The 143,700-nt window shown below is 48.5% G+C and overlaps 3 protein-coding genes and 3 long non-coding RNA genes across 9 annotated transcripts in view; 1 reads left to right on the top strand and 5 right to left on the bottom strand.

Moving 5' to 3' along the window:
• LOC122177021 overlaps positions 1-11,245 on the bottom strand; it is a 139,656-nt gene extending 128,411 nt beyond the window's left edge. The window contains exon 1 of the long non-coding RNA XR_006177903.1: positions 11,201-11,245. This is a non-coding gene — a long non-coding RNA (uncharacterized LOC122177021). The remainder of the gene's footprint in view (positions 1-11,200) is intronic.
• A 7,147-nt stretch (positions 11,246-18,392) lies between these two features.
• LOC122177020 lies at positions 18,393-29,415 on the bottom strand. Its single transcript, XR_006177902.1, has 4 exons — positions 29,402-29,415; positions 27,571-27,695; positions 20,433-20,708; positions 18,393-19,402 (listed from the first exon to the last, which is right to left on the bottom strand). It is a non-coding gene; the product is annotated as an uncharacterized LOC122177020 (long non-coding RNA).
• Positions 29,416-63,150: 33,735 nt separating this feature from the next.
• On the bottom strand, positions 63,151-99,806 carry MN1 (MN1 proto-oncogene, transcriptional regulator). Its single transcript, XM_042866083.1, is given in 3 exon segments — positions 63,151-68,807; positions 96,339-97,108; positions 97,110-99,806. Coding segments are annotated over 3 exon segments (3,618 nt in total). The 5' UTR covers positions 99,773-99,806; the 3' UTR covers positions 63,151-68,622.
• A 1,495-nt stretch (positions 99,807-101,301) lies between these two features.
• On the top strand, positions 101,302-103,174 carry LOC122176830. The gene is made up of 3 exons (XR_006177850.1): positions 101,302-102,037; positions 102,134-102,320; positions 102,907-103,174. It is a non-coding gene; the product is annotated as an uncharacterized LOC122176830 (long non-coding RNA).
• A 3,492-nt stretch (positions 103,175-106,666) lies between these two features.
• On the bottom strand, positions 106,667-126,770 carry PITPNB (phosphatidylinositol transfer protein beta). 3 transcript variants are annotated; one of them, XM_042865754.1, is made up of 12 exons: positions 126,706-126,770; positions 125,550-125,580; positions 124,638-124,783; positions 124,133-124,224; positions 123,555-123,562; positions 122,184-122,258; positions 120,990-121,073; positions 113,341-113,418; positions 111,919-112,029; positions 111,699-111,821; positions 109,308-109,392; positions 106,667-108,499 (listed from the first exon to the last, which is right to left on the bottom strand). In XM_042865754.1, the coding sequence occupies exons 1-11, from the start codon at positions 126,723-126,725 to the stop codon at positions 109,345-109,347; spliced, it is 816 nt and encodes a 271-aa protein (XP_042721688.1). In that variant the 5' UTR covers positions 126,726-126,770; the 3' UTR covers positions 106,667-108,499; positions 109,308-109,344. The 3 variants fall into 3 exon arrangements, with proteins under 3 accessions (XP_042721688.1, XP_042721686.1, XP_042721685.1); XM_042865752.1 differs by lacking the exon at positions 109,308-109,392 and having other exon boundaries at positions 106,667-107,756; positions 108,409-108,499; XM_042865751.1 differs by lacking the exon at positions 109,308-109,392.
• A 2,672-nt stretch (positions 126,771-129,442) lies between these two features.
• Positions 129,443-143,700, bottom strand: part of TTC28 (tetratricopeptide repeat domain 28) — a 125,665-nt gene continuing 111,407 nt past the window's right edge. For both annotated transcript variants that reach the window (XM_042865452.1, XM_042865453.1), the window contains 7 exons: positions 142,402-143,122; positions 141,646-141,770; positions 140,344-140,575; positions 139,843-139,919; positions 136,840-136,969; positions 135,457-135,564; positions 129,443-134,941 (listed from right to left, as the gene is read on the bottom strand). In XM_042865452.1, coding sequence (XP_042721386.1) covers positions 133,317-134,941; positions 135,457-135,564; positions 136,840-136,969; positions 139,843-139,919; positions 140,344-140,575; positions 141,646-141,770; positions 142,402-143,122 — 3,018 coding nt within the window. In that variant the 3' untranslated portion in view covers positions 129,443-133,316. The remainder of the gene's footprint in view (positions 134,942-135,456; positions 135,565-136,839; positions 136,970-139,842; positions 139,920-140,343; positions 140,576-141,645; positions 141,771-142,401; positions 143,123-143,700) is intronic.

Below are 143,700 nucleotides of genomic sequence, written 5' to 3'. Positions count from 1 at the left end.
GGCAGAGCTCTGCTGCAAACGTGTCCTGGACGCTCACGATGCTTCTGGCAACAGCCACGGCCTAAATATTTGTTGAGGAGGAGCGAGTGTCTTTGTCTCTCAGGACAGAGAGACTTTTCTTCTGCATCTGCTCAGACAGTTATACATCTTTGTTGCTGCCAGTTGGAAGCTGCAGCATGCAGACCAGGCCCTCCCAAAGCAGAATGAATTGGAATTTGGGCAGAGGAGAGCATTGCTGAGCCCAGGCCCTCGCTGCCAGCTGCCAGCCCATGCTCTCAGCGGGCGCGCGGGGGCGGGCGCCCCCCCCCGCGCGCGCGCCCCCCCCCCCCCCCCCCCCCCCCAGCACCCCATAGCCATCCCCATAGCCATGCCACTATGCGCTGCTGGGGAGCTGCATCCTCCTGAGTGCAGTGCCCACTGCCCCTCCCAGGGAACCAAGTGCCGACACTCATGGCACCTGAACCATAGCAGGAGAAATGGTTTTAAACTAAGAAGATTTAGATTGAATACAGGGAAGACTTTTTTTTTTTTTTTAAAACACTGAGGGCAGTGAGGCACTGCACAGGGTGCCCAGAGAGCTGGTGCTGCCCCATCCCTGCACACAGCCATAGTCAGGGGATGGGGCCATGAGCACTGTTGGGGCTGTAGGTGTCCCTGTGCACTGCAGGCAGTGGGAACAGACAGCTTTTGGGGGTCTCTTCCAACTCCAACCATTCTGTGATTCTAAACTGAGCACTTCTCATACCTCCAGCACCCTGAGAGCATTATACAAGCTTCAGTCCCAGTTCACATCTTCAGTCAGTGGGTATTTCACTGCAACACTTGAGGGAAGATCAGATTTTTTTCACCTATTTAGTCTTAGGAAGTATTGTCATGCCCTCACGACCATGCATTAATGGATTACTACCACTCTTAGGAAAAAGGTGAGAGGGTGCCCTATGCCCTCTAATACAGTCTCTGCAAACAGCACTCCATGCCCTCAGGATCGAGAATAGGATGCTACTAAGCTGGCTTTCCCCAGTTTTCACATACTAGGGGGAAGAAAAAAAAAAAAAAAAAGCAGGCTTCTCAAAGACAGGCAGCCCCAAGAAGACATCCCACCACCAACCAGCCAACCCCCACCTCATATGATGTGCTGTCAGTGTGCGAGCTCCTCGTGCAGCAGGGCAGGATGTGACAAGTATTTGTGCATTCTGAGCTCCGGCCGGTTTTGCTTTTTATTGTCTAGCCCTTCAAGCAGATATCTGAGCTGTCAAAACATAAGGTCTCCTGATGATAAAAATACTCCACAAAAGAGCTCCGGTGTGAGATGCCCAGGGAGACTTCAGCACACTGAGGGTCAGCGCTGTCCCCAGTCCCTCCCCAGAGCTGCACCAAACAATTAGTCTCAAGTGAAAATCAACCACAGAAGTTCATTTTTTCCCCCCCCCTTCCACTTCCACAGATCACCTTCTGCTCCGAACATGGAAACCATATGGCAGACAGGTCCTATCCCCTGCCAAGAAATTCCTGCTTGATGAGATCCCTGTAGCTATCACTGAGGCTACACGGGCTTCCAACAAGGGAGTTCAGCTCTGCCGCAGACAAACTCTCCAGGCAACCCGGGGAGGAAGAGCAGGAGCCGAGGTGCCAGAAGTTGTGCTATAGCTGTTGCCTGTTGAGAGTAATTGCCCTCAGAGGGAGCACTGTCACACTTATATCTTCATCCCCAGCCCTCCAGTGGATGGGGGCTGTGGATTCACCATGCTCTGCTGCCACAGCAGTGAGACGCCTCTGGGCGGGGTGGGACCCAACTGAAGGCATCCCATCCTTCATCTGAGGATGGATGGAAGGCACAGAAGTCACTCCCCTGCACTGAAAAAGGCAGATGTTCTACTGATGTATACAGCCCAGGCTTTGGAAATACTGAGAACTTCACCCTCCTGACAACTCGTGAATCAGTCACACACAAACAGGTTTATAGAGAAACAGTTCCCCAAATTCAGTCACGTACAGAGGAGCTCTGTTGAACACTGAACAAATCCACCCAGTGACCTAAGCCAGGAAAGGACAACTGCAAGAAGCAGAGAAGTGGATCCCAAATCCCCCAAAGTTTTGGGCATTTGGGGCGGAGCCCCACACAGCTAGACTTTATGGAGACCTTCAGTCCTCCTGGGATACAGGCACCACTTCCCACACTATGTTTTCTCCTAGAACCAGTGCTGATGTGGGAAGTAGTAAGGTGAATGGAGTAATCAGTGTCTTCAGTGCCTGCCTGGTGAAATGGACAGAGGCTATCAGGGGATCAATGCTGCCACATGGGACGCTGCCTCTTACCTACACCCACATCTTGTTCCATTAGCCAGCAAGAAAATGATATGCAAATACAAGTGTTGGCAAGAAGGAAGCACCAACAAAGGAAGAAGCAGCCTTGCCACAGACACATCCCAGTGCAAGCCATGCCTTGCTACTGCCAGCTTGGGCTGATGGGAGCAGGGCTCAAACCCAGGAGCAGACCACATCCCTCACATTCCCTATCCCTGCATCACTAGGCTGGGATGGTGTCTGGGACAATGTCACCTGCCTATGGGGACACCAGCAGCCCCGGGCACAGAGCCCTCCCCAGCTCTCACTGAAGGGGCCATCAGGTCGGGTTCACCAGAGAGCTAGAAAGAAGGAAAAAAAAAAAACAAAAAAAAAAAAAAAATCAATGAAAGCACTGCAGTCAAAACAGTTTCTGGCAGAGCTCACACCATCCTGAAGTGAATATTACTCGGGACTAAATTGTTTTCCTTATCTAGCAGTTTGTCCTGAGGAGCTGGACTTAGCCTCCCAGCGAACCCAATAAGTCTTTCGGTTTGACTGGAAACTCCACATTTTTCCTTTTTAGAAAAATGTCACAGACATTCCTCCATTTCATTACTCTTCACTGCTTCTCCTTTCCCTCCTATTAAAGCACTAGCAAGGGGAGGCTTCAGTAAGAGCCAGCTCGGAGCTGGACACCAGCCCAGACTGTCTGGACATGGCTCAACACTGGAAAGACCTATTGTTTTGCTTGGCAGGCTACTGGTATTTTTCCTTATGCCCAGAAAGGCTGCGCCAATTTACAGCCGGTGACCTAGGGAGGGGGAGGAAGAGCCAGACCCAGAGTCCACCCTTTTCCCCTCCAGTAATCTCCATCAGCGGGAGGCACTTGCACTCCCTCCCCCAGAGGACAGGGTGCATCATATGGAAAATGAACTCCTGCATGCAGAGCAGCAGCCCACTCCCTCCCCACCTAGCCCCCCCAGGTACCGCTGTGCCTCTCTGGCCTGCATCTATCACCCAGCCCAGATCTGACCCTCGCTGAGACACGGGCCACAGGTCAGCCCCAACCTCCCTAACTCCTCCCATCCTCACGGGGATCCCAGCCCCACAGGAGCTCTGGGGGATGCTGAGCACATCCTGCTCCCACCCCGGACCAAATCCCATCAGCACGGCCAAGCTGATGCTATCTCAGTACTTCCAGAGCCAGGGCAAGCAGGAAGCACAGGGCTGTGGGAAAACTAAACAAGGAAGCTGGCCAAGGTTTCTCACACCAGCAAGCAGGTTTGCTCCCTTCTCATTTAAAGCACTGGGCACAAGATCAGGTCAGGCCTTGCCTTATCACAGGTTCTTTCTTCCAGGCCCTGATACGATCAGTAGCATTCACCATCCTACTGCTCCCAGCATCCCAAGGCACAGCCCCTCTGCTTGCCACACAGTCAAATCTCATCCCTACCCCTCACACCATGTGGTTCTCACCCAGGTGGCTTAGCGCATTCAACTCCATGGGGGCTTTTCACGAAGTTTCCATGACAGGAGGAGAACAAGAGCTTTTCCATTTGAATCAACATCATGAATCTCCTTGCTGCCCATCAGCTGCAGGAATGTAGAGCAAGTGATCTGCACACCATCTCCAGCATCAGCTGGAGCCATAACATCCTGCAGTGAGACACTGCCCTGGTGCAGACAGCAGCTCTAACCAAGCTCCCCTTCTGCAAGCAGAGCCACGTGGTGCAGCAGGCAGGGAAGGAGCTGATATCTCAGGTACATGTCTGCCACTATCCCAACCCATCACAGAATCATAGAATGGCCAGGGTTGGAAGGGACCTCAACCATCTCCAAACCCCCTGCCACATGCAGAGCAACCAACCTCCCCATTTAATAGTAGACCAGCCTGCCCAGGGCCCCAGCCTCCTTCAGAGCATCAGAGCAAGGAGGGACTCAAGCCCTTCATCAGCATGCTGAGGGCTCTCCTCATCTTCTAAATCATTGCGCGCCTTCCTTAAAACCAGAGTAGCTTTAATCCCTGAGCCTCAGGGATTGTTCCTGGAGAGCACTTCCCACTGCACCAAGGGAAATGTGGCAGCGCTTTGAAACCTTCCAAATACATAGCAGAATGGTGACAATAAATACTGATTACTGCTCAAGTTCTGTGCTCCATCCACATTTCCCCAAGCCGCATACAGAAAAGTCTCAGAGGGAGACTCCCATGACCAGAGATATGGGATGGAAATGAAAGGAAGGTGAGTGAAAACAGGGCTAATCAGAGAGGAAATGGCCCTTGTAACCCAGCCAAGTCAAACTCCGATTATCTCATGGATTTAAAGTGCTGCTGAAGCAGGAAAGCTTTAAGAGCACATGCGGTAATTGTCCTGCAAATAGGAAGGCGCTGGGCTTTCCTCCTCTGCTTTGGAGAGGACACAGCAGGATGCAATACATGGCTGTCAGCAGGGGTCATGGCACCCTGCACAAAGCCCACAGCCACCTCTGCTAATCGAGAGTCCCCTGAAGGATGTGTCACCACCACAAGCCCAGCAGCTGCTCTAGAACACCCCGGGAAGGGATGTCACTCCAGCATCCAACACTTTGCTTCTGTAATCTTTCAAGAGGTGATCACTCTGTTTCTAGACTAACCACCACCTCGCAGCAGCAGAACAGCAATGCTGCTCCTAGCATTCCCAGCTGTATTTGTTTTGGTACCCCAAGGCATCACCATGACCATAGGGACTGTCCACCCTCTACTTCAGAGGAGATCCATGCTTCAGTGAGAGCCTGCTGGGTGCAAGACAAGCAAGTTCTGACTGCTCCTCTAATCACAGAGCTCCTTTCCCGACTCCTGTTCAAAGCATTTTCCAAGGGAGCTGGATGCACTGGCAGCTATCTGCAACAAGGAACATCAGTGCTGCTGGAGGCAGAGAGCTCCACAAGATGGAAAGCATCAAACACCTCTCATCCTGCTGTGAACTTCCTTACAGTGACTCAGTTCTGCCTACAGGATACGGACAGCTCAGGAGATGCTGCAGAAATGGGATAAATGAGAAAACAGCATAGAAGCCAACAATATCAGGAATGAGAAGAGCCCAGGCTCAGAGAACAAGCTGGGTTCAGTTAACTTCATGGCCCATCTCTCTCCTGCAGCTGGTTGCACAAACACCAAGGGCTGCATTGGAGACACAGCTGTCCCCAGCCAGAAAGCTTCATTGGGAACACAACAGCAGGAGCACAACTTCCCTGCTCACATCCTGTCAGAGCTTTGCACACCTCCAACACAGGAGAGCATCTTCCCATGGGAAGGCCCAGGTGTGTCAGTGCTCCAGCAGGTCCGCTGCAGCTTGCAGAAAAGTGACTCACACAAAGAAGTGCTGTAAGTATAATCTTAAGTACACACACGAAAACAAATTGTGATTTTCTTCTACATAGAAGATCAAATAATATTGCGGTTACAGCTAATTACACACCCCACAAGTACATCAAAGGGAGTGGTGTTGAACCACCCTTTTTCTTTGACTTAGAGCTGGCATCAGGATTTCAAGCTTGATGCTGTCACATGTTGCATTATCACCTCACCATTATTTAAAGATATTGGGCTCCAGGTGTGATTTCAACTAGGCAAGAAGCAATGCCAATGCTGAGTGCTGCCACCAATACAGCACTAACCAGAGACCACGCAGGTGGTTGGAAGTGTGGATGCAAGGAAGTGCATTTTTTAGGTTCATAGAAATGTGTGCCAGAAGATCACAACACCTCCTCCCCAATGTGCCACAGGCTTTTGGCCTTAACAGCTTGTCCTCTATTGAGCTTCTCTGGCCGAAATACCTTACAGAGAAGCATTCATCCCAGTTTGGAGGTGTCACTTCCTATCATTGCTCCATCCCCACACCCAAGGTCACATCCCCACTCTCCCCAGGACACAGCTGGCACCCACTCAACTACAGAACCACAGGAAGCCTGGGCTGATGGATTGCAAAGAATTACAAGAGCTCTGTGCAAATGATTTGTTACCAATTAAGGCGGAAGTCAATTAAGGCAATTGGTACAGGTTAAAAAAAAAAAAAGATGGGTTAAGAAATTCCTAATTGATAGAAAAAAGAGCAGCCTTCCAGAAGCACCACATTAACCACAGGCTGAAGATGCCATGAGGTTCTGTGCATTCATTCTGCTTATGATCAGGTGAAGCACTGAACTCCCGCAGCTCCCAGCCCACATGTCTGCCTAAGAGACAAATACTGCCATCACTAAATGCTCTGCTTCAGTTTTCTTACTTTTTCATTCCCTCCCATTCAATGGACCAGCTCTGTTGGGATTCTGACATCTGTAGGTGAGTGTGCATAACAGAGCACAACCTTCTGCATCCACCCATACATGCAAACAGCACCCAGCACAACAGCCCCAAACGCATCTACATCCATCTCAGGAATTCCCTGAGCCAGAAGCAACCCAGAGAGGTGGTGGTGCCCCATCCCTGGGGACACCCAATGTCAGTGAATGGGGCTGTGAGCACTGATGGAGCTGAGAGGTGTCCCTGTGCACTGCAGACAGCAGGAACAGGTGGCTGTCAGAGATCCCTTCCGACTCAAACAGTTCTGAGATTCTATCTGTTGGCTGGAAATGCCCTCAGGCAGCAGCACTCCCCCAAGGGTTGCCTGGTAGGACCACAGTTCACAATGCACCCAGCAGCAGGGGGACTGGGCTGCATGCTTCAGGTGGGGCTAATCACTAATATGAAGGATGGCTTCCTTGGTGACATTTTTAACACTGATTTTAAGGAGCATATTGCCCAGCTGGAAATGAGAACCCATCAGACAATAGCATACATGGCAGGTCCTGGTCAGTAAGTGGAAAGAATTGGGGTTTATGGCTCAATAAATCATTGAACTGTCAATTAGATGAGTAGCTTAATTACTCTGCTAGATTTAGCATCCCACCTCTTTTGTAAGATCATATTCTTTTAATGGCAACACAGCAGTTATGCAAGAGCCTGACAAGTTATGCTTCCTTCCCTTTAATTCAGGATCTGAGCTCAAGCAGATGGGACAGTGCACCTCAAATTCACCAAATTGCTCTTAAAATACAACTTGCTTTGGCTTTCCATACATTACTCCAAATAAATAGCATTACATCAAACCTCTCTTCCATTGGACAGAGGGATCTGCTTTACAGCTGTGACTCTTACTGATAAATGAGAAGTACTGGAGACCTCAGACAGAGCCTCACATAACTTCCAAAGCCTTCAAAGTAACCCCTGCAAAAGCAAAGCCGTGGCAAAACCTGTCCCCTGCACAGCAGAGATCAGTGACATTCCAGGGTTCAGAAGGAGAGAGCTGCACTTCTGTCGAGGAACTCGCTTACAAATCACTGCAATTAACAGCCCACAGCAGGAGAGGTGCATGCTGAAGTGCACGGCTGCTCACAGTCCCTGAAAGGCAGGCAGGAGCGTTTGGCTAAGGAGGTGTTTGCTAGTTTACAAACTAATCATGTATTCACATAAATATTGCCAAAGAGCTGAGATAAACAAAGCCTTTGACATGAAATAGACCAGACATTTCCCATCCTGGTCCAAGTGCAGATTCCTGACAGGCAGCACGCAGCAGTGTGACCCAGCAGCAGCATCAGCTCCATGGTGTGAGCATCCCACAGGCCCCAGTGTGTATGGGGGGCTGCGGGGGGAGCTGGGCACAGAGCCTGGGGCAAGGAAGGCTATGAGAAGCATTCTGAAGAGATCAGCTGGCAGCCATCCTGCTCAGCTCTGAAGCCACAGAACCTCATGGGTTCCCACCTCTTGGTGTGCCTGGGCCACACTGAATGAAGAGCAATCATCACAGGTTGCTCTGAAAGTAATGCCTCCTACTTATTTCCATACAACAGGCAAAATGAGCAGAGGATCTGCTTGAGAGAGCAAATTCTCAGCTTCAAAACACTTTTTCAACATAGACAACACCATTAGCAGTGTATTTTTGCCAGCTATGAACAAAAGCCTGCATGCCATACTCGTAAAACCTACACCAGTGGAGGCGATCACTGTCATCACTGCTGAAACATCACCCAGCCCTCACTGCTCTCACACCCACTGCTGGGTCTCCATAAACACTGACCAAGCAATGAATGTCAATAGTAGCCTTATTCCCCCCCCCCCCCCCCCCAGCATGGAGGAATTCCATTCCACACCTTTGCTTTATACACACTTCCATATCAGACACCAGTCTGTCAGACTGCCCCTCTGCTGCCATCTGTCACACAGCAACAGAATGGAATAGAATACTGGTGGGAAGGTTCAGCCTGCACTGCTGTACCACCACCATTTGCCTCTAATATCATGGGGCAATATCATAAAACAAGAGGCATTACTATTGGAGCAGCCCACATAAAATATCTCACGTTCACACATATGGTAGCTGCCACTCTCAGCAAGTTCTCCAGGTGCTCATCGGAGACTTTTGATGAAGTTTTACTTTTCCTGTATTCCATCCTTGCCAATAATTGTTGACAACAGCACATACAGCTCTGACAGCCCTGCACACAACCAGCAGCAGCCCTGAGGGTCTCTGGGTTACACAGCTTTCCAAAAAAAGAAAACTTTGGCAAAAGATTTGGCAACTGCAAATGCATCTTCATCTCACCTTCATTGCTGCAACCTAGGCTGAAAAGCCCTCTTTGTAACCAAAATCAAACCCTTCCTATACACCAAACTGCCTGACCCATAACAGTGACTCCCTTTGTTTCCTCACTTCCTACCCATTGCACCTCGACAGTTATAGATCTTTCACACTCATAAAAGATAATCACCCTTCATGGGTGAAGTAGCCTCTATTTATACCACCGCAGCAGGAGGATTGATAGACTGTGCAATTAACACACGGGAGCTGCAGCAGAAGGGCTGGGCACAATCCCTACCAAAGGGAAAAGCCGGGATATGGGCAGTGCTACACCATGTGCAGAGCCTCGAGGCTCAGAGCCCCGATGGGGTCTTTGTCCCAGGTCTGGATGTGGCCCCCCTCCCCAGCTTTGGAGGAGACCCCCACCGTGCACAGCTCCGCAAGGGCGTTATTTACCTTGTTAATTTCGGAGGGAGGCATTTTAATTGCTTTAAATTACCGCTGGAAAAACCGGAGTGGTCAACAATCAATCAGGCTGATTTAGCACCCCGCGCCCACCCGCTGCGAGCCGGCAATCAGCTGCCGCCACCAGGTCCATTATTGATGAACTTTGCGGCTCTGCTCATTAGCTGCGAGCGCACAGCCCGACCCCGGCGAGATGCACACGGTGCCGCTGCTGGAGTTCTCCAAAGAAATCTTCCGAATGTGGCCAAGAAACACCTTTGTTTTAAGGGTGGTGACGCAGTAGCACAGCGTGCCCAGAGAGCTGGTGCTGCCCCATCCCTGCAGACAGCCACGCTCAGGGCATGGGGCTGTGAGCACTGCTGGAGCTGTGGGGTCCCCGTGCACTGCAGGCAGCGGGACCAGATGCCCTTCGGGGATTCCTTCAACTCAAGTGGCTGTGCACGACGTAGGGCCCCCAGACACAGCCGCGTGCTGAGAACAAAGGCAGAGAGAGAAGGGGGAGCAGCGCAGTTCTGAGCAGGGAGCTCCTGCCCGTCCCCTGCCCAGGAGCGCCTTGGTGGCAACGGGCGCTCGTGTGCCATTCATCCGTCAGCCCACTGATCCCGTCCTTGATTTTCATGAACATCTTTGATTTTTCATCATAAATTCTCCTTGTTCCTCTACAGAGACTGACAGGGATCGTAAGTACCGAACGAAATGGAGAATATTAAAGTGGCTGCTGTCCTATTGTGCCTGTCAGTTACTTCACTTTAAACGCTGTCTTTATTAATGATAACACCATAACACTTTAGGACCCTCAGCCGAGGCCTTCAAGGATTTTGACTCACTACATCTTTCCCTGGAAAGCCTTGCCTTTCCCCCAAAAACCCTTTTATAAGGACCAGGTTTGTTCGAGGTCTGAACTCAGGGTAAAGCAGCTTGGATGCAGCGAGAACCATCCCCAGCCGTGCCTTAACAAGCAGGAGCAGCTCGGATGCTCAGAGCTTGCACAACCTCTCCAGCCCACCGCTTATCTCTGCTGTGCATCTCTGCTACTGGGGCTGGGAGCAGGAAGCTGCAGAGCCCTGGGAGGCAAGTGGGAAAGTTCTGCTTACACCTCACTCACACCTCAACAACCGTTGTTTATTCAAAGCTATGCAAACTTCGTAGGCTTGGAAATAGGGCCGAAAGCCTTACGCAACCACCTAAGAGAGCCAGTGCAGCCCAGCAGCAGCTGGCAGCGGTCTCACAGCAGGTCAGGACTTGCGTCGGTCTGTCCAGAGCAAGCAGGTGCTACGAAGCTCAGGACAGAGCCAGCAGCAGGTCCGCGTGCTCAGCATCCCCACGCCTGCAGAGCAGCACTTCTGTGATACCACTCGTGTGGTTACACCACACACCTACCATGCACACCTATGCAGCGAGAGGCTCTTTTGAGGCTGGAGGAGGAAATCTCCGTGCTCACCGACACCCCCAGGTGCAGACCCTCAGGCTGCATGCTACAGCTTGGAACGGCCTCCCACCCCCCCCCGCAGGACTGCCACCTGAACAACTTCTACCAACAACAGAGAAGACCGAACCGAAACACAAATATCTTCGGACCCGTCCACCTTCTGCACACCAAGGCCTCACGCCAGCACAGATTCCGAGCACCAACGCGGCTTCCTGCACCAAGCACTGGGTGCACGCTGCCAGCGGAGCACCACCAGCCACCGGAGCGCCTCCAACTTGCGGCTGGGCAGGCAGCACACCGCACTGAGCACGCAAAAGCACCAACAACGCGAGCACGTCTACCTCAATCATCACCATTATACTCGCTTCCACAACCATTACGCTTTGATTCGTCCATTGATTTTTCAAATCAGCATCAAATCGCTTCCTACCTGCTGCTGTCTTCTCCGTTGCCGCCTCCTAGCCGCAGCCCCTCCAGCTTCTTTGGGGGTTACTGCCCCTTCCCCGGCTCCTGCCTTATAAACCCTCCCTCCCGAAAGCTCTCCTGCCCCATTTAGCACATTAGGGCTTCCTCCTCCAGTAAGAAACCATTGGTTCCAGGGCACAGCTGCTGCCAATTACCACTACTTAACTGGCACATTAAACACATAGTAAGGAATTAGGAGTTTCAGTCTGCACTCTACTTAACAATAACAAAGTCACTTGACCTTTTTTCAGCCACCACAATGGCTGTGTAAGTGACTGCTTGACAAATGCGCTTTGTAATGGTCTCTGTTCTTTCTCATGCGACTGGTGGAACAGTTAATATCTTGAGTCACAGCATTAAGACGAGTGCTCGTGATTAATTTAAGATGTCAATTAATCACCCCAAATGGACTGGTTTGTCATCACTTCCTAATGGGAAGATGTTGATATGTCCCACGGAATCTGCAGCAGGAGCTGAGGCTGCAGCCCTCGCTCGGAGCGTTTCAGAGCTGCGCGTTTGTGTGCAGCGCAGCACCAGCGGGAAATAAAGGAATGAAGGAAATCGGCACATCCTAGCGTTAAATGTTCCTTTTTATCCTCGTTTTAAAAGTAACACCAACCTGGGAAAAGCTCTCCGTGTGTTTTTCCTGAAGAGCCAGTATTGATTTTGACTTTAAGCACTGTCCGTGTGCCATCTAATAGGCTTCCAGCCCGGACTCATTGAACAGCCCAGGTCCTGTTTCCTGTTTGTTGGAATCAAAAGATCGTTAGGGTTGAAAAAGAGCTCTAAGCTAACCCAGTCCAACCATCCGCCTACCGCCAATATTGCCCACTAACCCGTGTCCCTAAATATTACACCCACCCTTTCCTTAAAGACCTCCAGGAACGGTGACCCCTCCACCCCCTGGGCAGTCTGTGCCGGTGCCTGATTGCTCTTCTGGAGAAGAAATTCACCTCAGTGCCCAACCTGAACCTTTCTTGGCACAATGTGAGGCCGTGACCTCTTGTCCTACTGCTGTTACCTAGGAGCAGAAGCCAACCCCACCTTCACAACCTCCTTTCAGGGTGTTTTATGGAGAGATGAGGTCTGCTCTGAGCCTCCTCCAGACAGAACCACCCCATTCCCTCAGCCTGTGCTCCAGAACCCTTACTGCCCCTCTGCCCATCTCTGGATATGCTCCAGGGCCTCGGTATCTTTCTGGTGGTAGCAAGCCTTAGTTAAGCAAGAGATCCTCTCTAAGTCACGGAATATCTTATCCCCATACCAGATGAATGGGTTCAGATGAGATTTTCAGAAGCCCCCAGGTCTTATGAATATCAACAAGACTTGTGCGTCTGGGTCACACACTTGGAAATCCTGCCTCAATTCTCGCTCTCACACAAGTTTTCATTAGGAGGGTCCTGCACAGCAGCTTATGCCCAAGTTCACGTGAGAAGAGCAGGTGGGAAAGCAGAGGAAAGGCACACAGTGCGTTGGTGTCAGTGCAGCAGTTACACGAAGCAAAGAAGAGCAGAGGTGTGCAGCTCCTGCAGCCGCGCTTTCTCTCATACAGTTCACACAGTGCCCTAATTTTACACCGCACTGTTCAGAGATAAAGCGTCCAGGTCCAGTCTTTCTAGAGCAGACAGCGGAGATTGGAAACATCTTTGATTTTATCCAGGCAAAGAAGACACTGACAATTTCAAATCTGTCCTCGGTTGCTTTTTATAGAAACAAGACATGTGCGCCGATGATTCACAACCGTATCTCAAAGCATTGCAAGTGCTGCTTTTCAGCAGCTCCTCCGAGCTGCGTGGCAAACGTTTGCAGAGCCGTCGTCACCCTGAGCTGCTGGCCGAGGGCAGTGGGCCCAAGGCAGCTCCAGACATCAGCTTGGGACACAGCACACTGTTGGCTCTCATCTGCCATGCGCCGTGCTCGGCCAGATGCACATCCTGACTTACTGCAAGCGGCGATTTCCTTCGCTGCACTTTTCCAGGATGTTTCTGGGTCACTTGCTGCTGCATGAGGCATTACCTGGCTTCATGTGAGCTGTGTCACCCCTAATCAGTCTCACACTGTGGCAACAAATAGTGTCCAAGCGGAGACGGAATTTTTTCCACCCCGAAGCCTGCGAGAGAATGGGCTTCTGCAGCAGGAGATGGCGCGTTACCTGCTGCTGGCTCCTGTGCAGCCCCCAGCTCTGGGCTGCAGGTCACAATCTGTATTAATCACAGAGCAAAGATGACACTTGGACTGCTAGAAAATGAAAGCAAAGGTGGAAAAAATAAACTGGAAGTGGGTATAAAAGAAAAACAAAACCATAGAAGGTGTAACAGGAAGGAATGTGAGCAGGCTGTATCACAGCGCCTTCACATCCAGCGATGCCGGTCATCAAAAAAAGCTTCACCCATCCTTTTTCACCTGTTTGTTCTCAGGCTCCCACACCGCTCTATCAGGATGTCCCCTCCAACACGTGCAGCATCTCTGCCACGAGCCACATGTCCTCCCTGCAGCCAGGTGGTTCTCCAAGCACAGTACCTGGCTCACAGCATGTCCAGGGACCCATGAAATGCCACTCTCCCATGCAAACCCTGTGAACTGTGCTTCTCTCCGCCAGGCTGTGTGCAAGGCATCCTGCTTTCCTAAAGTTCCCATGAAATCACAAAAATGTTGGGAGCTTTCTGGGAGGGAGGGCTGCCTTTCCCATCCACGAGTGCATCCCTGGGGAGCCCCCTGAGCGCCGCACAGCACCGCAGCACCACTCCTGTGGGGCACCAGGAGACTCCATGGGGTACAGGCTTGGTCCTGGCACGGCAGCCCTGGGGATATGGGCTGACACCAATGAGATGAGAGCAGCCCTGGCAGGAGCGGGCACGACACGGCACTCGCTGGCACTCGCTGGGATCTCTCCACGGCTTTTTGCTGGCCAAAGCTCCGTGACAAAAGCGTCAAATCTGGAATTTTAACCCATAGCCAACCCATGAAATTTCAGCTGTTTTTTTCCATGAAAACATTCAGCTCCTTTCCTCGCCACGCTGCGGGGCGCCAGGACCAGCAGGACGGCACCTCCCGCAGAGCCGCAGAGTGGAAGCAGCCGGTGCCAATGGGGAAACTGGTCTCACTGGGCAGGCAGCCCAGTCATGGCTGGGGCAGTGCCAGCAGAGCGGGGCAGGGGGCCCACACGGGGCAGTGCCATGCACACACACATGGTCCTGTGCCCCTGCAGGATGGATTTGCAGCGTGTGAGGCTGCATTGTGACTTCAGTGCAGGTGGCGGTGGGAGTTAGGGGACAAAAACTTTAGGAATTAATTTTCTCCTCTTAATGTCGCTCTTCCATTCGATTCAAGAAGAGTAAAGGCATCATCGCCAAATAAAATATTAACTTATTTATTCTATCTCAAGCCCCTGAAAATAAAAGTAATTGCACATAACAAGCAGCTGGAGGACGCACACGGTGGCAGCACCCAGTGGGATAGCAGAGGAGATCAAGGTGAGCTAAACAACATCCTTTCAAAAGTTCCTGCTTTATTCAGGCTTTGAAGTGGCACAAGGAGCTTCAACTCATTGTTCTCAGCCCTGGTAGTGCCTGAAAGTTACAGAAGGACCTCGGCTGATGTGGGAAGCCAGCAACCTTCGGGAAAGGGCTCTTTTGTAGCCAAAGTGCCCCATGACACAAAGCAGGAGAGCGGTAACCCTACAGATAATTTCCTCATTCTGATTGGGGATCAATTGACCACTTGCTCCCATTTATTCCCTCCCGGGCCTGGCTGCCTTCCAGCCCTGAATGCAAAGCAGTCACTCCTTATTTCCAAATGCAAATGAGGCAATGAAAGGCCCGGCTTTGAGATCAGCATTATTCCCCTGGGTCCCGACCCTCCCCACCGCTGCCCTCACCCCGTCCTCTATCTCTGACTCTGTGCTCTGCCTTTCCAGAGCAACAAAGGTTAGGAGAAATAAAAGCAGAGCGACTACCATCTGGGAATCATCAAGACAGAGTTTGGGGGGAAGGGAGCGAGCTGCAAGGACCCTGCTATACACAACTGCCCACCGTCATCCGTGCATTCCTCAGCCCACATGGGACCCAAGCAGGATGGGGATGGCCCCAGCATCACTCACTGGAGCATAGCAAGGATGCAGCAGCGGGGTGAGCTCTGCAGCTTGAACTGTGTGGCTGCAGTGCCCTGGGTTTCCCTGAGCTGGGGCTGCAATTGTGCTCCCCACTTAGCTGGGCTGCAGCTGTGCTATCTGGTGTCTGCAGTGCAGAGCCCAGCTCAGCACTGTGTTGGAGCACCACACCGGAGCACTGCACTACAGTGCTGTGCCAGTGTGCATCTCCTTCCAGCAGTGCCTATGCACCCACCCAGCCAGAGCACTGGATAAAGCAGAGTTGACACAAAGGTGGACTTCGGGTTCCAGCCTTTGTCCCGCTCTCCTTTCTCCACATCCAGTGCAGCACACAAGTCCATGCCAACACAATGGGGCTGCAGAACTCGGGGCAGTTGATGGGAGAGGGGATTCCTGCCCCAACAGCTGCCGAGCACCCGTGTCCCCTTCCCCTGCATTGAGCTCCTGACATGTCCCACCACGTCCCTACATACAGGGTTGGGGACGGGGACCTCCCCGTGCCCCCTCTCTGCAGGGCGGTGCTGCTGCAGCTCATCCATCAATGAGCTCTCTGTCCTCCACAGAGCCTGGAAATAAACCCCCCCGTAAATCTCCACCACTGCCACTCCATGCTGGTGGCGAAGGGCCTCGCATTCCTGAGTTTCAGGCCGCAGCCACGTCCTCAAGAGCAGAGCCACAAGAGCTTTCTGATGGTTAATTGCTGGCACACTCTCACTGAAAACATGAAACACCCCCTGACAAGCCGCGTGATTTATTACTGCCCACTGCAAAACGGAACAAAATCAATTGGCTATTACCTCACTTAGCGAAGCCTTGTCACCGCCTGGGAGCAGGGTGTTAAAAATAAAAGCCAGGCACGGCCCAGCAGTGAGCCCCACACCGTGGCTGCTCCACCTGCTCAGCAGCAGATAACACCGGGCTGAGCATTCCCAATCACTGCGGCGCTGGTGCACCGCCGGCTCGTTCCCGCTCTGCAGTTATTAATTACACAGATGTCATCACGAGTGCCGTGCACAGTACATTTCAGAAGAGATGCAGAGCGGTGACAGAATATTTGTTTATGGCAGAAACGTATCCTGTAATGAACTGAACCTATTTGACCCATTCCCAACCAGGAACTCCCCGTGCATTGGAAGCCTCAAAGCTGCCATCCCTGGGCTCCTTTGGGTGCCTTCATGGTCGCTCGGTGCTTGGCCGTATTGGGGACGTGCCCTGGTGCTTGTGGGCCAAAGAGTTGACCAGAAGGGCAGATGCACATTTACAAGGTATTTCAGAAACTAAATGCTTCCTCTCCTTGCATTTCATCGCCTTTGTTTCATTCCCAAATCACTTGCAGGCTCTTCCAGTCAGAGCAGGGAGATGCTCCTCCCATGAAGCTCCAAACCGTGCAAAGCATAAAGAGGCTGCATTATTTATAGACTCCGGATAGATATTTCACTCGCAGTCCGTCCCATTCCCAGCATTCCCTCCATTCACAGATCATTAAGTAGCACTTGCTGACATATAAGGCAATGCAAGTGGAGTGGTTAACTTTGAATATTGCCATCCATCCCGGTGTTAAATGAGATTCAGAAAGTAATTGTCCAAAGAGATAGGAAAGCATTTGCCCTGCCAAATAATGCAGAGCATCCCAGAGGCGCCAAGCAATAATGTTATGGCAGGGGCACCGGGCTGCACAACCCAATACACTGCCCTGCACTGCCCTTGTCCTGCCAGCCAGTGGGACAGCACTGTGCTGAGCCCTGGAGGCTTCTCTCCCTCTGTGCTCTGTTGCTCAGAGTTTTTCCATAGGGAGTAAGAATCTCACAAGAGCAGCACTATGCAGTTCCCAAAAATGCCCTGATGGTAAAACCCCACAGACAGCACCCTACAGGCAGCACCCTGCACCCCCCAGCCAGCACCCCGCATGCTTGCCGGTGCACAGGAGGTTCTTGGGGGCAGCAGCACTCATGCTGCCCACACAGTTGCAGCTAACAGCCACCTCATGCTACAGCACTTCCATTTCAGTCCATAGCTCTGTGTGCTGCAGCCACAGGGAGCGCCGGGGCCAGTGGAAAATGGGGCTCTGAGCTCATGCATCTTATTTTAGCTCCCCATCCTCTCTGGAAGCTATCTCAGGCATGTTTTGGGAATACAGCAGGTATTTTTATGAGTGGGATTTGCAAGGGTATTTTCATCTTAGGCTTGGAGACAGCTGGGCCTGCTGCCAGGCACAGGGAGCACAGAGGCAGAGGCAAGAAACATAAAACCAGTGAGAGGTAGGCTTCCTACTGGGGCTTATATTTAGCAGAGGGGAGCAGGAACACTTTTAAATGGCCTCGTGCTCTCCGTGCCAGCGTGTCCCCTCAGCCAGGTCACAGGGCCCAACCTTGACCAGGCTGGGTAAGACAACAGGAACATGTCCCCATTGTTGGCACTTGTGTGGCTTGGCACACCTGGCACCAGGATTTGGGCACAGTGCAGGGCAGGAGCTGCCACCATGTCCCCTTGAGGTGTCACCACCACTGGGGAAGCAGGAACAGGACTGCTTGCCCTGTGGTGGACAACAGCTGATGGCCAAGCAGAGGGGCTGGGGCGATGCACGACCTTGGGGTGACACGGAGAACACGAACCCTGCAGCTGCACCATGCTTGGCTAGGAGCCTGCACGCAGCCATGGCATGGCGAGCACGGCCAGCTCGCTCTGCAAACAAAATGCCTTCTTCCCTGGGAGAGGAAGAAAAAAAAAAAAAGCTTCAAACCAAGAAACAGCCAGAGACCATTTTTGTTTTTAAAGCATCGCCTTTATTCTGTTCATTTTGAATTCTTTTGTTTTGCTGGAAATGGACATACAACCACTGTGTTCCCTCCCCTCTGCCTGGAGTAGAGTGTCAGCCCACAGGGTGCCCCACGCTTCCCTTTGCAGCTCGGCTCCTCTTCCAAACCAACAACTGGTCTCAGATGGGGCCTCAAGCACAAAGTGCACCCTCTCCTATAGCTAGTATTAATTTTATTGCACCTGGCAAAGGTGTGCTCAGCATCCTCTAGGGTCCTCAGATCCTCAGGATCTCAGAGTCGAGCACACACACTTTGGCTGATGCAGCTGGAGGGGCACAAGCACACAGTGCTCCACCATTTTGAGCCCACCCTCAGCGTGCAAAATGGTGGTGGGCACAGCTGCACCCATCGGTGGCTGCGTTGTGTGCGGAACTCCTGATTACATCTCAGTTGTCATGCCACTCAGCGAGCTAAATTAGAGCAACTAATTGCACCTCTCTTTGAAACAATCAGGATGACAAATCAGTGGTAATCTCTTCAGTTCTGGAGAGAAGCTATCGCTGCTCGCTTACAAGGATTAATCAGCTTTTCATCAGTGTTTTTAGACCAGCACTGCCTCAGGAGGAGCCCCAAAGTCACACCGGCCACGCTCACACCGTGGGGACACCAAGATGTGTGGATGTGATGGAACACCACACAGCAGCCCTCGTTCACAGCCCTCTGCACAGCACTCACAACGAATGGCAGTAGGAGCAGCATGAGCTGGGCTCCAAGGACACAACACTGCCACCAGATCCACAGCGAGCAACCCAGCACCATTGGGAGCTGCTCTGCAGGGACTGGGAGAAGAATCTGCACAGCCTCAGGTTTTTTGGCTAGGGCAGGTGACTGTTTTGCTCTCCGTGGTGATTTAAACTCTTTGTCAGACTTGTGTGACTTAATGAAGAGGTTAACCTTGAATTGAGTGCATTCACACATTCAGAGAAAAAAACAAAACAGGAAAAAAAAGTTGTAATCACTGCAGTGGCATCTCACAGATCAGAAGGGGAGAAGTAAATATGTGGTACTTCTCTTCTTTGGGTAATGAGTTGCAGGAGATATCTTGGCAAGCCCTCACCATTGCACCGCAGAGGTTCATTCCGTGAGTCAAGAGTTCACACCACAAGCACTGCTCTGGATCCATGGTTTGGGGCTGCTGCAGGGAAATCCCCCACCCCCTGTTGAGCTGGAGCTGTCAGCAGGCACTGCTGGGCCTTCAGTTCTTCACCACGGCATGGCTGTGCCCATGCAATCTGCTTGCTGCCTAACAAAGGTAAATGAGCAGCTCTACCATCTCTCTCCTGGAGACGGGGATTCATCATCTCCCACACTTCCACTACACTTCATGGCAATCCCAGAGCACTTTGCATCTCCCAGCTGTTAATGCTGATGATAGCAGAGAACTTTTACAGAAAATGCCTGAGATCCTGTGCTGCACCAAGCAGGGGTGACCACTGGTAGGTCGCGAAGGAAAGACAACACATCTCCATGGACAAAATGAACCCACTTGCATTTGATGGACCCACTCTCTTACTATCACAGGCCTTTCCCTTGATCCACAAGGACCTCCACACCAGACCAAGCAGGAGCTAAACACACAAGCAGAAGCATGGGGTGCACAGAGAAAAGGGGAAGGCCATGGTGCTGGCATGAAGACCCCCGGTGACAAATTCTTGCCCTTAGAAGAACTTCTTTTCCATGCAGCACTCAGAACCCTTAGGGGGCTCACGGCACTGCTGCACCCTAGAAGAACTCTGCAGAGAGCACATGGCATTTCAGACCCCTGCCTCAGCTTCTCCAGCTGCAGGTTACTCCATTCCCTCCCCAGTGCAGCCCTGCCAGCCCCATTCTCCATGTTGAGCCCAGGCTGGGCTGGGGATAAAACCCTGCATGGCCCTTCTTGGGGAGCCACACAGGGATGCATTTGCCACAGCTGGATGTACCTGGCCAGGTCCCTGCCTCCCAGACCCAGCCCACTGTGACCTTAGAGGCTGAACAGGAGCGCAGCTCAGGAAGAACCTTGCTGCTGTTGCTGCTACTCCATCTGCATCACTGCTGGATAAGGAGAGAGTCCTGAGCTCAGGAAGGGTTGGTCAGCATCTCCATCACTCTGTGCTGTGCACCCTCTCTCCAGAGAACACCTCTGGGAGTCAATCTCTGTGAAAGCAGCAGGCTGGTGGCATTTATGCAACTGAATCAGCCCTCTCAGTGTGCAACACACCCCCAGTATACACCTTACAACCTGAACACACCCTCCCTCACTCTCTCCATCACCGTGACCACAGTGCACCTACCTGTGGACAAAGGCTTGACATTCCTGTCCATCCTGTCTCCTGCCAGGACCAACCAGGTCTAGTAGGCATCTGGGCCTCGTGCCCTCACTTAGGTGCAGGTGAGTGCTGCTGCCAGTGAGCCTGCCAAGTGCAGCAGCTCTGAGTGGGAGCCTGCCCAGCTGTGAGCCAGGAGATAGTCCTTGGAGTTCAGGAGGCAAATGGCACCAAGGGCAGCATGGTGTTGCCTGGGGATGCCAGCTGGGAGGGCGTCCACATGGCTCTGGGTTGAATCACAACCTGTAATGGATGGAGAGCAGAGTGGGTTAGCAAAACTCAGCAAGAGTTATGGAAGCTTGCCTAACAGCAGCTTGGTGGGGCTTCAGAGCCTGTGTCTGCAGAGATGCTGGCATTCAGGGCCCCTGGACCATCATCCTAAAGCAGCATCTTCCATGAAAAGAAAGTGCAGCCAGTTGCTATGGCCCAAGAAGGGCCTCAAGGCTGTGCTGGGATCCTGATGAATGCATGCCAATGCACCAGCACCCAGCACAGCTCTCTTGTCGTGCACAATAGCCAGCTCTGCTAAGTTACAGCATTTAGATTGCGCCATAAAAATGCAATGGTGCACTTGAGTTACATAAAGATATAACTCTTGGAGGAGAAAAGGCTCTTGATGTTTCCCCATGGCAGGATTCTTAGGTACGTTATGAATGCTAAAGTCATGGATGGGAAGTGAATGGGAAGATGAACAAGCCAGGTGGCAGCACCCTCAAAAACACTTAAACTAAAAACCACTGAAAAATATAAAAGAAAATGGAAATCTCCATTACATTCCTGCTACCAAAGAAAAACCCAATACCTTCTACAATATGCTTCTATGTTATAAACATACACTATGCAGCATACATAACTGTTATTTCACTGTCCGAATGATATGTATGTGCACAAATATAATACATGCATAAAATATTACAGCTGTATTTAAGTCATCTTCATGAGCACATAAAGAAGGCACCCAGGCTTTCTCCCAGTGGGCATGGAACCAGGAGCTATCCTTATCAGCAGGGCTCTTTCTGATACCAGAACAATTACATCTACATTTTTCCCCCCCTCCGAAAACCAAACTCACTCCCACCTGAACTACTAGAATTTGCCAGGGTGTTGGTGAACAGTTTATTTTGTGGCACATTAAACTACCCACAGAAGACAGCCCGATAAGGAGTGGGGATACAAAGCACTGCATCTGCTCTATTCCAGATGGGTTTGCTGCAGATCTTCTGTTTGCAGCTTTACTCAGGCCAAGTTAATTAGAAATGTCTGAAAGTCAAAGCATGGCTCTCGCATGAGGTCACAGGGAGCTTCCCAGTGCTTTCTGTAAGCAGGGCTCATAAACACAGCCCCTCCCTGGTGTGCTGCAATCGCTGCCCATCACAAAGCCATTTTGGATCAAAGGAAGGGGTTAACCTCCACGCAGTCGCTGCATTGAGTCTTGGAGGTCTGAATGCTGCCAACTCCTGAAAAATGGCCACCAGGCAAGCTGCTGAGAATAATCAGAATAAGATTGGAAGGTGTCCACATCAATCAATCACTCGCTGACAGATGACTGGAAGCCCCCACTGTGACCGTGGACAGCTGACCAACTCTCAGCTTAAGCTGAAGTCTAACATTAGACTGTTTGCTGCGTGTGGGTGGCTGCTGCGTTATGACCTTAATAGTCAATCAATCTTGAGATGAGTGGTCTGTCTGGCAGAAACATTAATTATCCATACTATTCATGCATTGAAAAGCTTTATCTTCAAAAACTCAACGTCACTTAGGGAGGAATAACAGAACCTGGAGCAAGAAAATAAGCCCGGCCTCAGCTCCTGGCTGGGAACAGGATGGTGTGGAGCAGCTCCAGGGATCTGAGCAGCCCCAGCCCAACCACAGGAGCAGGGCACTGCCCTGGCTTCCGTGCTGGTACCCCTTCAGTGAGCTGAGAGGCTGCTGCTGGAGCCGGTGCCAAGAGGAAGACGAGGGGGAGAGATATAAAAGGACAACAAACACATCAATTAAACCTTGCAAGCTGTTAGTCACACTAGTTAATAAGTTCTTTCTATCTGTAAAGTGCTCTTAGTGACAAATCCTTTAACTGGCACTCAGCGTTATTATGGCTTTCAAGATGCCTCTGCCTTTCATGTGCAGCTTCTTGTACACATGTGAGTGCTCCCTGTTGCGCAGTCTGTTTACACTAGTTGTGAGAAGGCATCATCAAAGCAAACTGAAAGCAACACTAAATGCTTGAGAAAAACAGAATTCATTCACTGCTGCCTGCTCTGAAATCGCCTCTCCCCTGGTTGGAAGGCAGCCGTCACAGCAGAGTGCAGTGGGAGGAGAGGGGGGATGATGCATGGCTGAGGCTCAGCTCACCCTGCTGCTAAGGCTGTAGGTTTAGGAGCAAGGAGACCAGCACCCCGTGTGGCACAGAACCACAGCAAGCACCCTGGGGTGCACATCCTGGCACAGGGGAGGCCATGCCCAAGGCACAGCTCCACGGGCACCACTAAGGGAACCATCTCCTGTTCAGTCAAAGTCAAAGCAATTAGGCCTCTGCGACGTTAGATTAAAAAAGAGACAGCTAATCAGAGACCATCCATAATCTATCACATTCTGCAGGCCACAATTCAGCACGCCTTGTCTGGACTGATTATATTTCCTGAAAAATGAACGGTGACTCTCGTGTAGATGCAAGTTACATTTCTGTAAACTCTCTGCCACACAAATTAAAGTATTCATCACCTTAATAAACATTAATGCGGAATGGTCATTTATTACACTCAAAAAGATACATACTCTTAAAGCAATCATTGCACATTTTTGGTATCCAACACACCCACAGCACGAACGTTTGTGGCTCTGTGCATAGATAACAGGCAGGCTGCCTGCCAGCTGCCCCTGTGCCATCCTCCTGCTGTGAGCTCCTGCTCCAGGATACCGTGTGCAAATTGAGCCTAGGAAGTCCACATCTACAGCAAGCCTTCCAACATCACAGCTGGTGGCATACAGCAAGCAGCACCCCAAAGTCAGAGTTGCCAACAGCTCTGCACCCAAAGCCTCCCTCTACTGTGTCACTGCTTATCCATATCGCCAAGTAGGCATGTGCTTGGAGCAGCTCTCCCCTCTGTGCCCCATGATGTGCCCTTGGGAATGCCTGCACAGGGAAAGCCTTTCAGGGCTGGTGGCTGGCAGGTTACTGCAGAGCTGCTGCTCCCAAACCGGGCCAGAGAAAGCCTTCTGCTCCCCACAGCAGTCATGGGGACTAAGCCAGGGGTGGTGCAGCCCAGGAGCGGGATGGCAGCAAGAGCATTTGGGAGGGCTCCAGCCTATCAGTTGCATGTGATAATGTTAGCTCTCATACCCCAAGAAGATTCTCTGTGCAACCTTGTCTCCTCCAACTGGCTCAGGGCTTCACTGCTGGTGTCAAGTGGCAACTTTCTGGATTTTGACCTTGCTGGAATTCGCTCCTTGTGGGGGGAAACCAGTCCATAAAGTTCCCATTAGCGTAAAAGCAGATGTAAGCACTTTGTTGGCAGAGTTCAGCAGCAGGGAAGCCTGCAGTTGATCAGTTCTGCCTCACTGGTCACTGCAGTCAACAGGAATTACTACAGAGGATTTCTGTGCCCCCTCTCCCAGAGCTCACCCTTCTCCAAAAAAGATTTAAAGAAACCAGCCGAGCTCAGGCACCGCTCCAGTATAAGGCAATAAATCCGTGTGATTCATGCAGAGGGGAGTAGCACCTCGTCCAGGAACAGCCAGCAGGAGAGCAGCATGACTTTGTTTATTGTACGAAACAAATCTAACTGTAGGGACTGGATGGTGCTTAGCATGAGGAGCAAACAAGGTAAGAACAACAGCATGCTCCTGCTGGTGGCTGGGCCTGGTGGTGCTTCCCATAAGAGGGGACACCACTCACAGTGTCCCCAGGCTCAGGGATGAGGGCTCAGCTCCCCGCCTGGCAGTGGGGCCATATGCAACAGCCACGGCTCCAGCTCCATCACCGACTTCTCCATCCACATTACACTGAAAATCAGCACCAACTGACCTGGTTTCAACTAGTTTTGCTTTATGATTAACAGTCTCTGGGCCCCTATTCACTCTGTTATTCTCACCAAATTAAAGAGCAGTCCCGGATCCTCGTTAGATTTGCTCACATTTGAGCAGTGTCATGTGGTCAGTAGCCCATGGCAATACACTAAATTAAAGGCCTAATGCAGAATCCACCTACAAGCCTGACAACTAATGAATCGAAAGCTCCAGGCCCCAGAGGACCTGCACTGGGATGAAGCCACTCCACACCGAGCTACAGCACGAGTGCAGTCCCTGGGCTGTCATTCAGACATAAAGAGTTGATTAATTTTATTCACCACAGGACACACAAACAGCAGCATCTCCTCCCGCCCGGCCGCCCGTTCACTGAGCGGCTCCCCATGCCGCCAGCGATGCGCTGCAGGAACAGCAAACGCACTCCTTGCTCAGCTTCAATTAACAGCGTTCAGCCCCCAGCGCAGAAAAGCAGGCCCTCTCATTCATGACCAAGATGAGCCCCTCTCCTTCCCTCGCATCAGCGGCCAAGCGAGCACTGGATGTAAACAGCGGGGCCAAAGCGGCGGCCATCAATTCTGCTCTGAAGCATTTCAGGTCGGAGCTCTTGTCTGGAAAGGTTCAGCCTGTTGTATCAGACAGCTCCAGCACCGCAAAGGTCAGGGCTGTTTTGGTAAGGAAATGTTTGCTGAAACCCTTCCCCTCCCCCAGATTCCTGCTCTCGGCTTCACACACGCGCTCACGCTGCTTCAGCCTCAAGAAATGGAGAAACTACAGCAAAGCGGTGCTGCTCTGCTCAGCCTCATCCCCAAAGATGCAAACGCAATTTTCCAGTGGGCGGCTCTACTGACAAATGCAGCTATTTGTATGACACGTATAAATGTGTGTGCACAATGGACTGGGGAAAGCTTTCTGCCTAAATACTGTCAACACTCTGACAACGTTTTTATTGTACCAGCAAATAATTTGTTTTGTTGCTGCTTAATTAGGAATCAATATAGTGCCTATGTTTAATTACATCCCCCATTTCAGAATGGTTGGGATCCTTTTTTTTTTTTTTTTTTTTTTTTTTTTTTTTAGGGACCTAGTATTGTATTTAGGATTCAGAGTGCACAGAGGCTGCCCGTAGGAGAGAACAGCCCCATTAACAGAATGGGCGTAGTTAGCAGCATCATTATTAACTATAAACAACACTCATGCAGAAAGGTCAGAAGCACACTTACCCTTTCCGATCTGTAAACAACCAATTATTCAGCTCATCAAACAAAATAACGTGTGAGTATTTACATACGTGTGGTGTTTGCACATGTAAGTGGGTGCGATTGGGTGCATCTGTCCTCATCATCAGACACCCCACGCTGGGACATCCCTACATGCAAAATCTGATGGGAACTCTGTGCACAAGAGCCAGAAGAGCCACCCTCTTCTTGCTGCAAACCCCTTATGCCAAAGGGAGACATCTGGCCTGGCAATGCAGCCAAACCAGGCACCACAGTCGGTGCTTGCTGGCAGGCAGCAGCATCGTGGCTCTGTCTGGGGGCATGGACTCACCTTCTTGCAGTGTGCAAATGGACTGGATACAAACAATATCCTGCACTGTGTCACAGCTGGCTGCATGCTAACTCTTACAATTACTTGCTTGTAAATAGCAACCTTTACATGTACTTGACTCGTGGCATCTTTACGCACTCCATCTCCACAAAACCCCCCGAGCACAGCCTGGAGGAGCCACCTCCCACCACAGCCCCAGCATTGCTGTCACCCAGCTGAGGCTGCACAAGGCAGGACACGGCTGTGCTGAGGCTCCTACCTTCGTGGCTGCAGGGTAGGGTTAGAGTCAGGGTTGCATTGCATTGTGTTGCATTGCACTGCATTGCTCACCTCCCATCTCCTCTGAAGCCCACTTGTGTCTCCCACCCAAAAGATAGCGATGCACAGCCAGCTGTGCACTGTCACCACTGCTGCACAGGGTGTGCACGTGGACATCCTCATCTCCAAAGCACACCCCTGCATCTGTGGCACAAGCAGAAAAGCAGCACCCTCCTCTTTTTGGCACATCATTACAAAGAAGCAGCAGCCTGAAAACCTGCCTTGAAAAGCACAGCTCTGCAGACATGGGGCAGTCAAAACCACTGCATCTCAGGAGCAAACATCAGAACCCAGAGAGGCAGAAGGCTGGAAAACCCCATGCTGCACTTCGTTATGGCACTGCAATGCCATGCACTGCAAGCCTCACTCTCCTCTCTATTACGGGCAATGAACTCATTCCCACTGTGTGGAGATGATGGGGCAAACAGAAGCATTGAAGGCTGAAACATATTTATTTGACACTATCAGGTGCACAGCCTACAAGCCCAGCATTTCTCCATCTGAGCAAAGCACAACCACTTCTTTAAAACAGTCTCTAATGCTAGAGCTGCATTTTAGCATTAATTTCTTCTCCTAGACAGACTTCAATCTCATTAATTTTAAGACACTCTAAGCTCTCTTTAGCCATCTCTAACATAATTCTCCTAACTTAAGATACACTAGATAGAAGTAGCCAATCTCATTCGTAATTGTATATATGGCCAGCAATTCAAATTCACTTCCCCTGATTTAGTGTCCTATTTGTATTCTATCAATAAATGAAGTTCTCACGACCATACTTAAATAGAAGCAGCACTATGCTCTGATAGCCAAAGCCAGCAAAAAAATTTCATCACCAAACCAAAATGTCTTGTAGTATATGATTCTTTGACTTATTGTTCTCTCCTCTTCACTGCACTTGAATATTAAATGTTGTATTAATAGCTCACTCTTAATTATCCATGAGTAATGTACTACAACCAGGAAATTAATGGAGGAGAGCACCACAAAAATGGGGAAAAAAAAAATCTCACTATCCCCGATCCGTTTTTGAATAGCCTATGAGAGAAGGGAAGGCACAGACAGCCTTGAACATGTAATTCAGCGCTGGACGTCACTGCTGCAGAAAGGTGTTGAGATCAAACCAGTTCCCACCACAACACCGCATGCAATAGGGACAATTTGGAGATGCCCCATCTGCTGATGAACCAGCGCATGGCCAGCGATGCCTCACCTCACTAACATTGCAGTGTAGGTCAAAATATGCCCGTCCCATAAGCTGACCATCATGCAGAAGGTAATGCCCTTGCTTCCTCTTCTGCCATCACCAGACCTTGATCCACAGGAATCTTTCAGGATCTGTGGAAGCAGAACCAAAGCTTTTTGGAGTTTCATTCTTGCTGACAACAATGCAGGACAGACAGGTGCTGGCAGGCAGACAGACTGACTCTCTGGCTGTAAGCAGGACAGCCCACAGTAGTCGGCCATGCCCCATGCCTGGAGGTGCCCCAGGCCATGGATGGGGCCTTGGGCAGGAACCCACAGCAGAGGGTTGGGGCTGAGTGACCATTAAGGTCTCCTCCAACCTAAGCCACTCTATGGCGGGGTTCTATGAGATAGCTCAACCTGCTTTACAAATATAACAAATGCTTTCTGGAGTACTGAGATGCAGCCTCACGAGGGCAGATAGCAATCAGCAGAGAGGATGTAATATTCCCTTATTGCCCAGGGAAGGAAAGTGCTGCAAAAGTTGCCTGTATTCCAACACAGCACAGGAATCAGAGCTCTGGTATTCTGACCTGCTGCAAACTTTGTAAGAGCTCATTCACTGAACTGTTCTGCACAGGGAAGAGAATTAGTTATTTTGCCTCTTACTCAATAAAGGCATTAAAAAATTAACAGGCCATTACTGAGTTTTCTTTGCATTTTCTGCCTACTACAGTGTTATTTAATGAATCGAGGCTCTGCTCTGAACTCAGCACTGTTGCTGCAAGGAACCTGTTGCAGGTTTGCCCATTGGGGAGGAGCCAGGTGCAGCACAGCCCCTCTGCTGCAGTGCCCAGGTGCCGCAGCATCCACCTCCACGGCTCAATCCCAGAGCTGCTCCAAAAGAGTGAAATGGTGAAGTGCCTAATTAAATATGTGCCTCCCATTGCCGGAGCTCTGCAGCAGCCATGAATTATGCAGCGGCTCACTTACATGTCAGCAGGATCACAATATTGATGAGTTATCCCGCGTGTAATCTGATAAAAACCAAGATAAACTCAGCAAAAATTGAGTGTAATATGATCCTTTCCTTTCAATAAACAATTTCCAGCACAGCATTCGGATCGTCTCCGCCGCGTTCCTCTCTCTCTGGGCTCTCTTGTCACCTTAGGCAGCCTAACACAACGGCTCCTCAATATGGCCTAATACCGGCATGAATAAACAGCCAAGCTGGCTGCATTAACCTACAAGCTGTGAGACAGTGCTGGGTGTCTGTTAAACACTACCTGGGGGATATTTTCATGCCATATGGAATTAGAGGCTAGTGCTTTCAATAATGCTGGTGCATTCCACAAGGTCTGCTTTTTGGCATTTAGATTAATGCTGGAGACAGGGAGGAAGAAGTTGCCATGTCTCGCACTGACTCCCTCTTCTCCGTCTGAACAAATGACGGATGGCAGAGTGCAACTCCCACTTGGAAATGCTTTCCAACGCTCGTTCAGACCCCAGGTCCTGACTCTGGCTTCCATAACAAGCTGACTGCTTTATAATCCCAGCCCAGATGCTTTTGCTACCCTGGGAAAAGTAACTCAGTTCCTCCTTTAGCTGAAATGCATCTTTACAAGAAATACTTTGAGGAGAGGGGAAGATACCTGGCTCTGGTCACCGGGCATGTGGCTCCAGCAGAAGACTGAAGGCTAAGGGAGGGCTCTTGTTTCAGCATCAGTGTGTGTCTCCCAGAACTCCAGGGGGACGGCACTACCCCCACACCACTGCTCCCTGATTCTACAGGAACCAAGGCTGCCCATGTTCAGAACAGAAGCAAAGCCAACAAACAGCCAAGAAAGCCAGCAGCACACCTGAGAGCTCTTCCTCAGTCTGGGGATGCTCATCTGGCTGTCCTCAGCATATCTTGCACAGTGCCCTCGTACTGCCAGCTGCAGGAACGTAACAAAACTACCAGTTCATTAACAAGAAGCAGGAACAAGGGGTGAGACACGGACAACAGATAGAAATGCTGCTCAGGAAATGGTGGGAATGCCAAGTGGGAAAGCAAGAGGTAGCAGCAAGCCAGGGAGCTCCATGTGCCCCACACGAGAGCAGGGAACAGGCGGAGCAGGACAGCAGGGACCTCCCAGGAACAACGGCCACCCTACACAAGCAGGGCACAGGGAGCAGCCGTGGGGATGGGCTCTGAGTTACCAGCCACCTGAGGATGCCTGTGAGCCTCATCATCAATGCTGAGCTCCATCAGCCCTGCAGATAAAGCTGTGGGGAGAGCCAGGCACGGCGCTGCCTGCAGACGCCTCATTTCACAGTTGTGCGTCTCTCTGCGAGCGAGGGAAAGAAACTTTCACAGTTTTACTGCTTCTCAAATATTTTAATGCAAGCCATTTGGCGTAATATTTTTCAAAAATGGATACCAGCATGAGCTACATGCACATTAGCAAATGTCTCTACATTAGTATAAATACAAGAAGCAGAAAAGCACAGTCTGACTCCTAATCCATATGGTTATTCCAAATAGATTGCATGGTCTTAAACCTTGGCTTATTAGACTGAATCTTACATATGGAAAGAATTAAAATGTTGGATTTACAGTGCAGGCTAATCAGGACATTTAACTTACGATGCCCCAAAAGACCCAGAAGGTCAAAGCTCCCCAACACCTGAGCGCAGAGTCTGATCCAGCTCACACTGGTGTAAAGCAGGCAGAACCCGCAGCAAAACGCTGTGGCGTAAGGCAGGGCAGGATCTGACCTCCTGCACTCCATGCAAGCAAGCTGCAAAAAGGAAATGCCTCATTTCCCACCGACTAGTCCATACAAGCCCACAGACAATAGGGCCAAGTGTGCACTGCCGGCAGCGTTCCCATAGAGGAGTGCTGTCTGGCACTTGGGTTGCTTTGCTGAGAGCCTCGGTATCTGAAAAAGCCATCAGCATGCCTGTTCCTTCACTTAGAATAAAAGGTCACTTCAGGGCTCTTAGGGGTTTTCGGGTTGGTTTTGTTTTTTTCTTTTGTTTTTTTTTGTTTTTTTTTTTTCTTCCCTTTTTGTCCAAACAAAAGAATTATGTTGATTTTTTTTTTTTTTTTTTTTTTTTTTTAATACTTTGCTCTGAGATCACAAAAGCTGTTAAAAGCGAGGTATGATATCACCATTAGCAAAGCCAGAACTCACGGGAAGCTGGATCTAGATTACTTACTTCTGCTAATTTATTTCTGGACAAGGCCAGACTCATCTCCACTGCTTTTCTGCTCGCCTTTCCACCAGCACAGATGGAAGCACCCTGACCTCCCCCACCAAAGAGCCTCTTCTGCAGCAGCCTGAGCCTTGCTCCCTTTGTTTTTTGCATAGATTAATTCTGCTGATGTTGTTCTCATGCCAGTCAGTTGCCTTTTTATTACTTCTCTAACTACAACTTCCCCCAAAGTTGTTGGACTTCTGAACTTGGAGCAGTGACAGAAGAATACACTGATCCCCCCACTTCCACACTGCTCTGTCTGCTCTTGCTGGCTGACATCTCCCTGCAGGGATCATTTCAGATGCTGTCTGCTGTTTACTTGTTTTTCCAATGTTGGTTTTTTTGTTTTGTTTTTTGTTTTCCTTTCCCCATGTGAAAAGGAGAAAAGTTTTATTATGAGCAGATTGTAAAGGAACAGCCTTCAGGAGCAGCATCATGGGGCAGTGTTTCCAAGCAGGTACAGCAGCATGCAATAGTCGGGATCACGAGGAGCTTCTGCTGCTGCCCTATAGAACACAAGTTCTGCAGGGAGGAGTAGAACTGGAAAAGCTAGGCACCCTTATTGCAGCATTTGGGAAACCTGCACAAAGCCATGATGGGAGCGCCAGGCTCTGCCACACAAGGTTATTCTCATTACCCTGCTGCAGAGGCACAACGTGGCTGTGAGGCTCTGGCAGCGCTTCGCTAGAAGAAAAAATGCAGACTGCTAGCGGTGGAAATCTTTTTCAAACTGTGCATTTCTTTTCCTTAATCTGACCAAGCTGAAGCTGAAGCAAGCCTGACATGCCCAACCATCTAAAAAAAATGGGAGAAATTAAAGAAAAGAGCCAAACAACTTCCAGCGATATCTGAGTCCACCACTCACCTGTGCGCCGGTGATGCACTGATGTCAGTGTACTGCTGCTCTTACTGCCATCACAACTGCTCAGTTGCAGAACCTTGGGCACCAATGCTCTCACACCACCAGCTCTCCAGATGTGCTCCAGCCCGGTTCCTGTGCCTCCATCCCACCAGAGACCCTGCAGAAAGCATCGTTAATCAGCAACGCTCTCTCTCCTGCAGGGTCACTCAAGGCCCCTGTGGAGGTGGGAGAGGAGAAGATTTTAATGGCATCAGAGACCCTTTAATGATTACGTCAAGTGGCGAGTCATTTATTAGTCTCCTTAGCTGCCTGAAAACATAGGTAGTAAAAGACTGGAGAGCAGCATTTAATGGCTCCTTGCTGCCCATCGCAGGACGTGCACTGCATGCCAAGGCTCCCACCAGCAGCACTGGGAACAGGGCCCCTTCCTCAGCCAGGCTGGGAACACAGGAACCAGGATGGGTCTCCCCAGTTGCTCTGTGCTGTGGCTGCGACAGGAGCATCTTCCTTTTGCTGAAAGCACCGTCGGATTTGGCTGACAGGAGACGCAAAGGAATTTGAAAAGGCTACAGATGGATAGCCACGCTCAGGCCAGTTACACCAGCACTGAAAAGAGGGCTGCAAAAATACCTATCAGGGAACTGTCTTGCACTAACTACAGCTTAATTGCCAGCTCCTCTCTCCAGCCTCTCATTACAGAGGACTGAAGAAAGATGGGGAGCGTGTTCACCTTCTGCTTTTCAAGGAAGTGATTAAACTTGGATCAGCTTTTCATCTTTCCCACAAAAAAAAGTGCTCTGTCATCTTGTGCCCGCTCACCTCGGCGAAGACGAGATGACATCTCTGGCTAAAGGCCAACAGTTCTGCACCTCCTTGTCACTTTTAACAAGAAAATAATCCTGCAGAAACACTTGAAAAACAAATCGGTGTTGACACTCCTCATCTGCTAGGTACATTTTATGAAAGGAAAGAAATACTGCATTAGCGTTTGACCCCCTCACCTTCTTGACATTGGAAGAAAATAGAGAGGCACTCAGAAAAGCTGATGCTGGAATAACAAAATAATGGGAGCAGGCAGGAGCCCGCATGGCCCACGGGCTGCACAGCGAGCCGCCGGCCGAGCTCTGCCTCTGGGAGAGGAGAGCTGGAGGCTCACTCCTAAAGAAGGGGCATGCAGGACATCTCCAAAAGGCTTTTCAGCCCTGCAAAGCGGGCTCTGTGCTCAGCACTGCGGCCTCCAAATGAACCAGCTGCTGTGCTCTCGCTGTGCAGCACCTCGTGCCTGCTCCATTCTCACACTGCCGCATGGTCCTCGGGGCTGCTTGCACTCATAAAGAAGGCTGTGATCTGCACTGCTCTGCATGCTCACCAAGGCATGCCCCAAGCTTCTGGCTTCCATAGCTTGCAGACAGCAACAAGCCAGCTTCACCTGCTCCCAGTACTGCTGGCTGCCACCTTCCATCTGGGCACAGCTCACCCCATCGTTCTGCCCCCGGAGCAGAAGTTACCAAGAAATAAAACTGGGCTTCATCTCCCAAACAGCCAGATGTGTACTTCATGAGTACACAACTATCACAAGGCACACCTGCCCTTCGGACACAGCACTCAACCTACTCCGTGTGCACAGCACCAGATGGTCTCTTTGCTTCCCAGCGTGGCCAGGCGGTTCTGCTGCCACCACGACAGCACAAGTCGCTGCCTGTAGGAGGTGGGGGCACTCCAAGGAACTCACAGAAATATTTTCCCACTGGTAGCTGTCGGCCTGAGCTAATGCAACATGACACATATCTCACTATGAACAATGCACTGACATTCAAAGCCTGTTTGCCATGTTCAAAATCGTGCCATTGTCACTGGAGTGTGATTAGAGGCAGTTGGATACATTTCCCCTCTGAGCTCATTTCAAGCACCCCTTTGAGATGCCTGTGCTGTGGAAGACCTGGCATTCCCACCGCAAGACAGCTTTGTAAAGGTAGTGTGGTGCCCATGGTGATGTTGGCTGGAAGCACGAGGGCAGGGAGTGAGGAAACTCCTGCAAAGTTGCTCTCCATTAGTATGCATGCTTGCCGGCTGCAGCACATCTCACAAAGGACCGGGCTTCCCATATCTGCTCCCCTCCTGGAAAGACACTGCTAAATGCGGGAGCAGGAACCAACTTCTTGTGCCAACCCCTCCACTCAGTGATGTGCACCGAGGAATGGCTCTCACAGCCACCACAGCCCCCCAGCACCCACTGCCTTCCCTCAGCACTGATGAGTCACCATTACTCATTTCCTACCCGCCTGCACAGCCCCTGTGCCTCGCTCAAAGCACGCATAGCTCCAGCTGCTAGGTCTGAGAGCACAAGGAGTGGAGGTGTGATCTCAGGTCATTGGGTTGTTTACCGCCATGTGCTGGACAGAATGTGTTTATATATTACAACAGGTTTCTGTAAAGAAAGTGCATAAATAAAGCAGGAGGCCTCTGTAAGCAGAAATGTGTTTAGTGCACCAAACACCCTGATCATCTGTAGCCCTGCACCGCCACATCAGTGGCAGGTCATGGAGCCCAAAGGGGGTGAGAGATGCATAACCCAAAGCATAAACCAAAAGCACGGGAGCTGCTAGCAGGCACACTCACTACCATCAAGCCCTGGACAATTGTCCCTGCTCCTCTCCTGGCTTTTCAAAGCAGGCCACTGACAACATCTCTGTGCTGCAGCCAATCTCAGAGCAGGGCCAGACCTGCACCCCAGGCCTCTGGCATGGCATTGGCAGGCAGCAGAGATACCTCAGCCGCTAACCTGCACGTGGGGAGGAAGAGTTGGGTCAGTGGCACATGAGAAGTCATCATCTGCCCCAAACAGCGCCATATCCTGACACAAAGCCTTCAGACAGTGGCTGGTAACACTGATGGTCCTTCCAAACTGAAAAAAAACAACGCACAGAGCCAGCACTGTGTCCCAGTGCCCAGCAGCATGCTGGTGTATGGTGAGGCACATGGGAAATCCCTGCGACTGATTCCCTCTGGGCTGCAGGGGAGGGAGAACTCAGCAGAAAGCACCGCCTGGATGCCGAAATCCTGCAGCCTGCTTGCACCCTGATTATACAACAGCATTACACAACGTGGCATTTTAGCAGATTGCATAAGAAGGGTCAGGCACACCTCGAAACCCCAGAGCTGCTATGCATGCTAGAACAGCCAACCCACTGCTGCCAACCACTCCCTGCCTGGCCGGGCTGCAGGACGTGCAATGAGCACCACAGTCCCACGCAGGATGGGCCCACAGCCCACAGTGATGGAGCTGTGGGTGTCGCCATGCACTGCAGACAGTGGGACCAGATGCCATACAGGGGTCCCTCCTGATTCAAAGTTCTATGCTGCTCACGCTGTCCAGTCCCTGAGAAGGTCTGTCCTTATCCCAGGCTACACCCAACCTGTAACAAAACACAAATATTTCCCTACTTGCCAAGGACTCTCATTAACTGATACCATTTCCTGAAGTTCCTGATCTTGATCTCTACTTCAGTGAGTTTCTAGCTATCAGTACCCAGCAAACATATCACCTTGCATACCCAAACACGTGCCACCTCCCAGGCAAAGGACTTTGGGGCTCCTTCTTGGTGGACAAAGGAAAATGCTTCACTCCCTAGAGAATTTAAAGTCATTTTTTTTCACAGAATCATGGAAGGATGAGCAGAAGCTTGATGTCATTGGTAAATTCCAGTCTCCATTACAGAAGGCAGCATTGCATTCACCAGTGATTTATAATTTCTACTTTGAGCTGCTAGAGAAAGTGAAAGCACAGAAAGGTGTTGCTGTACCACAGGTTTAAAATTCTAGTTTCCATTTCAACAAAATCCACTTGAGTACATCCCAGTGTGTCACAAACCAGGTGTCTACAGCACAGCACATGGGGAGAAGCTGCTGTAAGGAGGAGGTTTGAGCTTCTCCATAGCTGCTAAATCTGTTCTTTCTGCACCCAAACGAGATGCCTGCAGCCTGAGTGAGGATTTATGATGTGGGTAAGCTCTGGAGTCTCCTCACTCTGCAAGGAAGTTCAAGGAAATAAAAGGCAATTGCATTAGTGATCAGAAGCTCAGGTTTTCTGCCTGGGTTCTGATGGCAGCAGGTACCGAGATGGCTCAGCTGCCTGACCACAGCCAGCAGCATCTGCACAAGGCAGGAAGGAGTCCCCTTTGCAATGTGCTACACGTTTAATAATCAAGCAGCCATTCAGAAACATGACAGAAATATGCTGTTTGCTGGTAACCACCAGGAGAAGCTCCAGGTAATTACGATAAGGTTCCTACCCCAAGCACTCCCTCCCCCTGCAGCCGGGCAGGCAGCAGCACATAGCAGTGACTCACCTGGCTCTGCTCCTCTGCAGGAACCCTAGTGTCTGCACAGCGGGTGGGCATTGAGAACCAACCACCTGGGGGCTGGGAGCCTGCCCTTGGGCTTCCTCATCTCCCTGGCTGGCATTAGCACAGCTGCGTCCTGAGAACTCTGCACCCAACAGCACGTTGGCCTTTTTCACAGCTGTATCCCACTGCCAGCCCGCTCCCTTTTTCTTGCAACACTACTAACCAAATACTGCAGCTCTGATCTAGACTAATAATTGAAAACAACTTCTAATGCCCTTCTTTGTGCTACTGTCCGTGCTGCTCTTGGTGACTGCAGGCCAGTTACACTGCTATTCCTCATTTATTTCTTCTCTCATGCAACAACTTCAAAAGGGCCGCTGCAAACTCTTCCTGCAAGAAAAGACAGTAGCCAAACTCAGCTCCTAATAGCCTCGTTTCCTCTCCTCCCCCCAAACATAAATTGTGAAACTACTAAAGTTGGCTGAAAATAATGATAACTGACAGATGCTGGGTTAAATAGGCCACAGTCTTTCCCTCAGGCCTAATTTAGACCGGATATCAAAATGATATAAAATATCATTGCTTGCCTTCATTCCATCAGGACATCTGCAGACAGACTGCTATTAACTCTTTCCTAGGAGTGTTGACTTTGTGCCAGCATTTGGACAAAAAAAAAAAGAAAAGTGTTTTACCTGATCTCTTCCTGCTCTAAAACACTGCTGGAGCTCAGGTGCTCCCCAGCAAAGACACAGAGGTTCAGTGCTCAGCTCAGCACCAGGCAGTGGAGAAGGCACTGCTGTGGATCTCAAGTGCCGTGCAGCGTATGATGGGTCAGATGCCAACAAGAGGCCAACAGCAGGAGCGATGCAGACCTTGAGAAGGCTTTCAAAATAACAGAATAAGGGGAAAAATGGATATTTTACACCCTTTTTCAGACAGATATTTGATTACCCTTCCTAAAAGTCAACATCTCAACCAGTGATCCTGGAGCTAACGTAACTTGCATCGCTGCACTTCTTCCACCCCACACGCCAGCATCCAAGTTTTCATTTCAGTCCTTCGCCACGCATTGGTTTCAAAAGAACACTGGATATGAGCTGATGCCAAACATGTGGCAGCCTGAAGACAGAACCCAGAACCTGCTCACTTCTCATCATTGACATTCACGTGTCTGGTGGGGGTTCCTCTCAACTAATTAGAATTAGACATCTAAAAGCTGTCCTCAGAAATGGCTGAATCACCCACCTCTCTCCTTAGTTGGAGTCCATGCAATTGGTTGCAACTAGCACACAGTTTGAAGTCAACCAGGAAGAGGCCTAACAAAAAAAAAAAACAAGATGCCAGCACCATTAACCCTCTTATTGCTGATCCCAGAAGGACCAGAGGAGCAAGCACAGCAATCCGCTCTGAGCAATGCCTTGTTCAGGAACTTCTGCAAGGAAAGCCATCGTGACAGGTCTCATGTCAGCACCAATGCTCCTATTCTTATTTTCAATGCAGCTTCCTGTGTATTGGAAACCATCATAGCTTACTTCTAATTTACCCAAAGAGAAGCCTCTTTGTCACACCAATAAGCTCCTGAGCTGATTGCACACATCACCTGCACGCTGTTGGAGCTATAATTTATTAGCCTTCTATAGGGACAACTGAAGGAGACACACGAGGATAAAACCCAACCAATGCACACTAACAAAGCTCTACAGCTATGAGCAATTAGCAGTGATTGTTCACACAGTCATTAACTATGTTTTGCAAGGATAAAAAAAATTTGCTTGTAGGCAGGCCAGCAGTGACGTGGTACAGCCCTCCACCATCCCTAGGTACCATCCATGGGATTCCCTTTGAAATACTGTAGCAATTTGCTCTCAACACAGGTTTATAGCAAAAATGAGTGCCGGTGGGTGTTAGATGGATGCAAGCAGCATCTCTCTCAATACGTAGCAGCACTGGTGGTGCAGAAGTCAGATCTGATCTGTGGGCATAGCAAAAGGGCAGAGCAGTGTGTGGCTGTGTGGTCAGGCACATCGTGTGTCGGGCTGGAGCTGCAGCAGCAGTGTTGGGTCTGCCAGCCTCGGCCTCGTGCTGACAACCACCAGTACTACATGTACAGCAGAGCACAATCCTCACTTCTGCACTTAAGGACACACGCAGCTCAGACAGCTTACGACATGTAATTAGAGACTGTATTTTAATGAATATGCACAAGGGGGCAGAGTCAGAGTTGTGCACCTGAGGTTAAGTTTTGCATATTTTAACTTTTCAGTGCTCAGCAGTGCAGTCTTGCTTCATTAGCCTGACCTTCTGCATCTCGTTTCCTAGGAGGCTTTTTGGGTCTGTTTCTTCTAAAAGGAAAGAGGAAGCTCTCAGGAGCGTTCTCTTGTCTCCAACCCAAAGCACCTGAGCCCATTCCAGCCAGAGCTGCATGCAGTGTCTGCACCACCCCAGTTCATTAACAGGGCTGTCTGAGACATATAACTAAACGCCTCAGGTTTAACCACTTATAAATTTGCCAAGGGTTAACTGATCAGACCCCAATTTTTCATGGCAAATACATCAGGCTGACAACATATCGATTTGAAAAATTCATTCAGATCTACCCAGTTATTTCTGAGAAATAGTTCCAAGGTACACTTTCCATCTCTTCCATTCTCTTCGCTTTATTAATAACGTTCTGGGGGCAAGAGCGCATCTCTGTGTTCTGAAAAAAGATTCAAGATGTGCTGGGCAGCTCCTGCAGCCCATCCCTGTGTCCCAGCCCAGCAGCTCAGTCAGCCCACAGAGCAGTCACAGAGTGGTCTCTCCTCTGTGAGCAGACAGAGCAAGGCAACAAACTATTTCATTTTTACTATTTGTATTTGACCTTTTTATATTGTTTGCTTTTTCCAGCATAATCTCTTAAGAACATGACTCTGATGATTTATAACAAAAGAATATCTCTATAGTGGGTGCCTTGCAAGACCTCTCTCCTGCTGCTTTAGAGTGATTTACTTTTGGATTAGCCTCTGATAGAGAAGGGCTCGGCTGACGATTTGCCCTCGTATATCAAAAGGGAAATCCTTAAGACATCACTATAAAACAGCAGGAAAGAGCACCTGCCTGACTCATAAACTTATATGATGTGGTTTAGTCAGATAGGCCATCTGCTTCCCTTACATACCCATATGTCCTTCGCTGTTCCCTGCTACCTCACAGTTAACTTCACTGATTTTCCTCTTCACTTCTGCAAAGCTGAAATAAAAAGAAATGAATCGAATGATGGATTCATGCAGATGGAACAAGTGGCCACTGTCTCTGCCGCCTAGTTGATGCAATAAATAATGACAGTGAAGATGAGGAAACACACATCTCCTCATAATTAGATCACGTTATAAACATAATGTGCCCCATCTCACACCTGCGTGGCTCAGCTGCATCAGGTGAGGCAGCCCTGCTCCTCGCTCCTGGCCCAGCCTCTCTGCTCTGGAGCAGGCAGAAGGTTGTCCAGCCATCACCACCACCACACTAACTTGGACCAAGGAAAGTGCTCTTTTTCCCAGGGTAGGAAGATCCTGCCCTGTAATTACTTATTGAGAGATTTACAGAGCCAAACCATCACCATCAATAACCATGAATTAACTTTTCTTCCAAGGACTTGCCCATTTCCCTTCTGAATCCATTTCAACTTTGGCTTAGCCACAGTAACGCAGTGAAACACCACGCTATAAAACTCACAAACCCACTAACTTCATTACACCCCAACTTGTGACCGCACAAGCACAGCGATGCAGAGATTCACAGAAGGAATGGCAGTGAGTTGGCCTCGCGTGCTGCTGCCCACTTGATTCACACTGCAACCTGTGCAGTAATTCCAAATGAAAAATGCATTTGAAGCAAATGTAATCAGCCAACAGGTAAGGCACAGCCAGCAAAACAGAGGCCTGGTGCCAGCTAGGCAGGATGCAGGGAGCTGTCAGCACGTGCTGCAGGGCCTGCTTACAGTCAATGTACAAATTTCCTACAACCAAGGCTCAGGGTGTTCATTTCTCCCCTCTGCAACAGGGTAAAGCAGGCAAAGGTTTTTCCAGCTCTCTGGAGAGCTGCCTATAGCCTACCACAGAGTGGATAAAAACCTGCATAAAAAGACCACCCAAGGGACGGGGAAAAGCGGTCCCCACAGAGGCATTTTGTTTAGAAAGGCTGAAGCACAGACAATTACCCGAGGCAGAAAAACAACGGCACAAAATCTCCCACCCTGTGCTCTCAGAGCACCGTTCCCAGCAGCGCCCGCAGCTGAGAAGCCACCATGGGAGGATGCATAGAGAATGTGTGTGTGCAGATGTGCACGCTGGTATATGTCCTTATGGAAAGGCAGGGAGCGTACCAGGCATGGCAAGCAGTCCCCTGCCCAAATACTTCACACTGATTCCCCCCTTAGAAATCATTGCTCATTAACACTGTTGAGCAAACAACCTCGATCAAGCAGCCCATCTCAAAAGACATCCACTGATTGCAATGCTCTGGAACCAGCTCACCAGAAACACGTCCCTCACCCCAGCCTGCCCCTAACAAACACTGACAGAGACAGTCTTGCACAACAACGGGTGAGACACCTCCCTGGGCACTGCCTCCCCAGCCCACACCTGTCAGCCGTGTGTCTGTTTGTCCTTCCCTGTATCCGTGTGCCCATTCACATGTGTCTGCATGTCCATCCCTGTGTCCATGTGTCTGTCCCACCAGCGATGGGGATGTGGGACAGCCTGCAGACAGCAGGGCAGGGCAGGACGGGCAAAGCTCACTCGCTCCGCTCCCACCAGCATCCAAGGACATCCTGGAATTCAGAGAAATTAAAAAGTGGAAAAGGCATCACATTAACCTCCTTAATTTTTCATTTCTGACACAGATTGTTTTCTCCTCGTTTCAAAGAATTTCAAGCTAATGTCTGGAGGGCAGAAAAAATCCATTTCCCAATACGCCTGCTGCAGCTTTTTCACCAATCGACTGCCCTTCCTGGTACAATCACTGGGACATTGATTTTTTTTTTTTTCCTTCTTTTTTGCTAGGGCATCATCCAAAAATCTATCAATGCATCTTTGAAATAAATAAATAAATAAAACACCAGCACTCTAAGACAAGCTGCTTCCTCCATCCTTTAGCCCCAGTGCTGCAGAAAACCCATTGCCCAGTGCCTACCCCAGCAGCGCTGGCCACCCAGGGCTGGGCCACCACTGCTGTGCCCTAGGGCCACATGGAGGCTCTGCCCACTTCTCTGCTCCCTTATGTGGCTTAGGACACAGAACAGCAGTGGCACAGAGCTCCTCTGCCATCAAGCTGCCCAGGGTTGCCCATACACAAAGCTGTGGTTCTGCTAGGCATGGCAATAACTGCCTCCTATCACTATGCTAAATAAACAATTCACTCAACAGTCTTGGCACTTATTAAGCACCTGGGAGAGAGGCTGCCTTGTGTTGTCCAAAACACTCTTAATTACTGTTTAATCAAGATCTCTTCCCCTCTAGAAGAAGAAAAAAAAAAGAAAAAAAAAAAAAGCGGAGGCAAAATATTTGCATGTATTTTCCACTGCAATCACATTACACATCTCTGTGACAAGCAAATTCTTGGCAATGCTTCGCAGGAACGCGCTGCCTGTGCAGGAGCATCGCAGCACTGCGTGCTAATCCAAACAGCCCGAGGTCTCCCCTTCCCTAGGTAAGGGAAGAAACCAGGAGGATTTCCTGGCACATGGACTAATGCTATCAAATGCTTCTTTTATTTGTTGTTGACACATGTATAGCAGTTGAAGAATCGCTAAATAACCTTGTAATATCTTGATTTATGGATTATTCTTCCATACGAGTAGCACACGGTAAGGACAGCACGTATCCATCCCCACATTATCTCCCTGCTGGAGCACTGACTGCTGCACACACCCATGGATCCCAGGCCATGAGTGCTGCATGGGATGCCCAATCCCTGCTGCCAAGTGCCGTGTGGGCACAAATCTCTTCTCACAACTCCTGCAGCTGGATTTTCCTCTGTGCAACTCCTGCAGGCAGATGAGGAGCATGCCCAGCAACCTGAAGCTGTGCTTCCAAGGGACGAAGACATGGAGCAAGCAGAGCCCAGCGGACAGCATGGCTGCTCCATCCCAAGCCCAGGAACCAGTGCTGGTGATGGATCAGTGATGACACATGACTTTGCATTTTGACAAAGGCTACTCTTCCTGCTTAACCCAGAATATCAGGTTAAATCATCCCATGGGATGTTTTGAGAGGTAAAACATCTCATCCACACTGTGATGTGAACAAACTGTTCTCTCAGAGCTTCCATTCCGTTCAGGAGATTCAAAGAGCTTCGTAATGATGAGCTCTGGGAGAAAGGCAAGAGCTTGCAGAAGAGCTGGGCACAGCAGTTTGTTCCTCCAGGACGTGTAAGCAAGCTCTGTGTATAAGGATCCGAGTACACATTAGACACTGACTCATTTTCCCATTTTAATGAACGACTGAATTTCTTTGGTTTCTCTTCCCCATCCACTGTACAAAGGTCACCCACACACGGACAGCAGCAACTGGACACACACACGTCTGTGCTCACGTCACAACTGCCTGGAGTTGTACAGCTGAGCCTAACAGCAGTCTCCAGCTCCAAAATATCACACAAATTCTAACCTGAGCCTGTTCTGGTTCTCAGATGCAAGCCAAACTAGTTCAAGATCATCTCCGTTCTCAGCCCACTTACCAAATAGATCTCATGGCAAGCATGTGCTAACTCTTGATCTGGGGAACACGTCCAAGGAAAACAGCTGCTTGAGGCTCTGCTGAGAACAAACACCGTGTGCTAAAGGAGTCCCCGGCCTGACACCCTGAACTCCAGCCCGGAGGTTTAAGTGGGGACAGACAAAACCCAAAGCACGCTGCCTTCTGAGTGCCTCCGAAGGAAGCCCTGTGTGGACACAAAGAGGGGGCCTGTGGCAGCTCGCAGCAAACCCGGCCCAGCGCAGTCCTTTGCAGTTTGCACGTCCCAAGACCAGCCGCACAAACCCCATGCACTGAAGCCCTACAGATGGAAGCGCCCACCCTGCAGCCCCACACAGAATGGCGGCGCTGCCCCAGGCACGCTCCCAGCTGGACACAGAGGGGAGCCTGAACCAGCACGAAGGACAAACCCCCCCCATCAAAACCTTGGAAGGGCTTGAAATGAACTTTCCCAAAGAATGGGAACAATTCGAAAAACAAAATAAACGTAAATCTTCCATTCAAAAGCTGGGAATGGAGCCAAGAAAACCAGCCGGGCGAGGGGTTAATGCCCTGCCCAGCCCTCTGCCTGATGCTCCCTCCACTGCTGCTCCGCAGAGCTTCCTTGCCTCATGGAGATGCACACCTCCAGCAACGGCCGCCTGCTGCTCTGCCATCGAATGAGAATTATTTCACATCTTTCCAGTTGTAAAGTTAGCAACTGGACTTCATTGATTTCTCCCTCCCTACCTCTCTGAAAAGCCAAAATTTTGAGAACCTACATAAAAGACGACAGAAACCAGTTTGGGTCCATGGCACGAAGACCTGCAAGTGCTTTTTGACAGCTCAGATCCGGATGATTTTAAAGGTCACTTGTTTTCATGTCCTCCTTTCCTCCTCCTGTCTTGGAGCACCAGACACCACGAGAACAGCCTTCCTTTGAGTATTTTGCCTGGCCCGCCAAGGTGCCAGGGGTCTTCTGAGAAAGCTCACATCCAGGCAGCAATACCCCAACATCTCATCAACACGCAAATCCCCACCTAAAGCCAAAGTCTGGTGTAGGAGACATGTGTACAGTTCCTGCTGAACTCACAAGAGGATTACTCTGGGCCTGTTTAGCAAAGTCCTAGCACAATAGTGCTGTAAGGCCCTTAATTACACTGTGCTTGAGCAGCATTCCTTGGCCCAGTAAAGCACACCAGCAGTATGAAACATGAATGCTGGCCAAGCTTTGTTTCCCTGTTCCTGTCTCCTGAGCCCACAAGGAACATCTGGTTGCCTTCCTTCCATTGCAGAGGGTGGGCATGGGTGGGTCCCACTGACAGCAGCACAGCTACAGCTAACAGCACACCCAGCAGCCTATTGATCAACACAAGACAAGGACGTGCTTGGAGAGGTGCCTGCAAGAGTTTTGCCATGCTGGCAGCAGAAGCAAGGGACATAGAAATTAGGAGCTGCATGAATGTAAGCATTGCAAAGAAAACCAGTATAATGGCAGATAAAAGATATTTGACCATAGCTTGCAGGGAAAGTAGTCAACTGTTTCCTCGCCTCTGCAGACAAGTGAGGAACCATGGCATTTGGCTGTAAGACACCTCCTGGGCTCTGCCAGGACATAAGCACCCATTCAGTCGGGCTTTAAGCACAGTACAGAGGGTCAACTGCAAGAAGGCAAGAAACTGATTTGAATGGGAAGGCACGGCCATAAAGCAGCAGCCCAGCACTCCACAGTCTGTGCTTGGTCTTAGAAGGGCTCAAGCACTCTCTTTCACAACAGTTTCACAAATAAATACCCTGCTTGCCTACAGCAGACAGACCTGGTCAGTTTGCAAGGGACATTAACTAGGTAAAACCCACATCACCAAAGTAAATAAGGATCCCCTCTTGCACCCAGAGCACTGCGTCACCAGAGCAGCTCCTACTCCAGTGGGCTGGTGCTGCAGGCTCATTCCTCCTCTTTGGGAATTGGGTAGGTGCTCCCTGGCATAGATGAAGACAGCAACAGGGCACACACTAACCCTAACCTTACCCTAACCCAGGAAATGAAGGAGCTTCATCCCCGATGGTTCTCCCACAATAATCCATTTAATTCCATATAGGCAGTTTGTCTGATTTGAAAGCCGGAGCAGAATTCAAAGTAAGGTTTCAAGACTATGGATTCTTGGGAGACAGCAAGTTCCAGAAAGGTTGGGACTTCAGCTGTGTGCCTGCCCCCCCCCCCCTGCACTGCTTCTTGCGTGCCACATCCGCAGGGGCGCAGCTCTCCCATGACCACAGAGCCATTGTGACTCGGGGTCAGCAGGCAAACACCCAGGCCTGCTGTGCCACACTGGAGCAGAGCTCTCCAGGGCAATGAAGGGCACTGCCACAGCACACACCAGGTCACCAGTGGCACCAGGCCCAGTCCGCAGAGCAAGGGACCGGCCAGCAAGCGGCACGCTGGTTGCAGGCTCTGCAGCTCCACGCAGCTGAAAGTCCAGCACAGAGGGAAGCCTGGATTAGCTCCTGGCACTGTAGGAAGTGTGATAATAGCAGAAGCAGAGCAGCAGGCAGCAATTGTGGAGCCTGAGCAAAATCCCTTGTTTTCACTGGCTAGTTCTGGTTTCATGTTTCTGATCTTTTAAACATCAGGCACTCCCTGGCCCTGGCCAACAGCTCCCTGATGCAGCACTGCTCTCTGCCAGCAGCTTGACCTGTGCCAATAGGTTTCCTGCAAACTGCCAGCTCTAGGCTGGAGCGGAGGCTCTAACCCCGCTGCATGCTGACTGGCAGCATCCCTCAGTAGCAGAACAGCTGGGCTCAGCTCCCTGGAGGGAAGCAGCAAAAGCTCGTTCCCCCAGCCAAGTCTCACAACAGACAAAGCTACTTTTCCAAATGCGTCTCTGTAAGCAAACCCACAAGTGTCAAAGCAGGTCAGATGGAACATGGGGAGCACTCTGCACAAAGGGGGGACACGAGGGCAGAGGCAACCAGTGCCAGCCACGGGTACTAACATGTGCTCTGCTTCCATCCCAGCCCCTTAACCACACACTCTTTTCCTGGCTGTTAAGGCAGTCAGTAACACAGAACTGCCTGTCTCCTCTTCCAGAGGAGGTAAAAAAGGGAGCTTGTGGAAAATAAATCACCCTCTGCAGCCTGGAAAAAGCTGGGCATTGTAAAGGCTGCAGAAATGACAAGAGGTCATGTGGGCAGGTGAAGGGTTAACAGGTGGAAGTCAATGCCCCTCTACCAGGCAGCCAATATTGCTATCAATAAATTATGCATCAGCATCCACTAATAGTGACCTAGCAGCCAGCACTATTTAAAACAAACCAATCAATGGTATTAACATAATCCCCGGGAGAAAACAAGACACCACATGCTGTGCTGGGACAGGAGCAGACCAGGCCAAGGAGAGAGGGACCTCTGGCCAGGGCAGCACTCAGCCATCCTGGAAGGAAAGGTCCCCATTGCTGAAGGGACAGACGGAGCTGCACCATGGCCAAAAGCACAGAATAGAAACGGCCATGCACAGTGTGGTCCCACATATGGCAGCAGGGAGCAGGGCTGGCAGCTGCTGCCCTCTGTCCCAGAAATCGCTGACACCAGGCTCTGCCCTATCTGTCTTCTGCAGGGGAGCTCCCATACGTGCACCCTCTGCATCTATGGGGTTTATCAGGCACCAGTGCTTCCAAACCATAAGTGAACTTTGCAAGCATTCAGGGCTTTGAGTCTGGTTACCTGAGAGGTTCCAAAGAAATGAGAAGTGCGCTGCTGGGAGGGCAGCACTCAGACAGCAGCATCAGGTACAGCCGGGACGCAATGCCAATGAGCACATGGCAGGAGCAGGCATAGATCTCCTGGTTTCTTCTGATGCTCATAAGTGATTGTGAAGTCCCTGAAGCTGCTTTACCAGAACTTCACTTTGAACGATCGATTCCTCTTCCTCCAGCATAATTAAACGGAATAAGCTGCCAAGTAAGCCTACACTCTCAAAACAGGGAGCACAGACATACAATCCCGTAACGAGCTGTGTGCAGCCCAGCATTCCGAACACCTGCACACAACAGTGAGCTCTCTGCTTGCACACCCCACACGCGATGCAGTGCTTGGTGCTGCAGTTGGGGCACACACCTTCCCCTGCCCCCGGGGCAGCTGGAGACACAGGATAGGAGGGACCCCTGCCCTGCCCTCACTGCTGGGCTCCAGGAGCACGGCTTCTGCCCGCAGACACAATGGCTCTCCAGCCCATCTATATAACACGCTTCATGTGCATTCTCCATATTAATAAATGGGGAAAGAAGGAACCATAAATCTATGAACTGCCAATTTGCACAGGACTAGGTCTTTTACTGGCTACGCACTAGCACCTTTTACAGCCCATTAATTACTTTCTCTAATAAAGTTTGACAAAATGATAACTTGCCCATGAAAAGTGTTGTAATAAATACATTTTCTCTAACTTTCAACTATTCTTGCATGTCTGCCTCATAAACCCCTCCCATGGTTCAGCAGCTTATGGCCTACCTGTGTTTTTCAGCCCAGAAGGAACCCTGGTGTGACGATCCTGCAAACAGGACAATGGCACTGATGCCATCCACACCTGGTGTGTGCAGTTCCCCAGCTAAGCACGGCCTGGCTGGACACAAGAGGACCTCCTGCTCCCCAGCAGCTGCTTTTTTCCTGCAGATTTGAATCACTGCTTGCTTGGCAGGGATGAGGTACCCCATAAAGCCCACACTTAACACAACTCTCTTTGTTCCTCATCTCAGGTCACACCAAAATCAGCTCAAAACAGCAGCACTGGGGCCACTCCTAGAGGTGAGGTGCTGAGCACTCCCTCAGCAGCCCTGGGCTGAGAAGATCAGGTCCAAGGCATCACACTTCCCCACCTGACCCTCAGCCTACTCACTGTATTTCCTCATTTACACAAAGGCACGCATGAGCTCAGCAGAGAACACAATGGACAAAGCTGTTCTTTTCTAGTACAGGAACAGGAAGCAATAGGCATGCGTTTGCCCTTCAATAATTCCAAATTATAAACTGTTTGAAGACTTTGTTATTACTCAGAGCAGCACTAGAGAACTGACTCACCTCTGGGCATAGGAATTCAGATCTCTTACCTTACTGCATCCATTCTCTCTACCCAGGCACCAGAGACATGCACCAGGACCAGGGATTACCAGCACTGCCAGGTGTGTGGGTGCTGTGCTGCACCTGACAGCAGGTTTCTTTCCCTGATTAATTAGCTGAGCAACTCTACTCTGCCCAATAAAATCATCGCCGCGGGGGGGGGGCGGCCCGGACACACACACACACACACTGAGCAGTGGCATGCAGTGAAAATTTATGATCATAATTTAAAGGCTGAATTCCCACTGTCAGTACCTGTGCCACAGAAATTACTCACTCCTCTGATATTCAACTGTTGATTTTGCTGGGTTATATGAAGCTGGAAGCACCCGAAGTGGAGCCTGAGTTGAGCAGATAGAACACAAGATGTGGAGACCTGTAGCACCACAAACTGAAATTTAACATCAGACATATAAATTGAAACCCTTTGACTCAGAGGCCCAAATATGAGGCAGGCTGACTTCAGAGCAGTGGTTGTAACAGTACATCCCAGTCCCTGTGCAGGAGCCTGTCAGGATTTCTGATGGGCGGGTGAAAGGAGTGGCGTGCATTTGTATGCAGAGCAAGCATTAAGCAACAACAGCAGGAAAAAAAAAACCACGTTTATCAGCGGGGAGGCGGGGGGAAAGGGAGCACAAATGTTCTCACTCATTTTCACTCAGCCAGCTGAAGCTTTAAGTCAGAACGGTGGAGGCTGAGGATCTGTTTTCTCTCATTGCAGCGGGCAGCCCAATACCTGAGCCAGGTACCCAGCAGGGTGATGCTGCCCCACAGCTCACACTCCCTGCAGTGCCAGCAGGAACCTGGCAGCCCCAGTGCCGCTCTGCACACCTCAGCCTCCCCAGGTTTGCAGTCTTTGTGTTGGTGGGGCAGAGCTCCCACACTCCCCTCCCACCCCTGGGCTGGGGCCGTTCAGACCCTAAGGGATTGGTCCTAGCAGAATAATTTCCTTAAGGATCAGACACAAGGAGTTTGGTAATGGGAACTGAGGGTACGACCATGCAGGGATCTTCCCCCTGAGAGCATGAGTGGAATTCGTTGCAAAGCTTTCTTCAGTATAGGTCTCTTATGTCCATCCAGGACCCCTCTGATGATGGAAGAAGAGTGCACATAAAAATTCACATGCACAATTTCGATCATGTGCATTTATCTGTAGAGATGGCCCTTTTTTTGCCAAGATAATGTCAGAAACTCTACACAAATCATCACAATTTACACTCTCCTCCTCTTTAGTATAAGGCAGAGTCTGCCAAATCAAGGGCTAATATATCACATTATTTCTAGTAATCCAAGGGCTGCCTCCTGCCAAATGCTTTATGAAATACCTATGTCTTTGATTCATTGTTTTCCTACCTCACCTTGTGGGTAGCAAAGCTCTTCTCCCTCCTCGTACAACTCCCGGCTGCATCACAGCTCACAGTGCTGCTCGGCAGCGCCAGCCCTCCTTATCTCCAGCCAGGATTAACCCCTCCCATGACACTGCAGGGCCCAACGTGTTGCAGTAAGACCTTGCCACGTTATTTAATTATTATTATTTTTTTTAGGATAGTTTTCTGTCTCCTTCCAGGGTGAACACACTGCCCCAGTGCTGCAGCTGATGCAGCCTTTCACCATGTGAGGACCAGGCAGAGCTCAGCACAGCTGTGTCTCATCATTGCAGTGATGCCTTCATGTGCTGCAGCCCAGCATGTTCCTCTTCACCTACATCGAGCTCACGGCCCTCGGGATGGAACCCCTCCTGTTCTGGTTGCACAGCACTAGATGATGATTGCACAGCCAGCTGATGATTTATGAACCTTCTGGTTTTGGTGCAACAGCCCACAGAGCAGTTGTAAGGAGGGAAAGCAAATGCACAGAGCAAACACTGAGCTGCTCCCTGCAGAACACAACCACAATACCAAGCATGTCCTGCCAGCACCAGGATGACTAATTCCATGGGAGGACACCAGTCACTGTAGGAAGACCTGAGCAGCTCTTCTTTCACAGCTTTAAGCACTGAAGCAAAAGCAAGTCTGACTAGCCAGCCTGTGCCCCAAATGCCCTGGGGAGGTCTTCAAAGTGCCATTTTACATATCAAGGACAAAAGACATGATAAAGCAAACTGCAGGAAAATGGAGAGAGAGGATGTGAGGGTCCATGTCCCTGAGCAGACAGGGGAGGCTGCAGCTGGAGCTCAGGCAGGGAGGGAAGTGGAGCCATCCCCTGCAGAGCAACTGCAGGCACCCAGCAGCCTGGCAGACCCCATGGCAGCACCCCTGGAGCAGGATTCCCTGCATGCAGCCCAGGCTCTGTGTCTCATTGCTAAATCTTTAAATGCAACTTCCTCATCTTTCTCAAGGGGCCACAGCTCCCCATGTGTTGTTTTTTTAAAAAATTATTATTATTTTTTCCATCTTTTTTTTCTAAAGCACAAAATTTGATCTCCATGCGCTCTTCCCATCACAGCCCATCATGGTGGAACTGCTCCCAGGCTGACACAGAGCACTCCTGAGCAGGAGGAAGGCACTTAGCCCACTTACAGCCTTCTTCAGGGGAACAACCTCAGACTCCTTTGCAGATCAGAAAGAAAAGGGGGATTTGCTTTACAGGAAGCAAGTCCAGGGCCAGAATCTTCCCTTGTGTTTCACGTTCAGTATAGCAAAGTCTCCTCTGTTCATTATAATCTTCAGTGTAACTTCTGCTCCGCAGCTCCTTTAATCACATCAGATATGGGAACAGAGAAATTTCATTGTTCCTTGGCCACGAACAATGCCGTTTGTGGAGCCATGAGAAAGCACAAGATGGAAATAAAAAAGGCGGGCTCTTGTTTCCCCCATAATCTCTTCTCCAAAATGACAAAAGAGGGTTTTGTATAGAGAAAATTGTCACATACAGAAACAAAACAAAAAATAGAGCGTGCGAGCTGGGACCACTTTCATCTGGAGAGGCACCACGGGGAGATATGCCAAATGTGATTCATTTTAACAAGGTTGGCCCGCAGAGCCCACGGTCAGCCAGGAGGGTCAGGGAGTGCTGGGATCACAGCCTGCCTCGTTAGAGGGGCATGGTGCTGCAGCAGGAGAGGAGCTGATGGAAAAGGCCAGGCTGGGGGTGTGGGTGTTTTTTATTATTTATTGCTAGTTCAGCCTGTGCACTGGCTTGTTTACAATGGAGTAATTAAAGTATATAAACAGATACGGAGGTTCTTGCTCTCCCATCCATAACGGGCAGCTAGCAAGGATTAACTGCATGGCCCTTTGGGGATACTCTTCCCCTACACTGGCACCTGAGCAAATACCCTTGAGCTGCTGAAGAGCTGTTTGTAAAGCAGCACGATGCTGGGCTGTAACGTCACACAGGCACTCGCACATTGGGGACTGGCCCTCCTGCTCCCCCAGCTCTGCAGGTAGAAGAAAGGCCCAGATCGATAGAACTGTGAGACCCTTTGAATGCAATCAATGCAGCTGAACAAGCGTATAAGTCCCGGTGTCATCACATTGTTTATTCCCCAACGTCCCTATCCTGCTTCAGCCAGAAAGCACACACAAATACATTTCTTCCCTTTGGTTTGCAGCATGCAAATAAATCAAAACCCCAGGTTCTGCTTCCCAGCCTACTCCAGGATTATGAACTGCTGGCACCAAGAGCTCTGCTAAACGTGATCAGTTTGCAATAAGCAGATAATAGGGTGGTGGCACTGAGACCCTGAAGCCAGCTCCCTTTCTTGCAGGCAGCTCCTGTGCCCTCTCATCTCGCAGGTTCTCCTCCTCCACCTCTCTGGGATGCCACTGTGTTCACTGACTTCCTTTAAGCCATTGTTACACAGTTTATTAAACGCTTTAAGAGTTGGAATTTGTGCCCCAGGAGAACGAGCTGCAGAGAAAGAGCTCGGCAGTCCTGGTGGCCTCATAGAACCAGCCAGATGTCACATCCAGCCCCAGCAGGCGCCTGCATGGAAGCAACGAGGGCTGCCCCCCACCGTGCTTCAAAAGAATGGGTGAGAGATGGGCAAAGGCCCACCACCACGCTGCCCTCCCTCTATGTGGAAGCAGAGCTGAGCTGTGGCACCAATAAACTGTGGGGCACAGCAGGAGACAGCCGTGAACCCAGCAGCCGAGCCACCTCCTGAGCTGAACACAGAGGCACCAAGTGGGCAGAAGCACGGGGCTGCTGTACTGGCACCAATGCTGCTCAACCCACAGCTCAGGCAGGCAGGTGCCTTCCTGCAGAGCAGGGCAAAAGGCACTGCTGCAACCCAGCAAGAGAAGCAGTGCACTCTGGCTTTCCTTCCCGCATCCACTACAGCGCAGTGCACACATGGAAGGAACCTCAGGCTGCTCAAAGGGAGGGCACAGACCCTGCTTCCCACAAGTCCCAGTTTGACACCTTGAAAACCCCAAGCCAGGCACTGCAGAGAGCGAGAGGAGAAGGGGACCCCCTTGGGGCACGAGCTCCATGGGCAGCAATGGGGACTCGGGAACAGTACCAGCATGGAGACACTTCATGAGTCCACAAGCACCCGCCGGGTCTTTCTTAGCTCTGCTTTTACATATGTTAAAGTTCAGTTCAAGTGTCTTACTGCATAATCATTGAAGTAAACCACAAATATTTCCTAAATCCAGCAATGCTAGGAAGCTAATTTTCAACAATTGTGGGCTGCACGCATGGTCCATAGGCAGCCTGCCACACAAAGTCCTTCCACCCGCTGGCCAGGCTCCCTGCTCCCTGCTCACTTGCAGAAGCAGTTCATGCAGCCTGGACTGTGCTCAGCACTGTACAAGCACCCCAAGGCCTCCTGCGAACATCGCTTGCTACAGTGCCAACACCAACCAGAAGCACTGTGTACAGCATGCACAACATAAATGAAAGTTTTCTGTTCGTTGCTTGAAGGCTCTGAATCACAGAATGGTTGGAGTTGGAAGGGACCCCGAAGGCCGTCTGTTCCCACTGCCTGCAGTGCACAGGGACACCCACAGCTCCAGCAGTGCTCACAGCCCCGTGCCCTGAGCGTGGCTGTGTGCAGGGATGGGGCAGCACCAGCTCTCTGGGCACCCTGTGCAGTGCCTCACTGCCCTCAGTGTCAAAACTTCCTTACATCCAATCTAAATCTCCCTTCTTTGAGTTTGAAACCATTTCCCCTTGTCCTATCACAACAGATCCCGCTGAAGACTCCCTCCCTTCTTTCTTACAGCCCCTTCAGATACTGGAAGACCGCTTTCCTCTGTCCCCGGAGCCTTCTCCTCTCCATGCTGCACAGCCCCAGCTCTCAGCCTCTCCTGGTAGGGGAGCTGTTCCATCCCTTGGGTCAGTTTTGTGGCCCTTCTCTGGACACACTCCAGCACATCTGGGGTCACTAGTCTCCATACCCTCCGTGGAGGCAGCATCACACACACATGCATTTGCTTTCTCCAAGTTAATCCATATTTCCATCTCTAACCAAATGACGCCGTCTCGTTTGCTGAACGAGCCAAAACTGCGGTTCAAAGCCACTCGCAAATGAGGTTATTTAGGATTCTTAACCAACACCGTTAACTAAATCCCTAACACTGTTCATTATGCTTCCCATCTCCAATTTACAAAAAGGCTGTATCGATCTTGCCCCTACAAATGCAAATCACGCTGACCAGAATCCAAACCCACACACGCAGAGGGCTGTGCCCCCACACCCCGTGTTGCTGCAGCAGAGCCGAGAAGGGGACAGCGTGAAAGCAGCCAAGGAAACAACTTCAAATAAAGCATCTGATTAAGGAAGAGGTGGTAAGGCTGTGTCGGTTCTGTTAGACCACAGGCTGCATTCCCACAGCTCTGCTGCCACTGGAACCTGGCTGAGCAAGCAGGTTTGCATCCCACCTCGGCACAGTCACCCTGCTGCACGCCTCTGCGTTGCCATTTGTTATTTGGGCAATGAAGCGGAGGTCTAAGGAGCAATATATTTTTTAGCTGTGGTTATAGCTTGGAATTAATGATCTTCCCACGAGTGCTGAGCTGGCCTGACATAGAAGCAGCATTTTCCATTATCTGATTGAGAAAAATATAACAGAAAACCTCACTTTCAAGCACAGAGCGCAGGTATCCTGAGAATACCAGGAAAACACTCCAATCAGTTCTGAGAAGCAAATCATACAATGGCTGAGCTTGGAGAGGACATTAAAGCCCCCCCAGCCCTACCCCTGCCATGTGCTGGCTGCCCCCCAGCTCAGGCTGCCCAGGGCTGCTCCATGGCCTCGGGCACCTCCAGGGATGGGGCACCCACAGTTCTGGGCAACCTGTTCCAGGAAAGTTCAGTTTGAAACCAAGGGCGAAGGTATCTGCATTCCTCACCATGCACCCCCTGCCCCATGGCCCTCTGGGGCTCAGCAGCACCCACAGGGGCAGAGGCTGTGGGCTGCAAGCTGTGATGGCCCCAAACTCAGTGCTCAGTTTCACACCATTTGCTCTGGTGGGAGAAGGCTCTTTGTGATTAGCTCCATCAGAGCCTTGTGCACATCGATCTCATTATAGCCAGAAAGCTCATTTAGACCTTCAACAACAGAGGGAAATGAACTGTGATTCCGAGCACAGCCCACCAGCAGATCACGAATCCTCTCACTGCGAGGATACAGTTCATATTACATCCAAGCAAGAAATCTATCAAGTCACTTTAATTAATTCCCCTCCTCCAACACACATGCCTGCAAATTGGAAAGGTCACACCCTCCTGCAAGGAAGTGCTGTCTGCTCATCCGCTAAGGATGCTGGAAACCACTGGGCTATGGGTACACCAGTGATGGGCACAGGATGTCCCCATGGCACAGCACCAGAGCAAACGTCCTGGCCCTGCTGAGCCCAGTGACACTCACAAAGTAAGGCCAGCAGTGCCAAGGATGAGCAGCTCGCCCATTCACAAGCATCCCAAACACTGCGTGGTATGAGAGGCTGATGGAGCACCAGTTGAGTGCTTACCCAGACATGGGAAAGTGAGCCCAGCCAGAATGGGGCAATGCAGCTGGAATCAGCAGAGCAATGCAACCAGCCCCAGGAGAGATAGCAGCACTGCCCAGCCCAGCATTCAGTGCCTGGATGCTTCGCTGACAGCAGAGACAACAACTGGGAAAGAGAAGCCTCGTGGAAACTACAGGACAGACATGCTGTGGGAATGCAGAGGGAAGAGCAGCCACGGACATGGCAGGGAGTTGGATCTAGGTGATCTTTAAGGTACGCTCCAACTTAAGGCATTCTATGATGTTATGATACATACGAGAGAGACAGAGTACCCTCCTTACATTTCAATCTACCTTTGCATTGTGCTCTCAGAACCATGGAAAAGGACTTCAGGAGCTCACATCGGCTGTGTTAACCAAAAGATGCCCAGTTCTTAAAATTGTTGTCTTGCATTGCTGAGCACCTTCTCATAAAACATTAAAAGAAACAATTAAGTGTTAAAGCATAGAGTTGCAGCCAGGGCACCCAGCTCCCATGGTTCTGCAGAGGCGTATCAGTAACATCTAAGATTTCAGTGGCTGTTGAGGAGGAGGTGAGCCAGACCCACACATTGCTGCTTCATTTATGGAGACAGTGGTGGAGGTGGAGGGGCAGAGCTGGACAGGCTGGCTCTGACACAAGATACCGGGTGTAGTTTGGAGCAACACAGACTCAGTCCACCTCTTCATAGCTGCACTGTCCTGCTTTACAAATGGGAAATTCCTGGTTCATTTCAGAAGACTGAACCAGAGCAGTTATTTTCTGTGCAGAGCAGAGCTGCCTTTACAGGAATGAGTCATGGGCAATCACCTAGAAGGCTGCTATGTCTCTGCAGTTTGAAAGTCTGGAACAAGCCATCACTGTACCATATATGAGAGCAAAATACTGTCACTTGAGTTAAAATCCTGCTCTCTCTTCTTCCTTAAGCACTGCAAGGTGGCACAGATGGCGGGCACAAAATATGAGGGAAAAGAAAGTCAGAGAATCATAGAATCGTTAAGGTTGGAAAAAACCTCTAAAATCACTAAGTGCAACCCCACCATACCCAGTAACCACATCCCTCAGTGCCACATCTCCACGTTCCTTCAACATCTCCTGGGACAGTGACCCTAACAGCTCCCTGGGCAGCCTGCCCCAGTGCCTGGCTGCTCTTTGGGAAAAAAAATTGGTCCTAACATCCAAGCAAGTCAAGGTTCAAAGCTCAGTTTCAATATTTGTTTTGCCCCAGATCCATCCCGTAAGCTTAGACCAGCAGAGACAGCGTTGTGGCATTACAATTTGTTCTTCTGCTCCTTCTAAGAGGTTGGTGTAAAACACTAAGTTAAGTTTTAGCCCCAGTAATTGGCTTCATAAGGGAACAAGAGTTCCTGCTCTTGCTCCCCAGGAAGACGTGGTAAAATGAAAATACGATCCCCCGCTTTCCCTTCTCTGAAATTAACAATGGTATTCTAAGTACTGTCCTCATGATGCAAGAGCCAGGCAGCGAGATGGCAAATGATGGACAGGCAGCTGCGCCTGTAGAGTGCAATGGCACACAGTAACACTGTGCAGGCAAGGCATTTAGGTGAGTCACTGCAGGCTCGCACACGCAATTTCCTTACATCAACGAGCAGCTTTCAGCTGTGCCTCCCACATTCCTCCCAGATAAGCTCCCTCTGCACTCTTTGGCCCTCCTTATCAGCCCCAGCGGGTCGTATGCAGGATGCAAGGCAGACTGCCCGCCGACCCCCGGCCACACGTGGGAGGGGGCACCAAATCTGCTCCGAGGGTGGCGGCTCTCAGGGGCACTTCCATCGCTCGCATTTCCATAGCATCATGCTGGCAAAGAAAGGCGAGCAGCGGTGAAAGAGTGGCTCAATGAGGTTGAGAAGAAGCTCTGCTCCACCAGCCTTTCAGATACAGAGGTCGCAGGCTTGCAAGGGTCAGCAACCCCTCTTAATATTCACCAAAGCAGCAACAACAAAGGCAAGCTGGGGAAAGGGAAGCGTTCCTGCCGAGTCCCATCTTCACTCTGGATACCGCTCTACAATGCGGTGATTTCAAACCGCCCATAGGTTAAGCTACAGCTTTCATCCCAATAGCCACGTTCCCGCTGAGCGCTGCCTGCACATGCACATCAAGCAGGGATGCTCGGATGACATCTAACCTCAGCAGTGCACACGGCAGCACCTTTCTCAGCCAGGCTGGTAATTTAGATCACAGAAGAGAGTGTGCCAAACGCCTAGCATTTAATAAGACCAGAAGGAGGTCAGCAGCCCTGTCAGAGCGGCACTTTAAAAGCTTCCATCTGATATAAATGTTATCTCGGACATCAGCAGCACTTGGTAAATAAAAAGACAAGTTCCACTTTCCAAAGCAAATTACTTGAATGATGCTTGGCTTTGATGATGATTCCTAGGAGTCAACTCTCTATTATTTCCCCTTCATACACCTGGGCATTAACCAGAAAGCCAAGGTCACTTGCTGCTTTCTCATTCAAACAATCTGGATTATGTCTCCCTGAAATCATTACCACGTTGTGACAGCAGCTGCAAAGCCCAGGGAAAGCACTTCCCTCTACAGCTGTAGGGCTGCCAGGAGCACTCACTCCGGTGATCCCTGCAGCAAGGCAGGCAGCCACAGCCACGAGCAGCGTGGTAGCACCATGCATGGAGCACAAGTGGGTGCTGGGACCATGCACAGAGCATGGGCGAGTTCTGCTCCTCAGCCAGGACTCCTCAGCAGCAGACTGGCCCTGTGGAGCAACCACGCACCCCACATCTCCTTTAGGCTCTGCAATGAGGCAGCATTGCTTCCATGATTGCTTCCCAGAACTATTCAAGGCAACACCTCCACTGTGAAGCCTGGGTACTAACACAGCTATTGAGAACTGCCACCCAAGAGTACTCCTTTCCCAAAACAAGTTGCTTTAGAACAAAAGAGGGGACAAGTCACCTACCTGTTTTATTCCTTTGGGTTTTCATCATGCTGTGAGGGATGTGCCAGCTCAGTGTACCGTTGCCACAGGCTGTAGGATGTTGGGCTCTGGCCATCAGTGGAGCTGGGACCCCTGTGCCTCCCACCATCAGTGAGGATGGGCTCAGCAGGAGGGCTGCTGGCAGCCTGCGCTTTGTGCAGAGGCACGCAGAGCAGCGAGAGCACATGAGGAGTTAAGTTTCTTCTTAGAAAATGTGTAAAGATGTGGTCTGCACACTTGGTGAGCTGCAGCGTTTGTAGGCCAAAACATTTTGCTGCATATTTCTGAAATTATTTGTCAGAAAAGAACGTCAATGACATAGAAAATGAGTTGCAGATGTAACCTTTTCAAGCATCAATAATAACTTCAGACATTTGAAACTAGATCTTAACTCACAAGTGACTACATCACGCAGTTTCTGAAGCAAAGGCTTGAGGATCAGACGCAGAATTGTTACAGATCCCAGCAATGCTGCCTTGCTCCAGCTCTCCCACTTAGCGAAGAACAATTAAATCCCTGTATTTGCCAAAGCTGCTTCCCTTCCTGGGACCTTTCTTCCCTAGGCTGCTGCCAGACCCAGTGGGCATTCTCGGGTCCAGAAGCCAAGCCTTACAGCACGCTGCAAGCAGGACGAGTGCCTCTGGGCCATGTGGGTGTTGCTTTGTTGCACACGCAGGGCACAAGGACTCCTCGCTGGCACATAGGGCTGTGTAGCTGGGAGTGATGCTGCAGGCACAGACGGCCATCGGAGCACTCAGGGACCTGCAGCACTTCCTTGGCCCTGTGCTGCTCGTGGCGAGGCCAATCTGCAGCCTGAAGGTGCTTTGTTGCCATCTCAACGTCTTGTGGGATTGTGCAGCCACAGCCATATACCCACACTGTTGCTACCACATTGATACTTCTGTAATAAATATCACCACTGCGTTCTCAGGGGCACATGCTTAAGGAATTTAACCGCTGTAATACAATGGGCTCAAGTTGCCAAAGAATGTTTGTGCATCAGTGTGAAATCAGAAATTCGGGGAGGGGAGGCTCTATCTGTCAAAGGGCAGCACCACAGGGCTGGCAGAGCTGGCAGTGGGAGCTGGTTTGCATTCGATACGCATCAGCCCATCGAACACAAACATTCTTCAAAGCACTGCAGGCACAAGCCGGCCCCTTGTGGCCCCCAGCCTGGTCCTTTCTGTGTAAATCACAGAGAAAAAGGACATTGCTGCGCAGCTTGGATTGAGATGAGATGACCAAGCTGTCGGGCCAGAGGTTACCTGTGCTGCCTCTGGGTCACATCGTGCTCCTGGCACAAGCCTGAGCCCATTGCTCTCACCCACCCAAAGGACACGAGCAGGATTTTAGACTGTTTCCTCTTCCAGCGATATGGAGTGATGGTAAAACGTTACAATGATGTAAGGAGACCAGCAGTCACCTCTCAGCACAGCAGGCTGCCCTTCCTTGTGAGCACAGTGCCAATAAGGTGCATCAGGTGCACAAAGCGAACACATTTCGGAGGCTGCTGCCTCACTGCAGGGTCACTGCAGTCCCAGCCCTGGGCCCACACCAGGGCACCATGCTGCCAGGCAGGGCTGATCCCACTGCAGTGCTAGAGGGACCTGGGAGCTCCTGCACTGAAATCATCTGGTTTAATTACAATTATGATACGTGCCTCTCTGTTAACTGTGAATGTTTAAATAGTTTAAAGCAGGCTGAAGGCAGCCCCTGCTGCGTGTGCTCGCAATGCTGTTGGAAGAGCTGTTGGCATCTGAGTTGCATGACACAGAACTGTGGGAGCAACACCAAACTCTGACCCTTTCAAAGCACAAATATTCCAATAAAGGATCCAGAGGACTTTCTCCATGGCAGAGGGAGGCCTGTGGGAGACACCTCAAAGCAAAGCCTTTCTGAGCAGACCTTCCCCTCACGCAGCAGAGCCAGTGTTCAATCCCAATGCACACATGGGATGCGGTCAGCACTGCACAGTGCATACAGCCACCCCCAGGTCCCCCCAGGTCCCCCACACCCGCAGCGTGCCCAGCTGTACTGTAGGAGCTCCTATTTACCAAGAATCATATGTTTTCTGCCCTGGTCCTCACTGTATTCAGAACAGTTACTTAGCTTCAATAAGCCCCTTGTTAAAGCCTTTTCCCTTCTGTAATCTCATCAAACTAACCAAAAGGAGTTTGTTCTGAAATAGAGTCCCATTTTGTAACCTGGCTTCCTATAGGAGATCTCCCCACGCACGCTCGGCCCCTCCACCACAAAAGGGCTCTGCTTGTCCTGGTGGCTAACAAAACCCGCGGTCTGTTTGGGTTAGCCAGCAGGGGGTTAATGAAAAGCCCGGCCCTGGGGACTCCCACCTTATCTGCAATCATGAATTTATTGAAGAATGTGTTAATGTGCTGGATTTTATTCATCAGGGGTCAGGGCTTTTCAAATTCTTCCTCCCGGCTCCCCCTCTTTCCATCCCTCCCCAGCAAGCTCACAATGCTGTTTAAACAAAGGGCTCCCAACACAAAGAGCAAATTTACACAGTAAAGTTTTCTTGCGAGCCCAGAGCAGAGTCTGGAAGAATTCCAGCTTTATAAAGAGAAAAGGGGTGAGGGGAAGAAAGGGGGAAGGGAGAGAGGGGCATTTCACAGAGAATAAAAAGAAATCGAGAGAAGTTCCCACCTCCGAAGCTCAGCACTGCTGCCAGTTAACTCCAATGGGCTACAAACCCTCCAGGGCTCCAGCAGGACAGGGGCCCTCAAAAACCATTTTCAGTATCCTTCAGGGAGGCTGAAATTAATGTGTTAATACTGCCATCCGAAATCCAGCCTATATCAACATTAAATACAGACTGCCAATTCAACAACTTCGTAGAATCACAGAGAGGCTGAGGTTGGAGCCCACCCAGCTCCAACCCCTGCCATTGGCTGGGTGCCCCCCACCTGCTCGGGGTGCCCAGGGCCCATCCATGGCCTCGGGCACCTCTAGGGATGTATGTCTGTGAACCGGTAACATTTGCTGCTGATAGAACGCTGCTGGCCAGAGCACGTGTTTCTCTGGGCTGGTTTCACAGGTGGTGACAACCATGAACCACAGCTGCACACAACGCAGCCCAGTGATGCCTGCGGTCCCACTCCCAGCAGAGAGAGAGGCTGGGGTTGGTGACTAGCAATGTGGGTTTTGGTGCTAAACTGAAATGCTGAGGCACCCCCAGCACTTTCTCAGTTTTCAGTGTTGGTCAGAGCTTTGAGAATTAGGGAACGTGGCACAATCCTGCACTGGTTCACCAAATAGGACCGAAGTGCACATCACCACATTACACCCACTCCAGGTCAGACGTGTGTGCTCAAAGCCACCAACATTTACACACAAGAGCTCCTTCAGCTGACGCCTTTCAGTTCCTCATGGCCACAGCAGCCCCCTCCCAGCCCCTACCTGCAGGTGACGGGGGGTGGGGGATCACGGCACACTGGATCCAGCTGCGCTCTGGACAGATCCCTGACCGCAGAACATACAATGCATATTTTTGGGTCTCCTCCGTGACAAGAATCCCAAAGCCTCATGCAGAAAATAACTCGAAGGACATAATTAGATCAGTTAAATGTCTTGGGAAAAGGAGACACACTGCAGCCAGACTTCAGCTCTCAGCACAAGGAACAACTTGGAGAGCACAGACTGTGAACACCCTCCAACCAAACACTTGCCTCTCTGTATTGAATAAGCAGAAGTCCCTGCCTAATGCTGGCACAGAGGTGGACTTCACCTCAGCACCAAGGCAAGCACCTCAACAGCATCCACAGAGGTCACAGCACAAGCTGCCAGTGTGCATGGCCAGCAGAGAGTGCAGGAACTGGGGAGCGGCCACTTTGTGCCATCCATTAGCACACAGCGAGCAGCGAGCTCCTCCAGACCCCAGCACCAGGTACAGCCACTGTGTGGCCAAGGGGCCATGTGAACCCAGCAGTAACAGAACTCAAGAGATAAGTGCAGCCATCTGAGCAGAGTGAAGTAACCATCATGGCAATGTCTATTCCAGAAGGGGAGGACTGGGAAGAAGCCAGGGGTGAGGAGTGGATGCTCCCTGTGACCAAAGCCACGCACCTGGTCCCACAGGGACTCTAATCACACCAAAGGACACCAGGAAGGCTGGCTCCCCTCTCTGGTTTCTCTCTCAGGATTAAGGGAAGCCCAAACTTACAAACCACTAATAAGTACACCTTCTCCACCCCCCCCCCCCCCCAAAAAAAAAAAAAAAAATCCAATAAAAACTTACAGGTGATGGTTTTGAGCTGAAAAGTTAGCAAAATCATGCACACTTCTTGCATGGCAAGAAGCAAAAAGCTGTGAAACAGCTTACACCTCTTTCATGTGTTGCTCTGCCCCTTCAAGATGAAGAGCACAGTTTGAACATTAAGTGAAGTTCCTCCCCTAACTGTCTTGAAAAGGGTCTCAAAAGTTTCTTCTGTTTTTCCATTTGTGCTCTCAGCATTGCAAAAGAACACAGAGGGATCGTATGGAATACAGCTGGTGCACTGTTTGCATTTTGATGCATTACGTGTGAGTTAGCAGATCCTCATCAGCATAAAGCGCTGCTGCGAAGGCACGGGATCTGCACATGGGCTGCGGGAGATGGGGCGGCTCATCGTTCCATCACACACCAAAATGCAGCACCGCACAGCTTTCTGCATCTCAGTCACAGAGAATGCGACGTTAGAACGGAAAAAACAACCACATGAAGCTGAACAGCTCTTCTGCTTCCTCTGAGTGTGAAAGACAAGTAAGGCTGTTCCCTCGGTTCAGAAATGCATTCTGACATTGCCTGGCTGCCCAGGTTACTGCTTTCTCGTAAGACATTTTTCCTGACGGAAAGGATTCTTTGACAAATTCACAGGAATGTGAAAGGATTAAGAGTATGAAATCTGAATAACAGAGATGGAGGGATTTTTAGACTCAGTTGTAGCCTGTTTACTTTTTACTCACAGAATTGAGCTCAAAATCTTGCCTGAAGAAGTTTTGTTAAGGATTCAGATCCCGGCTGACGCAGGGAAGGAAGAAGCTTCAATACATGCAGAAACAGTCAGCAAAGCCCAGCAAACACTAGGAGAAGGGATGCTCCCTCCCTGGAGGTACAAGGCCAGGCTGTGAGCAACCTGGGTGAATGGGAGATGTCCCTGCCTACAGCACAGGGTTGGAACCAGATGATGTTAATGTTCCCTTTCAACCCAAACCATTCCATGACTCTAAGAAAACTACACCTTGTTGCAGTAACCTGGCTCTGGGTGAAGCCGTACCACTGAGGGAAGCCAACTGTTAGAGAGGACCTCCCACATTCTGCTGAGATTTGTTCTGACCATCACGAGGCCCAGGGTTTACCTACATGTGAACAGCATCATTTCCATTCTTCACATTCTAGGGGAAAGCAGGAGTTACTGCAAAAATCAAAGAACATGGCATGACATATACAATAGCCACCATTAACATCATATTTATTGTTATTTAGTTGCTCAGTAAAACATATACAGTTATGTACAATATGCATGAATACAGAAGACTGCACTTTACATATTTAAAAAAAAAGGAAAAAATAACACTCAGTTTCATGAGCTATTGTCACAGTCTTCCAACCAAGCATTTAAGAAATGAATTTAACAAGAATCCCAAAACAAAAAACAAAAAACAAAAAAAAAGAAGAAAAAAAAGAGTACAGGATTGCCTAACACACAGCAGAGTCAAGTTTCCATATTTTACATGTGCAATAACATCTTTCAGAAGAGTTTGCTATGCAGTACGGATTACCAGTGTTTTGATTTTTATTTATTTATTTTTTTCTTTTCCATGAACCAAATTCGGTTTAAAGAAATCACATCCTTTTGCTTAAGGCTGTTTTAAAGCTGTAATATTCTTGGGTAGTGAATAGTGATAAAGTTATAACTGCCGGAAATCACAGCCTGCAGTTTCATCAGTCAGAATCTATGAGTGGGATGGACTCAAACCAACAATTTTAATAGAGAATTTCTAAGACAAAATTAGACTATTTCCTCCATTAGCCTTAAGCAATAAAGGAGAAACAATCCTATAAAAATGGGTTATGCTCTTATACACCATCCATCGAACAGCTGTGAATCCAGCATTTGAGACAACCTCACACTGCAGCTTCAAAAAAATACTCCAGATGTACCCATTCTTTCTGGGGCTTTTTGTCTGCTTTCCCCACCTGCCTCCCACCTCCTCTCTCCTTCCCAACAGCAGAGCCAACGCACCACGTTTCAGCCTCCCATGACCTGTAGGAGCCCTGTCCTATGTGACCTGTAGGGTGGCATGTCCTTCTTTAAGGGACATGCCAACATTTGGCCTTGCTGGTGGTGCCTGGAAGCTGTGGGACTGATCTCCTGCACTGGAAGGGCCAACCAGCCTCAGGTTGACGATGCCTGAAAGCAGTATCCAAGAAAGGGTCCTCAAAACGGACCTGATGGCTTCGATGCTCATTTCTTCCCACCCAAACACACCTTACCTTTTTGATGAAGTTCCCTGTAACTAAATAAAAATGAGCCGAGGCCCTCCCTCACTGAGGCTCTAACAGCTGAACCAGAACAGCAGAGAACTTATGAACCCCATGAAAAAAAAACCCTGGAGAAAATTCTCAGGAGTGTTTCATAAATAGAGCCTATTCCATCCTTTTTTCTTGGCCAAAAGACATCACTCCTCCCAGTTAAAATGCAAAACATCTATTTCTCAGTTTGCTACCACGCTTTAAGTTAAAGTACAGATTTTCTTTTAACATACACCAAGAAGGACCAGCAGACGGGGCCAGGAGGAAATGGAGCCTCCAAGGCCAAGAACCAGATGATGGGCAGCTGCCAACCTCCCAACTCAAGCAGCTCCTACAGCATGGGGCTGTGTGAGAAGTGAAGATGCTGGGCAAGGCAGAAAAGGTTTTTCAGAATACAAAGGCTGCTCTGAAAGTAATGCCTCCTACTTATTCCCATGGAAACTACAACAGATACAAAGAGACAGATGCACTATCTGATGGAGCAAATTCTCAACTTCAAGATACTATTTTTTCGACAGGGGCACCACCATTAGCAGTGCATATTTGCCAGTGACGAACAAGAATCTGCATGCCACGCTCATCAACATCTCATTGCCAGCAGGAGTGACCCATTGCTGCTGTGCCGAAACTCACCACCCACTGTGCTCATATCCACTGCTGGGTCTCCATAAACGTTCAGCAAGCGTCAATGAGTGTCAGTGGGGGCCATTTTTTCCACATGGAGGAATTCCATTCCACAGCTTTTCTTCATATGCACTTCCATGTCAGACGTCATTTGTCAGCCTGCCCCTCTGCTGCCATCTGTCACACAGCAGCAGAATTAACGGGATGTTTGTGGAAGGTCCAACCTCTGCTGCCGTACCAACTTCCACCTCTGATGGCACAGGCCAACATCATAACACTGGAGGCATTACTTTCAGAGCAGCCCTCTTAAATAAGAGGCCATTATTTTAGCTATGGTGATATTTTCTATATGTTTTAAAAAAAAGAGAGTGCATTCAGTGTTAAATTAATGGAGAAAATGAGAACAGTAAAATTACCACAGGCAAAGCAAGCTTTGTGTCAAAGCTCTGGCACGTGCTGTCTGTACCAAACACACCAGGCTGTGGGCATGAAATTATCCTTGTCTTGGCCAGCATATGTACCGATTCTGTTCTGATCTTTGGCAAAAAGAAAACCATAGAAATGCACACCAGCACTGGCATTGCTGCCACCTGCCCCAGTATAGAGCTGCCACCTCGTCCTTTTGCTCAGTCGCTATTGTCACTCGAGTGTAGCGAGATTGAATGTACAGAAGGTCAGCAGCAGGACTGCACTTAACTGTATTCTTTAGTAAAGCAATACGGACAGTAAGGCCCACAGGAAGGCTGACCACTCTTTCTAAAGCCTCGCTACCTGCAAATCCTATCTGCCCACTGCTCCCACTGCACAGCTGACAGAACGGCCCCAGTGCAGAGACCCCATCCTCTCTTCATCTCTTATGATTTAAAACCCTCAGAATTCTGCTGTTTTTATGGGCTTGTTTCCAATTTGTACTCCTATAACCAAGTGGAAAAATAAGTCCTCAAGGAATGAGAACAACTCCAGGATAGAAACAGAGCTGCAGAGAGCAAACCAGAAAGGAAGGATGCTGAAGACCAATGGAATCAATGCATTTCTACTTACAGGAGGATTTCTCTTTAAAAGAGATTTGAAGCGTTTGATCCAGCATTCATCGAAAGGTCTCTTCCTGGTAGCACAGGGTGTGCATCCCTGACCTGAGGAAGCCTGAAAAACCTGTTCTCCTGAATGCAGCAGGAAAAACTAAAAACAAAGAAGCAAGCCATCAGGCCTGAGCGATGGTACAGGAATGCCATCAGACCATGAACTCTTCCTAAATTTTTAGCTGTAAGTGCTGAAAGACAGTATCATATGTCCAGGCATGTGCTTTGCTGGGTTTACTCCAAGACACACCTAGCTTGAACAAGTATAAGCTGAAATGAAAAGATGAGAACTGAGGCCCTAATCCACCGAAACACTCTTCCACGCTTCACTGGATACAGAAGTCCCACTCAGTTCAGCATATCCTTAAGTGATTTGCTAGACTGCATTTAAAGTTGAACACGTATTTTAGTGAACTGGGACTTAACAAATCACAGGCAAAGAAAGGTCTTCCAGAGTGGCCAACGATAATTGTTATTCAACCTGGAGACATTTTATTGCAGGTCCAGGGAAAAGCTCCAAACTTTCAGTAGCACACACCTAAAAAGGTACAAAACGTGGCATGTTTTGCTTCCAAACCAAGTGTGTGAGGTGGTTCCAGTGAATTGCTTCAGCATAGGCAAAAATCCCCACCCTAGTGACAGCTCCAGCTTCAATGAAAAGTAAAGTAATATTAAAAATCAAGGCCCCAAACCCTCCATTTTTCCCAAAGTCAAGTCACTGACCACAGCCATAATGGGAAATCAATCCATGCATGGTTAATAAGAGCACATTCAAATAACAAGAAATCCTGCCTTCCAAAACACTGTGAATCATTCTGAAGCCATAAATGATCAAGAGTGAGAATTTCAGACAGTGCTGTGGCCATTAGCATTGTAGGCAGAATTCCCTCCCCACTGATGTCTACTGAGAGCCAGACTTCAAAATAATTAAAGGCCCGGCACAATCATCTAAAAATACAAAGCAGTCTTCAAATTCCATCCCTCGAGAAGGGACACGTTTTGTGAGTTCATGAGAGAAGTAATGAACAACTCTAGAGAGGCTGACTCTTATTTCATAGCAAAAACGTAACTCCCCAGCGATGCTACCGAGCTTTGGGGAGCAGAGGAAGCCAGGCTGGCCTGAGCAAGGGTGGGACTGCTCACACTCCCTGTAAACAGAGGATATGCAAATAATAGACAGCATTACGTAAAGCCACAGGAGTGTCAGATCATCGTGTCATTTGTGTTTTTATCTGGTTTGCTTCCAGCTTTCTTCTCCAATGAGCATTATCTACCGAGACCAGGAAAGCGTGGTTTTCCTTTTATTGTGTTCATCTAATAACAGCGTTCTTCACATGCATGGCAAAAATGGAGCCCAGCCTAAGTTTGGAAGGGTCTAACCTGGGGTGTCCCGGTCCTGGCCGATCAGGAAGTGCTGACCTTGGGCACATGGCCCTTGGTGCAGGCTGTCTCCAATCATCCACTTACTGTGACCACACTGCCACCAGAGCTAGGGTGGTTCCTACAGACAAGAGCATCACACCTCTGATCAACAGCATCTTCCTTCAGCTATAATGGGGAAAAATGGGAGCTGTGCTGCCGTGCGGCTTCACAGTGGCTTTGGGAACTCCAGCTGGATGCTGGGCCCAGACCCAACCTAGCAGAGGGCACTGCAGTAACCCAGCCCCATAGCAGAGCACAGTTGTTGGGCCAGGACACTGCTCTGCAGGCTACGAGCAATGCAGAAGGGGCTCAGTGCCTTTGGGGATTGTTTTTTACTCCAGCAGTTATAAAATAAAATGACAGCTCTGGGAACACCACAGGAACACAACATGCCTGGGAACATGTGCACCCCTTGCTCCTCAAAGTGAGAGGCAGAGGAAGAAAATGCTGCTGCAACCTGGGTGTTTGGTGGAGGAGATAACAATTATTCGTTATTAGGTAAACTTCCTGTTAGAGCTATTTAGGGAATCATCTGTGTGCCTTCCCAGGCCATGCCTGAACCAGCCCAGTCATGACAGAGCTCCGTATCTGTGTTTCACAAAGGCAAACAAACAAACCCCTGTCCTCACCTCACAGAGAGATGGGGAGCAAATGAGGGAGGGAGGCGCAGGCTGAGCATTATTCATAACAAACCTTCATTTTCTGAGGAAAAGGATCGCTGCCTGAATGTTCAAAAGAGCATTAATCGTTTGGTTTGGATGTGACTGGCAAAAGCTGGGTGTCAATACATAACATAATGATGACAATTTCATTTAACCGGCATTTATTCCTGAACTGCTGTTCTTCAGGATTAACCATCGTAATAAGCATTGAGCAAAGCAAAACAAAAGAAAAAAAAAAAGCAATGAAGAAAAGGAGGAGGAGAAGTAGCATCTTTGTCTTATTATGACATACGTGACTTGGACATACGCTGAGATGAAAAAGGAAAAGGCTTCATCTATAAATGTATGCCAAGATTACAGAATAATGGGAAAACGTGGTCTAGCAGGAAAATCTTAAGCAAAAGTGTGCTAACTGCAGAAGGGTTAACACTGGTAACATACTGTGGCAGAAGATTAAAAAAAAGTTGAGGTTTACTTTAAATTAACCCTTTCCAGTCCATATGCCACTAAGCAGGTACCAACCTAGAAAAATAGTCCACCTAGCAGTAGCGGCCCTTTGAAATTAAAAAGAGAAAAAAAATAATTTCTTTTGTTCAAGTCAGGGCGGCCACAAAAGTCCCAAATCTGTTGGAGATGTCCGAGTGCAGGGACCTCCATGTCGGCACCGCAGTCCGGCCCTTCGCCTCGCCCACGTCGTCCGTGCAGTGCACCGAGAGGCACTGCAAGTGGCTGCCAGTCTGCGCCGCGGCCGACGTCTTGCTCGGGGGAAGGTCGTGGGCTAGAAAGGGTTCACAGAGAGAGCGTTATGAGAACCGTGCAGTGCAACATGCCAGCGCTCACAGCACACACTGACAGCATCCCAAAGCAAGCGGGATGGCCCTGCTTACTGCCCCCTCCCCGCACCGCGTCCCCGTGGAATTCCTTGCTCACTCCTCTGCATGCACTGTTTAAAGCAAGCTTTCAGCGTGTCCAAATGTCCTGGATTTGCACAGCTAGCTATGCAGGTTCTGTTGCACACCTCAGTGTCACCCACCAGCTCCCAGCACCTGAGTTGTTCATTCACCATCTCCTACGGAACAGGATTCCCTATTCAGCTCTTTTAGTGGAATACCATGATGGCACACTCTTCCTCTCTGAAATCCATCTATTCTTGATCTCTCCTCCACTGCTCTTAGTCACATCATTACACACAAAACAAAAAACCCCAAATTTCAGCCCTCGCCTTGTAAAATCTGCACATTTCCCTGTGCATCCTTCCACGGGGTCCATTCCACAGCCCTCCAGGTGGGACACACCATGACTGCTGGTGGCCTGTTCCCTTCTTCCAGGCCATGCCAGCATGATGGCAAAAGAAAATGCTCTTGAAGATAACGGTCCCAGGAGCACCTCAGTTGCTGTGGTATCCGAGCCACGCCAGCAGCCTCTACCAGGAGGGCTTCTGTGGGACCAAACACTGCCAGTAAACGGAGCAACAGCCCGAGTCGGGGCCAGAGACAGCATCCTGACAGGCAGTCTGCATTTTCTCTATTTCACCACTGCATTCATGTTCACCCAGGGGATGAAGAGTTACGAGCGGCACAAACAGGCCCCACAGTTCTGCTCCGACAGACCCAGAGAATCTGGCTGGGATGAAGACGATGCTGGAACACAGCACAAATGCCAAGAAATGTTTAACCTCATTACCTCGAAGACTTTTCTTCACGTCACCCTTGCAGAGCTCCTCCAAACTCAAGCAATGTGGCTTCAGTGCACATATGGGGTGACCACAGCTGTTCCACTTCACCTACTGCTTCACCAGATACTGGACAGGAACCCCACAGCTCTGGTGCCCCATGTTAGAGCATCTCAGAAGATACTCTTGAACGAGTCTGGAAGTCCCCGATTTCAACTGGAAATTGCTTTAAGTACTCAATTATAGGATGTCAGAAATGTTCTTATTCAAAATGGTATCATAGCACCATGCAGAGAAACGAACTGTAAAGCTGTGTTACGCACCTCAGCTCAGCACAGCAGCATTCAGGGTTCACATTTCTGTACAACATTCTCAATTACTGCTGTAACAAAAACCAGCAGCTCAAAGGTGTTTTCTAAGCTCTATGTCCTGGAGTTGGCTTTGGACTTCCTCGTCAGTTTTGATAAATGCACTGTACCAACCAGCACAGCTGGAGCACGAGCAGCTCCCCATGCAATAACCAAACACACACTTCCAAAGGCTGCCTCAGCGCATCCTTTGCTCACACACTGACTTCTGCTCTTCTTTCCTGCTCCCCACATTCTCCTCACACCCCAGGCCTCCCCCTGCTCCCTGCACCGCCTGCTGCTGCCTCTCTGCAGAAAAACAACATCCCCACCTCCCTGGGGCTGTGCTCCAGCCGTGGCCCTTCACACACCGCTGACACACGGCTGCAGAGCTGGTGTGCTCACATCCTGCGGGCACAGCAGCCCTGTGCAAGGCAAGGACTCCCCAGTACGTTGTTAACAGAGATGAGCGAATCCCTGGCTGTGATTGTGATGCCACTTCAGGGAAAATGCAGAGCAAAGAGAAACAAAACAAAACAAACCCCTAAATAAATACTGCGGGGAATTGAGAAAGGGAAACGTTCTTCTGATTTGTGGTTGTTCAGATCCCTTGCAATGCACAGTACTCAGTATTTTTTTTTTCATTCTTAGGTCTCTCTGAACATACAGGACATGCTGGTCTCAGTACAGGAAAAGCCAGTGCCTTGAGATTAGTCTTCGTGACAGCAGCTTTCTTCCTCTGCTGCAGAAAAAGAGGAAAGAGCACTGCTTGCAAACTGCTGTCACAGGAGGCCCAAGGATATCTGCAGTGGTTTAGCAACGAGCATTTACTGTAGGATGCAAGAGACCAGCCCTTCAGCTGGGAGCACAGGTACACTGACTGCAATGGCAGAGAAAGCACATCCCTAAAGCAGGCACCGTGCCTCACCCGGACACCAACAGCACCCAGAGAGCACCAGCTCCTCGACCAACAACCAAACAAGGCAGTAAAAGATATGCTTCAGCTCAGCATCACTGTGTAAGGGCTCACATTGTCTTGGTCTATTGCTAAGAGTGCAGAAAATGATGCACACAAATTCAAAGTAAAAAGGAAGACAATGAGGGCTTGCAGGAAGGCTCATAGACAACACGGTATAAAACATTCCCACCAGATTATTTTTTTCCAACATTTCTGTGTTGGCAAAGCTACGACGCTTTTCTGAAGAAACCTTCTGCATTAAGAAACAAAAGTTGCTCTGATCCACTTGATGAGAATCATGTTCTTAAACACGAGAACTGCCTGATGCTCATTCAAAACAGTACGTTCTCCCAGCAGATCTGTTTCACTAGCTTCCCTTACTGCTTCTCTGCCTCATCCAAGACAGCAATGTCCCAGCACCTGCTTTATGCAGTGCACACACTCCTGAGGGCTGCTGTTAGCTGAGACCAATGGGACCCAGCAGGTTAAAATTAGTCGGATAAAGCAAGATGGTGTCATCACTTCATTGCCTCGCAGTTGCCAAATTTCAGATAAATCACTGTCAGTCATGAAGTACACCTAATTGAAAGCAAGGAATTTTTAAACAAATGATGTTTAAACAATTTGCACAACTACCTCTATCAGCAAATACCACTAGAAAGCTGGAAGCGTTATTATTAAAAGCAATACTCTTCTAGTGAGAGCCACCCTGCATGCTAAAGCCCTAGAGATGGTCTGGATGGAGACTTCTTATCCAAGCTGAAGGATATGACATGGCCAAAGCCAGGACAGGTGCTGGTACAACCGCCCAGAAGCGCTCAGGGCCAGGTTGGATCGGACCCTGAGCAGCCTGAGCTGATGAGGGCAGCCAGCCCATGGCAGGGGGTGGAACTGGATGATCTCTAAGGTCCCTTCCTTAAGCCACTTTGAGATTCTATCATCACAGGACAGTGTGTGACACTTGAAAATGGCTCATTTTGCTGGCAAATGTTGAAGTAGATATAAAAGTTAAAACAGTGCACACCATATTCACATGGAAGGGATAAGTACAAAAGCAACGAAGCGTCCAAAGACTGAAAGGCATCTGGAAACAGCTCAATCATCACTGTATCCTCCTAGAAAAAGCTCTGATAAGCGCAAGTCCTGGTAGCAGCAACCTCCATGATTCCTTTATGCAATGATGTCTGTTAAATCCGCCACCATAAATTACCTCCTTGTTCCATTTTGTATTTATTTCAACTCCTCTGTCCACAGCAATACTCTTCTAGAGCATTTCCCTGCATGTTCTTTTGGTTGGTAATTCCTTCAGTCTGGAGAGGGGCAAAACCCACCCAGCTGCACCCATTCACCACCCTGGGATGGCACTCACTGTCACCCAGAGCAATGGAAAAAAGCTACAGCAGTTCTACATCCAGTCACTGCAAGTATCGAGCTAAAATTTCTAGCACTGGAAACAATTGCTTCCTTTTATCTTGATTATAATATTCCATCCTCCCCATTACCCTGTGCATAGCAACAACCCATGCTCTGTATTTCACAGGAAGATAAAAATGAGGAAAAGAAAACCCACCACAGCCGTGTATCCCAACCCACTGTGCAAAACTGCTCACAGCAGAGAAAACTCCTGCAATAATCACTGAATGCCCTGAAAGTAAACGAGGTTTGATTAATATTACTAACTCAGCTTGCTCACAGGCATTTCTAAAAGCCAGCTACAACATCTGGAAGAGTTGGGTGACTATGGCAAGAAACATTTGCAAACATTCATTTGAACGTTGAAGTTAAGTCTGGTCACTTTCACACCCCTGACACGACTGCTTTCTGCCAGTACTGTCACAAATTAGTTTATTGCAGTTCAAACTGTGGGATCAAGGAAAATATTCCAAAGTATTCTCTGAATAGTTTTGTGGGATTCATCTGTTAGAACACACAAAATCAAATATAAGAATTGCATCAACCAGCTACGACAAAAATGCCATGCTCCTATATTTACAGAGGCGTATGCATGCACAGACAGTTTCACATTCCTAAGTGCCTTTAAAAGTTTTTACTTTAATATTAAAGCTCGCTTTTGGGCAGAAACCATACAAGCTTTCAAACAGGCTTTGCCCACACAAACACATTTCAATCTCCAAGTCCTAAAACAAACAAACAGAAGCATAGCACTGTAAGGAGACTCTCCCCCAGCCTTCCCCTGTGCCCCTCTACCCTCTCACTGTGACCTTACACATTTAGGAAGCTGCTCTTTCATTCTGCTCTATTTTGCAAAGGCATGCATGCATTCAGAAAATAAAAGGTTTGTTTGTTTGTTTGCTAAGTATTAATGAAGGAATGGTAACAGACACATGAGGAGCACTGCTGCTGTCACATGCACCATTAGTAAAGATACAGGGAGGAAGACAAGCAGTCCTTAACAAAAAAGAAAAAAAAACAAACCACACACAAAAAATGCAAACACTGCAGACAGGTTTTTTATATCAGCACGGGAATAACATGCTTCCCTTTACTGAGATTAGATCCTGACACACTCCTCAGTCTTGAAGACACCACGTATACGTACTTCCATTCCTTCTCGCTCCCTCCTTAGCCCATGTTAAGCTGCTCCTAATATCTCTTCCACCAGGTAGCATCTTCATCTGCATTTTTTTAAACATCAACATCCTCTTAACTGTGACAACCCCACCAAACTCTACAATTGCAGATGTGTCCTGACTTTTAGGTAAGCTAATCCCATTAAGAGCGAGTTCACCTGCAGTGCTAGAATGCATTACACGCATCATCCTGTGAGAGATGAGATTACTCGAGGAAGGTATGGCCAGTAGCCAAGGCAACTGCAGATGCTACACAGGCAACAGGAGTTATGCTACTCTTCAGGTGCTGCTCCTGTCATTTCTCTAATTTTTGCCAAAGCCAACAACAACAAAAGAAACAAGAGACACTGACAAGCAGGGAGCAAGAGTGTGCAATTACAGTCTGGTAAAGGTCTGGTTTGCAATGGGTTCCACTCTACATTTCAGCGTCGCTGCGAGATTGAAGTGACAAACAGGAGGTGAAGATCCCTGGAACAGCCACGTGCCGCAGGGCTCGTCCCTTACACATCCTCACCGCTCTGACAAAGCCTCAGCCGCGGCTCGGCGCTGCCCACAGTCCCATGCGCCCAGCGCAGCGTGGGCCCGGCCGCCGCCGCCCTCAATGAGCAGCCAGGCGTAAAGCTCCTGGATTGCCACTCATCTTGTTAAGGCTAAATCAGACGGTTTGGCCAAAAACACTATATTCCCTGATCGGAGATCAGCTTCCCCTCTACCACCCGATAACCGCTCTTAAAGGATGCATTAATGGGCTCCTGTTCACTCTGAGCCCGTTAAGCAGAGGCCAAGCCAGCATAAGAGGGAATAGATTTGAGTAATGATCTCTTATGAGGCAGCAAACCTACATATAGTGTTTAAAATTATTCCCCTAGGACAAGATGTTTTTCACCAAATCTCCCACATGACAGTTTGACATATTGGTTCAGGCACATAGCTCTGCATCTGTACACACCACAGAATCATCTTTTTCAGTTTTCAAGAAAAATAAGGTCTGAAAACATTTCATGTCTCTGCACAGCAGACCGAGTCTCCATAGATTAATTCACTCCTAAAATGATGTTTTTAAACCCAACCGTTTCCTTTCTGTTTACAAACAAAACAACGCAGAACGGACCAAACCTCAGACAAAGGTATTTTCTTGAGCTCACAGTGCATTTGTTCACCAACACAAACACGTCTCCATAAAAGCTGCACAGCTCGGCTCCCTCCCCCTCTGGCACCCTGCAGCCCTGTGCTGGGTCAGATCTGTCTCTTCTAACCTCCCATTTCTTGGGGCAGTGACTGGCTTTGGCTCCAGGCTCCGTGCAGCACCAAGCACTCTGCTGGCACTCAATGAGAAGCCTGACTTGCTCCATGACTGAAACCTTCTTACTCTGTTTTTAGCCCTTCACTTATTTTGTGTAATTGGTGCCATTTTTGAAGCCCATAAAATGCTTAAAGACACAACGCTCCTCAAGATAACCGGAATTAAAGCAAAAACCAAAAGCATACATGGTTATTAAGATGCACAGCTGGGGCCAATGGCACTTAATGAGGACCACACTCGAAACAGAGCAGGTGATTCCCCTCTGCTGACCCAGAATGCTACGCACAGACACTCCAACTCCAGAGTACCGGTCACATCTCATTCATTAACATTTCAAGAAGTCATTTGGCTTGGTCAACCCGTAGATTTATGGCAGGGATCTGCCAGCTGAGCTACAATATAAAAGCCTTTTCTCACAACGGAGGGAAGGCTGTTTAGTCAAAAACGTGTGCACAGCTCTGAGCACTGCCCCACAGCACCAGTACATCCTGCAAGCCAGAACCAAGAACTCTGCTCGTTAAAGCCTGTGATTTTGCAGCATATAGACGAGACATTGCTCACTGAGCAGGAGAGGCAAGGCAAGGAGTGGCTGCCACTGCTCACTCGGTTGGGAGCACAGCCCACTTACCCTTAATGTTGAGTGCTGCCCACCTCTCCATCAGACCATCAAGTCTAGCAATGTCCTCTGATTCTTGAATCCTCTTCCTGCATAGGCAGCATGATTAATTGGAGGTGCCTGCAATTCTAAAGGGAGCATGTATCAGACCATGCTGCGAAGATGTTTATTTTGCTTTAAGTGGTCTCAGAGCTGGCATGGAGCTGTATCAGCGCTCACTGCTTGCACAGAATTTAGATAACAGGAGACATAGAGTACCTGCTGTGAATACATATTGGTCTTTTTTCTGCCCTAGCTGCTTTTCACACAGATTTTCACCAGTGGAAGGATGAGCATACCACAACATGGCGGCAACCCAAATCCTGCATTAAGGGTTTGCTGTTACTCCCCTCCCTGATGGCTGTAAGGATCCAAACAAACTGCAGATTTCTCCCCTGAAGCTCCAACACCTAGCTAGGGATGGATACCACTTAAAGATACTCTGACTGTAGACACATGCCAGCGTCTGGAAAAACTGGTAAAAACATCACCAAGTAGAAAAAAAACTAACCCAATCAGTGGAACTGGAAGTACTCATTTTATGCACAGCATGACCCTGAAGACAGAGAACAAATGACGTATGGATGAGGAGAAAGACATCACAGTTCAAAAAACATGTGCTCTGTCTGTGCAGCTGGAAGAAGAGGAGGAAGGGAGAAAAACAGAATTTCCTTGTAGGAGTGCAACCTGCTGTCCATGGTTTTGCAGGCAAGTATGAAACTGTCTACACCTATTTATTTATCTGGAAGCTATTACTAAATTAGTTATTTCCAACTACATAGCTCTCTGAGAAGAAATACAAGCTCTGTATCAAGCGTGGGGAAGCCAGACGTTCTGGAGAAAATACATAAAACACCTTGGGATAATACCAGCTTCTGTTCCCTATCGCATGGCATGGGTGGGAAGGAGGGACAGGAGTACAGCTCACTGTTTTTAACTCATATCCTTCCTCTATTTTGGCTGTCACCAGTTCCTGTTTTCAGTTTAACACATTCATGCTCATGCTGGCTTTACTGCAAAACAAGCAAACCACACAGGGAAGTTAAGTTCTGACCGCCCCCCCATTTTGAAGAGGTTGCTGCAGAGGATTTTAGCTCATGTGTAATAAAAGCCCATTCTTGCAAACCAGACCCCATCAGGATCTGTGGTGTTGCAGTACTGCTTTCTGCAAGGCTCATCCTGCCTTCCCCAGAGCAGACAAACCACTGATATGGAGCAGCGAGTGAAAGCTGAGCCGTGACAGCCAAACTTTCACCTGTGGCCCACACTAATCCAACTGCACGGCTTCTGAACAACTGGTCCGTCTCCCAGCACCGCCGCCAATGCCGTGCTCCCCTCAGCCCTGCATGGTATGAGAAGCTAAAAAAAGCAAAGCAAACCAACTGCCACCAGCAGTCAAACCTTTCCTGGGCAGTTCCAAGAGAAAACAAGTGGAAGTCATGAAATTGCAACACGGCCCATCGCAGCTGATTCAGCTCTCCTGATGTTTCTATGCTACCATTTGGAGGCCAGTGAATCCACTGGGAGTTCTGGATTGTTTACTGTGGCCTGAACTGATGACAAAGCAGAAAGTCACCCTGTCTTTCCCTCCCAGTTCATAATGCCAGTAGAGGCTTTCTTTGTGATTCGTTTTGAGGAGGTACGCATAACGTAGTGCACCTGTGAGAAAGCAGATTCTGTTCTCTAAGCCAATAAACACTTGCTGGTCAGGAAAGACTGCCATTCGGAAGAGACTTCTATGAGCTCCAAGGCTCATCCGGGTGAATACCTGACAGGAACCAGTGCATCCTGCACCCCTTTTGGCAAGCAAACTTTCAGTGCTTTCCCAAGTGCCCAGCAACTATCGGTGACAGGGCTCCACACCTGGCACTGGGACCAGAAAGGCTCAGCAATAAAACAGAATTCTGTACACGCTTCTCAATGATAGCTGTCAGAAAAGGCAACCACACCTTGCACTTCTGTTCAGCTCAGAAAGGACCCAACGGTTTAAATCCTCCTTCCTGCCCATCACACTTACATTCAGACCCAGTATTAAGAAAACAGATTACAAACAGCTTCTCTGAATGCTCACTCCAAAGGACGGCAGCTTTTTCAGCCATGTCTCTCTCCACCTCTGCAGCCCATATGCAACACGAAGAGGAGAACTCCACAGTAGGAGTGAATACTGGCTGACTGATCCCATGTTTTCTCTGCTGTTGGCGTATAGCACTCGCTTGCACTAAATGCTCTGAGCCTATTTTCACCAAAATAGATAGAAAGATAACAACCCACATGTCCATGATGAGCAAGGAAACACTGGATCTTGCATCCACTACTTTCAAATATATTTCACATGCACGCAAATTACCACATGGCAGCTTTACACGTGGCTCCAGACCACACGAAATCCACCTCTTGAGAGTCAGAACGCAGGAGTTAATAAAAGGGTTTTCTTAAAATATAAATTTCAAAGTGGAATTTTCTGCCCACACTGCAGTCAGATGGAATTGTTCAATGGACATTGGTTAGTATTATTTCAGGACAGACCCAAACTGAAATAAACTCTACCTAAATGTTCTGCCTTAAACGGCCACCTTAGCATTTAACAAGGAAGTGAGGGGATGAATGGTGGCTAACGGCCTTGGCCCTGCACAGCACAACTGGCCACCAGCAGCCAAAGCTCTGGGGAGAAATGCTCTGAAACTCTCACCAGGTGCTGACTCAGCCTATGCCCTGAAATCAGGTTTTACTGACCTGCAAGTTGCTTCTTCCCCAATTACAAAGGGGCTTCTCAAAGCACATTAATCAACAGGAACTAGCTCAGAGTTGGGTCTGCTGGCTCCACCATCACCACTGACTTGAATCTCAGCCAGAGGATGATACCAGAATGAGCAATATTTAACAGCCAACTCATTTTAAACCAGTCCTACTGTTGTAGCAAGCTTTGCTGCAGCTCGTTTCTTCTTGAGGACACGGAGGTTGAAAGTGGTAACATCACTTTCAGACCAACGTGAATTTCAGTACACAGAAGAGGCCTGCAAAAATAGCATTAAAATGCCCACTGGCACTAGCGTGGAAAGTGGGTGTATTAATGGAGTTTGTAAAGGCAATGAATGGATGGTGATTATGCACAGAGTGAAACAGAGGAGGAAACATGTAAATTCCAGCTTTCCCTCATCAGATTTGTGCAAGAGCCTACATAATTGCTGAGAAAAAAAACAGAAACAACAACACTAAGTAGGATATTTAAGCCCTGCAAATTATACATGGAAATCTCTGTTTTCCTTAAATGAAAACAGAATGAAAGAAAAGATTCCCTTCAAAGAACTTTGTTTGTGGTCGTTTAGTTTCAGGATGCAAATTAAATGAGTACTTGTTAGCCTAGTGGAAAAAAAAAGAAAAAGAATTTGTCTCTGAAATATTATCAATCTCCTCATGAGCAGAAGGTTTGGATACAGTTGGTTGAAGCCTGTTACGTATGTAGTCATCTTGTTCCCAAAGAAATCAACAGGAGCAGCATCCTCATATCCCAAAGTCACATCTTTATCCAGCTTAGCTGCCAGGGCAGGAGGACCTCAAGCCCTCTGGCTGCTGAAAGTTCATCCATCAGTTCCTCCCATCTTCTTCCCAGTTCTGCCTGCATTTCATGCAAGTGCTTCTGCTGTATCTATAATTCACAATTACGAGCCCATAATACAAAACTGCCACAGGCAAAGTCAATCACTCCCAGGGGTCTCACTCATCTGAGGCTCTTGCACACCAAGAAGTGGTGATAACGTACATTAACACTCTGGGTTAAGCTACATGAGCTCAAGAATATTTGTGAAAATACAGCTGCAGTTTACCAAAAGCTTACAGGAAGGTAGAACAAACAGCATCCAGGATCTTTAGCTATTTCATCCAATTTGTTTAGAGCATTACCTTGAAATACATCTCACTGCCCTTCAGGACACCTCCAGTTGCAGTTTGTTGGTCTTGGAAGTAGTGGCTTATATGAGAAGACCCTAGGAAATGGCTTCACTAAAATCAAAAGGAGTTAAAGGAATTTCAAGGAAAAATAAAAAGAGATCAGAAACCTAAGAACAAAGTCTGGGTCTCATCCTAAGAACCTGCAGAGGGACATGATAGAGATGAAGGCTCCTTGGTCCACCCCAGGGAATGCATAAGGCATGGAAGTACCACTCTAAATCCAATGGTTTTCCAATTGTGATTTGCTAATTCCTAGTAATTTGTGAACAATTTCTAAAAAGTTTAAGAAAAGTAACAAAAAAAAAAAAAAAAAAAAAAAGCAGACATCAGAAAGCTTGAATTTGTTCAGCAAGGGCCAAAATCTCTGCAGGAAAACATACAGGCATTTGTAAATCAGACTGATACCTGATGTTGTGGTTGCAAAATTGCTGGGTCCTGCCTACAATAGAAAAATCTCAAGTTCTGGTATAGCCCAAATTTAATTTTGGCTGCAAGAAGAGATGGAAATGTTGTTGCCAAATAATAGATTTGGTGCATTCAGAAATATCCCACAAAATAGCAAAAAGGTATGTTGATTCAGCTGGAGGTCACACAGCTGACTGAGCATCAGGGCCTGGTTGCACAGCATGTTTTAAAGTTAAATTTATCTGGAGGAAAACCAAAAAATACATCATCAGATAGAAGAAACACACAGCCACGTGAAGGAAGAATGGCAACGAAGGAAATACACCTTAAAAAAAACCAACACAGCACAACACAACGAAACCTGGGTTACTTAGGTAAGTCTCTAAGTGCTACTATTAGGATGAGCTCATCTTTTTCTTCCAGTTGTCACATCACCATGAAGAGTCTTCATGAAATTCTCAGAATAGCAGCAAATCAGGAGCAAATAGCTGTTGGAGGAACAAAGTCATGTACTTTTCAACTGAACATTAACTCTAAAGTTTCAAAGACCTGTAACAGAATGGAATGGGCCAATACAACTCAATGCTGACGTGGTCTCATCTCCAAACCTAAAGGTAGAAGTATGGGCCATATTTCCTTCCTAGCTGCGTGCTCGTGTGATTTATGAACCACAACAATTTCAGTATCACTGGAAAATGAAACGATGACAGACAATTAACTTTCCACTCCATGTTAGCAGCTGTGTAGGCTCTGTTTGGAGCGATCAGGGACAAGAACTCCAGAAGTGCCAACTTCCACTTAGTGACTGTGCAGGAAGAGCAGGGACAAGGGACAGGACGGAGCAGCACCAAACCACACAAGTGCTGACACACCAAATCAAGATGCATACCTCATGGTGATGGGTAATCTGTATAGGATTAGCAGATGACAAATTACAGTTCACTTCTGTCCCATATGCATCTGCACCTATTTGTTAAAACTGCTGTTAATCTGAGCGTGATGACAGAAGGACCAGCGCCATAGAAAGGCACTATAAAGGGAGGGAAGAAGATTGCTCGCCTGTGTCAGAAGACTCCAGGTTCACAGGAAGAAGCTCCACCAAGGAGGGACCTCCAGAAAGAGACCCTTCCCCAGTGGCAGTCAGCCCTTAATGAGGTCTGATCACACACGTGAACTGCCTTCCCCTGTGCTCCCAGGCCTGACCGGGTCCTTTCTCCAAGTGCTCAATCAGTGCTTCAGGCCAGGACTCAGCAGTTACCATACAGTATACACAATCCCTGAAATTTATTTCAAGACCTCTAACAGGGGCTAATCTGGGACCTATTATCACAGAGATAACCAGATATCCTGACGTTAGGAAGACTACACTAACTGCACAGCTCTTCCTTTTACATCCATTACAGAACCACGGCCGCCCCAGAGAAGGGAGGCCCCAGGTTTCCCTTGCTTACCCTAGTGCCCAGAAGAAAACCCTCTAGACTCAGCCACTCTCCCCAAGGCTCAGCCAAGCAGCACTTTTCAACTGAGTTAACAAAGGAGTGGTAGAGGAAGATAAGTTTAAAGCAGATACAGTATGCAAATAGCACGAAGTGATACAAGCACATGTAGAGAAAGCAGTGACTGTTTCACCCATGCCTGCTGAGCTGCGGACCTGCAGTACAAGCTGCAAAGGAGACAACAGACACATCCCTCAGCCTGGTGTGCTCCAGGCATGGCAGGAGCCAGCCAGAGATGAATGCTAGCACAAATGGCCTCATTCTTCCAGACACAAATGACAGCATTACTTAACTCACGCAAGCTAAAACAGGGGAATCTGCTGTGGACAATTCTTTACCCCTATAAAAAGTAATTAAGTAGCATAGAATCATCTTCTGGGTGCATGCTAATTAGATAACAGCAAACAATCTTCCTATGCACATGGTCTGCAGGAAATGTAAAGCTTACAAATGTAAAGCTTACACCGTCATAAGCGACCAAGATCCCTTTGCGAGAGGATTTTGCTCACAACTCCAGCACTCACTGGGCTGGGTGCTCCTCCACTGCACACCCTGCACATCCTGCTCGCTCTAGGGAGGCCCACTGCCTCAACGTGCAAGCTCCAAAGAAACACACTGCTACAGAAATAAAGCCAAAAATGAAGACATTGCTGCGCAACAGCATAAGGACCACCTCTAGTCTTTATAACTATCTTAAGAAGGACACTGCTTGTACTTCGTTGCTCTGTCAAACTGGGCAAGATTTTAAGTACCTTAGTTTACTGCCATAAGGCAACAAATAATCTCCACCCCACAGCTGACTCACACATTCCATTTGCACAGGCAGGGTGAGATGCAGGTGGTGCCACTTGAGTCACACCACCAAAACCCTCACCCAGCTTCGCCACAAGCCGGGGCCGCTGTGCGTTTAACACACTGCACTACATGCACCTCAAAGCATGTGAGACACTAGGTTAATTGGCCAACGTCAGAACTGGTTATTCTGAAGGTAAGAGCATTCAGATTGTGTTTTAGACATCTTTTGAGTGGCAAGCTCCAAGCCACGCCGCTAACCAAGAATGTGTCTTCAAACAGAAGCATCGTGCCCTCCTGGATGAATGCTTTGTTTCCTGGAAAATGCGCTGAGAAATAGGTACCCATAGCAGCACTGCAATAAATTATTCCATCCTCCATCCTTCCCAGAGGTTGTATCCATGCAGCCTCATCTTCCAGATGCACAGCTGCCAAGACAGATGAAATTTTAAGCCTGCTCGTCTTAGATAAGAGGGTGAATGAAATGAAAGCAGTAGCACCCATCACCAATTAAACCACGAGGACATATGCATGACAGAAACCGAACCCAATTTCTTACTGTGCTCATCTTGATCCATATTCCTCAGGCCAGCAGCAGCAAGGCAGCTGTGCTGGAAAGAGTTAATCTTGCCTGGAACATATCTCAGATTTCTCAGAAAGTCAAAGACTGCAGCTGAAGCCGGGCTGACTGCTCCCCTGCCTGCCTGCAGCCTGACCCCTGACATTTCCACTCTGCTTCTCACTGGCACAGAAAACTTAACTATACACAAACAAACAGGTTGGGAGGACAGATAAATGGAACGCAGGAGGAGGAGAAAGGAAAGATTTCTCGGATTTCTTTTAATAGCTGTGATTAAATAATAACAGCCACCACCAGACCTGGGTGAGGGGCTGGCATTTATCAGTAAAACCCTCAAGTCTACAGCAAGACATCTCTGTTTAATTAATCCTGAAAGGGTCCCTTCCCCCTTCCCCTTCCTAGAGAGGTTTGAGGATCCACACGTTTAAAGATACAGTGAGTCCTTTTTGGGCTTTTTCTTAAAAACACAAGGGAACAAAGCGCCCGTTCAAAAACACAGCTAGGATTTACAAACTCTACTGCAAAGAATTCTATCAGATGAAACGAAATTGGCAAACCTTAACGGAGAGGTTAGCTTTTGAATTAGTTGTATTTAACCCTCTGAAGCAATACACACATGAAGCAATGTGTTTTTACAGCACCCTGCTGCGAGCGTGCACGGAAGGATAGCAGACAGGTCCACAGCCATCACTGTTAGAGCAGAACCACCTTCCAAGGACGGGATCTGTTCGGTGCTTGGTGCAGCCCCACCACCCCGTTGTCGTCCAGTTTTCCCATCACCGCAGTGGCATCAACATCACTCCGCAGTGGAAGAGCATTCACATGCACCCAGACCACAATTTTACCCATGCACAGCCAAAACACTGGACCCCATCTCCTGTCTGCGTGCCTTCATTTTGCTCTGGGAGGCCCTTCTGGAAGCCACCGCCTCAGCAAGCCCCTGCCCTTTGATTCTACCCGCGGGGAGCAGGGCAGGCAGCGTCTAGCAGCAACGCGCTCAGCCCCGAGGCCAGACAGACACCTTGAAACCAAGCAAGCAAAGCAACCAACCCACTCTTAGCTCGCTGGAGCGTTGCAGTTGGAGCCGTGCCTCCAGCACTCCCGCGCTGCATCCTCCCAGCCCGGCACACAGCGGGCAGCGATGCTGAACGCGGAGCCGCGCGGCGCTCCCAGCACAGCACCGAGCTCCTCCTGCTTCTGAACGGGTTGTCACTTTCACACGTATTCTTTACAAGCTGGCCGTCAGCATTCATCCTTTCCTCTTTTTCCTGCTTCTCAATAACCATCGAGATGAGTGTTAGCGCCTTTTTAACCTCCTATTCTCCCCCCATTTAATTCTCCAACACGACTTTTCTGAGGCTTGCCCGGCTCAGAGGAAAGCAGTTCAGAAAATGGAAAACTGTTGTGTTCCACATTCATTGAAGTAACGCAGTAAGCACGATCTGCTTCTCTAAACCCATTTTTTTCCTTCTCTTTTTTCCCCAAAACTTTCCAGAAGCTGAATAAACTGGTGGTGGAATTACAGATATTTATTCTTTTTGCGTGTAGAGTAAATTGCCAAAGCAGCAAAGGGAAAGGTGAAGAAAATTTTGAAGTAATGATTTCTGATACAATCAAAAGTGAGAAGTGGGAGAAAGGGTTATTTTCAATTTTGGAAGGAAGTTATATATTCTGTAGGATTTAAAGAAAAAAAAATCCCAGGAAAATATAAAATCAAAACCTGTTTTTTTTTTACTATCTATATTTTAAATACGTTTCTTTCTTAGAGAAGCACCAGGATTGGGAAGGAACTGCGATGAACTGCACGTCTCCATGTATCCACGCACCAAAAAATGGTTATGCAATGACAAGAGACAATTCGGTATGTAATCAAAGACAGAATCCCGACGTTCAGAATGACTGTAACAGCAGTGACTTTGAAAATGACAAGGGGTTTGGTTTTTTTTTTTAATAGAAACAATGGCCATCAAGATTTTTCCTGTAACAACCAACGCTTAAATGCATATCTTAGTATGCAGCGTGCTGCCAGGTATAATTAGTACCAAAAAAAAAAAAGCAAGAAAAAAGTGATGCGTAAGAAATTCATACTTACAGTGGAGCGGCATTCTGTAAATGGTTAACCATTCACCAAAGGGCAGCAAACCCTTCTGATGACAGACAAGTTACTCCTAGGGCATCACATCCAGACAAGAGAAGCCTCAGCGCAGCCCACGGCTTGGCCAGTTCCATTTCATTTTCCTTGTAAGACACCAAGTTGCTAACAATAAGATGGCTGCACAACACCCAGCCTCTCAGGTTTAACACTATTAAGCTGGGGCAGAGGCAGTGCTGCAGTGCTGTTTGGTGCACGGCAGATAATCAGGACCTCTGTATTTGCATGTGGTTCTGCCCTGCAGCAAAACAGGGCCTCAGAATCCGTCAGGAATCCAGAGCACAGTGCAATAACAAAAAATAGTGCTGGATGTAACACTATACACTCCATGTGTTCAACTACCAGAAATGAGAAAGCACACCGACCATTCAACAGCATTTGTCACCAAGAGCCACTTCGTGCAATCGCATTTGTGGCTTTTGTAGTGCTTCCCTTTACACAAAAACTTACAGAGCCAATGCTCCACCAGCACAAAACTCACACGTTACAAACAGCTACACTGAAATACTTCAATGTTCAAAAGTTTTGCTTCCAGGGAATGGCACATTTGGCTGTAAGAGCCACGATTTGCAATACTGGCTGAACTACTGTGATTGACAAACAGTGAATCACAGAAAGTGAATCACAAAAAGGGAAATTTTGTGACTGAAGAGAGAGCCGTTATGTAAGCCCCGAAATAAGGACTGTAGTATTTTTCTGTTCTTTGATCGGAAGATTATCAGAAGACTTTGGTGAGACTAAAAATACGCCTTTCCAAACCAGAATTTATACTGAGCACAGTGTTAGTTAGGAGAAAGCCAGAAAAACAGTGCCACAAAACAGTGCTAAATCACATCGGTAACACACCGACATGCACTGAAAATCACAAAGGCTTCCAACTCGGAGTGTGCAAACTGGTCACTATTTGAGAACACATTTTGAATGACGAACTGAAGAATTTTGTGATCACCTCCCAGAAGTTTGCACATCGCTGGGAGCAGGAAGAACCGATTGATGCAGTTTGTTTCTGTGTGAACACGATGCATGAAGGAGTAACTAGTGAAAGAGCAACCCAAGGTGCATCTTCGGATGGCAAAGAACAAGTTTCAATGAATGCAAAGGAGGAGTGAGGACCTCCTCTGCCCCTGCAGCAAACACAAACTTTTATAGGAATAAAGCAGCAAAAAGACAAAAACTTCCCAAATGCATGCACGTGGTGACAGGACATGCATACTTTGGCTGCGTGGATAGCAGGCTCACCTGAGTGACATGCTTAAGATCGTCTTCAAGAGTGTCTGCGTTGTAATTCCTGCCCAGCTTTCTAAAGAAACAAATACAGACTCACAGATTCCTTCTCCGATTGTGTTCCTGTATGGTTTAGGTCAACAGCAGCATTCTCACTGCCTGCAGTTACACAGGAGCAGGCCCCTTACATACAAGCAGGGAAGCAAAATTTGGGAGAAAAAAAGCCATTAAAACCTCAGCATGGGAAGCCTGCAACGGCCCAGCTAGATTTTGATTTCAACCAAGGTGTCCAACAAAACATCTTCAAGCAGAAAAAGAGCTCCAGAGAGGTTTTACAAGTAATCAGAATCGATCTGATAACATAAGGCCTTATGTTTCTTCTGCATTTCACATTTTGGAGCGTCCCAAGTGAAAAGTCTTCAAAGAGTAGACTGTCCCAAAAGCCATGGAAATGGCAGCTCGGTGCTATTGCCAAACTGCATTTCCACTTTGAACATGGAAGCTTTCAGGTGCATTCATTCCTATCCATATCTTCATCGTTCCAAGGACTGTTTGCACCCGGGAACTATTTTATTAGTACTATGAGAACACCTACCAGTTTGTTTAACAAAAGTATTTTCCTCATGGCAGCTCAGCAGCAAAAAGCTGCTCCAAGCAGGCATCCTTCTGTTAGCCCTATGCCTACCACACAGTTTTGTTCTCACCAATGGAACCCTTTTATTAAAAGGAAACAATTAAAAAACTTGATTGAATGCCTTGATTTGCCATTGCTTGCAACTTGCTGCTTATAATATTATCGTGTGTTGGCTGGAAAGACTGCTGTAACCCAAACACTCACGTGTGTTGCATACACACCTTATCAATGGGAGAATCACCATTACTCACATCACAGAGCTATTCCTTCTAATCCAAGGAAAAGCTGCCAGAAGGAAGAAAAAATACCTTGGCTTTCACACGTACAAGCTAATGACCCATGGCTACACGAAGCCAAAGTCAGTGACAGCAACGCATTGGGTCCTGCTTGTGATATAATTGCTCTAAAAAAGAAAGCAGCACAGAAATACCAACACCGCAGATGGAAAGAGACTCCTGTCTCCCAAAATTAGCTCTGTGTGTACACCCCCACGCCGCAGGATCTCCAGCCTGGATTGCTGAGGCTCAGCACAGCGGGGCAGCTCCGCTCCTTGCGAACATTTCAGTGAGCAACACGTTGGGAATGTGCAACGGTGGTGTGGGCAAGAGATGCCCCAAAGAGATGCCCCAAAGCACACATCCTGCAGAAGGGACAGCGAGGCAGAGTGCGGCACTGCCTGAAGCACACACCTCAAACCCACCAGGTATTTTCCCGAAGGTTCCAAGGGGGCAGAAAGAGGGGAGGAGAAGTACTGAGGATTAAAGACAGATCAATTTTGTTCTAAAATTTTAAATGAAACGCTCCTGTTTTGGAAAGAATTTCATTAAGGTGAAAATATAATACAGAAGTACCCATTTAGAAAGAATGTGCTATTAATTCTTAGCAGTGTGTGTGAAAGGGAAAATTGCATTTTTATCTAAATGGTTTTCTCTGCATAATCCATTTACAGTATTCTTTTACAGCTCAGTAATGGGAACTTTTCACATTTCTATTTGGGCCGCACCACTGTGAAAAGCAGGAGCCATCTTTAGAAATGATTAAAGCACAGCCCCCCCCCCCCAGCAGGTTCTGGGAGAAGCTCCACAAAAAGAGGGCAAAAGGCAAATAAAGTACATCTTACGGGATGGGAGCAAGAGCAGAGGGGAAAAACCTCCTGTCTTAATGACGTAAGCCAAGTTTTTGCCAAGGAGAGGAAAAAGGATGTGGGTTAGATTTTTTCTAATGGAGAAGAAAAGGTTTGGTCTTTTTCCTTGTCTGTGTATGAAGCAAAACCAGCTCCTCTTCAATGCAGTCCATCCCAGACATATACAAAATGGTTTTGCGTTATCACTGAATGCACAGGAATATTCAGAGCTAAAATAATAGTTACCAGTACATACAATTAAAAAAACATTTCATCATCGTCAACAAACACTCACTTCTAAGAGTTCCACACCACTTGAAACTAGATATAATCTAAGCAATCATTCTCAACCGTCAACATGAGGATCCAGGTTTTCCTGCTGCACTGCCATCAGCTAAAGGCAACGAAGCTCAAGGCAAAGTGAAAGCAGACTCAGAATTGCCCGGACCACACTTGGTGAGGTTTGCTCCATCTGATACAATTAAGGTAAAATAGAAGATGCAAAGTTTTTAAAATGTTAGATTTTCGAATCAAACGTCTGGAACTCAAACACCAAACAGCACAGCATGCTGGCTTGGTGCTTAATGCACAAATAACCATTCTCCAAATCATGCACCAGGGCCCACGAAGGAAGTTAAAGCAGTGCATTTTCTAAGCGTTGTTAGATATTCTTCACCTCTTCTTTTCTTTTCCTGTGTTGACTTTTTTAGCTTATTTCTGAAAATCAGTACAACAAATCATTTTATTCTTCAGAAAATATAGATGTAAGTGAAGCAGACATGTAAAGACAATTGGACAATGAATAGTTTTTGTTCCCTTCACCTCGCCATACTTCTCACTACAATGCAGTAATTACAGGAATCTGCTCCTGTTTTAAGCTTTACAGTAAGCTCTTTCCAAATTTAAGGCCAGCAACCAACCCTTCATTACGCTTAATAGGTAGACATAAAAACTTAATTATATCACAGTCTCTCCAACTGTATGTTTTACCAGCTCCTGGAGTTCATACTTGTCTGATTCAAGAAGAGATTTTTAATCTGTTCTGTTCCATAACAAAATATTTGAGAATCGTGCACAAAGTGGTCTAGAAAACAATCGAAAATACAAAAGGATTTGGGTAATTATTGGAGTAAAACTTCAGTGCTTTGTTAAAGGAAAAAAGAAATATGTCAGCTCATACAAAGAAGATTCACAGAGCTACAGCAGCAGCAGGACGGTGAGGCTGCGCTCCGTGAGCCCTGGTCAGAGCCCACAGCTGCCCTGCAGCCCAGAGCAGCGCTGTACCCAAACACAGATTGATTTCTTCATTTCTCATATGTACCTCAGTTCAAGTAAATTCAGAGATGCGATACATCCGCACAACAGACTGCTTTATATCAGAGTCCTATTTTGCACGCACGGAGTTTAAAGCAAAAAGCTGAGCTTACTGCTGTAGCTTTCCCTCCGACAGCTGTCCCAGCATCCCTGCACCACTTCAGAGCCATCTGAATTCAAACCCATTTTGCAGACAGCTACCACAAATAATGATAAAAAGATGGCACAAATCATCCTACTGACTAAAAGCAATAAAAAGGAACGAGGAGGAAGGAAGTCACTCGATAGTCTCTCTTCTCTTTGGTAGCCCCCCTATCTCAAACTAGACAACGTGACATTTTAATTGCGATTGAAACAGTCCTCATTTTGGTTCTGCCTCTAAAATTAAGGCCTTGTACAGAGAGCAGCTGGGATTGGGATGCTTTCTCCCAGCATACAAAGAAAAGCATGTGCTTATATTTAGAGGTAGAGAAGGGAACTACAGCATCCAACAACAAGAAAAAGCAGAAAAGAAAAATCATACCGATTTTATCTTCAAAAACACACTCATGCTTCTGATTTGTTTAAATCAAGGATGTGTTACAAGTGTTTGACCCAATATCCAGCAACAATAAAATCTGTTCCATCATAAAATAACAGCTGTTGTGCACTTTATATGATAATACTATTTTTGAAGTGTATCAGAATTACTGTCTCATACATTGTGGTAATTTTCATTGTGATTACAGTGGAATTCCCTGTTGGGGTGGGGGTGGAATACAAACAATAGGCACGTTTCTATTATTTTCATGCTTTTAAAACAGTTATTGGCCTCAAATTTGGGCTACCCTTCTAACTGAGCAAAAAATAAAAAAAGTTTTGCAGTGTAACATCGTGGAGTGAATAAAAACTAGCAGAGCAGATGAGTCGGACCAAAAACACCTCTAACAATAAATGCAAGAAGCTATCCAGGTGTCCTGGAGACGTGAGGGATGCCCTGCTTGTGGCAGCATCGCATCAGGACCGGAGCTCACATCACAACAGAGGCGCCGTGCCACTGTTAAAGCCACAGCTGAAGCCATCGTGTGCACGCATTGCCTGGGGAGGGTCTGCTCCTTCCCCTGTCCAAGAAGAGAGAAGCAAAGGAACACAGCCACGATTCTTCTACCCCTGGATATCTGGAGGTGGTGATAAATACTTCCCCATTGCCTCACTTTCTTTTTCTGTTGCTCGGATGGAGGAATGCATTCAGCTTACTGCACTCACACGCTCCGTCAAAGCGCCGCAACTGCTGTCTTTTTTTCCAGGAGAGGAGAGAATAGAGAGTGGGACCTTAATACAGACTCCCCCACGATCTAAATGAAACGCAAGCCCAAGCATCCATAAGCAGAATGACTTGACCAACTGTGCCATCTAGCCAGGAGCCGGCAGCACTCACAGCACTCACAGCCTGCTGTAACCCCGCAGACAATCGGAGCATCACCTCCAGCACTGGGTGGCAGAGAGGTGCTCCCTCTGGCCGGGCTGCATTTGCATCCCTGGTTGTGTGCTATCTTCCATCCAGTGCCACCCCGTGCCTCTGTGACTGCGCTCAGCAAAAGGCTTCAAAATGTCACAGCGGAGGAAGGCGATCGGAAAGAGAAAGAAAAACGGGAAGGTTTTTCTCTAGGAAAGAGATGCTCAAATTCTGACCAGCTAATAACCCTGCCTCCATTTCCTATGTGAATGGATCCATTTACATCTTCATAGCAAAATGGTTTCAGGGTATTTCAAAGAAAAAAAAAAAAAAAGAAAGAAAGAAAAAAAAAAAAGGTCGTGCCATTCTTTTTAAACTGCATTTTGGGGGAGCGTTGAGGGGAGGAAGGATGTGGCCATCCCCAGCTTTTGCACCACGGCTGCTTCACACCACAAATTAAAATCCTCGATCTTAAACCAACTTAATGAGGGTATGAAATGTTTTAGATTTTTCCTACCTTTACAAATGGCCGCTTTTTCAATTAGCTGCGCTTCCTCAGCCTCGGGATGATCTTTCTATTAGCAATACAAATGCTCTCTAATATTTGGCAAATACTAATTTGCCAAATTAATGAGATGCAGACTTAACTCTAAAAATATATATTTTGTCACACCAAAAAACCACGCTCTCACAACCGCTCTCTGATTAAAAGCTTCTCTGCGATGGAGAATATACCAAGTGCTGAAGGCCCAGCAGCCAGAACTGAAGCTAAGAGAGTTAAGAGAAGAAAAGGCAGCGCCTCACTGTTCACATCTCGCTTTTAAAGGCTCCAAGAGAGATCCAAGAGGTTGGGCAGGGTGGCTGACAGGGAGAGGCTGCAGACAACCTCCAGTACAACGTTCTGCAAAGGACCAGCAGAGCTCCTCACAGCTCATACGTGTGTTATTTCTGTGTTTGCTCTCAACTAAACCGTATTTATTTTAATGCAGAAATCTATCGAGGCAGCACTTAAACACAACCAGATTGCAGCTTCCCAAACCGAAAAAGCTCCTTCAGACAAACCTCAAAAACTAATAAAAAATCTGGACGGTGCAGCGTCATGCACTGCATTTTTAAGCTCAAATACCAAGCAGGCACAGATAGATTTGATAAAATTAAAACCAAACGCACACAACTTATGCAACGACAGACACCCAGCACGAGCTGAGCGCACAGACAAGGAGCAATCCACCTTTGGGAGCTACAAGTGACCAACACACACATGCACCCTGGGGAGCGAGATCCCCGGGATATGGCTCAGAAGCATCACCCATAAAATGTATTAAACTTGTACCAAAAAAGCCTTTGCGTTAAAAGGGCCCCCAGTAATTAGTAATGCCTTAATAATCAGTCATGTTTTAACGGCATCAACCAAAATGAAAAGTTTTTGCAAAGGAAAAGTGAAGAATGATGGTATTTTTATACAAGCCAGCTGTCTGAGCACTATCAGCAAAATAGAAAAAAACCTGCTTTACGTGTTAAAAGCTGAAAAATCCCAGATGGGGAAAGCCAGGGTGGACCCTGAATTCCTCGAAGACCGGACAGCCTCACTTATTATAATTTCCATCAGGTATTTCCACCCAAAAACTCCTGGGGAAAAGTACAGAAGCAAAGCACACACCTCAACAGGAGCTCCCTCTTAAAAACACCCCTCAAACAAATGAAACGAGGAATGCTGTGCTTCAGAATACCCACCCCAGCCTTAAATGTGCCCCCCAAAATACAGGCGTGCATGTACAGATGAAACTTGGCTGCTTTTGGAGGCTAGGATTTTTAAAGTGGAAGAAAAAGGCACAGGGACAGAGGCAGTGCCATGCGGGGCCGCTGGTGCCTGTAACCAAAATGGGAAGGATCCCACAGAGCATGATGTGACCGGTCACTTTTTCTAAGTGTGCTCTACGAATGAGGCATTAAAACTGCTCCATTTTGGGAAATCTTGTACAAAAACCAGCATGCAAGTTGGGCCACCTGAAGATTCACTGTAGAGCTGGCTTCATGTTTTCTGTGGCTACTCTGCCACTTTAGAAATATATGTGATATGAGAGACTAAAAACACACAGCCATTTGCCCAGCACTAAGATTTCACATGGCCACATACAGATATTTTGCCATTTACACATCCCTGTTATCCCACAACTGAATGTGCCATTATAAGACAGCACACTTTGTTAAAAGAAAGTGCAAAGGTGCAGAGCATGTTGGTGATGTGCCTTAGTTCTGACACAGCCGCAGGTCTGTGGACGAAAGGGCAAATGGAGCGGCCACGGGAGGAGCTGAAATGCCAACAAATTCACACACTTATGCATCCAGTGCTGCATTATAGCAGCTCTAGCAATATTGCAAACTCTCCCCTTCTCTTTCAGGCAAACAAAGCAGCATCAGGAAACACACATTCATCACCGCCGAGTGCACCCAGCGCAGTCAATGAACTCACTTCCAGCAATCCTTACAATGGCACCAAACCATGCACTGCTCCCAACGCTATTTCAGCGCATGAAACACCCCTCAACATATCCAACACACTCAGCCTCAGCAAACAAGCCTCATCCCCCAGAAAAACCTCTCCGAATTTAGCAGTGCTGACAACAAAAGCACGCACTGGGAAAAGAAAGAAAACAAAGGCTCCCAGCGCCTCAGCAGGACCAAATTTGTCCTTTGTGAATACGTTTGGTAGTAACTTACACACGTCACCCACTGCTGCACCAAGAGCTGTGCCCTCCCGGCTCCCACGAATGCTAGGTTGGGTGTTATGATGGAATATGAACACCAACTGAAGGATGAAGCACAAAGCAGTGCTGCGCCCAGCACAGCACGACGGCCGCGCAGCTCTCGGACTGCGCTCTGATTTTTGCCATCAGCGCCTGCACGGTTCTGGGTTGCACGTGGATGTCCTCACCTGGCACATGCAGCACGGGACCTCCCAAACATCAATTAAGAACGAACACCAAGAGCCCGACAGAACTCAGTGAATGGGTTTCTGGAGAACAGCAATCAACACCGCGCTGAAGGGAAATCGCTGTGCTTCAGTGAAACCAAGCAAAGCAAAAAGCTGCTGAACTAGAGCTGGTTTTCACGTGAATGGGATCGAGTTGCTCTTTGTCAGCTAGAGCCACGCTACTGGAAGTCAACAGGAGCTCTCCAGGCTGAGCACTGTGATGTTTCTCTGCCGGCTGTAGCTCCACGGCAGAGCAGAGTGTGATGTTATAGACAGGGGAAGGAGCGATCGGCCGTCACCAAGGAGGTGCTGGTACAAGAAACTATGAGTCACAGACAATGCCTGACTAAAGCTTGTTACTAAATAAGACAAGTGCATGTGAACTGCAGTCTGAAATACCATTATCTGTCCTCATCTACCTTTAAATCTCACAGCTTGCACAGACTGCCAGGTAATTAGCTAATTATTTCACTACCGGCATCAGCATGAAAAAAGAGATGAATCATAAGGAATGCGAACAGCCACGAAAACAACTCGAACAAGTTGTCTCCCCCAGCAATCCGGGCATCACTCGCATGTGCTTCTGGTGCTGCTGAGTTTTAAGGAGCTCCTCAATCACAAAGAGCCCTCTGAGAGCCACAGTGGAATCGGAGCCCTGGTCCTCCCCCCCCCAGCACGCAGCAGAGGAGAGCAGCACGAAGGCAGCACAGAGCCCAGCGCTGCAGTCAGCCCCATGCATCACCGTGTCCTCCTCCCCCTACCCCTGCACCCAAGGAGAACCAACGAGATCGCAGGTTTCACCATCAGATTCAAGCAAAGAACATTTTCTCTCCCGCTACATTGTGTGTCAGCACAAGGAATTGTGTGCCAGAGAACCACAGTCAAGGAAAATTCTCTGCCGGTGTCCCCGAGTTTTGCCATTTGAACCCTTCCAGCGACAGAAGGGTGAAACCAAACAGTGCCTCTGTCCGCTGCTGTAAAACCAGCCGGCTGTTTTGTGCCTCTGAAATACCCAAACCCGTCCTTATGTAGGACCCACGATGGAATGGTTTCCTTCTGAGTGATGAGCTGCTCCAACAGCAGCGCTGTGCTTATCGCGACCAGGGACGTATTGCTCAAGATGTTACTAAGAATAGCGGTGATCCAAATGCACGTAGGAGTGCTGTGAAAGAAGGCACCGCTCCACGCCACGCACACACAAACAAAACACACCGAGTTCTAAGCCAAACTGCACTTTTAATAAACGTGCAGACTGTTCACGGCTGGTTTTTTTTTCTTTTTTTAAATCTATGGAATTAGGGTTTAGGGAATAAATTCTCCTTTTGCGATCTGTTCTTAAGCACAAGGCGGTGCGTTCACGGCTGTGCATGCGTGTGCAAGGGGATGTGTGACGGAGGGAGGGCGAGCGTGTCTGTGTGCAGAGTCTGCCAAGGTGGAACTGACAGGAGCTGTGATTTGTGCTAACTAGCTATTGATCCAGTCAGATCGAGATGTTGTGTACAAGAAACAATAAAAGAGAAGGGGCCAGGAAGGATGCTGTGTGCAACTCCATTTAAAAATGGAAAAGAAAGGCCCCAAACAAACCAATTTATGTCCTTGCCTGGGTGAAGCACGGAGAATGCTGATGGGCTTCCTACAGTCTGCTGTGCATGCTAAACACTCCCGCTTCAAATGAGAGTCTCCTGAGCTGGGCATTAACCATGAACAAAGAGACAAACAGTGGGGGCGAGGATTCACGCTTCAGAAAGCCGAAGCTGGAGCACCGACCAGAACTGGGAGTGGGGAACTGACGATGCCCCAAGCACCTGAGCTCCATCTCATTTCCCAACGCCTTCCTTAGTGAGATTGCCGAGCACAAAACGCAGTAAAAAGTCGGTCTGTAAGACCTAGCCTAACAAAAACAATTCCAAACTATGCCGTTGTGCCAAAACTGCAACTTCCCTGGGCTGAAATAATGCATTTCTAGCGTGGAAGTCATGCACGTGCACTTGTGGCACGTCACACAACCACCCGTGTGCCCTCAGACACGTGTGCCCATTGTAACGTCCCCATGGTGGGCAGGGAGCTCTAAAATACAGCCGTGAGACGACAGAACAGAAACCGACTGAATCCATAATCGCCTTTATCTTAAACAGCCTTTATCATAGGGAGTTCTCATTAGAATATTTTTTTCCGAGCTCGGAGAATTAGGATGCCCTGTGGGCACGGGGAAGGATCAAAAATGACAATGAATGCCAAAATGAAACATCTGCCAGCTAAGCAAGTTTTACACCAGTGGACCCAGAATCTAAACTTAAATTTCCTTCTCACTAAAAAAATAAAAACCAAGAGCACCACCCTGCTACCCGGCTCCTGGCACATGCAGGAAAGTACCTGAAACTGCACGGGGATCACTAACAAATACATGTTCCCACGGCTTGGACAGATCTCTCTAAAAGTTCAGAGGAAGCAGATGCAAAGCACAGCAGTGGAGCCCCTCAACGCCCCCCCCAGCATCTGGCTGAGCCCCCACACCTCAGTGCTCTGCAGGTGGCCACTAAGCTCAGAACCATGACCCTGGGCCCCGCCGGGCTGTGGGCGCTTTGTCCCCAGCACTGCTGCCCCACCGAGCTGTGAGGCAGGGTGAGGTTGGTGCATGCCTGGTAACCTCAACGGCAGCCCACAGTCCCCCCCCGTGGGCCAGAATGCGCGCGGGACAGCAGATACCTTCTTTGCTGGGATTCTGGGGCTTGGGCTTCTCCCACGGCGCCATGGGCTTGTCTTCCTCCTGCCCCTCCATCAGGGCCTTCTCACCGGGCAGGTACCAGGTGGAGTTGTGCTCCGCCATCAGGGAGTCCAGGTCAATGGTGCTCATAGCGTTCTTGACACCCTCTGAACAACACCCGCCCAGGTCACTGTCCCCATTCTGCCCCGCACACTCCCCCTTTTTGCTCTTCAACCCCAAGGGTTGGTCTTCCGAGATGCTGAACTGCTGCCGCTGGAGCTGGATCTGCGCCTGCAGGATCTCCAGAGGGTGGATCTCGTCCTGGGCCGAGGTGCTGGTGGGGGTCCGCACCTGCTCCATGCCCGGCGTGCCAGGGTGCGCGCCCGCCGTGCTGCTGAGCCCGTAGCTGTCGGGGGTCGAGGTAGATGTATTGAGGAGGCCGAGGGCCAGGGGCTTCTGTCCGTTGAGCAGCGCGTGCTCCCCGCGGGGCAGCTTGGGCGAGCCGCCCAGCAGCGGGCTGCGCGTGGGTTTGGGGCCGGCGTTGTCGGAGCTGGAGGACACCTCGTCTTCGTTGCCGTAGCTGGTGCTGACCTCGTCGGCGAAGTCCACGTGCGGGGAGCCGCCGTCCGACTTGGTCACGCTCTGGATGCCGCTGTCCAGCGAGGACATGAGGTCGGGCTGCTCCCCCAGCAGCAGCTCGCCGCCCTTGCCCCAGGAGGGCGAGGTCAGGGGCTTATCGTGGGGCGTGCCCCCGCCGCGCTCCGCGCCCGCGGCCCCCGGCGGCCCCCCCCGCGGCCGGAGGCGCCGGTTGCCCCGGGCTGACGCCCGCCCCGCCGCCCTCCGCGGCCGAGAACTTCTCGAAGAAGGTGCCGGGGCTGACGTGCCCGCTGTCCCGTTTCCGGCGGCCCCGCCCCCGCCCGCCGCCCGCCTTCCCCTCGCCGCCGGCCGGCGGCTCCAGCGCGAAGCCGGGCGAGAGGCTGCTCTCGGCGGGCAGCAGCGGGGCGGCCTTGCCCGCGCCCCCGCCCGCCGTCGGCCCCGCCGGGAAGTAGTCCGGGGCGGCGGGCGGCGGCGGGTCGGGCTCGGCCTGGCTCAGCTTGCGCTTGGCCTCGGCCGGGCTCTTCTTGTTGAAGGTGACGTTGAGGTTGGGGGCGCCCAGACTGGCGATCATGTTCTGGCAGGCGGTGGAGAGGGCGGCCAGGCAGCTCTGGCCGAACACGTTGTCCTTGCCGGCCGGCTTGCTGAAGGAGCCCAGCGACAGCGCGCCCAGCTTGCTGGCCGCGGGCCGCGGTGGCGGCGGCGGCGGGGGGAACTCGGGCGGGGGCGGTGGGTAGGCGCCGGGCGAGGCGCTGAGGGCGGGCGCGCTGCCGTGCGCCGGGGGCTGCCGCGCCGCCGCCCCGAAGGGGAAGCCGGGCTGGGCCGCGAAGTCGGCGGGGCCGCGACGCTCGGCCGGAGCGCTGGGAAGGGCCACGCCGCCGCCGGGGGACTGCAGCTGCGAGAGGCCGCCCACGGCGGGCGCGAAGGGCGGGTGGACGCCGGGCGAGGGCAGGGCCTGCGCCGGGCCTTCGCCCGCCATCCGCAGCGGCTCCTGCAGCCCCAGCGCGCCGGCGCCCGGCCGGAAGAGCACGGCTGCGCCGCCCGGCTGCAGGCCCAGCTCGTGGGGGGCCGGCTCGGCCGGCAGCCCCGGCCCCGCCATGCGCCGAGGCAGCAGCTCCCCGGGCGGCGGCGGCGGCCCCGCGAACCACGTGCCGTCGGGCGCCAGGTGCGGCGCCGGAGCGTCGAAGCCGCGGGCGGCGGCGGCCTCGCGCTCGAAGCCGGGCGGCGGCAGGGAGCCGGCGGGACCCACCTCGCCGTGGTGCCCCAGCTGCTGCAGGCTGGGCGGCCGCAGGCGCTGCTGGCTGCGCGAGGCCATCTGCTTCATCACCAGGGCCGCGTTCTGGCGCTGCGCCAGCGCCGGGTGCTCGGGGCCGCCGTGCGGCAGCGGCCCTACGAAGGCGTCGGGAGCCGGCGGGGTGAAATCGCCCGGCAGCCCCGGGTAAGACGTCGGGGAGAGGTGGCTCTCCATGGCCGGGCCGTGCATGCCGCCGGCCCAGGAGGCGCAGCGCTCGACGCCGGGGTTGCCGGGGAAGTCGAAGCGCGGCCGCTTGGCGACGCTCACGTAGGGGGCATCGAAGTGCTGCAGTCTTTGATTTGGTGGCTGTTGCGGAGGAGGGTGCTGCATATTAAACACGGGGTCGGCGTAGGGATGCATATTCCTGTTCTCCAGTCTGTGAATAGGGTATTCAAACTGTGCGTGCTGGTTCTGCATTATCGGCCCATTGTCCTGCAAGTTGGGGTTGGGAGCGTTGGCTTCTGTTTGCTGTTGCCTAGGGATGGCCGGCGGGCAGGAGTTCTGTCTGGCCAGCAAGCCCGGCGGCTGCTGCGGCTGCTGCTGCTGCATCAGCGGGTGCCTGGTGCTGGCCACCGGCTCCAGGCTGGCGGGCATCTTCCGCGCTCCCCCGAAGCGCTCAAAGAAAACGCCGTGCTGCTGCTGCTGCGGCGGCGGCGGCGGAGGGGGCTGCGCCTTGGCCACGGCCATACCCGGCGCCCGGGGCAGCGCCGTCCCCGCGAAGCCGCCGCCCGCCGGCACCTGCCGCCCGCCGCCGTAGTGCGGCAGCTGCCCCTCGGGCTCCGACGGCGAGAAGACGGGCAGCTCGAAGTGCGCGGCGGGGCCGTCGCCGGGGTAATTGTATTCCAGCGAGTCCTGCGCGGGGAGCCGCCGCTGCTCCAGGCCGTGGGGCTCGGACGAGCCGGCCGCCGGCAGCCCGTGGAAGGAGGCGGCGCGGTTGGGGGACTGGTCGAGGGGCAGACAGGGCGCCGGCACGGCGTGTCCGGAGGCGCCGGCGCTGTGCTGCTGGAAATCGGGCAGGTTCCCGGCCCGCTGCTGTCCGAAGCCCTCGGCGCCCTGGCTCTCGGCCATGTGCTCGTAGCCGTCGGCGAACGCCGTCTGCCCGCCCAGCGCGCCGTTGTAGCCCAGGAGGCGGCCGCCGTGCACGCAAGAAGCGCCGGGGTCGGGCCCGAAGTTGCCGCCGAAGTGCGGCTGGTGCTGGTGTTGGTGCTGGTGCTGGTGCGGGTGGTGCGCGCCGCCGTGGCCGCCGTGCGGCTGCTGCCCGCCGAAAAAGCCGTGCACGGGCGGCTGCATGCCGGCGCCGTGCAGCTCCGCGGGGCCGCGGCCCGGAAAGCCGTAGCCGTCGCCGGGCAGGCTCATGTTCATGCCGAGGAGGGGCGGCTCGCCCAGCGCGCCCAGGGCCGGGTCCACCGCGGCCGCCGGACCGCCGCCGGGGAAGGCCGGCGCCTTGAAGTGCGCGCTCATGCTCAGTCCGGGCTGCCCGAAGCCGCGCTCCCCCTGCCCGCCGCTCCGGCTGCTCATCTGCGGCTCGAACTGCTCCAGCCCGAACATCCTGCGCGGCTCAGAAGCGCATGGCCGCCCGCTGCCCCGCCGCCCCGCTCACATCGCGCCGCGCCCGCCCGCGCTCACCCCGCGCCTCTCCGCTCGCTGCCGCCCGGCGCTGCGCTGCCCGGGAGCCGACGGGGCGCCGCGCCGCCGCTCATAGGCTCCTCCGGCGCCCGGGAGCCGCGCGCCGCATCGCCGTCCGCCGGACGCGCGGGGCTCCGGGGGCGGCGGCGGGGCCGGGACGGGCGCTGCGTGCGGGCGCTCGGAGGGCTCCGCGGCGCTCCCCTCGCGCGCTCTCCCCCGCTCTCAGCCGGCGCTGGCGGAGCAGCAACAAGTTTTGCATTTCAGCGATGAATTTCAGCCATCGGGGCTGCGCCAATGAGCGCCGCGCGGCCCGGGGCGGGGCTCGCCGTTAAGGTGGCTCCGCCGCGCCGGCTCCTCGCCCCTCCCGCTTCGCTCCGCTCCCTCCGGCCGCTGCCCCGCGGTGTTGCGGGGGGAGCTGCGAGGAGCGATGCCCGCCCGCCCGGCCCGGCCGTCGGGGTGCGGAGCGGAGCGGCGGGATTCGGGCGCTCCGAGCCCGGGAGGTGCCGCTCCCGGCGGCGCGCGGTGGGAGCCCTCCCGATAAGGGCTGAGACGGGGAGAGGCGGCCCGCCCCGGGTCCGGGCAGCGGGAACGGAGCGGTCCGAGCGCGGCGCCCTCGGGGTGAGAACACCGCTTGGACCCCGGGGAGGATGGGGAGGGAAGCGGCACCTGTGGGGCTCGCAGCTCGCACGTTTCGTAGTGAAGAAAAAATAGGAAGAAAATGAAATTACTCGCACCAAAAGAAAAAAAAAAAAAAAAAGAGAGGGAGAGATCTATAAATAAGCGGCCGAGAAGTATTTGTGTATGGCAGCAGAGTTTTAAAGGGATTTTTTCTGCAGGATCAGGATGCCGCGCTGTGATTAAATATTGATTTTGTGTAATTAGTTTTCATGTGAACTATCCTCCTCGCTGATGGCTTGGAGATTTCAGAACGGGAGAAGAAATGGAATCGGACGTGGAAATTATTACTTAGCGGAGGGACGGGGGTGCTCGGGGCCGGCGGCGGCACAAAGGGGAGAAGCGAAGTTCCGACCGCAGCGGGGAGGGCGCCGACAAAGCGGAGCGGCGGAGCCCCGCAGGCGGAGCGGTTCGGATCCCGCAGTTTTGCGGCTCCCGCAGGGCCCGACCCCCTCTTCCCACCACCACCACCATCACTCCCCCCAGCCCCGGGGCTCCGCGTGCGCTCCTCCCGCGGCCGCCGCGCGCCCCTCCGCGTCCCTCTGCGCCTGCGTGCGCGCCGTCGGAGCGCGTCTTGCGAACGGGCGCAGCGCCCCCTGGCGGCCGCGCGGCGCAGCACTCCGGGAGAGCCGAGCGGAGCCGTCGGGGCGCGGCGCGGGGCGCTGCGGAAGCTCCCGCGGGGCCGCAGCAGCAGCACGGGCGGCTGGGACGCGGTGCGGGGCTCCCGGGTAGAGGGGGAACAGTTCCGGCTCTGCCTTTAGGGTAGATGGGGCGCACTCTTCTAATTCGTAATGTTAACAGTGTGTTGTGTAAATGGTCACTGATGTCCTCTTGATCCAATCTTTCTCTGGCCACAGAGGCGTTCTATTTAAATGGGGATTTGTTTTTGTTTTCTTTTTAATTGAAGAAAAGTCTGGATTGAGCTGGAGGGGGGTCCGAGCACTGATGGAGCTGTGGGTGTCTCTGTGCACTGCAAGGAATGGGACCAGATGGCTGGCCTTCGGGGGTCCTTCCAACTCAAACCATTCTGTGGGTCCGAACCTGAAACGCAGCAGAGCATAGAGAGCGCTGTAAATGACAGCAACACCAGTGCACAGAGGCACTGTGAGTGTATTCATGCCAGGGTTGCACAAAGGTATTTCCCACTGAGGTTGCCATGTGCCTGCTGGACGATGTACCTGTCAGGAGCAGCACTGTACACTAATTACTGCTGTAATCACATTGGATTCCATTTGCGGCCGACCCTTTTTATCACAGCTTTGTCATCACGTTTATACACAGCCTCTTCTCTGGGGAGACAGCCTGGGCTCTGCACCGCGGCTGTGATGAGAGCTGCACAGCGTGGCTGTGGAAGGAGGAAACTCACTGCTGCCAGTGCTGCGTTCCCACTGCCTGGAGCTCCCACCACTGCCGTGTGACCTCAGGCCGATGTGCCATCACAGCTCTGCTCCAACTCCAGGGCTGTTGTCTCAGTGGCTTATCCTGCAACAATTCACGCACACCAGCTTCCATGTAAGAGACCAAATCTTTTGGCAAAGAGATTTTCAGCTATGAAGACAGCTCACCCCGTTACTGTGCAGGTAGATGCCGCGTCCATTTGCTCCTCAGGTGGAAGAAGCGCTGTCAGAAGAACTGCAAAGGAGAACACACACGTGTGGGATGGAGACTCCCTCGGTCCATTGGCTGAACACCCCAAATGTTCCAGGACCCTGAGCTCCCATCTGTGCCCAGCAGCAGAGCCCTGCACTGTGCACACCAACAGAGCGCTGGGGCTGTCGCTGCCACCGGAGCTCAGGTATGGAGCGCCCGGATGGGGAAACCTCTCCATACAGGGAGAAGTCTATCCTACAAACAGTATTTTTACTTTTGGTCTTTGGGTTTTGGCCATCGTGGGGGGAAGGAGGGAAAGGCGTTATTTAAATAGCGGTAGCTGCAGGGGATTATTTTCTAAATTAACAATAGCTGTCGCTGCTGCCAAATCCGAAGTGGAGAGGATTCATTGATTTCGACTTTCAAGACAATGGTGTGATTTGGGGTTTCATATTGCAAGCTCTGCAAACCAAATAGTGGGGTTGATTTAGAAAAGGAAAAAAAAAAAAAAAAAAGAAGAACAATTCAAACGCCATCAATTCATCAGCCCTGAATTCAGCTCTTTCCACGGTGCCAGGCCGACTTGCGCTGAGAAAAGTCGCTGCTCAGCAAAAAAAAAAGAAGAAAAAAAGAAAAAAAAATCCCTTTTTAACAAAATGAATGCATCATACATAAAACATCACGGAGCGTACAATTAGTAAGCAAATGTAAGAGTTCAGCTCAGTTCATAATTATTCAGCAAACCTATTCAGGACGATTTTTTTTTTCTCTTTTTTTTTTCCTCCCTGCAGCAATCAACTGTGTGGGCTCATTACCACCGAGAATCTAAGGAAAAACCACACATAACTGTACAAAACAAGCCCATATGCTGGAAAACTTCAGCTCGCCGTTAGCAAGAGGTCTTTTAAGCTGTTCCATCAAGCAGAGGCACGGCTTGCTTTCCTGTGCCGCTCACACCTCAGCTCTGTAAGGTTAAGATCAGCCTTCAGGTGTATCAGTGTAACTACTGAAAGGCACAACGGAGGGATAAAAGTGAAACGGATGACACGTGTTCAGCAGGACGGGGCTGTGAGCACTGATGGAGCTGTGGGTGTCCCCCCAGTGGGACCAGAACAGCCTTCGGGGGTCCCTTCCGACTCCAACCTGGGTCTGTGATTCCACACATCTGATTGTGTTGAAGAAAAACAACACAAACCCCAACAAATTAGCTGACATAAACACCCCAAAGGATTAGTTAGGCCGCAGGAACTGTAAGGGTTTTATATTTCCTAAAGTAAGTCGGTGAGACGTAAATAAAAAATAGCACCTCTCTATACGGATAATCAGTATTTAACTCTCCTCGGTATTTTACGGTGGAGTTTGTATGATTGACTTTGTTCTGCTGTTTTCTTAAACCCAAAGCAGGTGGGATTTATGGCAGCGTGGTGAAGCAGGAATGAGCTCTGAGCATCTGGAAAGTCGGGCTCACCGTGGGCGATGCCAGAAAACCACTGCAGTTAATTCATTTTTCATCATCTTATAAACCGACCTATTGTGAAAGCAGAAAACCAGAGGCGATTTCGTAAAGTCTTGATGACTTAATTTTCCCTGAGCGTTTGGTTCACAGAGGGCTCACCTTGGTGCTTTTCTTTTACATACAGACATCAGGTGCTGTTTTACGCTGTGTCTGCAAGTTCTTCTCTGCCACTTCATAGAATGGTTGGAATCGAAAAGGACCCCCGAAGGCCGTCTGTTCCCAGTGCCTGCAGTGCACAGGGACACCCACAGCTCCAGCAGTGCTCACAGCCCCGTGCCCTGAGCATGGCTGTGTGCAGGGATGGGGCAGCACCAGCTCTCTGGGCACCCTGTGCAGTGCCTCACTGCCCTCAGTGTCAAAACTTCATCTTTTCATCCAACCCAAATCCCCCCTCTTTGAGTTTGGAACCATTTCCCATTATCCCATCACTACAAACCCTGCTACAGCATTTGTCCCTTTCTGTCCCACAGCCCCTCTGGGTACAGGTGGCACACAGCGGGCTGCCCACCACCAGCACAAGGGGTTAAACATCTCCTGCCATCCCACAGCAGCGCCGCTCCGGGATCACATGGACAAAAGGGCCGATTTAATCCCGGCTGCAGACGACTCACATTGTGCTCCCAGACTTCGAGCAATGTCAGGCTATCGGGTTTCCCACTCATATCCAAGGCACAGCCCGAGCACAGACGGAACAAAGACCTCTTTGTTACCGGGAAAAAAAAAAATCCCCCTCAGATATTAACAGCGCAGCAGAGTTCAAACTGTTAAATGATTCAAATATTACTTAATGAATACATTCCAAATGAGGTCTCAGAACCCAGAACGCTTTTTAGATCATCATTTACAGAGAGCCCGCCTCTTCGTTTACTTCTTTATGAACTCGTTGCTGTCAGGTTTTAATTATAGCCATTTTGCTTCCGGGCTTTTGCAGGGACTTCACTTATTGGCAGAGTTTGGTTCTCCCTGTTGCGCTGCAGACGGCGAGGGCTGCACCTCCCAGTCGTGGCATTGCCTCCCATGGGCGGTGGCGCCCCATCCCTGGGGACACTGAAGGTCAGGGGACAATCCCAGGGCAAAGATCAGCCCGGGACATCGCCGCTGCCAGCATAGGAATACTTGAATAATCAACAGGATGCCTTGAACTTTCACAATCGATCATCATTGGCTCGAGCTCATATTAACTTTGGGAGATGCTATTATCTACCAATTAATGGAAAGCGAGAGTAAACGCGTGCTGTAGCTAATTGCCCAACACAAACACTGCGTATTAAAGTCGTTACAGATAAGGCTTGGTTTGAATTTAAGGACTGCGTAAAGGCGCTGCTGCTTTTCCTCACCCAGCAGAATTGCCAGGACCTCATTGCAGCCTTCCAGTACTTGAAGGGAGCGTATAAACAGGAGGGGGAATGGCTGTTAGTGAGGGTGGGTAGTGATAGGACAAGGGGGAATGGTTTTAAACTGAGACAGGAGGTTTAGGTTAGATATTAGGAGGAAGTTTCTCACACAGAGGGAGGTGAGGCACTGGCACAGGTTGCCCCAGGCTGTGGATGCCCCATCCCTGCAGGCATTCAAGGCCAGGCTGGATGTGGCTCTGGGCAGCCTGGTCTGCTGGTTGGCGACCCTGCACATAGCAGGGGGTTGGAACTGGATGATCACTGTGGTCTTTTTCAACCCAGGCCGTTCTATGATAAGGGCCATGCTTCATTATGTCAGCTCTGACCATTTGGAACTGCTGAAGTCCCCAGGAGATATTTGTTTTTAAAATCCATGGCTTAAAGGGTTTGACTGTGTTTTCTAGCAATGAGTAACTTCTGCGACTGGCATTTCCTGGCTGCAATTTAAATGCTCAAGAGATAGGAATACACTTTAATTGACTGAATGCTATTTATATTTCTATTGTGCTAAAAGTTTATGTCACAGTCTTAAAATCAGAGCAGTCCAAGCACCACCTGCTCCTCCTCCCAACACAAACACATGCAAAGAGGAAAAGTCACAGCACGAACTCACAGCCTTCACAAATGCCAATCAGTTAAAAACACGGGGCTAAATCACAAGAAAAATGGCAGTACCTTCATGGAGCAGCACGTTATCTTTATACATCTCACTTTCATGATGTTGTATCAGCAAAAAGCTCCTGTGCTTCCCTGTTCTTCTCAATGAAACACAGGCACTCCTTGCGAGTCCATTCAGACCGCGCTCCTACGTGCAGCCAAGCGACGGGTTTGAAAGGTTACTGCAGAATATGGTTCACAGCAGTCTACTGCAGTGAATAAATATCATGTTTACATACCCATTATAACAGAACCATGTTACACTTCCACTGCTTCATGTTGGTTTGCCATCTGGAACTTCAACAAGCTGAGAAAAAAGAAGAGAGAGAGAATTCAGTTTTGCATTTACAAAAAGGAGCTGTACAAGTTTCGATTTACAGCAGCAGAAACCCATCCACACACAGTCAGAGCTGCTTCCCCGTTGGCACACAGCCTGCCTGGTGTGCAGGGCTCGGCCACACTGCGTGTGTCTGCTGTGATGGGACAAGGGGAAATGGCCTCAAACTCAAAGAGGGGAGAAGGAGATTGGATGTAAGAAGTTTTTACACTGAAGGCCATTCTGTCTGCGTAGTGGGACCATTCCTTCCTTGCAGGGATAGGATACAGGGTGAGCAGCACCTGTAACAGAAGAAGACAGCCACAGCCACAGCACTGCTCAGTTCCAAGCGTATCGCATGGAAGCGTCTGCAAAATGCTCAGCCTGGCACATTGAAACACACACTCATAACATACAAAGAAAAGCACCTGCTCCATATTCCAAATGGCCACAAGGTTCCAGCCAGGAGTTACTTTGCTCCGAATCCCAAACCAAACTTCTGACCCAACCCCTCTCCCCCACTGCTGCTAACATTGAAGCACACATTTGAGTCACAACACCGTACTGCATCCACAGAGGACTCCCACCTTCCTACACAGCCCGATGCAGCTAAGCACCAGTTCATGATCAAACCACCACTGCTAATACCTAAGACAAGAGACAGAGCATTTTATCATCAAATTTATTGAAACGTCATTGAGTTTTGCTGGAGGTCACACCAAAGTCTGCCAAAGTCAACTAAATGTTTTACATTCACTACAAGGTTCTCTCAGATTTTCACAACTAGTTCCGTATTTGTGAACTTGTAGGGCCCCTTTCCTTCTGTGTTATGAGTCCTGTAAATGACAGCAAGACTTGTATTCTACCACTGAGATGGAGCCTTTCAGTTTCCAGGCTTGCAACAGCCCTCCTTGCAGCAGAGCTGTTAAATGGAAGTGTGTGCACATATGTCCACATGTCTATTTACAAACCCAACCTCCTGCTGTCACAAATATCCATCAAACTGTTCATCAAGAAAGGGAAAACAGGGAACCCCCCCCACTGCAGCACGGAGGATGAAAGCACCCAGGAGAGCTGCCCAACCCTGGCAGCAGCAGGTGTGCTCACCTAGCTTCAAGTTCAGGCAGATTTTGTCATTGACACAGAGGAGAAATCAGGTTGCTCCTTCAGTAAGCAGAGTAAGTAAAAAAAATGGTTCAAAATAGAATGGAAGTGATATTATAAAGATGGAGGCTTAAGCAAGGTTTGTCCTACCGAGGTTACTGGGGGCACTGGGAGGAAATCAGGCAGCAACAGAACTTTACCTAACTAGTGTTTCTAAAGTAGTTGGCTTCTCATCTAGCGAGCATTTTGGTAATACATGTCTATGAGATGCTCTACCTCCATATCTTAAAAAACGCTGAGGATGTTTTCCTATTTGAGAGTTATCTACAGATGTCTTTATTACACTGCTTCTCAAGCATCTACTGACAAACATCAGAGAAACATGTTAGATGCTACAATTTAAACTTTCATCATACCTGAAAGTATACATTTCTTTTTAAAGTGTATTTTCAACATGAAAAGAGCTAAAAAAATCACCGTTATATTCCATTGTGTGATGTGTGTGAACTCAAGACAATTTGCATAACTTCCAAAGTGAACCTCTGGAAAACAGCACTTTCATGATCAGCATTACGTTAGAGAAGGTCTCTGCCTTTGCTGGCACAGCGTGGCGAAGAGGAACTCGATGCATCTTCTTGCTCTAGAAAGCTGCTTCTGGAAAATTTCAAATTGCAAGCAGTTTATAAATCACAAGCCGTTTTTCCTTAATCTTGCCAATTTTAATGAAGAAAAAACATTCGCATTTCAATGTACAAAAGTCCAATAAAACACTTTTTTTTTTTTTGCTTTGTGACTGGTGGGTAAAGGTTGGGTCAAACTTATTTAACAGTAAAAGTCTTCCAATTTCCACTGTGAGCAACTTTGTTCTGATTTGCCTAGAGGATAACGACCACCCAGAAATAAATAGCTATAAATACATTCATTGTTCCTATTTCAAAAATTATCCACATAGGGAAGACACAAAATTGAAGTTAACTTGTTGGAATCTGTTTCTTTACAACGGGACGGGGCCGAGGTGTAGCAGAGTGACTCAGAACAGGGGGGAAAAAAAAAATAGGGCATAAATTGGTCCAGTATTGACATTCATGAAACATATCAGTTAAGAGAATTCTGCCGTTAATTCGACCTTTAAATGACTCTACTCAGTTGATTTTTATTTGCTTCAGGTATACATAATGAAAGCAGTTTCCTTTGCATCTTTGCTGAGGACAGGTATAGTAGTACCCTGGAGACACTGTAACAACCCCCTTCAGTATGCATGTGCGTATATATAATTATATACAAATAATCATGCATCCACACACACATTGGTAATGCGACACTGCATGTGACGGTTAAATCCATCATCATTCATCGTTGGCAGCACTTGTTCCTCTGACTTGGCCTTGATTACGTAACTGTGGAGAAAGAAAACACACAAGGTAAGCATTAAAAGCTCCTCGAAACATCAAGTGCCAAATAGGTAGCTTAATTAACCTCCAATTAAAACAGGGCAGGGCAGTCACAGCATCACCGAGACCGAGCAATTCAGAGCAAAGCAATGCAAGGTGTCCCAGGGCCCTCACACAGCACAGCAGACTTTACAGCTGCTGCTGCTGGGATCCCACCTGTGGCACTTCAGCAGTCACAGTGGGAAATACCAGCATTAACAGACACAAATACTCAGAGCTTTGCCAATCTCGGGAAATGCTGCTTTCTGCAGCGTAACTACTTTTATGCAGTTTAACATTTAAAAATGGCTGTGTGGAACTGGATTTTAAGAGGTTAACGTGCTTTAAAAGGTGACAGTCCACAGCTTCCCTCAATAACGTGGATTAAGTCCACATATCACAGGACAGTGACTCCTGCAGGTTGTGCCCAGGAAATGATTTGCAGGCTTCAGAGCTCAGAGCCAGCACAGTGATGACAACAGGTCATGCACTTTGGGTTTCTGCACTAGCAATGCAGAAGGAAGCAGGTTCTATGGCCAGGGTGTAAAGGCATTCTGCCAACAGACCAAGCACCCGTGGTTGTTTTTACAGTAGTTGCGTGCAGAGAAGGTCTCTCATGTCCTCTGGACACAAAACGTCTCCTCCAGCTGTTGATCACATCAAGGTATCCAATCAGGAAGGAGCTCAAGGCCCAGAAGCATTATGTGGTATCGTTCTGCCAGCAATTCCCACATCATATATATCAGTCTCCTTTTCCATCCAGCAGTTGACTTACACAGCTTGATTTGCCTCAGAACCTACAGAGAACTCCTCTAGACGTCAGCAGCCAATGTGCCTCGAACGGAACCCTTCTTACGCATCTAAACGTAAAATAAAACTGTGAGCTACCATGTAAAGAACCTATCATGCTGTTGGTTAGTAAGAGAGAAGTCACAATCGACATGGCCAAGGCTACTTGCCCTGGCCACGACCAAAACCAGCCTCAGCTGAAGGCTTTGGGAGGCCGGGTACACAGAGCAGGTTTGTTGGGGTGAGGGATGCCTGGGAACCACACAGCAGCTGTAAATGATGCTCCTTAGGTTTTTATCAGCCTATGATGCCTCAGAACCACCCTGCTTGAAATGCTCAAGGACACAAGGTGTACCACAGTGCTTTGGCAGATGCTCTCCTACTATGCAGTGATTAGCTGATGTGTATGTAGTGAGCCACAGGTGCTCCTCACCTCCAGGAGTCAGATGTATAAACCACTATGTGATAGAAAAAAAAATGAGAAAGATGGGCTGGCATTGAGAAACTCTGGAAGAACACAGGTGAGGAGTCACAGAGCAACAAAAAAGTAACAAAAACAGAGAGCCTGACAATAAATAGTGGCTTAAGATGAAGAAGGGGACCAACAAAAGAACTGAAAAGTCCACAGAATCTGAGGGGAAAGAGTAACTTAAACTACAATGCAGAAAGGGTGTTGGAGAGAAAGGGAGCAGCAAAAGAAAGCAGTGCATCCTGGGGAAATGCAGTGCTGCCAACGTCACCACGCTTGTTTCCTGTGCTTGTCACACTGCTTAACACAGCAGTGTCAAAGCTATTTCTCTGCAGGGATGGAAGCACAAAGACACTCCAGTCAATACTGTAGGCACTTCCCAGTAGTCCAGGCCATCTATTTAAACAAACCTCTATTTAAACAGGAAAAAACCCAAAATATTTCAGCAGTAGGTGCCCACTCCTCTCACATTTCACCATACTCACAGAAAAGCTGTGTTAGCAGTGTGAGAATGTGACTTTTGCAAAAAGCAATGCACTGAAGTTCTTGAAGATGAGGTCACATGTGGTGAGCTACCTGAAACATGCTAGCTGCACTGCTTTGCAAAACAAGAAAACCTAAGTGAGTAGGTTTGACATTTAAAAACAAGGATAAGAAATCTGTGTGATCCGTGAAAACACCTTTCCATAATCAGAAATACCCCACTGCCAATGAGAGTGCAATGTCTGCAACAGTGAGTGAACTCATTCTTCCCAGATCTATAACAGGAGCTGCCAGGGCAGACTCTCCAGCTACCTGAAGAGAAAAGGTGGTTTTACCACCTCACACCACCTACCTATTAGCACCAACAGCAAAAAAACACCTCTTCCAAATTCCAACATTTCCACACTGTTTGATAAAAACCAAACATCAAGTGGGGACAGAAGAATTACAGCTAGTTTTGATTCTAAAAGATGTGCTAGGCTCAAACCACGAAAAAAGCACTTCCAAAACCACTGTCAACAGGGAGTCAAAACCATGAGACAGTCTGTTTAAACAGGGCTGGCAGATGAAATGAGTAAAACCACGCTAAAAAGCAAGTGATAGCTGCAGGAACATCGTGCCCTGACACTACCAAGACAATGGAAGGAAAACAAGGTGAACAGGTTTTGGACATAGATGGGCAAAATGGGAAGGAAATAGAATGGACTCCACAGACTGGAGGACTAAAAAGGAAGAAAAGCTCACGTCAAAGGTCAGTTCTGGAAACAGACTGGAGAAGGCTTCTTGCTCAGCCTATGATGCTTCTCTATCTCTTAACAGAAAGCATACTGAACATATCTAACAGATGGATTTCCTTCCAGACATCAGTCCAAAGATGGATTACAGCCATTAAAGCACGTAAATTGATAAGCCCATCCATTTTACTGGCTTCCTTTTTGCAAGTAAAATTCTCAGTTTTGCTGAGCTAACGAGGATGAGCAGTGCGTTGTCAGGTGATCTGAACAAGAACACTGCACAGCGTGCTTGAAGAGGAAAAGTAACCAGGTCTAATGATTAGAAATGAACCAAAGCAAACAGTGCAAAACTGATGATGGCTCTGAGAAGTGGTAAAAAAAAGTAGTGAAGGTGATTTTGTGCGATGAGCGTGAGAGCACAGATAAAGAGATGGGCAATGCAGGCACCCCAGATTTAGTGACAGCAGAAACATTGACCTTAAAGCCACTTCCAGCCCACCACAATGCAGCATGCAGAAGCCTGAAGTGCATGGGTCTGCACAGCAGAACCACTGGAGGGGCCACAGTGCTCATCAGCAGTTGCCCAAATGCACGCAAGGGAATGGATAAAGCTTCATAAAGCTGCAGTTCCCAAACACTCAATGGCATCACTACAGATAGCACACAAACATCAGCCTGAAGGTGCTCTCACCGCTTCCAGCTCCTTCTGAGTCTCATCCTCCATCCTCCTGATGTCCTCCATAGTCAGATCGATCCACTTGTCGATCCAACAGAACAGCTGGCGATGGAAGTTGGTAAATATCCTTTTTTCTTGCTTTAAGAAGATAAGAAAGCATTACAGGAGAGGCCTGCATCCTGCCACCCACCAGCACAGCGACTGCAGTTCTTTACTCTCAACATGAAGCACTTACCTTCTGTATAAGGTTTTCCACTTTGTTCTGCAGTCCCCACCATTTAAATTTAATCGTCACCAACTTGTAAGCACACATTTTAGGGCACTCTTCATCAGTTGCTAGCTCTTTCTGTTTATGGATAATTGGAAAAGGTTTTTTTTTTTTAATTGATTTCAGTGAAATGCATTTAATATTACTCTACATCTTAGTAAATGACTGCACTAATCTCAACACAGAGTAGCAGGGATTAACAAATAACTGAGTTACATCCATACCTATCTTATATATCTATAAGGCACTTCAATTAATGCTGCAAATATATATTTTAAATCTGTTTTAGCATTGATTCCATTTGCATCACTTCCACTGCAATATACTTCCTGAGGTTTTGAGGGGACAACAAAGCTTAATTACAACAGCTAGTCCCAAATTATTATGTACTTCTGGGGCTATTACCCAAAGGCAATTATAATCTGAGCTGTCTCAATTTTCTCAGCATAATGGTGGGAAACATTCACTCCAGAAAAGATGCAGATCACAAAACTCACATCATCACCCCCAAAGTTTACTTCTCACAAAAACACAAAACAAATCTGATTTGGTTCTGCTTTTCCATATACTACAAAAAGGAATCAAACCCTGGCATGCTCTCCCCTATTCCTCTCTCCCTCACCTTCCTTCCCTGGGGATGATGGCAGAAGGGTTTGCTCTTAGCCATACACAGACACTGCCTCCAATTCCTACTTTCTTATCACGGTTTCTACTTCCAAACAGGTTTGAAGCACCCATAACATCACAGATGCTGTTTTTCCTACAATTCATGTAGCCAAGTTTACACATCAGAAGTAACCAAGTCCTATTTTCGCTTAACAGCACATTAGGTTACTCCAAGCCTTGTAGAAGAGGAAAATTAAAGGGGAAATAGGGAAGCAACTCAACTCAAACCTCTGCATGTGAATAATAAGCAGTACAATGGGAAGACCATAGATTTATATTCTGCCTGAGATGTTGGTTCCTTCCTCCTGAGGCAAGGAGCAAAGACTGGTATGGAAAAGCCCTGTGAGGGCTGTGTGACCCAAGGACAGAGAGAAATTACCTTTTTTTTTTTTTAAACAAACATCTGTAAAAGGAGGAAAACTCAATGCCTGGAACCAGCATGCAATTTATAATAGTGTATACTCAGAGGTCTTGAGTACAGATAACACTCAGCCAATTTAATTTGCACTTGTTTAATTTAGTAGTGATATTGAACAAGCAGCAGACAGTAACTTTGGTTATCAACACATCTGGAACTTTAAATGAATGCACAAGAACAGAAACATCAAACACCTGCCCTCTGTCCTAGCACTAACACCAAAGTGCTGGTCTTAAGAGGACAGGCAAACGTTTTTTTTCCTTGCTGATGACACTTCATAAGGCTGTAAAGCCAGTTCTTCTTACCTTCCAGTTTGGCCCCAGAGGTCCTCTCTTGGTCTTAACTGACTGGAATAATGCAGGGTCTTCATCAGCTTTGTAGTCCTATAATATAAAAACAAACAACCCTGAGTGTCGGAAAGAAACAGCTACAATAAAGCTCCTGCTCATGGCAACCAAAGTGATCCAGCCAACAGCTGGGAGCAGTGAGTGGAGCAGGTTTTGAGTCTGCTTTAAATTGGAGTGGAAAACTCCATTACACCAGCTCTCTTGCTGCCCGTCACCAGCAGTGCTCGTGATGTATTCACAGCAGAACAGCAGCCTGGGCCTCCTCCTCAGTCCCAGTTTGTGTGCCCTTGTGCTGGGCACTGTGTGCCAAAGGCACAATCCTTTCAGTTTTGTAAACTGCTTTTGGTGGGGAAAGGAATAATAACACTGAAATCAGAATGCTGATGTGTTCCAAAGTGCAACACACGTCTACTTCTGAACCATCGATCAGAGCAGAAAGGGAAGAAGGCATGAGTGAGCTAACTTGAGAAATCAGGACCTGGATGACCCCAGCCTGCAAGGCACACTGCTGGCCAAGGCACAGAGCGAGCACAAGGCAGCAGCTCCTCTGGCATCCTCTGCATTACAGAACAGGCACCACTACTTACCAGGTCAGTCATACACAGTGGGAACAAAGCCATTAGCAAAAGAGCTGAGAGATGCTCCTAGTGCATGGAATAGCTCACTTTTACTGACGAGGTATATGGAAATGATTATTTCAGAGAGACATTTATTTGGGAATTAGGACAGGTTAGAAACCCCTGACCTTGGTATCCAGGACAAGAAAGATTTACATGATGTATGGGAAACATGTGCCTAAGAAAACCACTACACCCAAGTAGCCAAAGAGAACTGTAAAAGTTTAAATGACTTCTAAGCAGGACGAGAACTCAGTGGGTGCTACAGAAAAACCCAGGAACGCTTAGCAAAATTAATGTGCAGTTGTAAAAAACAAATTTTGATGAGGACAAAATGTGCAGAGCACAGAACGAAAGAAACACTGCCAGGAAAGCGGCTGCTGGGATTCCCCAATCCTGCATCACAGGGCTGTCACAAAGAATCCCATCCACAAATTGCTTTAAAGATGAATCAAAACTAAAGCTTCATCTTCCTACTGCGTCCCTGGACATGGAAAATTCAATCCTATCCACCTCGAGATAGGAATAATTGTAAGAAAGGCTCTGTGAGCACCAGAACTGGAGTAGTGCTCCTTATGAGGCACAGCATCCAAGCACAGTGCCTTGAGAACTGCTTTCCACCTACAGCAGTTGCACACACACACAAGATAACCCCAGCACTGGCACACCATGGAGCAGGGCTTACCAGGCTGGGTCACACAGGAGTCCATCTGATCTAATATCCTGTCTCTAATGTTACGCCAGTAACAGATGCTGCATGGAAGGATACACACAGCCCACGGGCAGATCTAGCAATCCAAGGAACAAGAAGCTGGCTCCTCACTTATGTACTTCATTTGTAGGTTGGTTTTATATAAAGCTCAGTGTTTTTGCTGTCAGATGCACTGAAGGCCCCATACAACCCACTAGTTAACGGATTTAGAAAGCATTAATAGATGTTCAGATCTTTCAAATATATATAAATGGATTGCTTTTGCTAGAAGCATGATTCAGAAGACCTCCAACTGCACTGCTGGCGGATATATTTTCACCGTGACCACAAGGCAGCATTTTCTTCTATTTTTCCCTCTAAATTGAAACAATATATTTATACAAAGAGCCCAAATAATAGCCAGGCAGCTTTAGCAGGGCACTCCCACAGGTACTAAGAGAATTCTTTATCCACCACACAGCAGTAATTTGAGGACTCAGCACAAGCACCGCATGTTATAACACTGAGAATCCAGCAACACGTGTATGCAGGTCCTCCCCAGGATGAGAGCAACATTTGTTACTTAGGAAAGCCCCATTCATTTCTGATTTTACTGGACCAAGGCACGTCCTTTTTATGAGCACCAACATGAGCAGTATTTCCTCACATACAACACGCCTGGCACACAGAGCAGAGCACTAACTCCCAATTACAGCTGCAAGCAGGCAGCAGCACAGGGCACGAGCCTGCTGCCTCCTTAGCACTCCAGCTCCTTTAGGAGCCAGCAAGGTGAGCACAGGGGCACAGCCACACTGCTTGCCACCAGCTGCAGACTTCTCCTCCCATTAGTGATTTCCAAACACTGTGGGTGAAGACAGCTGCAATCTGCTCCAATGCTCAGGTCCACAGCACATTCTGAAGGCTTCATCTTATGTCTGTGAATAGATATTTCTAAAACAACCCCTGGCTGGAAAAAAAAAAAAGGAATTTTCTTTACAAGTAAATCAAGAAATACATTTAAGTCCTTACAACAATATATTTTTACATAAATATATTTCCCATTCTGAAATACTGGTTATGACTGCCTGTCAACCCCACTCAAACACCAGAATAGAAGATACCGAACAAAGGCAGCAAGCTATTGCAACATATCAACAACTTTCTAACCATCAATGCTCTTATGCTGCATTTGAGGGTATGAGAGACCAACAGCATATACTTCACTCACAGTCATTAAGGTGAAGGATGTGCAATTAACATGTTAAAAGTTAAAAGATATACACTGACTACATGGGACCCCAGAGCAGGCCTGTCCCATTCACTCAGTGCTTCCTAATACTTTCATCACCTGTGATGCCTTTCCACTCATTCTCTGTGAAAAACTTTATTTAGGACAAGCACAGCACGCTCTGCACATGGCTCTGAGCAACTGGATGGCTGTGAGCACTGCTGGAGCTGTGGGTGTCCCTGAGCACTGCAGGCAATGGGATCAGATGCCCTTCAGGGGTCCCTTCCAACTCAAACCATTCTATGATTCTATGCTACTCTCCCACTCCTGTGGCATTACTTGTAGCACAGAAATAAATGCTGTAAGTAAAAGGTAGGAGCGAAATAAAATTCAAAGAAAAGAGATGAGTCATGGTAACATTGTAGAGACCACATACAGAAGACTTCTCAAGAATCACACCACATCCTGTTAGACCAAAGCCTAGAAGGACAAGAGAGCACTGCAGGAACTCCTCACAACACACAAACCCTACCAGCATGCAAGCAAGTCAGCTGGACTGGAGCCAGAGTACAAATAAACAGCAGTTCTCTGCAAAGTTTAAGGAAAATATCTGTGCAGCAAGTGCTTAACTCCTGACAGCAACAAGTCCTTCTTAGGAAGAAAAACAGGCAGCAGTTGGAAGAAATATTACAGCTAAAAAGCCCCAAAGCTCTCCTGAAAACTCGTCAGGCAGGCATGAGATGCAGCTGAGTAAGAATATAGAGAAGTAAAAATCCTTTCTGAAGAAATACACAGATGTTGTTTCATGTGTACTTCCTGCTTAAAACCGCAATTCAATACACATGAATGCAACAGACTGCAATAGAGAATTATTCAGAGACCGTGAACCGAATCCAATAAAGCAATAATTGCAACAAACCCTCAATTCAGGCGTTTCTTCACAGTTCATTGCCCACCAACGCTGAAAGTTACTCCCAGATGCATCAGCATAGTGGGAATAACATCATCAGGTGGTGCCACCTCTTCTCCCTCTCATCCAGTGACACCCACCAGCAGCAGCCCACACTTTCACACAGCTGCCTCACCTGAGCACCAAAACAAAACAAGCCTGAAGCCCCACGCCTCATGTTTCAGTCGACTGAGCGTTCCCTTATTCAAAATAAGCATCCTTATTTATTTTTTAGATAAACTGAGAGGTTATGATGTACACAAGACGCACCAAGACTATTACCAATACAGCACATGATACTACGCTTCTGGCCTGCTAACAACGGACTTTTTAACACCTATCACATCACAAATTGAGTCCAAACTGGGACAGATCCACCTTGCTTTCAGAGAAAACAGTTTTTTCAGTCAAGAAACTTTTAAAATTCTTCTACAGACTACAAAAGGATGTTTCCTATGTGATATTTACTGAAACGGTAGAGCCAGGGGGATCACAGAATCATAGAATGGCTTCGGTTGGAAGGGACCCCAAGGATCATCAAGTTCCAACCCCCTGCCAGTGCACAGACAGCCCATATTTCTTGTTCTTAGTTCAAGCATCAAATACTGACTGCCCTGTATGAAATTGTACTTTTAGAACATTGTTTCAAGCAATATAATGATCCAGTATGACCTAGAAGAAGACATCTAACCACCTCTTCACTGTACAGAAACAGCTATAAATCTGACTTCAATTTCTTTGTTTTTGCTACACTCCAGCTTCACACAAATTGTTTCCAAAAACGCAGACTCTTGTGATGTTAACTGAGTGTTCAATTCTGCTTACTCTTTAAAAAGTCTTATTCTCCTGGGAAGTGATTTTTGTATATAAACCACATAAAGCTGCTTTGATTGTATGCTGGAGATGATTAAGAGGCCAGGGTTAAATCTATACCTGAAGAAAGCCACAGATGTTGCCCAAATTATTTCTATACATACTTAAACAAGCACAAGTTAGCATATGCATACCATCAGTACCTATAGGAAATGCACTGCTTTTTGTATTTATGCTGATTGCAGCTCTGAAACTGAAGTAATCGTCACACTACAATGCTTTGGCCAAGGTTCAATCACCGAATGCAAGGGTACATCTTGAGTGTATTTATCACAACTTTTACCAAAATTGGATTTTAAAAATGCAGCCTGCTTCCTTCAGTCATGCTGTTATCCCAAGAAGCACAACTGGGTTCTTTTTGACAAAAAATAAACAAATGTGAATAAAACAAAGGCCAGAAAGTGCAGATTTTCACCATGGAAGAGACTACCAGTCTGGGTCAAGGAGAATTCCCTGCTGGCCAACACTGAGCTGTTGAAGAAAGGGGGCAAATAAGAGGTGTGAGAAGGGTGCCAGCTCATGGGTAACTCACAGCAGGATCTACATTCAGGTAAAATTTCATTCAACAAAGCAGTGACGTGATATTCAAAGTCAGCACTCTGCAAAATGGAATGTCTAAGGGATGAAATGGAAATGCAAACCTGAATCACGTGGTGGAAGTTGGTCCCAAGGATACCTACACTATCATGGGTCCTACTGTGAATCTGAACCTAAAAGCACTTTGTTATGGCCAAAAATGGTGTTAGAGTCACTACAAAAGGAAGAGAACATAGGAACATAAGAGGTGACCTGAGACTCTGGATTAAACCATTCCACGTTTATAGTTCTGACACTCTGTAGACCAAACATTCAAAAGGAGGGAAAAAAAAAAACAAAGGAGGATAATGTACTGAAAATAGTTTCAAGGACTTTCACATATGAAATGGTTTCCATGCGAAGACGGATGGAGAGACAGCGGCCCTGGGAGAGATGTGATGGAGAGGAGGTGGGGGAGGACAATGGGAGAATGGTCAAAATCTGTAAGAAGAATTCTGCAGAAAGTATAAAAAGGGGCACAAAATGAACTGAATGATGAGGCAGGCACGTGCTGTGCCTCTGTACCAACAAACACCCCACAGAATTCATGAGGCTACAAAGGTCAGCAGTGTAAACGGTTTTAAAATGGATTAGATGCACTCATGGGAATGGAAGTTCCTACCAAAGGGCCAGATGTAAGCACGGGTTCTGGAAGTCTTTTAAACAGATTGATCTTTCCACAGATATGCACCTCTCAGCTTTTTGTATTCAATGCTTCCCAAGTGCCTTATCCTTCCACACGTCACTGCTACTGGCCCCTAACAGGATACTGGGTTAGATGGATCTTGATCCTGAGCCTAAAGTACAGCTGCTTTTAGCATACCACCATCTGTCAGTCTTCAGTACAAAGGAAACTGCAATATGAAGGCAAACCATGGCACACAGCACTGCAAGAGGGCATACAGCATAAGCAGTGCTGTTCCCTAACAGTACTCCAAACAGAGTAAATATGTAAGATCAAGGAACATCAATAATAAGCACAACCCTTTATTTACAGGTACTGCGACTGAGAAAGCATCCTGACAGATGACAGCATTGTTGTTGTCTGCCACAATTCCAGGCATGGAATAGGGAATGCACAACATACATTTACCTGCCAGGTCAGCTCTAAGGTCATATGGAATGTCTGAAAGAACAAGGGGCAGCAAAATGATTCCTCACTGCATTACAATAGGTGAGGTACATTTCGTTTGCTTTACAGGGAGGTTCTCCAAACAGTGTATTTTCACACATGTGAACCCACAGATCACCCATTAAACATCAGTTAAGCAGCAGTGCAGGTTATACACTTAAGTTGGCAACAGAAATAGCAATTTATGAAACACGCCTTTCCCATTCCCATACCACTGTGGCCTTTTCCCTCTTTCCTTTACTTGCCTGCAAAGGAGTCCTCTCTCACAGTGAAAGATATCTAAGTATTTACTTTTTGGAAAATAACAATTAAATAGTTTCAAGAACAGCTGCTTGCACAAAACCAGCACAAAATTATCACGTGAACACAAACAGGCCAGTGTCGGTGTAAGCCAGAAATTAGGACAAGCACTTTACAGTGAAGGTGCCCTCTGAAGTTGTGTAAACCTGCGTGTAAAATCAATGTATCCTACCTTCTTACTCACATCAATCACACACAGTGAGTTGCTTAACAATTGGCAATGCAGAGGAACAGAATGGGAACTATCACAGACCTGAAGGGCTGCCCTGAAAGCGAAATCCCAGCGAGGAAGATAAAGCTGAATACATCTCTTTGGGTATTTACTCCAGTGAAATTTCACATTATCAGATTTAAGGCATCTTTTCTGTGCAAAGTGCAACTGAAAAGAGAAGATGGAGGCCTGTGTTCCTAGCACTGAACTTTGCCACTCTCTCTTCTTCATATGGCAGCCAGCTTCCATCACTGCACACACTCCTCTTTGTCTGGCATACGACTTCACTAAATAACCATGTGCCATTACTGATAAAATCTCTCCTAATTTTTTCCTTCCTCTATAAAGATATTAAACTTCATGCACTCAGGAAAAAGATCATAGACTCCCAAAGAGAGATTTCTGGGTGTATCCATAATGCTGATGGTCACCAAAGCAATTAATGATGAGGAAACAGAAAGAGTGATCCCACAGCTTTCAGAAAATACCAAAGTTCATCTCCTGAGAACTGTTCGGATAACAGGAGTTTAAAACTAAAGTCTAGTTTTTAGTGGCAAAGCCTGACAGCTCCTCTCGAGATTGCCTGAACCACAGAGTGAAGGATGGGTTGGGGGACAGAGAATTTCTAATCAAAAAGTAGCAGCAGAAGCACAATAGGAGCTTGGTGGAAATGCTGCTCTCTCTCATGCTGCACAGCTGGGGCAGGTTCTTGCTCTTGCCTTCACACACTGACATGAGCACACAGATCCCTGCTCCATCTACTCAATTACTTTGTCCACAGCTGGAAATAAAAACGACACCAACAGTCTGTTGATTTTCACGTTTGTGTCATGTAACTGAGAGTCAAACCCAACAGTTTAAAATTGTCAACGCAATTCCTAAGCATGAAGCACAGGAAGGAATTATTCAACATAATTGTATCTGTTGGATAAAATCCATACCACTTCCAGCTCATTCACAACAACCAGAAAGCACTGACAGAACGAGCAGCACGCTGTGCCCCCACCCCAACATCAGCACGTTTACTTACTCCTGGTTCTACTTGAGTTCTGTCTGCAATGTCAATATGGACAACTTCAACACTCTTCCACGTGTTGGGATCTAAATTGTGCACCTGCAAAAGAAAAAGGAGTGGTTTTGATGCCAGCACCTGATGCAGCAAGTATATTTTATTCTGGACTTCATGAAGGTAGAGTGTGTTCTCAGAATCTGTGCTTTCTTTCTCTGCTTTCCTAAAAGGGAATTATTTCTTTAGTTCAATTAATTCACTAAACAATTTTAAACCAACACAAAGCCTTCAGCTCCTGTGCATTCATGAGACCAGATTTAAAATCAAGCTGTATTCTTTGTATTCATCACAGCTGATGAAATCAAGCTCTAATTAGAAATGTCACCCATTCAGTAAAATGGTTCTATTTAGAAAGAAATCTTCACAAGTTCCAAAATGCAAATATGGCAGGTCTCAATAACCTGCCTACCTTTAGTCAGTTCTCTAAAGAATAGGCCTTCCTCTAGTATGCTTCAGATGAATGCATGCAGGATGAAGCTACACACTGATCTAAGCATGCTATTAACTTCACATCTGTTACCTGTATGGCACACCTGAACTTACAGTTAAAGAAAGCAGAGCTGTTCAAGAAATACCCTCCTTCTCTGCAGCACATCCTTTCTTTAGGGATGAAGCAATTCACCAAAGCACTGAGAATATACTGACCATCCTTCCCCCCCAAGTGCTCTGTAAGTACATTTGTCACTGTACAGAAGAGGTCTCCTGAAGAGACCCATGAACTGAATGAACCATCAACACAGAAAAAGAAGACCTCCAGTCCAGAAAACTTACAGCTTAAGCTTCAATAAATAGCCCTACAGAAACGTACAAAAATAAACCATAATGTCAGTCTCAAAGTCACTGGCACTCCTAAGAGAAAAGAATATGAAATTAAAAGTTCCCACTTCCTGAAAACCTCTTTTAATGTCAGTGAGAATCAGATATCTGCACTGATGTTAACATTAAAAACAAAAAAGAAATTCCTCTTTTTTTTTTCTACCTCTTTAGATGAGAAACCCTGATCACCTCAGAAGGATTTGAATAACACTTTCTGTGTAAGTGACTGGTTGGACTTTGAACGTTATACAGCGATTATCTGCCATTACTGGATATGGAAGACCTTATTTGGCTGAAAGGAAAATATTACTAATGTTAGGCATCCAAATCCCAACTCACGTTCTCTGACGTCCCCAGGTCGGGTTTGTGCCAGGTCTCGATTTTTATGAAGAAATCATCTTTCATGTATTCATTCTGTAAGAATTAAAACAAAAACCATGAGTTTGATTGTGCTCACTCAGCTTAACTCCTAGTTAGACAGCGTAGGTACGTTTTACATAAGTGCAAATTTACATTTGCATAAAGCAGTCCTCACTAAGTCTTAACAAGCACACATTCTATTTAAATTACAAAAAGAAACAGCCCTTTCTCCTGCACACAGAAGGTACAGCAGGACAACCTGCCTCTGATGGGCAGTGCTGGTGGAGGGGGTGGCTGCACTGAGTGATGCTGGAGGCCTCTTCAAACGTTGGTGATTCTAAGAGCAAGAAATCAGCTACAGCACCAAGTGCTCCCTTGAAAGCAGTCCTACTGGTAAGCCCAGCTCGGTGCACACAAATAGAAATAAGGGCGCTGTCACTCAGGATCCCTCTTCCTCAGCTCTGAAATTCTTTACTTCTACGTTCACAGCATTTTAAATGAATACTGCAACAAAGATGGAAAAATTCGACGCCAATATACTTCAGTTAATGAGACCATTCTGAGAGCTGGGTGACAGCTGACACAGAGCAGACGTTCATGTATAGCACAGTTACGACCGTCGAGGTCTGGCTACTACCAAACCTTATGTCTACAGCCCAGCACAGAACACTTCTAATTTCAGAAGTAGAAAAGCAGACATCAGTGTGCACACATCATGGGGAAACAAGCCGAGCAGTTCAGCAACGTGTTTGCAGCACCTTATGCTGTACCCTCAGGGTGGCAATCTGAACCAAGTCTGCATGCGAGCAGATAAAGGAATTTAACATCAAATGTACAAAGCTCCCTCAAACAGATCACCAAAATAGAGACACGGGATAATGAAGGCTTACTGGTCTCTTTATCACACATTTTAAATAGCAAAAACCCCAACACCCCAGCTAAATTGGTCCACCTTGCTTCTCAGTTAACCCATTTTAACTGAGGCAGAATTTCACTTTCTGCAAAACAGGATTTCAGGGACTGATTATTCCACATTCAAGACCATAGAAAAAGCTGACTTAGCGTTCTGTTCTTGGCCTGCCTTAACAAGACAGGCGTTACAGAGCTGTAACAGTAAGCAAAGATACAAAACATGATGCAAAAAATGAGAGCATTTCTTTGCCAAATTACAAATCTTTCCAATTACAGCCAAGTAGTGACAAAGTAACAAGTTGCCCTGTGCCAGGAACCCCCACAAGGCACAGATATGTGGCTGAGGCTGGCTTGCCCGAGTCAGTTGTAGCATTCACAACAAATAAAACAGAATTCAGATCAATCCACCATAGCACTGATAGCAATTCAAACACTCACCGTCACAACTGGTCATTGGAAACACGTGGGAGGAAAGCAAAAAAGAAACAAAAGTGTTATTAGATAGGATTGTTTATGAAACATTGCAGACAATGAATACATCACAGTGCTAAGAAACATTCAAGATTAGTCTGAGAGATTTTGGTGTATGCAGTCAGCATGCTGCAGCAGATTACAACTTGCCAGCCCTAATTTTGGAAGTTTACTATAAAGTGCTTCCAACTATTGAATAAAAACAACAGAATAGAGCCTACTCTTAAGGCTGCCACAGTTAAAAGTATTTCAGTAACGCAGTCACCTCCATTAAACAGACTACAAGGATGTACAGAAATTACTTGGTTTCTAACAGCTTCTGTTCTACACTCAACGAAAGAGTGAGCTGTTAGTCTTGCACTAATGGCACTGCACACTAAGGCTGCTTTTTATAAGCAGACCTCTTCAGAACAGATCTCAGAAACACAGCATTAAAGTGCAAAACGTGCTTTCTACTTGATGGCACCCACTCTGCTCCTAAACAATTTAAGACCATCCCTAAACGCTAACAGCATGAGACACTTCAGCACAGAAGTGTCACCTACTTGTTCTACAGTAAGGATATGCATTCCAGGCCTTCTCGTGGAACACCAGGGAGCCTTCTGGAGCAATCATTCTTACAAAACCAGGAACTTTACTGTAAAAAACAAAAATTGACATGATTTAAGTTTATTTGCCAGCTGCAGAACCTCACTGATTTCTCCCACTCTAAAAAGAAAGGCATGTTCTACCCAAGCACAGCAAAGGTCACGATCCCTAAGTTACTCACAGTCAGCTATGCAGGAACTCTAACAACATTACTGATCACAGAACAGTTAAGAGAACATTGCTGAAGGTAACAAGGAGGTTGCATCCATCACTGCAGGCATTCAAGGCCAGGCTGGATGTGGCTCTGGGCAGCCTGGTCTGCTGGTTGGCGACCTGCACACAGCAGGGGATTGGAACCAGATGATCACTGTGGTCCTTTTCAACCCAGGCCATTCTATGATTCTATGTAACCGCAAGATAATTAACAGAGATGGTCCCAACCAATATCTATGTTTTCCTCACCTCTTTAAATGATAGATTTTGTGAGTATATTGTCCCTTCTCATCATCTTTTTCATAAGGCTCGTTTATTAAGACTTGAATTCCTTCACCGCCTCCCGTTTCATTTTTGCTAGCTTCTGCCACCGAATAAAGTTGACCAACTTGATACTGGAAAGTTAAGAAAAGTGAGATTCAATATTTAAGTCAGGCAAAATGGCCAATGCACAGAACTGCTAGTAGGAACACAATGAAGTTAGGAAAGAAAAATAAAAGAAGCATTCATGACAACAAGACTATGGGGCAAAACACACCACCTCGATGCATCTCTTCCTTCACCATAATGCAACACACTGGTATGGAGCACTGCATCCACCACCCTTCGTTCATCGCACATTAAAAACAAAGCATAGAAATTCTTCATGAAATAAAAGTAATACAATCTTTTGTTTACAAGATTTTGAAATGATTGAATTCCAGCACCAGCTCTCCCAGATTAATACTTTTAACTAATTAGGTACCACCCTCACAGGACCATTTAAATAGCTGCCTTCAGATCTCAGAAGACCGTTCCCACTTTTGCCTTCAGGAAAAGCTTTGGGGTCACCGAATGCCTTGATCAGCAGGAAAATTCTGCTGCAGCACACAGTTGCACAATGTTTTTCTCTCGCTCGTAAGCCACGGAACGGCTCAGAAACAACTAAACCTGCAGGCCTGTAGGCATCTGCCTCCTTTTGAAATTCACTGATCTGCAACAGGTTAGCTCTGCCTGACTGGTGGCTTACACACATGGTACCTTATGCACAGCTGAGCTGCACTGAGCTGCACTGAGCTGAGCGCAGGGAACATTTGGATCCAGGGCAGTCAGACTTAAAGAACACGTCGGCATTTTCCCATCCCTCCCCCCAGAGCCAGAACAGGTCAGATGAGGACATACCTCTTGCACTGAACATGGCAACACCACTCGGCTGAAAGAGGACAAAAAGAAAAATTAATACAATGAACTGTTAGGTTTCAGCAACAGATATAAGCTGTAATAAACACAGTCAAGAAGGAAGCATCAGCACGAGCTAACTTAGGATTTCTTTCCAGATGCACTGTACAGCAGTACAGCTCTATGGGGACAATACGAGAAATCTGTGTGAAATCAAGAAGGCAGATGTGTCAGGAAGGGGGAGATGGGTGGGAACGTCAAAAGCTGCACAGAAGGGCAAGGAAATCCAAGCCCCATTTCCAGCTCTGCTGGAAACTCAGAGCTGCCAGCTTTTTTCACATGTGACGACAAACAGCCCTGCCAGTGCCACAGACAGCAGAACACACACATGGGCCCTCAGAGCCTACAAATGAACGATAGCAATTACAGCCGTTATGAGTCACTTAAAGAGCGGGACGGCTCACGCCCATTGAGGTGGCAGCGGGACGGCACCGGGTGCCCCGAGGTCCCTCCAACCCGAGCCGTCTCGTGCCTCTGTCTCGCAGCTCCTACACACCTTCTTTATTTATCCCTGACGGGACAGGGATTCCCATGTGTGCCTTGCCGAACTACTTCCATTTCCACCTATAAAACCTTCCGAGAAAAATGCAAAACCAAATGGAAAAAAAAAAACCAAGACAGCCGCCTTTGAGATCTGACCGCCTCAAACGTTTCAGCTCGGAAAGCGGAGCTCGCAGCTCACCGCGGGCTCGCCCAGCACGGCCGTCAGCGCAGAGCTGAGCGCTGGCTCGCCCGGCCGGACGCGCGGTGAGCACCAAACGAAGCCGCGCCCCGGGCGGCAACGGAGCGGCTGCGGGACCCCGCGGTGCCGCCCCGAGCCGCTCGGATGGCCGCTCCTACCGTCCCTGCAGCCCCGCGCCCTCGATAAGGGAGCGGCCGAGGCGACGCGGCCCCGGGCTGGGGCGGGCCGGGCGCTTCCGGCGCGGCGGAGCCGAGGGAGGCCCAGCGCGCATCGGCTCCCGCCACGGCCCCACCCGGCTGCACCCTCGCGGCTCGGCGCGGCCCCACCGCCGAGAGGCGCGGGCGGCTCCAGCCGCTCTCCGGCAGCACCGGGCCGCGCCGCTCAAAGCCCGCTCGCCTCCCAGCCGCCCGCACTCACAATTCCTTGATCAGCACCATCTTCCCCGCACCGCCCCGTACTGCGCACGCGCGACCGGCGGCGCCTGCCCATTCCGCACGGTGCGCTTCCGAGGAAGCCCCTCCCCCTCGGAGATGGACGCCCAATCCCGCCGCGCCGTGCAGCCTTACTTCCGGTCCGCGCCTCGGTGAACCCGGGCACGGTGCGTGGCGCGCACGCGCCCGCCGCCACCAATCCGAGGGCGCGTGACACAGCAACGCCTCCACCTCACCTGCAGGCAGCCAATCGCGCCGCGCCGCCCCGCCCCGCCCGCCTCCAGCCCCGCTCCGCGTCCCCTCGGCCCGGCGGGAAAGGCGGCTTTGGGTGTAGGGTGCTTGGTGTTGGAAAAGAGCTCCGTCCAACTGCCAGCCCGTCCCCGCTGTGCCATAAAGCCACCGGCGCCACATCTCCCAGCTGAACCGCCCTCGTGTTCCATCCCTGTGAGAGCAAACCACCACACACAGCGCGGAGCAACACTGACACTCAGCGGGATAAATGCTTTCCCAGTTCCTCGTAATGAAATGTCACTGCGTTTGCGATTGTCTCAGAGCGAAAACGTGAAAGCCGGGTGCTGTGGAAACAAACCTCCGCTCAGACCTGTGCCTTAGAAGCATGGCCCACGAGGCACAGAAATGCGGCAGGGCCAGGGCGCAGCACAGAGCTTCCAGAGCTCCCATTCTGAATTTTCCTTTATTTGGTTTTCACAACCTTGGCTCAGCCCATCCTCCTGCTGCGGCTCTTTCCCCATATGGACAACATTTGTCTCTTGTTTACTCAGCTAGCTGCAATGCACGCTCCCTCCAAAACCCTTCTTCTCTTTGTTTATACCCAGATCATTCCACACCACAGTATCATCTGAGGAGCTGCATCCTGCTGATTCCAGACCATGCACACAGACAAACCTCTTCAGGCCTGCAAATACAGTTTCATCGTAGTCTGCTGGTGGAGAGCACGCTTCCCCTGCAAACTGTTCCTCATGGGAGTCCTGCAGCCACAGCACTCCCCTAAGTACTGAGCACCCCATGCCTCAGGCCAAGGGGGAACGCCTCTGGTTCCTCCTTGGTGCCACATTTACCTCAATCAAGTGTGAAGCAGCTTTGGGCTGCTCATCTCAGACGTAAGTATGCCACAGCTGAGCAAAAGGACCCAAAGGAAAAAAGGAATCAGATTCTTGGTGCGATGGCCCCCATGCTGGCACAAAGGGTGGTCTGGAAAAGTTCCTCTCTGTTGCTGATGTTCTCATATCCAAGATCTGTTTGAAAACTGTGAGGCACCATAAAAGCTTAAGGTCTTTTCATACCAAAACTCCCCTTAATACTGGAAACCACAGGCTGCAGCAAAGTATCTGTGCACTGGAGAAACTAACAGCATTCAAATTTCACGTGCTCTACTTACAACTGCATCACGTTTTCTTACATTCCTGTTCAAACAGTGATGTTGCTAGACAGTCTGAATCTGGCTGTCTAACAGGCTCCTCTGGAAGCCTTCTGGGACTGCAACACTTTCCTGACACACTCTGAGACTGTGGGTTAGGCTCCATGACAGAGAGGATCTGTACCTTGGGAATGTGCCTGCTTCTGAAGTCCCTGTGACCCTCCTACAGCCTCTGGCACTGCGTGGGCTCTGCTCTACTCTTGCTCTGATGCTTTCTTCAACTTTCTGGCTCCTAATCATCCTTTTGTGATAGAACAGCCATTTTTAACAGCAGCAAACGCACTTTTATGCAATGAACTGTGAATCAGAGCATGCCTTTTTGTTAACTAACCATTCCCTTTTATGCCAAAAGTTCAAAGTTGTGCACTTCAGCACAGAGGCTACAGGCATGTGACTTGGGAACAGCGCAGGTGCTTTCCGGGAGGCCATTAAGGCACCAGCCACAGCAATTTTCCAATAAAATCTCATGCAAATGGTGTCACTACATAATAGAAGATGGACTGTATTCTTTCTAACAGGGATAAAAAGTTCTCTTTGGAGAACTTCAAATACAGAGCATCAGCTACTTCAGAAGTATGCCAGGAAGGGTCCCTTGCAAAAGTGCTTATTCAATACAGACTACCATGATTTACATGGTTCAGGTCAACTCATTTTCAGCAGGTCAAGGACTCAGAAGCTAGAAACTCTAGGCCAGTGTGAGCCTGCTCTGTCATGACCCAGGATACGGTTTGTGTCTTTCTGTCAGCACGGATAGAGCAGACATTTACATAGTGGGGAGAGAGGCATCAATGAAAACTTCAGAAAGCATAAATAAGCTCAAATTCAGGTTAAATTCATATGGTCACCAGCACTTCCTTTAGGGACAAAGGCATCTTTAACATAGAAGAGGAAAGATCTAAGTAAGCATGTTTCAACTGGCAAAAGGTGTGGAGAAAATATGTCATATATATCATACCTTTGGTACTTGGTCCTCCCACAGTGCAAGGATGGGACGAGGTGGTCCTTGATCCTTCCAAGCCCACACGACCTTTTGCTGACTAAAACAAATAAACAGTGAGCAAATGCTGATGCTCCCATCACCTACTAGTAAAAGGAAAAGCAATTTCCAGTCATCATTTGTAGAGGAGGGTGACATTCTGCTAAAAACCAGGAAGTTCTCAAAGACCCCTCATTTCCACAGCAGAAGTTGAGGACGCTTGGAAATTCCCAGCTGGCTGCCAGGACAGAGAGCCATGCACCAACAAGCTTGTTACCAATGCTGTCCTAGAACAAGAGACCAGAGAACTGAGAGAACTCATGCTTTAATAGACACTGAAATCACAAAGGAAGAAGGCCAAATGCCTCAGCAATTTCAATAAAAATATGAAAATCTTTTTACATGGTAAATTTCATAATATAAAAAGTTTAATGCTGTCTGGAAACAGAGTTTTAATTTACAAAAATGTCCGTATAGGCCAAACATGGCTAACACTGCATACATGGAGAGCAAGTGCTAAAGGGCTGCTGCTTGGAAGAGTCTTTGCTGATAGTCCTCTGAGTTACCATCTTCAATGCTCTTTTGAAGAGTTCTGCAACCGAGGGGCGAAGTTTTCCATACACATCTGCAGCCTTTCTGGACTGCACGGCAATGCAATGAACCCAAAATTGCTCAAATCCATTATTACCACCTAGCCTGAAACTACCAGTGTTTTCTATCAGATTCACAGATCTTCTGTGCACCTGAATCTGTTCTGCAACATGGAAGAGATGCTCACAGAACAAGTTTGACCTAACGAGAGGAAGTGCGGCCAAGAGTGATGCACACAGGTATAGCACCCTTCAATGATGTTTTGCCTTATTTAAATAAGGTAAGCCTAAAAAGAAGGAAAACCAGTAGCAGGCTGGGGTTCAGGCTAACCAACAAAACCAAATTAAACGGGATTTTGTTCCGTGAGATTGTTTACTGTTGCCCTTTAGTTTCAGCTACAGATAGACAATAAAATGTCTGCAATCAGTATCTCACACATGGGATAAAACCAAACTAAAATACATTCCACGGCCCGGGGGAATCGTTGCACGTGGCAGGTTTAGTGTGAAAGTGAGTAATACCTAATTCTTATTGCTCACTGTATTAAGCAGTGTTGTCACCTGTACCATGCACAAATACAACAACGACAAATGCATTTCAACGCCACAGAAGGAATTCTAATATCAAACAGAGAACATGGTATTTTCATTTCCTGAATTTCTCCACATATCGGGCAAACCTGATAAAACTGCTTTTTCCTCACAAAGGGGTTGTTTCTCAGTTGGGGGTGGAGGAGTGAGGCACAAGGTGTGTGAAGTGTCTCCCAGACATAAGCAAGCATGCATGCTGACGGCTCTCATTAAGCCAACGGCAGTGCCCTGTGCCAAGCCCATGGAAATAAACTTCTCAAAGACTTGTTCTAGTGACACCCACCTTCCATATTTATACAACACCAATTTCCCAAATACCCAACAGCTGAGCCCTCCCTGCTTCTAACGCATCCCTCCCTCCCCTTAAAAAATAAACCACAACAGAAGAACCATCACCCCCCACCCCAAGTTAGCTCTTTCTGAAAACTTCAAGCCAGTAAGAAACCTACTGGCAGCATGAAAACGGGTTGTACCAAAATGACAATGTAGAATTTCCACAGATTAAAGAGCCTTTAGCTACGGATGTAAACTACAGTAAAGAGGCTTATTTCCGGCATGTTATGCAGCACTACAGGGAGTATTTGCTGTTGCTATACATAAGAAGCTGCCCACTTCCATCCTGGGTGTTCCTGGGATGTCGTTCTAAGTTATGCTGGTCAGAAACAGAGCAAGTCACACCGAGTCCCTCAGCAGTCGTGTGACCACAGCAAGCTGCACGATCAGCAGTCACCATCCAGCTGATGTGCCGGTGCTGTACTGACTCATTTTGGCCCACTATTCTAATGTTCCCCACCTAACGATGGAAAGACAGTATCTAGCACCAAACCATCTCAGAAAGATGCAGTATACAGACAAGTAACTTGAATCATATAAACTGAATGGATTTAGTCAACTTTTTTTTTTTTGCTACATTGCATAATATGAGTAAATGAATAACTACTCTTTTTGTCTTTCTGCACTGAAACTTTTGTGACCATCCATCTCTCGTTAGCTGACTGTAACTACACAGTCTGATGTTCTTTGCCCTCAGCGCTTGTGTTCATTTCTTGCAATAGCAAAAAGGAAATCATTCTCTCAACATCAGTGGCTTCCAGAATATACTCAAAGCAAGCATTTCGTACGTGCACCATGATTAAGTAGAACCTAAGTAATTTTACACCATGGTATCAGAACTGAATCCTCTGCCCTGCTATCACGCTTTTCTTCTGAGATCCCCCCAAGATCACAAATACTCAGGTCCACATTTTCAAGAAGAGCATCCAGACGTGATAAGTGCAACAATTACCTGCATCAGCAATGACCCCCTAACTAGTGTGGAGATCTGACTGCACTCACCATTCAGGTAGTCAGCTGCAAGACTGAAAGTTGGCTTACGATCCCTCTAAAACTCAGGGCCTAAGTAATAAGCCTCACAACACCTCCGTGAGGTAGGTAGGTAAGTATTACTATCCCCATGTATATAGACAGGGAAGATGAGGCACAGAGAGGTGAAGTGATGAGCCTTCAGTCACTTGACAAACGTTGGGAGTGCATAATAGAAACCAAAAGCCTTGGTGATCCAGTGCTCCGACTTCATAGCACGCAGCCTGTGAAATACTCTGCTTGGATCTAAGTGCACAGTGTGGCTGAGTTCATGTCCACAGTTTTCAGTGCATGTAAATTATCATGTTGATTCTGATTACGGCACTACATTTAATGGCCACTTAAAAAAAGAACAGCCTCCAACTTGATTCACAGCACCTAAATGCCATCTAGCCTCGGAAAGCTTTCTGTCCTTCCCACGTCACCCCTGGGGTGCTCTCTGTTTTCAAAAGGTGCACAGGTTCTGCCTACAGCCGGTCTGCGTGTTCCCTCACGTGTGTCCTGACTGCACAGTGACACTGTGTATCCTGCCTGTGTACACTGCCGTACTTGCTCCTGAAGAAACTTATTTCCACAGCAGGGGAAGGTTCTGCAGATGTGCCCACGATGAGCTACTTGCAAACATTTAGTAGGATCAGAGAAGGATTTACTTGGATGGATAACTTCTAAACCACATACACTGATGTCACATTCCGGCCAATGTGGAACTACAAAATAGCATTATGAGCCTCAGTGTCTGTCATCCTTTTCTGTACACACGCAGCAGACAGAAGACATCTGTGCTGCCCAAATACCTGCCAAGATGAAAATTTCACCATCCATGTAACACTGTGTGCCAGGAAGATCAGTGTTGATAACACAGAGCTCATCTCTCTGACACAGACTCACTACTTCACGCTGAGGCTCACCTTCTCCGTTCTACCCAAACATTCTCTGGGAGCAGATCAACCAGCAGAAAGTCACCTGAGAGGTTTCCCTCCAGACAGAAGTTACCTGGGATGCAGGTTTTAGAACGGGGCATCTCTCTCCTCTTGTCTTTGTGTCACTGTTCATATCAATGAAAAGAGAACTGCTATGGAGTTGCAGTGTCAGCAATTTCTTGTGCTTTGCTAACAACTTACTGGAGATACCTAGAGGTGTGTTACCTCCTCCTCTCTGCCAGCCTTTAAACCAACCAGAGAAATGGCTTGAACTGCTGCAGGCAGAAACCTGTGCATGCTTTATGGAAGTTCTGCCTCCTCTCTTCTCTCTCCAATCCCTGATATGTATAATTTCTGTATAAAAAGCCAGCTGTAAAACCTCCTGTTAGGATAAAAAATACAAGGTGGTGGCTTAAAATCTAACATTTTTTGAACAGAAAGAGATTCGCTGGACCGGTTGCAGCAAAAACAGAATGCTACATAGAACCTGTGAAGCAAGTATGGCCAAAGACCTGATAACAGAAACTAAAACCCATCTGTGTGAGGCCCAGGTTCCTACACAGGGACAGCAAGGGCCAATCTGTTGCATTTCTGTGTATTGACAAAGGTATGACCATGGCTTCTTAGATAATATTCTGTGGTTCTGTATCGATAAAGGCAAGTGGGCAGAAGCAAATACTTTATCAAGACTTTCAGTCATCAGTTGGTACTCAAGACATTTCAACATTTGGAGGAAGGAAAAAATCTTCCTGGTGACAAGAATTTATAACCGTTCCCAGATGGCAGCCTCATGGGGCGCACAGACCCTGCAGCGCTACTGGGAGGTGGAGGGTGAGCTGATGTCACTGCGTTTGTAGTTTCAGGGTGTCTGTGTCCATTAGGAGGGTTCTTTTGTGGAGAAGCAAGGTGTTGCTCAATAGACAGGTCCTTTAGTTCCAGCTTTTCTGCGCTTTCTTCTTTGCTGTGCCGTGGAGATAAATTTAGCAAGCTGAGGACATCTTTCTTAGAAGTCATTGTTCCAGGTGCTCCTCGGAGAATCTTTATTGGGCCACTGGAGTGCTGGGGAGTGTTTTGCCAGAACATCTTTAAGTTGTGAATCGCTTGCACTTTTTCATCAATGGCAGCCATTTTCAGTTTGTCTATGTCTGGGGCATCAGCTGGACTAGAGCGAGCAGAACCGGTGGAGGAGTAAGAAAGAGCTGGAGATGGAGTGCTGCCAGCAGGAGACTGATGCCCTGAGCTTGGGGAGATATTTCTGGGCGATTTAGAAATATGAGCACTGTAAGGAGAGCTGGGGTACTTGAGCTTAAAGTGTGGCTGCTCAGTCAAGGAGCCATGTGAATCACAGCTTGGAGATGGCTGCCCACTGTACTGACCCGTGCCTTCTTTGTTTGACATCTCCGATGCTGTGGGGCTGTTATAGCCAGAACTCACTTTCTGAAGGGATGAACTCCTCGTTGGAGGCTTTGGTTTAATTGCAAGAGGTGAAGACTGATTTTTCTGACTCGAGCTGATCGGCCTGCTGAACGCACTGGTCTCTGATGATTTGAATGCAGACATACCTGCTGGTGTGGAAGCTGCATCATCGGAATTTTTGCTCTTACTTATCTGACTGCTGCTTCTCTGAAGACGTTCAACAGCAATGAGGTGACTCTGAGTTTCCTCCAGGATTTTTTGGGCCAACTCTTGAGGATCAAGCTTTGGATTACTGTCCTCTTGGGATTTGACAGTGCTGTCCGTCTCAGTACTAGACTGGTCAGATTCCCCAGTATCAGAACTTGCAAGTTTTCCAACTTTTTGGAAAGGTGAGTTTGGGCTGGGAATAAGAGTCATTTTAACAGGAGAATTTGGAGTACTTATGCTCCCTTTGGAACTGACAGGCTCTTTAACACCACCAGTTTGACCAGCTTTGGGCTGCTTGTGATCAGGGGAAAATCTTGTTTTTACATTTTCCTGGTAACTGGCCAAAGGCTCATTGCTGATTATAGAAAAACCTTCATATTCTTCTTCATCTTTGCTGGCTACCATGCTGGTTTGTGGAGACAGCTGGCTCTGCACTGCAGACCTATGTGGATAGATGTTCTTGGGCCTCTCGTAGTCCTGGCGCCCTCTGTGCCCCACGCCATCCGGCATGCTCTCTGGCTTGGAAACAAAACTCATGGAAGAGGCAATGGAGCTCAGGCTGTACACAGAAATGGCATCTGATGCGATGCCATCCGGACAAGTAGGAGAGAACGGTGGGTTCTGGTACTGTGGTACAGGGTTGGAAATAGACTGAGCAGAAGCCAGTGACTCTAGTGAAGAGGAACTGTCCAGGCTAAGGCGCTTAGGCAGCTCTGTAGAATCTGAAAAAGAAGTTAAAAAAAGTACAAGAGTGCCCTTAGATAGGCAGCAATAGTGAACTAAATCAGGCAATGCGCTTATCAGAACTAAGAAAATGCTATAAAACACATCACTACATTGCATAAAAAACCCCCCACAAACACAACAACAAACCAAACAACATAGGTGAGAAAAATAATGAGCGCAGGTCAGGAAATGTATGGACAAGGGCCTCAGACCAACTATCCTAAGGGAAAACTTTGGGAATTCACCGATTGATTAGGATTTTATATCTCAAAATCTTCCAGCTGCTGGTGTGTACTCCTAACTTTGACTTCAGGCAAATCTGAATGTTGTTTTTAACATGAAAAAAACATCTGCTGCACTTGTTAAATGATGCATGGCCTGTGATGCATGTATGATGATGATGATGAATGTGTGATGTCTGCAAAAGGAACGAGTGTGAGATTTCAATGGAATTCATTCTGATCAAATCATCAGACAGCATACGAGCAAAAACTACTCTAAGTAGCTTTACCAAAAAGTGCCAGCAAGGACTGTAGAGCAAAGTGCATGGTCCTTCTATTAGCTTGTTTCCCAGTTTTCAGAATCACCTCCTCTTGCCCCACTTCACAAAGGTCAAAACCTGTAGCAGAACAAGGAGTAAAAAGCCACAATTCATAAAAAGATCCTATGTTCTAAACAAGCATCATCTTATTTTTAACACACACAGAAGAAAGAGACATTAAATTCTGCAATGCCCTGAACGACATCTCTTCATCTGCAGTATCTGGTTTGCTCTTATCACTATTCATCAGACCTTCACAAGAGCACTATGGAGTTGGGCTGCAAACACTTGGACATACACAAAGCACACCAGTCCAAACTGATAGACAAAACACTGCTCAGTATTTTAGCTGCAAATTATATGGAATTATCAGGGAATGATGGATTAAATGCACCTCAGGGCAGGGCCCCACATGCCTCCAGCATTCGTTCATTAATCCAGGTTTTCTTCACAGGAAAGGCCCTGTTAAGTTCTTTACAGAGAGAGTGGTGAGGTGCTGGAACAGCTGCCCAGAGAGGCTGTGGGTGCCCCGTCCCTGGAGGTGTTCAAGGCCAGGTTGGAGGGGCCCTGGGCAGCCTGGACTGGTATGAAATGGGGAGGTTGGTGGCCCTGCATGTGGCAGGGGGGTTGGAGATTCGTGATCCTTGAGGTCCCTTCCAACCCGCCATTCTGTGACTCTGTGAAGAACAGAGACCATGGAGTTTACCAAACAAGGCCTGGGCAGCAGGAGGCATAAATGTGTGGGACAAGCACTGCCTGGCTTTTATGAGCTCATCAGGCTTCTTGGACATCTCTTTCCACCATGCTGCCACTTTCCTGCAGTGCCCTTCCCCTAAGCCTTTGCAGGTCCAAGTCAGAATAAAACCTAGTTAGATATTCAGATCTTATCTCTTTTCTGCAGGGTGCAGATCCTGGTACATACTATCACCCTGGCAACCCTATCCTGGCATATTGCACAGGTTGCCCAGCCAAAGGAATGACTGGTTCACTTTCAGGTAGGAAGTCAGAAGCAAACTCGCAAGTATTCATCATGAACAACAGGAGAACCAGATTCTGAAATTAAAACAGCACCGATTTGCTGTAAACCCTGAAATCCACCTTCTGTTGACTCAGGAGACGTTCTGGTGCGTGACAGAAAAAGCTGTTTATCACTGACCAACCTGTAAATGGGAGCTTGGTGCATGTGAACTGGCCATGCAGTACTGAGCAGTCAAGGACCACATCCAGAGATGCAGAGACCAAAGAGAACCCAGACAAAGAAATGTACAGCTGTGAGCCTCATCGCTACTTCAAGCCACTGTATGAGACACCAGCACTAGCTTCAGACAGATAAAGAAAGAAGTGTTTTCCTACCTAGAGCTGCCAGAAACTCGTGACAGCCAGGAAGCCTCCAGAGTTGGACACTGATAGAAACTTGGATTGGTGCAGAGGAGAAATCCTGTTCCTTCTCGCCTGCCTGAAGTTGAACCAGGACTTGATGCAGCTGAAAATAATACAAACATTATCCGTTCCTTACAAATCAAATCACTGCTTTTCTGACCATCACACCTGAGGAAATGCATGCTGACAGCCCCTCACCAATACACTCATACATTCAGCTGCTGCTCCTGAACAGAACAGTGAGATGAAAGATCTGAGCAGAGAGAACAGTCCAGGGACAGCAATTATGGACACACTTGAACAGCAGCACATCAAGGGACAGAACAAGGGAGAGGGCTGGGGTGTGGTCAGTGGAAATTGAGTAAGGAGAAGCACAGCAGGAATGCATGGGAAGTGAAAGCAAAGGGGCTGCTCACAGACATTTGCTAAAGCCCGTACCATGACTGAGCAATACTCCTTAAATGAAACCCAGAAAACTCGTTCTCAGCATTTAACTGGGCAAAATGAGTCACATGAAGCTATGGAAGACTTTTGTAATATCTCCGTTGCCTTCCAGGAGTGAATTTACTCAACACTGCCCAAAGGACAGGAGTAGCAAAATTGAGAAAAAAAAATGTGTTTATGAAGATCTGACACAAGTTAAGGTGCCAGGGCCTCATCTAACTCAAAAACACAGCCAGGGCAGGAAGGATGGAAAATCATTAACTGGGGACCAGATACCTCAGGACCACCCATCTCTTCCAACCCACAAGAGCTTACATGGTCTTTTTCCACATTAGCACCATGGGGCAAATTCCAGGCCTGAAAGCAGGGTGAAGATGGTACCCTGCAGCTCAGGGAAATGGCTCTGCAGCAACCAAGGCTTTAATCCTACACAGCAGTGTCATTCCCCTGTGCATGTAATATACTCACCATTCCCACCACATTTTTAACAGCCTTCAGGCAGCAGATAACAAGGAAGGAAAAGAGAGGAGAAAAGAACACAGGTTACTCTGTGCTACAAAATGCCTGTGACAGGGAGCCCCGCAGTGCAGCGACACATCCACATGCAAACAAGCATCCTGAACTGCAAGATGCTCTATTCTGAGAAAGAAGGGAGCAATGGAAATGGCTTGAGCTGTGAATCAGGAGCCCAGCAGTGTAGGAAGAGGCAGCTGGAATCTGGGAATGCCCAGCTCACTGCAGTCAGCTCAGACAGAAGGCAGGCAGATGCCCAGGCCAACCCACATTCTGGCAGAAGGCTGAACACAAAACAAGCCCTTCTATTCTTTTATCTTGTATACATTACGGGCATTTAAAACAGTCATCAATGCCTATATATTCCTTGCATATGCAGCAGCATCAGCGTTCGTACTTTTGTGGCTCCAGCCTTCCAGTTTGTACTAAAGATAAGCACTTTCTATCCAGAGCAAAAAATTAGACTGCCCATGTCACTGCTTCACTGACACCAAGAGCACCTGCTCCCTTACGACACTGGAAAGACAGACAAAAGCAACAGCTACTGACTGAACTGAAAGTGTTCACGCTTCAGTTCTGTGCAGTCGTGTCTCCTTTGGGACAGGCTGTGCCTTTGCTGCTCATCAACTGAGCTGCTGAGAAGGAGGCAAGGCCAGCAAGCAGCAGCAGAAGTTGTGAGAGTTCAGCTGAGAAATCCTGAACTTATAACTAGGCAGGTTATTGTGCAAAAGGAAATTCTGCCTGTGGCTTGGGCTACTCAAGAACATTTGCAGAAGCAGTGCAATATTCCTGCCAGTCTGAACATTCTTCCCTGGGTGATTTAACTGTCTGAGGCAAGAAGACAATTGTGAAGTAATCTCATGGACAGTCAAACATATAGATGTACTGGAATGTTGTCCTCATCACATCCCATTTACAGCAAGCCTCCCTCTGGTGGTAAGGAGGAAAAAATAATCCTGCTGCTTGACAATAGTAGTCTCAGCCACTATCAAAAGAGCCAAAGCAAGACAGCAAAATACCATGAAGGACAAGTCATCAGAAATATCCCTTGTGCTACTATAACTTGTGACAAGGAACTATTTCCTTGAAGCAGACATAGGCTATCTGACCCCCAAAGCAGCTTCTTAACGGATAACTACAAAGCTGGAGTTGTTATTTTGCATTCTGTACAGACAAACTCAACACCATAGTGTGAATGAGAGCACTCTAGAACCACACAGAGGAAATCCCAGCGACTTTCCATGGTACTTCTCCACAATATCTTTGCATGGGGAAAGGGGGAAATACTCTGCTGTTCACCTGTTCACAATGCTTAGTGTGTTCATTTACTCAATCAAGCAAATGATCAAGATAAACCTTATTAGAGGAGCCATCGGGACAGTAAGAAACATGTAAGGGAAAGCTAGCCAGGCTGGTGGCACAGAGTGAGGTTAGGTTCTTCTAGGCATGCTACAAAAACAGGGAAAAGGGAAGAGTGTGAAGGAGGTGGGAAGGGTTGGGGTACAGGGGAGTGCCATGGCCACAGGTTGGCACTGCATCTCTCTTAAATCAGGTGAATTCTTGCAGCAGAGCTATGAGTACTCATACCAGAAAAAAACATTGGCTCAATAAGTTCTAAGATCCTGGCATCACCCAAAGTCAGACATTCTCTGTGTTGTTGGTAACTACAGGTACAAAATCAGCAAACACAGGCCCTGGATAGGATACAGATGTTTGGTCTGGATAGGCCAAAAAGTAGTGCTTCTACCTCTCATTTTCCACATTTTGCTTCTCCCTCACTGTACAGAACGTATCATGTTTTCACTTTCACTGATCTGTGAGATCCAAGGCCATGCAACCCAGTAATATGCTCACCTTTTCCTTTTCTCCACACACACTTTCATTCACACAAACAGGGAAATGCAGAGTTTCGGCCTCCGAGGCTGATAAACCACAGCATAAACCACTGTGTCTTTCTGAATTTACTGACCTGGAATGAACCATTTGGAAACTGGTACTGGAGAAAAACCTCCCACTTACCCTGTTGATGAGCTGTTCTCCTGTTTCTGAAGCTGTGATAAGTTTACAAAGTGCCTGAAGTGCAGGGTTAGGCAAACCTGGAAAACACCAGCAGAAACAGATTGTTCAATACCTGTTTATTGTCTGCTTGGAATGTAGCAACCTGAATGGGATGCAACTCCAGCTCATTCCTAGAACCCCTCTCCCCAGCTGAATCATTCTGGAAACAGCAGAAATTTCCACAAAATAATTTTTTCCCCAACCTTGCATCTGATTATAAAAGAAGGGAAGAGACATCATACATCTCAAATACTGGACCCAGGAGTAAATGATTTCAATCTACAACAGTTTCAGTTAACATTTACTTCTAGAACTGCTACTCTGTTAAATGCTTTCACTTCGTTATTGTAGAAACCTAGACCAGCAGCATCATTCTGCAGGCTTACACCAAAGAAAGGCAGGAAAAGGTAAATGTCTGCTTAGACACAGGAGAACAGAGCCTGCAGCCGGCCTGCTTCTCACCTAGGAGTGACTGTATGGTGCTGCTGCACTGCTGCAGTCGTTCACCAGGGTCAGAGGTGGGGAAGAACACTGCTGCTGGCAGGCCGCTGGCTGGAGGGTCCAAGCGAAACCCCACTGCTGTGAGCAGTGCCTGCCAGCCTGGGATACCTCCAACTTTATTCTCCACGCTTTGCTGGGAAGTATACATGGAGTTGTGCTGCCCGTTCTGGATTCGCTGCAATGATTTCTCCACCTGTGAGGAAAATACAGCGTTAGCTCACTACAGAAGAGATTTTCATTAACAACATCGTTTTACACAGTAAAGAGGCAGCAACAGTGGGCTGAGGGACAGCAAGACTGGCAATGAACCTGTCGCACACAGAAGACTAAACGCCACTGAAAACAGAGCTTCCAGCAGCTCAGCACCCACAGCTTTAAAATCACTGTGACGAGCACCACTGTGCTCTGGGACACTGGGTAAATTAATGCCACAGGAACGAAGTACCAGCCTGACTGTGACCATTTCCAGTAAGCGGGCAGTGGCATCTGTCTGCTCAAGATGACTCATTCTCAGGTTCCAGCCTCTTAAGTACACTGATAATTACCAGGCAAGAGCGTGCAGAGCTATATGGTAAGGAGTAACAAGAGGAAAGTGGCCACAAAACCCAGTAAGTGGAACGACTAGCAATGTTCATGAGTTTCCATCCTCTCATGGATACTCCACATTCCTGTGGGACTACAGAAGACATACTGAGGAAAAAAAAAAAAAAGAAGGGAAAAAAAAAGCACTACAAGTCATGAAAGAGTGTCCTCATCATCTGGCAGCTTGGCCTCCATCCTGGCGCTCCCCACAGCAGACTACTGGTACATGTGGGAACAGAAGTGTCTCTCATCTCCAAGTCTGCCCACAGACCTCAGTCACTAGCTCTGCACTCCTCTGACTGCTTTCTTGCAATGTCCATAGCAATTTTCCTTGTCAAAACAATTAACCCCAAGGATATCCTCTTTTTTGAAGCATAGACCCAATTCAACACCTTATGCAAACCAGATGGGACTGGGAAAGATTCTTGTCATGACACAACAGAGGACTTCATATCTGCTCTGGAGTCTCCTTTAGGTATCCCATTCTTCTTATACCGACTGGTTTAGCAAGATAACGACTTACAGTATGAGAGAAGGGTTGAAGCTTCATATCCAAGTGTGACCTATTACACACCAGGGTGTTTCTCCTCCCATTCTTCATTCAAAGATTCATCTCTCTACGACACAGCCTGCAAGCCCCCCTCCCATGCCTGCCAGGTGCTGCAGCATTGCCTCCCTTACCAGATGGAGCAGGACACGCAGGGCATCCCGTGCCCTTTCGGGATGCTGCAGAATCTCAGTCAGGGCCTGTCCTACCAGTGAAGAGGGGCTGTTCAGCTTCATATCACTCCCAATAAGCATGAAGCCTGCAGGGTTCAGAAGAAGAGACTTACTGAAAGCTGAGGCAGAAATGAGACAGACTGAGAACCTCTGTTACTGGAAACATGCAAAACAGAAGCAGATAACTTCTGCCTGCTCAGATTAATGACATAATGTTTTATTGCACCCTGCATGATTACTGTCCACTCACTGCCCAGTTCTATAGACTGAACTTCAAGAAAGCTTCTGGATGCTTCTTACTTGTCATCCTCTACTAAACCAATACTGTTTTCCTGCTCAAACAAGTGGAATTACACTTTCTTTTGGTTAAGTGTTCCCCTACACATCTCAAACATGTACTAAATGAGTGGTTGTATTGCACATTACTTCTTTGCAGTCATGGAACAATTGTGATGAAACACTTCACCTTGCAATTGCCTTAGATTATATTAAATCCACAATCCATTTACTATACAGTGAAATACCAACACTTCTCCCTGACACTGACATTCAGCCATGCTCAGATGAATTAGGGCCTGAAACGGGCTGAGTTCTGTGTGAGCACAGAGAACATGCTGCTCCCAGCTACCTTCTAGCACCAATTGTTACTTAACTCAAACTCTCTGGAATAAGAGCCCTTCCTAAAAATCACAGATTATCAAGACAGCTTCCTCCTACCTGCCCAGTTGGATGGATGGGAGAACTGCTTGCTGCTCTGTACAGTCTTCATTGCTTCACCAAGAGCTGCACTGGCTTTCATCCCATTTAAGAGGGAGGAATAGAAGGCGTGTACAAACATTTTGGATGCAGCCACTGGAACAGGCCAGAGGGACACTAGGACACACTGAGCCCCAGCAGCCAGGAATGCTCTTGTCAAGCCAATGACTCCATCAGCAGTGACTTTGCTGTTGGATTCTTGGTAAGAGCCAAGAACCACTAATTTTACAGGAAGCCGCAGATCCAGGACATCAGCTGCAGTCAGCAGAAACTCCTGGAGAGGAGGACAGTCTGAGATGCTCTCCACATCACTGGCATCATCCTGCATGCGAAGGGATTCTGGAATTGTGTAGGGGTTCCCAAATGAACTCTTGCTGCTGGCTGGATTGCTGTCAGTGTTGGGTGTCAGGACCAAAGCAGCAAGCTTCCAGGAGACGTGGGTTGCAAAATGGACACACTCTGCCTGAGTGAGGGCGCTCATGACTCTCTCTTTAGTTGCTGCACTGCCAACTAAGGGTTGGCAGCCAAGTAACTCTGATACCATATATGCTTCCTCTTCTGCAGAGGGCATAGGTCCCCACAGCCACCTATCCATAACTGCTGAAGGGAGCTTGGGATTTCCTATGACAGCTGCCATTGAGGTAGAACTGGAGTAAGCAGAAGTATTCTTCTTTCCATGGGACTATATAGAGAGAAAAAGACAGCAAAAACAGGGCTCAGAGATCTGTCTGTTGAGGTGTTGCTAGTAAAGCAATCTGTCTCCTTGTTATAAACAGAAGTTTGGACATTGTAATTATTAAAAAAGCTCTGCATTTCATTAGTTTTTTCCATTTAAATATCCCAAGGAATATCTCCACTTTAGGACAGTCAGGATTTCTATCCCCACTTCTTGGGTTAATAAATAGATTAAAACAGAAAGGAATATACGTAGCCCAGGTCATCCTGGAGGGCTGCAGGAGAGCTAAACATACAAAGAAGATTCCAGCTTCCCACTTTAAGGGAGGAATATTTGTAAACACCAACTACCTGGTTTCTAGCACCTGTATTTCAAGGATCAGCAGGTCCACTGCCAACAGCATGGTGCTGTGTGCAACTGATTACTGGGGCCTGACACTGACCAGAAATCCTTAATGCCCACCATCAGTAACAGAGAAAATATTCAGACCTTTTTGCTGTTCCAGTGACTGCATTTAACCCAATGCAAGGCAAGACATGCAGTGTTAACACTGCTCAGCAAAAGAGATGTGACTTAAGATATTC

The sequence above is a fragment of the Lagopus leucura genome, unplaced genomic scaffold (genome assembly GCF_019238085.1).
Source record: "Lagopus leucura isolate 7727_CA_CO unplaced genomic scaffold, USGS_WTPT01 Super-Scaffold_806, whole genome shotgun sequence".
Lineage (NCBI taxonomy): Eukaryota > Metazoa > Chordata > Aves > Galliformes > Phasianidae > Lagopus > Lagopus leucura.
The sequence above is the reverse complement of the archived record's forward strand: the minus strand, read 5'-3'. Positions and strand labels throughout refer to the sequence as shown.

What these genes read in the sequence shown, in the direction of transcription:
- PITPNB (XM_042865751.1), bottom strand. Translation starts at nt 126,725, where the DNA reads ATGGTGCTGATCAAGGAATT. An exon ending in ATGGTGCTGATCAAGGAATT is followed by an intron (nt 125,581 to 126,705) that starts GTGAGTGCGGGC and finishes GTCCTCTTTCAG; the next exon opens with CCGAGTGGTGTTGCCATGTT. An exon ending in GAACTCAAGTAGAACCAGGA is followed by an intron (nt 113,419 to 120,989) that starts GTAAGTAAACGT and finishes TTTATATTATAG; the next exon opens with GACTACAAAGCTGATGAAGA.